At 46.4% G+C, this 144,179-nt stretch overlaps 1 protein-coding gene and 1 long non-coding RNA gene across 2 annotated transcripts; both read left to right on the top strand.

Annotated features, from left to right (window-relative positions):
* The first annotated feature begins 22,283 nt into the window (after window positions 1-22,283).
* LOC122694759 (heparan sulfate glucosamine 3-O-sulfotransferase 3B1) lies at window positions 22,284-65,070 on the top strand. The gene is made up of 2 exons (XM_043903899.1): window positions 22,284-22,831; window positions 61,255-65,070. Exons 1-2 carry the CDS (start codon window positions 22,284-22,286, stop codon window positions 61,871-61,873), a joined length of 1,167 nt encoding a protein of 388 aa, XP_043759834.1. The 3' UTR covers window positions 61,874-65,070.
* A 19,400-nt stretch (window positions 65,071-84,470) lies between these two features.
* On the top strand, window positions 84,471-100,731 carry LOC122694760. The gene is made up of 3 exons (XR_006341237.1): window positions 84,471-84,533; window positions 100,032-100,095; window positions 100,599-100,731. It is a non-coding gene; the product is annotated as an uncharacterized LOC122694760 (long non-coding RNA).
* The last annotated feature ends 43,448 nt before the right edge of the window (window positions 100,732-144,179 follow it).

The following is a 144,179-nucleotide window of genomic DNA, read 5'->3' on the forward strand; positions in this document are numbered from 1 at the left end:
ACTACATGCTCAGGAACTGCTTTCTTTTTTTTCTTGTTATAAGCACATTATTTGTTTTCTCTTAAATGTTTGATTTTGTATTGGGGTATAGCTGATTAACAATGTTGTGATAGTTTCAGGTGGATAGCAAAAGGATTTAGCCATACATATACATGTATCCATTCTCCCCCAAACTCCCCTCCCATCCAGGCTGCCACATAACATTAAGCAGAGTTCCCTGTGCTATATAGTAGGTCCCTGTTGGTTCTTTATTTTAAATATAGCAGAGTGTACATGTCCATCCCAACCCCCCTAACTATCCTTTCCCCCATCCTTCCCCCCGCTGGCAACCATAAGCTCATTCTCTAAGTCTGTGAGTCTCCTTCTGTTTTGTAAGTTCATTTGTATAATTTCCTTTTCGATTCCACATATAAAGGATGTCATAATGATACGTCTCCTTCTCTGTCCAACTTATTTCCCTCAGTATGATAATCTCTAGGTTCGTCCGTGTTCCTGCAAACGGCATTATTTCATTCTCTTTAATGGCTGAGTAATATTCCATTATGTCTATGAACACTTCTTCTTTATTCAAGGAAGTGCTTTTTGAGTGAATAACCCCTTCTTGGCTACAAGAGGCCCCTGTAGTCAGTCTGTTAGCCCAGGATCAAGACAGAACTGACTTGGAAAGCCATTTATAACAGGTGAGAGAAGATAGCTTGTAAACCGTCCTCACCCCACTGTCGGGGCGGTCCCTGTTCCCACCCCCACCCCGCACGGGACAGTCTGGGGCTGCACTAACCAGGGGCCCTCCCCCGCCTCCAGGCCACCACCCACAGCGTCTCTCGTTTCTGGGATCTGCCTTCTCTAACTGCAGACCACCCCCCACCCAGCGCCATTCCTGCGGTGTCTCCTGGAGCATCTGTCAGCATGTAGCCGGCAGATGTCACTCACCTGTCCGCTCACGGTTTCCCCGCTTCCCCTCCCCACGACCATCAGATCCCAAGCTCAGTGAGGAAAACACGTCAGCTTCTCATGGCTGGGTCCACCGGCACCTGGAATGGAAGGGACTCAGCAGCGACCACATGTGGTGCCTCTTCAGGGAGCAAAGGAGCCAGCGGGTGGCTTTAGGGAAGGGGCCGGAGCTGGAGGAACACTTGTCTCTGCTCCACTGGGACCAACACGGGGTGGGGGCGTGGGGTACAGGCCCTGTGGGACTGAGTCCAGGGCAGATACAGCCCTCGCTGTTTCGGGAAGAAAATGGCCAGAGTCCAAGCAAGATGAGTCACTATCATTCCTTCCTTAAGTTACTCAGTCTTTGTTTTCCAAAGGGCAGTATATGTTCACTCTTTCCTGTATCTTCAGGGCTGTCTTGGCCCAGCGACTTAGCAGCAAGGTGTTCTTAGTCAAGTTGGCTTCTTGGCCACAATTTCTCTCTCTCTCTCTTTGCTTTTTCAGACACATTCGCAGAGAATCTAGTGTCTGGCTCCATCTTTTCCCTTCATCATCACCCACTTCCAGCAGGTGAGAGCCAACACGTGCATCCAGTCAGCTTAAAGAAACAAGACCCCCAACCTGGCTCATGAGTTGGAGGTGCTGCCTAGGAAGTGGAAAATGAAAGAAGGAGGACCCCAAGTACAAGAGAGCAGATCGGCTAGACTGGGGGGTGAAGATGGCATGTCAGGGTCTCGGTAGAAGCCTCAGCAGACAGCTGGCTCTACCCACAGCTCCTCTCTCTAAAGCCAAGTCCAGAACAGAGCCACAGAGGCTGTTCAGGGTGGGGCTGGGGCGTGGGGGAAGCGGGGGTCGAGACAGGAAACTCTGAAGGGGGCAGAGAGGAGTGCCTGGCAGAGTAACCCCATCCCAAACATCTAAAGACGGGCCAGGTGACAAGACAAACAATTCCCAGAGCATTAGCCAGGCGAACACAAACAAGCCCCCACCCCAGCTTCAACAAATAGACAAACACAAATCAAACAAAGCATCCTCGAGGGAAGAAGCCTGCCCTTCTCATCCACTGAGCAAGTGACCGTCCAGGTGCCATGAGCTGGGCCTGGTGGGAACAAAGGGGCAAACCCAGCCTCCAGACCCCAGGAGCTTACGCTCTGAAGAGTTCTGGACCAAGGGGGCTTGGGGATTGTGGCAGAAGCGGGAAGTAGACAGACAGACCATTCCTGTTTCTGCCCTGGAGTCCTCAGGTTCTAGGTTCTTTGGCCAAATAACTAATTGGCCATACGGCAACTCTGCTAGAAAAATAAAAGAGGGACTTTAAAAAGGACACAGTGAGAAACGAATAACAAAATTAGACTATTGCAAAATCAAAATACCTGAAAACATTTAAAAGATCTGTAGGGAATTCCCTGGTAGCCCAGTGGTTAGTTTTCGGCATTTTCATAGCCCAGGGGCCTGGGTTCAATCCCTGGATGGGGAACTAAGATTCTGAAAGCTGTGTGGCATGGCTAAAATTTTTTAAAATAAATTAAAAATTTTTTAATTAAAAAAAAGTAAAAGATATATAGATTCATGGCAATACTGTGCAAATAACTTAATTTCCTTTGCGGACTGGACCTCAGTGCTAATCTTCCAAGTCTTTCATTCATAGTATTAGCCTTTTTTTTTTTCTTATCTTGTTTGTGGATTCATCTCATTTGGCATCATGCTGCTTATTTTTCACTAAAATTTCTCCTTGCAGTAAGAGACATGTCAGTTTCCAGACCCGAGTTTGCACCAAGCTCCGTCTCATGCTGTGAGCCCCTCTCCTGCTTGATGCCCTGGACACGGGGTCAGGTGGCCTCTGTACAGACATTCCAAGTCCTACAGGAAACCAGGGTCCGGCCCCCACCTTCAAGACCCTCAGCCTCTCTCCCCTCCAGTTTCAAGATAAGAAACCAACTCAGGACAAAGTACTGTGATGCTTTGTGCTTTAGAAAAAAGGCTCAGGCCTTGGAGTGACAGGTAGGTGGGAGGATGGAGGAGGGGGAGACCCCAAGGGGGTCTGGGCAGAAGAGTGCAGGGCACAGAAAGAGGTCCACACCTTGGGGGGGGGGGGGGGAGGGTGACTGCAGAGGGAAGATCCGGGCTGTTCCCAGGCCAGGGAGGCAGGGTGGTGCCACTCCCCAAGAGGGGGCCCCCCTTCCCCAGCTCATGCCCTCTTCCTGTCTATAGTCACTGCTGGGTCTACCTTCTGTGGGAACCACCCCCACCCCCACCTCACCCTGTCCTCCAGCCCCAATCCACACGTAATCCAGCCTCCCTGAAACAGTCCTTCCCTGGTAGCTTAGATGGTAAAGAATCTGCCTGCAATGCAGGAGACCCTAGTTCGACCCCCGGGTCAGGAAGACGCCCTGGAGGAGGGCACAGCAACCCACTCCAGTATTCTTGCCTGGAGAATTCCATGGACAGTGGAGCCTGGTGGGCTACAGTCAATGGAGTCGCAAAGAGTTGGGCACGACTTAGCAATGAACACTCACTTTTCACTGATCCCCCAAGCGTGATAGGATGGCCTAGGATCCTAAGCCTCTGCCCAAAAGTTTCCAGAGCAGGAATTACTTCCCCACACTCCTCCCTTCCCTCCCTCTCCCCACCTGCTGAGTCCCTGCAATCTGAATGATCCAGTGACCTATCCACCCTGAGGACTTGAGCTCACTTTGCAAATAGTGGAACTGTTTGCCCTAAAACCTACCTAAATCAAGGCAGAGACTCATTCAGGCCTCTCAGACTGAATTTGGCATTTGTTCACATCCAGATGTAGATAATCTATACAGAACTGGGAGAAGAATTTACAGCTAATGTCATAGCAGAGTGTGTCCTCATTAGTTAACCTTTAACCTACCTTCCTGTACCAATTTAGATTCATAATTACCAGTGACAGGAAACTCAACTGAAACTGGCTTACGAGAAGTAATGTTTTGGCTCCTGTAATTGAAAGATCCAGAAACAGCTGACTTCAGGCACGGTTCGATCCAGGTGACAGAATGTTCTCTCCACTTGTCATTGGCCCCACTCATAGCAGGCTCTCTCCCCTTAAGAAGGAGACACCCCCTGGACACTCATTCATTCCTTTATTCACAAGTATCTGTCTATTGCGTACCTTGGGCCAGGTGCTGGGGGCGCCACGGTGAACAAAGCAAACCTCCCTGCCTTCTGCCTGCCACACCTCGAGAAGAAACCAGAAGCCCTGGTAACTGTGCTCCCCTCTGCGGTGGGCTGCCGGGTGACTAGTGACAGCTTCTTGTTCAAGACTAGAGAGAAAGGAAGTCTTGACATTGAGATGCTGGCCCCAATTAGCCTGACTTAGGGTTTGGGCTTATTCCTGATCCGATCAGCTCATGTACAGGACACAACTGTTCCCGCCCATCATGAAGTTTTGAGGAACCTGCTAAGAAGGGGATGGGCAAAGGGGAATTGCTTTGCAGTTTGGTCCTCAGAGAGGCCTTGGGGTCCCGAAGGTGAGGAAATGGACCCCAGGAGAGGCCCAGCAAAGGCACTGCCCAGCGACTGCAGATCATTAGATGCCCAGCACCACGAAGGCAAGTCTGATCATATACCACCTGTGGTCCCCAGCTCATCATAAGGAAAAACCTCGTTATATATAGGCATGGGTGAAGGTCCGTTTATTCCAAGGCCATTAACAAGGTGAAAACCCAGGGCGTCTCACTACCTGCTCTTTACAGCAAGTCAGCCACACCCGCGGGACTTCCCAGGCCTGCATCCTCTTCAGAGAGGCGGAGCTGTCCTTAAAGCTAAGTCAGTTCCCGTCAAGACTGTTTGCATCAGCACCTTTCAACTTCAGCTGCTTTCTTCTTCAAGTAAAGTGCTTCTTGGAAGACACTTCCACATTCTAAGGAAATTGTTTAGGGAACACTTTGGATGGAAAAGTCAGGAACGAGCCAGGAGGGTCCGTCTTCGAGCCGCTCTGACCCTGAGCTTCTGTGAGCATCAGGTTCCCCTGTGCTCAGCTCCTGCCCAGACACTCGGGAGAGGAAAGCATCTTCTGAGAGCCCGACTCCCCCACCCCAGGCTGTGGTCCCCTCCCTTGGAATTGCCCCCGCTCCCTCAGCTAGAAAGGGACACTGGGCATTCTCCGTGAGGCATTTTAATGCTAATTTATTGAGTCCAAAAAGAGGAGCCCAACAGACATGATCCACTGGGTGGGATGCCGTGCGTTTGTTAGGCAGTATGAGAGGTTCCTTGGCAGGATATTAAATATTACCCTGGCTATTCACAAGCACTTCATATTTCAAGAAGGGAAGGGAGGCTAAGGCTGCATCCCATAAATCAGCCTTTCAAACAGGCAGAAAGAGGCAAACATTTGATAAATCTATGTCATCATGCTTGGAGATCAAAGGCGCTGACGTCTGCACTCACGCACCCGGAGCTCCGGCAGCAGCTCCAACGCTGAGGCTGGGCGGCTGGGGAGGGAGGGCTTAGCCGGTTCTGATCTGCGATCAGCCGGAACTTGGGAGAGGAGGAGGGCCTCCCGCTTCAGACTCTCGGTTGGGACCGTGGTCCCTCTGCTCCCCGAGCCCACTACCCTGTGGGATAAACGAGACCAGGGATAGACCCGCAGCCGCCAGCATCGACAAGGTGAAAACATATTGGCTGCTGGGCACAGCAGGAGGCCAGGTGGCCAGCCCCCTCTAACGAGGGTCCCATCCAGCTCAGGGCTCCCTGGGTCTCAGGCTACACTCGCCCCACCCCACGCCGGGCCCCTATCCCCTTCCATTTAGTGCCTCCCCCAAAGCCCGGTCCCTTTTCTTACTCTTGCATCCCCTTTGCTTCTCCCCAGCTTCTATTTGACACAAAGGTACTATTGGGAGCCCCACGGAATGAATGAGCTCCAGAAGCTCTGACGCTGGCGCCCATCTGGACAGAGGGACGCTAAGTACAGACAGGTGGATAACTTCCTTCAAACACTGCAGCTTAGAATTGATGGGAGATGCTGAGCCACTTGGCTGGGCTTCACCAAGACCCATAGGCCTGTGCCCACTCTCTGGTGTATCAACTATCGCCCAACATCTAGATTTAGAAGCTGGCCACTAGGATTGTCCCACCTCATTACTTGAGACCTAAAATGATCCCTTCAATGATTATAATCCCCGATTCACAGATGAACAGGCTGGAAGCTTGGCTTTAGCTCCAGGAGAGTTTTAAGGAAACAGGAAGGGCCCGTGGCTTCTTGCCGGCCTTGAAGTGCCCACAGGTGTTCCTAAGCGCAGACACGGACAGAAATCTTCTTTCTTTGCAGGACACAGATGACAGCTCCCGTGGATGCATTCTAGGTCTTAGAACAAAGCTCATCCTCAGCTCGACTGACGTGTGTGTGTGCTAAGTCACCCAGTCATGTCCCACTCTTTGTGACCCCTGCCAGGCTCCTCTGTCCAAGGTCTTCTCCAGGCAAGAATACTAGAGTGGGTAGCCATTCCCTTCTCCAAGGGATCTTCCAGAGCCAGGGAATGAACCCAGGAGATTTTTTTTTTTTTTAAATACCATTAGCGCCATATGGGAAGCCCCAGGTTTCTGGTTTCTCCACCTTTAGGCAATTCTTGAGGATGTTTAGGGCTTGAAGGGTGAGGACTGGAAGGGGAATTCACTGTAGAGGAAGTGGGACCCTCTTCCTCTGGGTCTGGAGAGGAGGGTGAACCAGAGGGTAAAGAAGCAGATGGTGTGATGGTCAGCTTCGCATGTGTGTATGTGCGTTTAACTGAATTGAAGCACAGCTGATTCACACTGTTGTCTTAGTTCCGGGTGTATAGCAAAGTGATTCAGTTATGCATATATATTATTGTTCAGATTCTTTTCCCTTACAGACTATACAAGATATTGCACATAGCTCCTTGTGCTACAAAGGAGCTGCTTGTTGTTTACCTGTGTTATAAGTAGTAGTGTATGTCTGTTAATCCCAAACTCCTACTTTATCTCCCCACCCCACGAGACCCCTGCCCCATGTGGTGGTTAATTTTATGTGTCAACTTGGCTGGGCTGCATGGGGCTAGATATCTGTCTGCTTAGAGGTCATTCTGGGTGTGTCTGTGCAGATGTTTCTGGATGAGATGGACATTTGGATCAGTGGACTGAGTTCAGCCGCTCACCGCCCCCCCGCCCCCAGTCTGGGTGGTCCCCTCCGGTCCGTGGAAGGCGGGAATAGGACACAGAGGTGGGGAGGGAGAGTGGCCCTCTGCGCCCTGTCCTTCACCTGGAGCATCCCCGGACTTTAGACCCTGTTGTCGGCTGTCCTGCATCGACCAGCTCTGCAGGTCTTAGGACTGATTCTCCATAACTGTGGGAGCCAATTCCTTACCAACCAGCCAATCCATCAGTCCTATTGGTTCTGCTCCTCCAGGGAACCTAGGCTAAGCCAGGTGGGTTTTAGCAGAGCAAACGTGTAAGGAGGATATCCTTGCCTGTCACTGACTCAAGCTTTCTCTTCCTCACTCGTCTGCGCTTCTCTAATGTAGAGGAGGCTGCCAGTTTATTTTATTTTATTTTATTTAAATAATATTTACTTATTTGGCTATGCTGGGTCTTAGTTGTGGCCTGTGGAATCTAGTTCCCCGACCAGGGATCGAACCCTGGCCCACTGCACTGGGAATGCGGAGTCTCAGCCACTGGACCACCAGGGAAGTCCCCATTCTGTTTACTAACCTTTGTCACCTCACTAAGAAGGGATCCTAGCAGTTTAGAAAGTTTCAGTGAGATGAGCAGGGCTGTAGACACAAGGTTGTAAAGAGTTTTAATAGAGTCTTTACGTAATTGTCAAGGACTTGGCAACTTCTGGGTTTCCTTTCAGGGGGCAGGTTTTATATCTTTATATCACACCTACATGTGACCAGAACTGCCCAGACGGAGGCTGCCGAGACTGAAAAATAAAACAAAAATATTTATATGTCAATTTTATAGACTCTTCCCAAAGCACCGTCTTTATTTATGGGTTATGGGCAGCCAGCTAGATTTAGGAAGACTGATGATTACTCATAACACTTGGCACAGTGTCTTATGTCTAGAGCAGTAAGACTAATGTTTTTTGAGGCTCCCATGAGAGGTAACGCCATTGCCACCTAGAAAATGAACCCATGCCGCTACAACTCTGCAATTTCAGAGGGTCCATGCACCCCCCTGGTCTCTAACACAGGGCATGCGTGCATTTGTGCCCACTCATGTCTGACTCTTTGCGAGCCCATGGACTATAGCCTACCAGGCTCCTCTGTCCATGGAATTCTCCGGGCAAGAATATTGGAATGGGTTGCCAACTTCCCCAGGGGATTTTCCCAACCCAGGGATGGAACCTGCATCTCCTGTACCTCTTGCATTGGCAAGCTGATATTTTCTCACTGAACCACCTGGGAAGCCCCCTAATACGCGGAGGTGGCTCTTAAGAGATTTTCCTTCACTCTTTTCAAGTGTCTTACTTACGCTGACACATGTTTCATCTCTGGCTGACGGCCTCGGAGATTTCCAAGACCATATATATCCATTCCGTCCACACACTGATGGAGAAACCGCTGAACATGAATCTGGGTCTGCCCCTGGGCGCCGTGATGGCAGGGGTGTGTTCCCACCTCTCTGGGTTCCCATCTGTAAAGTGGGCACAATTCCTGCCATTTCAGAAGTTGTGGGAGGGGGAACCACGGAATAAAGAATTCATATGCTTTGTTCTGTACTGGGCTGCCCCGTGGAACTGTTTGACGAATGATTTCCCTGAATCGCCCAGTTGTTCTGGCCTCAGGCAGACACTGCCAGCGGCTCTGAAGTCGAGTGAGATTGGAAACAGTGCCGCAAAGCCTCCCTCCAAGTGTGGGCGCGTGTGTCTGCCCGGCAGGGCGTCTACCTGAGTCTCCTCCTCGTTTCCACCACCCGCTCCTGGCAGGCGTCTGGTCCTTTCAGTTTCTATTTTGGTGCTGAGTTCGCCTTCACACAACAGTGCCTCCTAAAGGGACCTCAGTCTTCCACGCACCCCACCTCCTCCTCAAATCTCTACTGCGCGTTTAGTACTTCAGATTTCTGTTCTCGTCTTTCAAGGCTGAGCACGTGCAGTTCACAGTGTCCAGCGGCATCGCTACAGAACATGTTTACGGGGTGGAATCCTCATCTCTCCGCCCCCTGCTTCCCTTTCCTCTGCACGAGCCCCCAAGTCCTCCAGGCCCCTTCCTCCTGCAGGAGCCAGGACTTGCGGGCAAACCAGCCTTGTGTATTCAGTCACTTCAGTCGTGTCCAACTCTTTGTGACCCTGTGACCGTAGCCCGCCGGGCTCTTCTGTCCACGGGATTCTCCAGGGAAGAATACTGGAGCGGGTTGCCATGCCCTCCTTCAGGGGATCTTCCCAACCCAGGGATTGAAGCTGTATATCCTGCATTGCAGGCAGATTCTTTTCCACTAGCGCCACCTGGGAAACTAACCCTTACCTCCTCCCCACGTGTATGAGATTCCTAGGGCTGCTGTAACCAATGACCACAAACGGAGGGGCTTAAAAATGACAGAAACGTGTTCTCTCACAGTTCTGAAGGTCCAAAGTCTGAAGTCACTGAGCTGAAATCGAGGTGTTGACAGGAGTAACCGCCCTCCACAGCCTCTAGGGGAGGCTCCTTCCTCACCTCCTCCAGCCTCTACCTCTCCTTGGTATGACCATCACACTTGTCTCTGCCTCCTCGGTCACATTGCCATCTCCCATATGTGTGTGTGTGTGTGTGTCTGTGTGTGAATCTCCCTGACCGCCAACCTCTCTCATAGAAGGACATGTACATCCTAAGCCAGAACCCACCCAGACAACCCAGGTCAGCCTCCCTGTCTCAACACCCTTACCTTAATCACACCTTTTGCTATCTAAGATACTAGTCCCAGTTTCTGGGGGTTGGGGCCTGATATCTTTGGGGCACATTTTTCAATGTCATCACCAGCACCTAAAGCTCCAGCCATTCATTCATCTGCTCCGTTCTTGCCAGATAATCCCCGTCAACAGTCCCCTCCCACCCTCCTTGGGTCATCTCAACCCTGTATTTATGTCTTTTCTTCTCTCCCCATCCTGCCACCATCTGCATGGACAACAGCCTCCATTTTTAATGAGCCAGTGACGCCCTTCAGTCTCACAGCCCCCAGCCTCCACCCACTTTTCTTCCAACCTCACTTTCCACCTGGCGCTTGCATGCAAACCTGCTCCTTAGGTGTCCTGCCCCCTCCACGCAGGTCTGCAGGAGGAGCTGGGACACGCACTTGCTTACCTGCTGTCTCCTCAGCTGCCTCTTCCTTTCCCGGTCTTTGTGTGGACAGCCCTGTGGGTGTATTTGTTCATATGTGGTTCCTAGAGCCACTGTCACAAATGACTACACACTTGGTGGCTTAAAGCAGTGAAATTTACTCACTCGCATCCTGGCACTCATGGCGTAGGTGGCCTCACTGGTTCTGGAGCCACTGGTGGAGGACGGGTCCCTGGCTCCTTTAGCTTCTGGGGGCCACTAGGCTCCTGGCTGCAAATTCTAGACTCAGCCTCCAGCTTCATGTGGCCTTTTCTCTGTCCTCCTCTTTCCTCTGAGGACACTTGTCATCAGATGTAGGGTTCACCCTGATCCAGAATGATCTCAACTCAAGAACTCAACTCTCAACTCAATGAACTCAACATGAAGGATCCTTACCTTCATGCCATCCGTGGAGACCCTTTATCCAAACAGAGCTGCATTCTTCAAGTTGTGGGTGGGCATTCCTTCTGGGAGACTGCCACGCAGACCTCTGCACCTGTCCAACTTCAAATCTGCAAAATACAGCACGCAGCAGTGCTGCAGCCAATGAAGAGCCAAGTGATGCAGGCTGGAAGGCTGAGGAAGTCACTCCCAACTGATGAACCTTGACCAGTGTGGGGCAAGAGACAGAAGAACCCCCATCCAGTGGTAGATAAACCTCCATCCCATCCCGTGAACCTCTTTCCACTCTTCTGAAGATGGCTAGTGGGAAATAAATTAAATTAAAAATAAAAAAGTCAAAGGAGCCAGTCTGCCTGTCTCAGCTCTCCTCTAAGTCGCCACCCACAAAATACTGGCTCTCCTCTCCTTCCCTGGTCTCACTTCTCGTGACCACTTGTAAGAAGGACATCTGCATTTGCTATTTGGATTCTGTACATCTTATAGATTTTTTTTGGTCCCTCATTTCCTCCATTACTACCATCTTTACATTTAGTTGATTTTTTTGTAGTGAAACACTTCGATTTCCTTCTCACTTCCTTTTGAGTATCTTCTATAGATCTTTTCCTTTTTAAAAAAGGAAACTTTTTATGTTGTACTGGGGTATAGCCTATTAACAATGATGTGATAGTTTCAGGTGAATGGCAAAAGGACTCAGCCATACATACACATGTATCCATTCTCCCCCAAACTCCCCTCCCATCCAGGCTGCCATATAACATTGAGCAGAGTTCCATGTACCTATAGATCTTTTCTTGATGGTTACTATGACACATTTAAAGTCTCAAAGATATAACAATCTAATTGCAATTGCTATCAACTTAACTTCAGCAGCACATTCTCTGATCTCATACAATTCCTTATCCACCTTTTTAATGTTGCTATTGTTACAAAAGATTATGTCTGTACACTGTGTCCAGCATCATATGATATTGATTTTTATGTGTCTGTCTTTTAAAACATATAGAAAATAAAAATAATACTGGCTTTTCTATTGGCCCATGTATTTACTTTTATTGAAGATCTTTATTTATCCAACTTTAAGTGGCTCTCCAGCATCCTTTCATTTCAGCGTGAGGGATTCCCTTTATCATTGCTTATAGAGCAAGCCTGAATTCACCAAAACAAACTTTCTCTGGACTTCCCCAAAGGGATCTAATTGCTTGAATCATTGCTAGGTAGTATCTGTGTTTATACTCAGGAGTCCTTGAGGCCAAAGACAGATGGAAGGTCATGAAAGTCTGCTTTCAAAGGTCATTAATTCCTTCCTGGATGGAGCCAAGGGCTCACCAAAGCCTCTTCCAGATCTTTGCTCCTACAATGCCAGCTTGCAGTACAGGAATCATTCAGGCTTCCTCAGTTCCTTTAGGGAAGAACTGTTTGTCTCTGAGCCACCAGTTAGGAGGGCCAGGAAGTGGGGAGAGATTCCATGTCTATGGCTATCTGTTTCCAAAACAATTCACCCTTAGTGTCCATGTTCTAAGCTAATCTGTCTTCTTCATTTGTATAATGAATAGAAACCTTTCTTGTATCTATATTTAAAGCTATCAAGATGGTTCTGCAGATTTGTGAGTTGTGTGAAGGCATGTATTGCATTTCTATGTATTTATTTTTGGAAAAGATTTATTTATTTATCTTTGGAAAAGACCCTGCTTCTGGGAAAGATTGAAGGCAGGAGGAGAAGGGGACAACAGAGGATGAGATGGTTGGATGGCATCACCGATTCAATGGAGATGAATCTGAGCAAACTCTGGGAGATAGTGGAGAGGCTAGGTGAGCCTGGTGTGCTGCAGTCCACGGGGTCAAAAGAGTCGGACATGACTTATCAACTAAATGACAAATTTTTAGTTTTGCATTTTTTTGGCCTCATGATGCAGGGATCTTAGTTATTTGATCAGGGATTGAAACCATGCCCTCTGCATTGGGAGCATGGAGTCTTAACCACAAGCCACCAGAGAAATCCAATGGACTGCATTTCTGTTACTAACACAGGGACTAGCCAAAGAGGTAGCTCAAGAAAATACAAATACATGAATGAATAAATGAATGAATCAAGACTTTGAGCTAGTGGAAGATCCAGAAGCTCACTCACTTTAAAATGCAGGAGCTCTAAAGCAAACCACAGACTGACATTAAAAAGTATTTAAGTGGGCCATTAAGTAAGTTATTACTCTCATGCAATAACCCAATGTGCTTAATTACTTTAATTACTTTGAGTAACAACAATTTGTTGGCCACTGACTGTCAGTCTAGGATGGTGCCAGGTGCCAGGGCAGGGTTGGAGGAGGGTTTTCACAAAGTGGGAGAGTTGGTCTGTGGATAATGATGAAATGTACCAACAGGAGAAAGTGAACCATTGACAATAGTGAGCCATTCACAGTGAGGGAGGCTGGACTGGGAGTCTCTTGCATGGTGGAGTGGAGGCCATGGGGGATGAAGCTCTGTCTAGTCCCTTTTGCTACAGCTTAGATGACCTTCACTTTGTTGGAAATCAGTGTTCACTTCTGTTAACGAGAGTCAGAAGTCTTTTTGATGCAAACATTGTTATTTCCCGCTTGGGCTCAGGAACTCTCTGGAAGAAACAGAGGTTACCAGTTGGAGTTTCTCAGTCTGATCTACTTGTGTTTGGCTTGATGACCCCCAAGGCTCTTTTAAAACTTTATTTCAAACAAATAACTTTTAAAATCCCCTCCCATATAAAATGCAGGCAATTTCACATAAAAACCCAGTTTTCTATTTTAGCTTTGCTGGAAAAATTAGAAGATCTGGCAACACCGACCTACCAGCCCAGAGTGCACCTGCTGCTTTTCTGTTTCCTCAGCCTCCCCTCCTCAGCCTTCCTCTCTCACCCAGCCAGGCATGGTCTACACTGTCGGCCAAGTTTCAGGACATGTATCTGAACAGGAGGCATTCAAGTGATGCTCGTGGGGGAACGTCCGTGGGGGTGGAGGGTGGGAGGGTGCTCCCTGGGGGGTTAGACCAGAACATCTAAGTGTGTTTTCAGCTCCAGAGGTTCTGAAGGCACCCCCTCTCTACTTGCTCATCTGAGAATCATGGGCCATCATGAATTACAGAACAGAGGAGGGCACTGTGGCAAGGGATAGTGAGGTGACAGTCATTTACTTCTGATGCGGAAAGCCAGCATATCCTAGATGCCAGGATGGGGCTGGGACTGCTCTAAGCCCTGATGGCATTACCACCCATTTTACAGAAGGAAATTGAGGCATAGAGAGATTACTAACTTTCCAAAGAGTTGTGGGAAAGCAGGTGACAGAACCAGATAGTCTTGTCCAGATGAAATCCGAATCGAGAGCCACAAGTGCACACAACCAAGAACCACTCTTTGAGCAGGAGAGGGACAGGCAGAAATTAGTGATGATGAGTACAGTTAATTAAGATGAGCACAGCAGAGCCTGTGGGCTAAACACCCATTGAATTAATGATAAAAGCGATTTCCTCAGAGAGAATTTTTCTCCAGGACAGTGTGTTACTTTCAACACATGAGTAACTTCCTCAGGACACAGAATTAGGGAAACCAAGTAAGAAGCTGCTGTGGGTTTTATAAACTAAGCTGGTTCTTAGGTAGATTCACTTTTGTACTTTTGTACCTTCCAGATAGAAATGGGGTTGAAAGTCTGATGCTGGGAGTTTAAGAGGTGGGCAGACCACTATGGGGATGAAGCCCACCTTTCAGGCTCAGAACTAATTGTCATGCATGGATGATGGAAGTCAGCATCACTATTTTATATTCACACTCTTACTTCACAAAAAGTACCAGGCGTTCCTATTTCAAGTGGGTTTCCCAAAAGTTCAAAATTCATCAAGCGCTAATGGAAGTCAACCGGAAATCCATCTTCGTTGGTTGTACAGCCAGTTTTTTCCATAATACACTTAGCAAAGCCAGGGAGACGGGGCAGGGCGGGGCGGGGAATGGCGTTTATGATGATGGGCAACTCACTTATCTGTTATGTCTGTCTGTTTGGTGACTGTTGGGAATTGGAAATGAGGAATAGGTTACGAAGGTGATTTCCAGAGGGAGAAGTGGAAAGCAGAAAAGAACGGTCAGAAATGAAAGAGGACAGAGCGTCCATCGTGAAGTGGGTGTGACACTGGCATGAGACTAAAGGGACTGTGAAGCAGAGCTGGAAACCCCTGGAATCAGCAGCCTTTTGGACACAAAAGAGAACAAGAGGTAGTGTGCGTCTGCATTTATTAAAGGCAAGCTGGAGAAACTGGTGATGATATGCAAAAACAGGGTCACAAACGCCTGGCTCTGGGGACCCTTCCAGGCTAAACATGTCTCAGGATTTAGAAGGGATCGCAAGTTATATTTCAGCGGCTTTGGTCTGAGAAAAATCTGTGTGTGATACAGCAAGTCTGTGGCTGTTGGTCCACATGACACTATGTCCAGCGACTTCCTGCCACTTTAAGGGGAATCAGTGGGAAATATCTGGAACCATATACATACGTTTGGGAGATAAGTTATAGGAAGCACTAGTGCCCCCAGACACCACTGAGGATTCTCAGGGTTCCTCTTCAGCCAATAAGCAAGGAGAATCTGCTCAAAGGTTTTCAGGTGGCCACCTGCTACTTGAAAAGCTCTTTAAATTCCCTGAGCCGATGACTGTAGGGCATTTACACTCCTGGGTGTGCTGCTGCTGCTGCTGTCGATTCAGTCGTGTCCGACTCTGTGCGACCCCATAGACAGCAACCCACCAGGCTTCCCCGTCCCTGGGATTCTCCAGGCAAGAACACTGGAGTGGGTTGCCATTTCCTTCTCCAATGCATGAAAGTGAAAAGTGAAAGTGAAGTCGCTCAGTCATGTCCGACTCTTCGCGACCCCATGGACTGCAGCCCACCAGGCTCCTCTGTCCATGGGATTTTCCAGGCGAGAGTACTGGAGTGGGGCGCCATTGCCTTCTCGGCTCCTGGGTGTGGTTTCTACCATTCTCTCCGTGTGCTCCTCTGCGTGCAGTGAGAAGCTGTGTCTCTGAAGGTGGGTTTCAGTACAGACCAGATGGGTATCTGAAAAAGGTCCCACTGTGATGGCTGAAAAATACAAGTAGGCCAGGATTTTAAGGGCATTGGTAAGGAATCTGGATTCATGTTCTATTTTTAAAATTAAATGCTGACATGATTGAAAATTCCCCATCTGTATTACATCAGATGCCCCCATCCGTTCTATAAGCGGGGCTTATAAACTATAAAAAGTTTATCCTATGAATGTGTAAAAATACCGCAAGGTGCACTAATTATTAAAGAAATGTAAATTAAAAAACACAGTGAGGTCTCACCCATTAGGATGGCTGCTATGAGAAAAAAATAAGATAACAATTGTTGGTGAGGGAGTGGAGAAAGTGAAACCTTTGTTTTCACGTTGGTGAAAGTGAAACATTCCTGCTCTGTTGGTAGGAATGTAAAACAGAGCAGATGCCGTGGAAAACAGTATGGCTGTTGCTCAAAAAGTGAAACAGAATTACCACAGGATCTAGCAATTCCACTCCTGGGTAGATATTCAGAATAACTGAAAGGAAGGTCTTGAAGAAATATGGCTATACTCTTGGTTATAGCAACATCATTCATAATAGCCAAAAGTGGAAGGACCTCCACTGTCCATTGATGGATAAATGGATAAACAAAGTGTGGCTTATACGATGGAATATTGTTCCATCCCTAAGTCATGTCTAACCGTTTGCAATCCCTTGGACTGCAGCATGCCAGGCTTCCTTTTCCTTCACTATATCCCGGAGATTGCTCAAATTCATGTCCATTGAGTCCATGATGCTATCCATGGTTTAAGGATGGAATATTATCCATTCTCAAAAAGGAAGGATATTCTGACCCATGGCACAGCAGAGAGAGGGAGGCTTGCTTGCTCGTGTGCTGGGTCATGTCCTTCTCTTTGCGACCCCATGGACTTGCCAGGCTCCTTCTCTCCATGGGATTCTCCAGGCAAGAATATTGGAGTGGGGCTGCCATTTCCTCCTCTAGGGGATCTTCCTGACCCAGAGATCGAACCCATATCTCTAATGTCTCCTGCATTGGCAGGTGGGTTCTTTACCACTTGAGCCATTGGGGAAGAGCTAGACAGGGAGGGAAATACATCAGGTCTGGCTCCTGGACAAGCGTGCAGGTTGCCCTGGGACAAACACCTGGAGGAAGAGGAGGCGAGGCAGGCTTGGGCAGAGGGAGACTCCAGAGGCAACTCGAGCCCCACATCCTCTGCCCACCCAGCAGGAGGCTCTCAGAGATGCCTGGAGCTGGCTAGGATGACCAGGCCTTATCCTCCTGCGTGGTCATTGGATGTCCCCATCCCACCCCCCAATCCCCTGCCCCTGCCTGGGAAAGGGCATGACCTCCGGCCTCTGCAGGAACCCTCTGCAATCTGGAGGGACTGACAGCTGGAGGCTGTGTGCCACCAGCACACTAACAGCTGAGACAGCTCATCCTTCACTGACCGGGACTGGGTGGCCTGTCTGTGTCCACACAGGAGGGCTGATGATTCATGGGTGAGGAGATAGGAGGTGAGAAGGGCTGAGGTTCAGAGTAGGCCTGGGGCTCACTCTGTGTCAGGCTAGCTAGCCCACAGCTTCCTCCATTGTGACAAGAGGGAGGAAGGAGGGGTCGGGAGGAGTCAGGTGGGTGGTCGTCTGGTGGTGTAAAGGTGTGGACATCTATGTTCTCAAAGAGGTTTTGAGAAATGCCAGAGGGATCATAAGAAATGCTGTCTCAGGGGCTGAGGAAGTGGGCCTCCTGGGGACACTTAGGAGAGTCGCACCTTTACATGCCCATGGAAGTTTGTGGAGCAAAACTTAAAGCTGGACCCATCATCTCTAAGACGTGACCTCCTCCAGCTCGGGTCCGGAAGACTGAAGGCAGGACTGGCTTTGGAGGATTTCCATGGCCAGGAGACCTTGACGGAGAAAGAAGCGGCTGACGGCATCTGGAGCAGAGGCATGCAATGACAGCCAGTGGTACTGAGGCTCAGAAGGTGATTCATTCAAAGTCACACAGCTGGTAAGTGACTGGGAACCAGATTAGGCAAAGTAATGCAACCCTAGTGACAAACTTCCCTGGTGGCTCAGATGGAAAAGAATCTGCCTGCAGTGCAGGAGACCAGGGTTCGATTCCCGCGTGGGGAAGACCCCCTGGAGGAGGGCAGGGCAATCCACTCCAGTGTTTTTACCTGGAGAATGCCATGGGTAGAGGAGCCCAGTGGGCTACAGTCCATAGGGTCTCAAAGACTGAGCAACTAACACTAACAGTGACAAAGTCAGGGTCCTGGCAGGAAAGCTGTGGGACATCACCTGAGTAACACACAGGTTGTGTAACAGAAGGACCACTTACAAAGATGCTGGAGGGGAAGGAGAACCTGGGGAAGGCATGTATTTGGCGCTGGAAAGGGGAGGTGTCATCACCACCCTAGATCTGCAGAGGTGAGCAGGCAACCATTCCAGAACCTGGAAGCAAGGCAGTGTAGGAGGACACAGGGGCTGTGTCTTGCAAAAGAGGGAAGCTGCCAGCCTTTGATGACCTGGCCCAGAGGGAGCCTGTGGATAAGGGAAGCCTGAGGACAAGGGAAGCTGCAAACCCAGAGCACAGGGGCCACGGGGAGGGAGCTGGAATCAGCACAAGACCTTGACTCCTTGGGACATCAACTACCAGAGTTCTTTTCTGGTGTTTTTGGGCACCAGAGTTCTTTTATCCTTAGGACAGGAGAAGTCATCTCTCTTCTGTGATGTACCGAGGGTCCTCCTGGGACCTCAAACTGCCAGAGCCCCGGCGCCGGGGTGATGGATTCAACTGAGGTCACTAGACACACTGTCCCCCAGGTGCAGCTGGAGCGCAGCCTGGGAAGCCATTTCCACTTGGCCGTTTCCCTCCGGCCACTCTTTCAAGGGGTTTCTGATGGCCGGTCTGCTAGCCTGCCTCTAGCCCTTAGCTCTGATCGGCGCTTTCCGCGAGGACAGGGGGCTCCGAGGCGCGCCAGGGACAGCCCCCTGGGAGCTGGGGCGCCGAGACCCCCGCCCCCACCCCGCAGCTGTCGGAGCGCCCCCCTGCGGGCGGGCATCTGGGCGCAGCGGGGCATAGGGTGGAGGGAGCTTGCAGCTGCCAACTCCGGGGTCGTCTGGCTGGGGGGCAGGGAGGAGACACGGGTTCCGGTGACAGGAACCGGGCTCCAGGCCACCAACTCAGGCAGTCCAGGAAGTGCGACCTTTGCGGCAAGCAGCTGGGGGCCGGCCGGGGAGCTGGAGGGAGGGCGGGATGAGCGGCAGGGGCCAGACCCCAGAACCAGAGAACCTTCAGGCGGAAAAGACCACGGGGATCCTTTGGCGCAGGTCCCCTTCTTTACAGATGGGGGATTTTAGCGCCAGAGGGTGAGCCGACAGGGTAGTAGGCAGCAGGAGGTGAAGAGGGACAGGAGGTGGCCTCTGGGGCGGCCTGTGCGTTTCTAAGGGGAAGGGGCTGCCTGCCAAGTTAGACCGTCCGTGGTCCTGGGTGAGCACCCCATTAGGTAAGCGCAAAAAACCAACCCAGAGAAAACGGCCCTTCCACGTGTGCTGAAATCCCATTCGCTCCTCTCTGGGTTTCCCGGGGGTGGCAAAACTTAGGCATAAATGTATCCAAGGGCGGCCTTTCTCGCATCTGGGTGGTCGCGTGGCGTGTGGACCCAGGACTGCTGAGCACTGGTTAAGGGCAGCAGCTCCAATTGGGTTCACGGTCGGGCGCGCCGACAGATCCCTGCAGGTTGACCTCGGGTTACGCATCAGCTGATTGGGACGAAGTGGGGAGATGGCTTTGACTGAGGCAGCCGCGCCCGGGGATTTCGGGGAGCTCTTTGGGGCTGACCAGCCGAGTGGGAAGAAGGGTCAAAGAGCAGGGTCGCGGGGCAGGGCTGCTCCGCCCGGCTGAACTGCCCGCCGGGCGCTGCTCAGGCCAGGATCACCGCGGACATCAGCTCAGCGCGCGGCCCTTCGCTCGGCGGTGGGGATCGAACGCGGTCGGCTGGCTTCGGCGGCGAGTTGGCCCGGGGTCGCTCGGCTCCGCGGCGCTCTCCTGACAATTTCCGATGCCCAAGTCTTTGCTTCTATCCCCTCTTTCCCTCCGCCCCCGGAAAAAAAAAATCCTAAATATATCCGGCGAACTTTTTTTTCTTCTTTTACACTGGACTTTCACACTGGTCCCTCGGGACAGGAACCATTTTTAATTAGAATTATCGATTTAGAAAACCAAAAACAAACTATAACATTCACACCCAACCACGCCCAAAGTTAGCCATGTGGTAGCTACAATTCGTGTGAACACGCACAAATCATAAACCACTATCACCCACCCCCAAATCCACAGACGTCCGCAAACTCAAAGCCGCCTAGAATATACAGTGACTTCATTTCCCGAAATAATATGAATTTGAGAAAATGCTTCGGAGACACTAAGATTTTCCCTCTCGCTTAAAAAAAGAAAAAGTTGGCCTAAGCTAATGCTCAGAAATACACTCTCATGTTTCAGAACTTTAAAATAAATTAGTAATAAATTAATGTAATTAAAAACTAAGGGGAGATAAGTCACTTCCGAAGGAGAGGGGAAAGGAGCGCTGGGAATAAAATTTCCCTGAGAATATAAAAGGGGGGAGGAATCTTCTTCCTAAATTACTTCCCCCGCAGCCACTCTATTAGAAAATGTCTTGGGCTCCAGAGTTACCAGGAGGTCGCCCGGGGCACAACTGGGCGTGGGGGCCGGGTGGGGGCCGCAGGGTCACCCGAACCCTCCTGGGTCGCCGCTCCCGCTCTCCAGCAGACTTTCCAACTTCAGAAGCTCACGACCGAGAGGCGTCCTCGGTGTGTTCCCGGCGGAGGGGAACAGGACCCGCGGCGAGACTGCGGGACTCGGGGAACTTCCTCGGGAGGGGACAGCGCGGCAGGGGGACCGGGGCTCGGCGATTCCGCCGCCCGCCCGCGCGCACTGGGAAGGCAGCGGGGGCCGCGCTCAGCCTGGGGCCGCGTGGAGGTCGGGATCGGAAGGAAGGTTCTGTCCCGGAACCACGCGGGGCCAAGCGTGGGAGGCCCGCTGACCCCTCTGGGGCCGAGTCTTCTCATCCAGAACTTCCTGAGTGCCGCCGGCGTGAACCGAAGCTTCCAACCGGAACGCGGCGCATCAATGTAGCAGCGAGGCCGCCGCCAGGCCGGGACGGGTCACTCTACGGAGGAAACTCTTGGAAAAAGACTTGGAGCGGACTTTAAGTGCAACTCCGGGATCGATTTGCTCCGAGTTGACTTTTGGCATAGAAAAAACACCTAATACTTGGTGTAACAGGTCAGCAAATCAAACCGACTCTTGATGCAGGCAAATGTTGGCTTTGATATTTATTCATGGGAGGGGAAGAGAACGTTTTCCAACGTCCCCAACAACTCATATCCGCACAAAACTTTCACACTCATTTTTCGGCGCCGGGAAAAATTCCCACAGCCTTTAACTCCATGTTAATTTCTCCCGACCTTTCTCCAGCACTTGGGGAAGCGAGGGAAGAATTTTTCCTAAGGACAGTTCCTCAGGAACTATCTAACGATCCACCGATCGCGTTAACCTGCTGCCCGAGAGAGATCAACTCCCAGCAAAGAGTAAGAAGACTTAAAAAAAAAAAAAAGTTCGACAGCGTTTTCCACTTAAACTTCCTAAACCATGCCAGTTCCGGAAGGGCCCCCCTCCGAGTCTCGGCGTGGGGTGGGCTGGCATCTCCCGCCAGACTCTCGCGCTTCCACCCCTTCCCTACTTCTAACGCGCGCACACACCACGATCCCGCCCGCGAACCATCTGCATGGAGACGCGTGTCCGCACACAGGGGCAAATGCAGCCGAGCCCGGCTCCTCGGGAGCAAGTGCGGAAGTGCGCGCGGGCGGCGGGGTGCAGGGATCGCAGGGTCGGTGCTTTCCCTGCGTGCGCGGTCTCTCCAGCATCCTTCCTCCCAGCTGCGCCTGTCACCAGCCCCTGGTTCCGCCCCTCCAGGCCTGCCCCTTGTCTCTCATTCAATAGAATCCCCCGATTGCTCTCCACCGCCCCCAAACCCTTTCCACACCCCCATGTTCCGGGAGCTGGTTGGCTGCCGAACCCTCAGCTAAGCGGCGGGATTTGCATGGCGCCTCGGGTTTCTGGTAGGTGGAGCGACCCATCACTCCCGGTGGCCGGGCCCGCCCACTCTGCCTCGGTCTCCGGCGCTCTTCCTGCGCAGTCCTCCTTCGCAGCCTCCGCGGGGGAAGCGCCGGGGCTGCGCTCAGAGCTCGGTTCACAGGACCGCGACGAGGCAGCCCCGGCGAGCGGCCGTGCGGCGCGCACAGTCCGGAGGGGTCGGGACGCCGGAGGGCGGAACTCTACCGGCCCCGAGCGCGGCGTCGCAGCCCCAGGCCGGCAGTTGCCACCACCCGACCTTCGTTCCAGTTGTGGCTCCTCCCGGCAACATGTCAAAAGCCGCTGGCCGTGCAGCTGCCGCCGCCACCTGGGGCAGAGCAACAGCGGCGACCGCGGGCGCGCGGGGCCAATAAGCCGAACCGCCCGGCGTCCAGGGAACTCTCGCCGCGCTCCCTGCTCCCGCGGGCCCTGCGCCATGTGCTGAACCATGCCCCTCGCCGCGCGCGCGGGCAGCGCATGGGGCAGCGCCTGAGCGGCGGCCGGTCCTGCCTCGATGTCCCCGGCCGGCTCCTGCCGCAGCCGCCGCCGCCCCCGCCGCCGGTGAGGAGGAGGCTCGCGCTCCTGTTCGCCATGCTCTGCGTCTGGCTCTACTTGCTCGTCTACTCTTGCGCCGGCTCCTGCGCCGCCGCGCCCGGGCTGCTGCTGCTGGGCTCCGGGTCCCGCGCCGCCCACGCCCCGCCGGCCCCGGGTCCCGACGGGCCTCCCCAGAGGCTCCCGTTCCCGGCGGCGCCAGCCACCCAGTCGGCTGCGGGCAGAGAGATGGCCGAAGGCGCCGCGAGCCAGGAGGAGCAGAGCCCCGAGACGCCGGACTCCCCCAGCCCCATCTCTAGCTTCTTCAGCGGGTCCGGGAGTAAGCAGCTGCCGCAGGCCATCATCATCGGCGTGAAGAAGGGCGGCACGCGGGCGCTGCTGGAGTTCCTGCGCGTGCACCCCGACGTGCGCGCCGTGGGCGCAGAGCCCCACTTTTTCGACCGCAGCTACGACAAGGGCCTCGCCTGGTACCGGTGAGTGTCCCGGGAAGGGCCAGGGGCTCCAGCCGCGATCCTGACGGGGAGAGGACGCGGACGTGGCATGCACCAGGGAACTGACAGGGGTACAACTTCAGACCACCCGGGCGGGAAGGGGAGCCGAGCGACGACCGCGCGGTGCTGCCCCGGGCTCCGCTCTCGCCCCAGTCTGGAGACACTTCTCCAGAATATCTGGCGGCTCAGCGGCCCACAGTGCCCAGGGATTAATCCGGTGATCTTTCCTCAGGATGGAGGCCAGCCACTGGGAAGGTGCTCAGAAAAGCGCGCAACCCTCTAACCGTGGCCGCCTCCCAAACGAATCTCGTGTTTTATTTTTCCTCTCGGATCCGGGACGGTCTCCGCCCCAGACCAACTTCTAGAGCAGCTTCTGCTGTCCGGATGGGGATGGGGTGGGAGCGACGCCGTGCTGAGCAGGCCGCGGGGAGTCCGTTCACTTTCCTAAGGGGGTCAGACCGCTCGCGGCCCGGCAGCCTGGGCTGCGGAGGGCGAGCGGGCAGGCGCGCGGCGCGTGGAGCGGTGCTGGTCCCTGTCGGGCAAAGGCGCGCACTGCAGCCGACGGGAGGCGCGCAGCTTTGAAGGCTTCCCGGCGCCGGGGGCACGGCCCAATGGTTTTCCGCCTCCCCAGCCCGGGTGCTGAGAGACCCGGGGGAGGGACGCGTGTCTCCGCGGACCCTTGACGCGCCGGGGTGCAAAGAATATTCTGGGTGCATGGATTTGAGAAATGCGGGTTGCGTGGGCTCCCGTAAACTCGGTTCTCGGGTCGGGTTATGGGTGCGGTTCCAAAGGGACATTGTCCCCCACCCCCACCCCCCCTCCGGGAGCCATAATCACGACCTCTTACCAAGGTCTCCCGCAGTCTTTGGGGGTGAGCTGTTGGGTTGGTTGAGTTTCCGGTGAGGCTCGGGTGAGCAAGGGGTCCAGACTCCAGCCTCGGGAAGTCTCGTCGCCAACCAGAGGTCCGGCCCTTCTCCCCGGTCACTGCCTCAGACCCCCACAAACATAACTCCCTTGACTCGCCGGCACCCCTCCAGGCCCAATCAGCCTGCAAGAGGCTGGAGATTTCGGAAGACAAAAGAGGAGAATCGAACCAAACCCCATCCCTGCCCCCATCCTCTCTTTGGGGACCGGGAGAGCTCGAAAGATAAAAGGGGGCTGGCCGAGCGGATTAAAACCGCTCTCTGCCCAGCCTCGCCCTCCCCCTCCCTTTTGTCCTAACATTTTTATTATTGTCAGGAGTTGCCCAAATCTCGAGGTTTAGCCAGCCGTGACCGTCACCCTTCCCACCGTCCCCAGGCCCTGGACACCGGTTGTTGCGAATGGTGGCTCTGGAGCCTGGCGCCTGGATGCTCGTCCCGACCCCGGCAGCTAGCAGGGGTCCTGGGCACCCTCACCTGCGCTCCGGGCGGCGCGCGGAGGAGCGACTGCGCCGGCGCGTGCGGGTGCCTGGCTGGCAGATGGGGGCCGCGCTAATTGCCGGCTATTGTCATCGACTGTATTGTTGTCATTATTCCAGCCACCACCGCGCCTCCTCCTGGGGGATAACGATTCCGGGAGCCCGGACTGGCAGGCTTGTTACTAGCGCCCTCCAGGTAGAACCCATCGGAGGCCGGAGGCAGTCTGGCGTTTTCGGAGATCAGACGCGCCGGGGAGGAACTGGCAGGAAAAGAATTGAATCCTTAATGTCGGGCGGTTCCAGCAGCACCTGGGCAGGCAGTGGAAATCCCCACAGGAAGACTCGCGCAGGCTCCTGGGCGGCCGCCCTCCACCTGCCACGTTCCTTTTGATTGACTCAAAATGCTGAATAAAGAACGAAGTCGCCCTGGAAAGGCTGGCCGCGCGCCTGCAGCCGCTCGTATCGTGGCCCCCGGGGCGGCTGGGCTTGGGGGGCGCGGGGGCTTCGCCGCGCCTCGGGGCGGGAGGGGGTAGAGGGGGCGGGCGGAAAGTGCCTTCTTCCCCCACAGTCACCTCGCTACACTGATGGGCCGAACTGTCCGGCCCGGAGGCCCAGCGCTCGCGGCGATGACCCCGCGGAGCGCGGCGCGAGGAGCGAACTCTAAACGTCGCAGCTCACCCCTAAAGCTGGGTTCCGGGGCTGCCTCGATTCGCGCGGGGCGTGGCCACAGGGTTAGTGGATTAAGGAATCTTTTCAATGCCATCTGCTTACTTACAACTTTTTAAATTAACTTGGAATATTCTGAATGTCTGCGCAAATGTGTGAACTTAATTATTTTGAAGGCGGCCGTTTTAACTTGAAAAACCGACCACACCGGGAGAAGAAGCCTAACCCAGAAGGCTTTTCCTAAAATCGGTGTCCAGGGAGTAAGCCCCCCTTCTTGCCCTGCCTCTCGGAGTTCTGTCCGCGGGCCCCAGTCTGCTGCTCCCTAGAGGAGCTCTGCTCGGCTCTGTCTATGCCATCAGACACTGGATTGAAGAAGAGTATAAATAATAATTAGCCAGCGTTTCAGTTCAGAAACAAGTAGTTAAAACAAATCCTCAAAGCTGGAAAATAGGAAACAGGGGAGACATTCTGAAGGCAAGGATGGATGGTTGAATCCAAGGGTCAACATCGGTCATGGGTTGGAGAAGGATATTCTGCCTGAGTCTGAGCTAGCGGTTAGTAAGTTTCAGGGATTGATAACAGCCCGGGTGCAGGCCTAACCGGTGACCCAAGGCCTAGGCAGATTGGCTTGAAGGCTCCCAAGTTGACTGTAGTTCCTTTCACGTGGCAAAACGAGACAGCATCAGCCCCAACGGGCGGGATCATGGTGGGATGGAGCCCACAGTGGTAGCGATGTGGAGCTGACCTGCCATCCGCCAGAGGTCGAGAAGTTTGCCACTTCGTTCGTGCAGTGCGAGCTCAGTCACCCGCTTTCTTCACTGCTGCCCTTCAACCTAAGAGTTTGTTTTAGTCGGGGATGCAGACTCTTCTGGGTTTACTTTTCCAGTTCATCACTCAGCTTACTCTTGAATCTGGCCTCCCAAATTTAGCAGGTACTTATGAGGATCCCAGGGGAGGGGCTTAGCAGGACTTCTGGTGAAACTGGCCCTTACCTTCTGTTGCAGGGGCTGATAGTGTTTGAAAAACAGAGACAGGTGGTTCAAGAGAACCTCATACTTGCCAAGATGGTACATTTAGGCTTTCAACATTGATTTAAACTGTGACCAGTCAGTCAGCCCTGTCTGGCTCTTTGCAACCCCATGGACTGTAACCCTCCAGGCTCCTCTGTCCATGGGATTTCCCAGGCAAGAATACTGGAGTCGGTAGCCATTTCCTTCTCCAGGGAATCTTCCTCATCCAGAGATGGAACCCAGGTCTCCTGTATTGCAGGCAGATTCTTTATCATCTGAGCCACGAGGGAAGCCCAAAATTAAGTATATACATTCTTTAATAAGTTTTTCTTTTTGATTTGGCTTAGGCTTCGTAGATTGTCACAAATTTGAATGACCTCAGTTTGGGATTTAAGTTAGCCAAATATGGTGTAACTATTTTTTTTTTTTAATATGTAGAAATATTCCTTAGACTTTCCACCTTGACTCTTCTATCCATGTTTGGCTATAAAAACTAAACTGACACTTTAATGCTGTGGCCACATTAAAACAAAAGTGCAGTGTGTGTGTCTGTGTGTGTGTGTGTGTGTGTAGTTTAGTAAGGTTGGCAGCTAACACTTACTGAATGTTTTCCCTATGTGCCAGGACCTGTTTCAGGTTCTACAGGATTAGCAAATTTAATCCTCATCATGATCCTGGGAAGTCTGTACTTCTGCAGATGAGGAAGCACGGGCACAGAGAGGCTAAGACACTGGCCCGAGATCTCACAGCTAGAAAGTGGCAAAGCTGATACACCAACCCAGGCAGTCCTGCTCCAGAGGTCACTCTGTGCCATTCTGCCTTGCTTAAGTGACAAAACGTGGCATTGGTCATATATGATGAATTCATAACTGAGTTGCTGAGTTTTTTTTTTTTTTTTTAAGGGTTTTGAGTTTTCTGTTGTACCTCCAGTGACCTCAATGAGGGTTGCTCACTTTGTCATTCAGCGTAAAAGAAGACCAGCTCCAGAACAGGATAGTAATAGTAAGGACGTCCAAAGTTGGTTTATAACCAGAGTGAGGGTAATTACATTACCCGGGCAGTTTCCTTTCTCTGCCTGCACCAGACAGTGAGAATCAATGGAGAGTCATTAAAATGACAAAAATATCCCCAAGCATAAAGACTGAGAAAACATGGCAAGTGTCCCCACTGAGAGTAAATTTATTCTCCTCCATTTGTCCTCTTTTAAGGCTGGGAGACGTGGGAGAACACAGGGTTAAATGAGATGTTCCAGAAACTCCTGGAATGAATTTATTCATTTTAAAAAGTACAGTACTTCAAATCAAGACTGAAAACATGGACTTCTTAACCAGAAGACCATTACAAAGCTTACATTTTGAGTAGAGTTCTTTAGTTCTAGAATCTAAAACCCAGTAACTTCAGAAATCTCTGTCTGGAAAGCTTATACCTGAAAATAGCAACTTTCCCTACATTTTAAATTTAACAAATGCTGAGAAAACTAATTTCTCCCCTCTTTATCTAGTCTGTTTTCAGAAACTTGGTGGCAAAGACTGTTTCTGTCTTCCCTAAGGGAACTTTAAGATAAGACCTGATTGGGGATAATCTTTTGTGAAGTAATTGCATTTTTTCATTCTATGAGTTTAAATCAAATATGCAGCTCACTTCAAGCTGCTGAGTGAAGATCAAAAATCTACATTTATATGCAACAATTTGAAATACAAACCATCTTGTTACAAAGCTGTCAAGATTTATTAGCAAGACAGTGTAGCATGTGTTGGACTCTGTTTTCAATTAGGCACCTAAATTAGACCATAAAATGGTTGATTAATCTTTTACAAGTTGAGGGGAAAATATAACATAAATTAACCTAATCATAAGTGTTTTCCCAGATGCTCTGGGTTAATAAAATAGTCAATATTAAATAGCAACCTATTTGTTTTAGGTAAATAAAATGCTGAAGTTCATGAATTAAATTACACTTACTGTTTTCCAAATGATATGCTATTATTGAACTCGTCTCTAAAAATTAGGTTGCAACCCACATCATTAAAAATATGTATCAGAATACTGCAATTTGACTAAGCTACTAAACTAGATTTTGCTTTTTTAATGGAGCCAGATTATTGAACATTTTCAACTTAATGTAGACTAATATTTATAAATATTTATCTTTTATAAATATAAATATCTTTTATATATAAAAGATATTTTTCCCAGCTAAAGTTATATTTATTGCTAGATATTTTTTAAAGTAACCCATCACAAGCTTCTGTTGTTTTTTTTTTCTGCTTTGCTCTTATTATTTTTGTCTGAAGGAAAACTTTTAGATAGTTTGAAAAATCAAACTATCAAACATTTGAAAAATCAATATGCCACAAAAACCTCACTCCAGATATATATGCCGATGTACTGTTTTGTTGAAAATGTTGTAGGACATAAGGTTTTCTGATTATATGAGATGACTCTTTGAATCACCAAAATTATTTAGAATTAAAAGCACACCAAGAATTTAAAAAAAAAAGGCATTTATGTAAAGCTTCAGGACTGAAATACATGACCAGGGCTGCCTGCCCATGGCTTTGGTTGTCAGAGTTTTTGAATACTCTATGCTCTCAATTCTGTGAACATGGAAATTAAGTTGATTGACAGAAACACAAAATGTCCAGTCTGGAGGCACAGCATAATGAGCACTTCTTTTGCTGTGAATAGACTTAGTTCCCAAATAGGGTGCTACTTCCCTCTTTTAACAGTCAGTGATTCCAGAGAGTAAGGGAAATTTCAGTGCTAAGCTGTTGGGATAGTCAGGCATCTCAGCAAAATGAATTCCCCAAGTATGTGGCATATTTTCAAGGGTAATGAATACAATATGCTGCCTACCTCAAATGAAAACATTTACCATGACCAAAAAGAAATAAGATACTGATATCTTTGAAAACTCTTCGGGGATAGAACATAAAACTTTAAAATATATATATATATATATATATATATTTTTTTTTTTTTTTAAAAGATGACCTTGTTAGAACTCTCCTATTCTTCTCAAACTATACCAAAATAAAATTAACACCAAATAAAACTGATATTAGTGTATGTTGCTTTTTCTTTCAGATTTTAGATTTGGGGGAAAGTTTAGGATGTGAGGAGCAATTACCAGTTTACTGATATGTTAATAAATAATTTTTGTTCCAGTCAAAAGACTGTGAAAATAGGTCTAATGCTTATAAAATCCCCCATTAATTTTCTCCGTATGGAGATGAGTGACATTGGTTTCCTTTATATCTGAAATTCTTCCCTTAAATACCAGTTTTGTGACTTGAAAAATATTAAAAGTAGCCTAAGTTTACTGGGGCATTAAAAAATTGTGCTTCACTGTGTCAAGTATGAAGCATTTTTAAATTGCAAAGCTGAAATGCAGTTTGTTGCATCCCAAAGAGAGCTGCTTTTAAAAATAATGAGTCCAGGTCTGGAGAGAAAGAGCTGGCATAAAGAGTACTGCCAGCAAGGCATTTATATTTTCTGTTGCATTTTAAAAGTGTGTGTGTGTGTGTGTGTGTGTGTGTGTGTGTGTGTGTGTAGACAAGAATTTGCTGTGACTTTAAGTTGATACATTTGTTACAGAACAGATGAATTCTTGGCACAAAATATTTTTGTCCTAACTATAGCAAATGTGTTAAGACTAATTTTTGTACACTGCATTTCAGTCCAAACTAGACTATTGCCAAGGGGTCACTTCTTTTAAACTACACTTTGAGTAGATGTGAATGATGCCGTACGCGTTCATCAGGCAACTTGGAGGCACATGATCCAGAATTCCTGTTGTTTTTTTTCCCCCAGATCTTTGCCCCACAATACTTAACAGGATTACACTTGCTTAGAAACTCACAAAATGTGGAGAGATAGTTATGGGCAACATGAAGCTTGGGGCTACAAATGGAGAGTGGGAGAAAAAAAGGTACATATACATTGGGAAGAGAAGATTTTTCAGGCACACTCGACATAATGAATGGGGGCGGGAGGGAAGGTCTGGTGACAGAAATGGCCAACAAGTCCCAGCAGGCCCGACAGGCCACGTGTCTACTCTCTGGCAGCCATAGGGGCGTTTGCGCGGAGACCCCAGATCTAGAGGGGGTGGGCGATGCGCAGTCAAGGGCGCGAGACGCAGCTCCTCCGCCCGCTGGCCTCGGGGACTAGAGCGCACGGCCCCTGGGTCGCGTGGGACCCCCGCATCTGGTCGGAGGAAGCAGATGGCGGCGCCGCCTCGTGTCGGGGGCGGGGCCCGCGGCCCGGCTGCCCCTCGGCCCCGCGGGTCGCCGGCCGCGGCCACGTGACCAGCCGAGACGCCGCGCTCGGGCCTCACCTGTTGGGCGCAGCTGGGTCAAGCATCCCGCGCTCGCAGGGGGTGGTGCCGGCAGGCCTGGCCCCACGCTGATTGGCCCGAGCGGAAGCCGGGAGGCCAATGGTAGCCCGTCTTAGGGATGGCCCCGCCCAGAGTGGGGCGGGCGGGGGCGCGGCCGGGCCGGGCTTCCTCGCTGCCGCGCATCCTTCCTGCGAGCTTCGCGGATGCTGTGAGCCGCTTTACAAACTGGGCTTTTCTGCTGATCTGTGTCTCTTTGAACGTTTGCCTCTGTTGGGTGGAGCAGTCTGCCTTTCCTGCGTCCTCGATGTCCGACGTGCGTCTGAATGAACGAATTCTGTAGATCTGGGTGTGGAGGAAGCTTTGTCTTTTTAGGGCCTTATTGTGGGTGGAGAAGAGAGTGGGACCGTTTTCAACCTTCATGGTTCTTTGCTTTCTCCTCCTCACTACCACTCCTCACCTTTCTCTTTTGGGGGTGGGATGGGCTAGGGTGGGGAAGAAATATGTAATCCTCAGTTCACTGACTTCTATAAGGGATTCTTAAAATGCAATTCAGCACGTAGAAAGCCAAAAATAGGTTCATTTCTATAATGTGACCCTTCAAGTGACAGAATGAAGAGGAAAGGTGGAGAAGACTCCAACGGACAGGAGAGGAGGGCAAGGAAAAGCCAGTAATTCTCAGCCCCCCTTGCGAATCCTGAGTCTCTGCTGCACTGAGGTCAGGGCCCGTCCTCCCCAACCCATCCCCGCGGCGCCCTTGGGGTCCCCGGAGACACGCTGTCCCGGGCGCCCTCCGTCTTTCTGACACGTGCCCGCAGCCTGCAGCTGCCTCTGCCTCTAAGGGGAAGGAATGTCTTCACCGACAGTCTGAAAGCTGCCTTTTTGCTCCTCCAGCCACACCGGCGGGCATCGGGGGAGGTGGGGTGGCACTAATAAGCTGACCTTCCCTTGTTCAGGCAGAATCTGAGCTCCTCTCGGGATGAACTTTACACAGTGGCACTGAGAATTCTGCTGTGGGTTTGGATGAGGGCGGCCTTGGCTTTCCCAGGTGGCACGCGGTTGGTAAAGAATCTGCCTGCCAATGCAGGAGATGTAAGAGATATGGGTCAGGAAGGTCCCTTGGAAAAGGAAATGGCAGCCCACTCCAGTGTTCTTGCCTGGAAGATTCTATGGACAGAGGAGCTAGTGGGCTACACCCCATGAGGTCGCAAAGAGTCAGACAGGACTGAGCACACACAGCTTTGTCCTGAAAGTTTTTTCCAAGGTGCAGGAGATGACCTGTCCTAAAAGGGCAGGAACTCATTTAGGACATTGCTTACTGCCACAGGAGATGCTGAAAGAACATAGGACTTGGCCCACGTGTCCATTAAAGTAATCTTCCAGAGGGAGACCACACACCCAGCTGACAGAGAAAGGTAACCTACAGATCACTCCTGGTGCCTCTCCCTCATCCCCAGCTAAAAGGTCTCTTCCTACTAGTCCTCCTTCTGGCTGGAAACCCTGCCCCCTGACTGGAAAGGCACCCTGGCTCAGCATGCCCAGCCATTCTACTCGTATGCTGGTCCTTGCTCTGACTGTTTCATTCTCCAGGCACTTAGCATGTGCTGGTTCTGTAGTTAACACAGATCCACGAAGAAACAGACATCCTTTCCTAGCAAAGAGTGTTTATAGATGCCCAAGTATGTGTGTGTGATCCGGGGTAGGAGAGCAAGGTAAGGAGCTCTCCTCACATTGTCATGGACTTGAAATGCTTATTGGAAGAAGGGAAAGGTGACCATTTTAAGTCTTTTTCTGTCGTCAGTGAGGGCTTCCCAGGTGGCACTTGTGGTAAAGATTTTGCCTGCCAATTCAGGAGACACAAGAGATGCGGGTTCAATCCCTGGGTTGGGAAAATCCCCTGGAAAAGGAAATGGCAATCCACTCCAGTATTCTTGCCTAAATAATTACATGGAGAGAGGAGCCAGGTGGGCTTACAGTCTACAGGGTCGAAAAGAGTCAGACACGACTGAGCATGCACTTCTATTACATGCACACTACTACATAGTCAATGAATAATACATTCTTATAAATCATGTGTACCTTTTTAAAAAACTTACCCAGCAAACACTTCGTTGTTGTTTAGTTGCTAAGTTGTGTCTGACTCTTTTTGACCCCATGGACTGTGGCCAACTAGGCTCCACTGCCCAAGGCTTTTCTTAGGCAAGAATCCTGGAGTGGGTTGCTATTTCCTATTCCAGATGATATTCCAGATCAAACCTTTGGCTCCAGCCTCATTTCCTTCATTGGCAGGCTGATTCTTTACCACTGAGCCACGGCACTTACTTTATATATATAGAGAGAGAGCTTGCATTTATTTATTTGTTTATTTGCCACACCGTGCGGCATGTGAGATCTTAGTTCCCTGACTAGGGATTGAACCCGTGCCCCTGCTGTGCAAGTGTAGACTTAACTGCTGGACCACCAGGGAAGTCCTGGTTGAGTACTTCCTTTTAAAAATATATACATAGTCTTTATTTCTTAGAGCAGTTTTAGATTCACAGCGAAATTGAGTGAAAACACTGTATATGCCCTGCCTTTCACAAGCACCACACACTCCACCCACCATCAACCTGCAGCCCCAGAGCTGCACTTTTGTTCCCACTGATGAACCATCATTGTCCAAAATCCTTAGTTTGCATCAGGATTCACTTCTGATGTTACACATTTTATGGTTTTTGACAACTATATAATGACACATTTCCATCTTACACAGCAGCATCAATGGACATGAGTTTGAGCAAACTCTGGGAGATAGTGAAGGACAGGGAAGCCTGGTGTGGTGCAATCTATGGGGTTGCAAAGAGTCGGACATGACTTAGTGACTCAACAACAGCAGAACCATATCAGTGCCCTTAAAATGCCCTGTTTGAGCACTTTTATCAAGGGCTTTCCCAGGCAGCATTTGAGGCCCCAGGGAAGATCAAGAGACATGAGCTTGTCCTTGAGGGGCCCATGTTCGTCGGTGAAGTAAAATCTACAGGTTCAAAGAGGTTTCAGAGCAAGTTCAGGGCAAAAACCATTCGTCCTGTTGAACCACTAATTCATCTAAAAACTATTGGAAGGAGACAGAGGAGTGTGTAATAAAATAGTGAAAATTAAGAAATGTGATTTTATATTTCACTTTTCTGGGATGTCCCAGAGAAAGCTGAGAAGAAGGAAGGAGAGTGGATGTCCGTTACGAGGTGATGCAGTAGGGGGGAAACAGCCCCTCCTTAGCGAGCAAGGTGTGCTGCATGCGGGCCAGTGGTTGGAGCCGGTTTCATCTTAGCAGCTTGTTTCCTGTGTAATTTCCCCCAGTCTGCAGAGGAGGAAAGGAGCACTCACAGAGATGGCCATGGTCATCCACCTCTGTCTGTAGGTGGCTCAGCCCCTTGAACCCAAGGCCCCCCTGAGGGCCCTGCAAACTCCACAACTCGGAGCTTCTCTCCCGGGCTGAAATGCAACAGGACATTCCTTCTGGAGCAGATTAAGCCCTGTCCTTTGTTGTTTCTTTCTACCCACCCCACCCCAAACACAGGTTTTCTATATTAAAGTGTCCCCAAGATTATATTTTTTTCCTCTTTTTCTGCCCCAATTTATGCTCAGTCTCAGCCTTGTCTCTGTTGCAAAGACATTTGCATGGGTGCTGGTGGATTTCATGCATGTCACCGCTGCACTGACCCCAGCCTCTGGCGTCATCCCCCGTGCCCTTCCTTCCGAGATAAGATCTGTATCTCTGTGATGCCCCTTTTCTGACCGCAGCCCCCCTCCACGTCTTCATTCACCAGCCCATCTCTTTCTCTCACCTGTTCCTGGAAGCTGCCCACCATGAGCAGGACACTCAGGTTCTTAGTTCTCAAGATGACACTGAAACCCTCTGCGATCTCCTGCTACCGCATCATCTGACACCTAACCACCCTTGCCCCCACTCTGCACACTCCCTGTTGTGTATCATCCCCAGAAGCTGGCAGGAGAAGGTCCTCCCCCAGAGTGGCCCTGGCCCATGGAGTTCCTAACCTCCACAAAGAACTCAGACCTTACTCTTCAGGTCATTAGCCCTGCTGTCACCACCCCTGACCCATGCCAGGACTGCCACGTGCATTGATCCTTCTGAATGACATCCTCTGCCTGCAAGCATCTGTCAACACATCTCACCCCAACCCCAACATTGGGAGAAACTGTATAGAAATTGAAGCACCTCAAGGAATTCTGCTGTTTCAGCCACCTCTCTGCATGGCCTTGTTTCCTGTATACTTTATCTAAAACATCCCTCCATTGTTTGCAGGAAGTGTACTCTCTTTTCTATATTATTTGAAGAAAATAATATTTAAAGAAATAAATTTTATCTGTATATCTGACCTATATATATGTGTATATATACAGATACATACTTAGGCTTGCCAGGTGGTTCTAGTAGTAAAGAACTCACCTGCCAATGCAGGAACCACAGAAGATGTGGGTTCGATCCCTGGGTCGAGAAGATCCCCTGGAGGAGGGCATGACAACTTACTCAAGTATTCTTGTCTGGAGAATCCCCGTGGACAGAGGAGGCTGGGGGGCTATAGTCTATGGGGTCCCAAAGAGTCGGACATAACTGAAACAACTTAGCACACACATGTATACATGTATATGTATTTCTTTGGTAACTTTTGTTCATATGCCTATGAAAAACTGTACCGATCATTAAGTGTGCACCCTGATGAATTTCACAAGCCACATCCCTGTGTAATGGTGGTTCCAGAGTCCCCAGGGCCACACCCATACTCCCTTCTGAACACTGTCCTTGTCCCAGGGATGACCACTGTCCCACCTCTCACCACTACTGATTTGTTCACCTGTTGATGGACTTAAATTAAATCCTTGAATGAATATTTATCAGTTCAGTTCAGTTGCTCAGTCATGTCCAACTCTTTGTGACCCCATGGACTGCAGTACGCCGGGCTTCCCTGTCCATCACGAACTCTTGGAGCTTACTCAGGCTCATGCCTGTTGAGTCGGTGATGCCATCCAACCACCTCATCCTCTGTTGTCCCCTTCTCCTCTTGTCTTCAGTCTTTCACAGCATTAATGAGTCAGTTCTTCACATCAGGTGGCCAAAGTATTGGAGTTTCAGCTTCAACATCAGTCCTTCCAATGAAAATTCAGGACTGATTATCTTTAGGATAGACTGGTTTGATCTCCTTGCAGTCCAAGGGACTCTCAAGAGTCTTCTCTAACACCACAGTTCAAAAGCATCCATTCTTCGGTGCTCAGCCTTCTGTATAGTCCAACTCTCACATCCATACATGACTACCAGAGAAAGCATAACTTTGAATACAGACCTTTGTCGGCAATATTTATAGTGTTTTAAAAACATGCAAATTCATTGCCGATGTTGACAGATTTGGGGATTGCACTACACATGCCAATTTTCTTTTCTTTTAATTTTTACTTTTTATTGGAGCATAGTTGATTAACAATGCTGTGTTAGTTTTAGGTATACATAATGATTCAGTTATACATATACATGTACCTATTCTTTTTCAAATTCTTTTCCCATTTAGGTTATTACGCAATGTTGAACAGAGTTCCCTGTGATATATACTAGGTCTTTTGGTTATCTGTTTTAAATATAGCAGTGGGGGACTTCCCTGGTGGTCCAGTGGTTAAGAATCCACCTGCTAAATGCAGGGAACATGGGTTCAATCCCTGGTCCAGGAAGATCCCACATGCCGCAGGGTGGCTAAGCTGCTTAGAGCTGATGCTGCACAACAAGAGAAGGCACTGCAGTGAGAAGCCCGCGCACCCCAACTAGAGAGCAGCCCCCGCTTGCCGCAACTAGAGAAAGCCCACACACAGCAATGAAGATCCAGCACAGCCAGAACAATGCCCCCCCAAAAGCCCTTCCCTTTAGAAAAATAAATATAGCAGTGTGTACATATCAATTCCAAATTCCTAGTCTATCCTCCCACCCCGTTTTCTGTTTTTGATGAAGGATCTGACAGTTCTGGGCTTGCCTTCCTCACGGCAGCAGCTGGAGAACAGCTGAGTCTGTGAATTGGGGTGGGGCAGGCATCTGTCTCTCCCTTGAACACAGTCCACACTGTTCCTTATTGTCTCACAGTCGGGTCTGGCTACCAACTTCTTTCGCCAGCTTCCATCACTGTGCCCTCAGCAGGCTAATTGCTGGTTAGGCTTTCCAAGAAGCTTATGATGTCTGTTTTCAAAGGTAAGGGCTCGTCTCTGTGCTGCTTATACAGAGCAGGATGTCTGATGATGCTGGGCAAAGGGGCGAGGCTGTTTTATACCCTGCCTGGTCCAGGATCGCCCCCGTGGTCTCCATGTCTGTTATCATCACTCCAGGCTGACTGCTTTCCCCACACGGAAGCCTGAGAAGTAACTGCAGGGCCAAGTGGAAACACTGGCAGCCTTGAGCCGCAAACAAAGCCAATAGCCTTTTTTCCTTAACATGCATTTTCCCCTCTTTGTGTCCGGGCCAAGGGGGGAACACTTAGAAGTGTTCTTTGGTGTCACAGCACTGGAAATGAAGGAAACTTTCAGATTGGGTGTCGCTGGTAAGGGAGATGAGTGGGACCTTTTACGGAGTGAGATGGGGATTAGTTTTCCTATTGGTACAAACCTTGAGTTACAGGAGGGTGGATCTGCATTTCCCTCCATGCGCTCTGCTTACTCCAATGACTTTGTTATCTCCTGACGCACTTAGCAAGGACCCCTCCTCATCTTGGGTGAAATCCGAGTGCCTGTGTGCGTGGCCCCCTCACCCCGCCTGGAGGTGGGGGAGGAGTCTGGCTAGGGCATTTCCCACAGTCTGGAGGTGAACAGTTTCACACCGTAGTGGGGTCCTCAATGGTGTATTCTTGACTAGCTTTTCACTCTTATCACACTTCCTTTCCTATAAAGTTACGTATCTTTTACCAGGACACTTAATACCCACCTTTTCTTTCTATGGGGCTGTGAGCATCAGGCAGTAACGACACAGCCTTCCTGCCAAGTCATGACCGAAGCATCTGGGTGGCCGTCCTAATGGGACTTCCCTCATGATTTGATTGCATCCACCAGACGGTTTGGAACAACTGGGATGGGCCAAGAGGTGTGAAAGTACTTGGAAAATCAGATGTTAAATTGTTGTCAGTCACTTCAGGGAGCTCATGGTCTTATGCAATGGGTTGTAGTGATAGATAACATAGAACAAAATGAGAAATGCCAGAGGAGCAGAGAGAAGAGGGCCCAGAAGAGAGGTCACCATTGAGCTGGGCTTTGATGTATGCATAGGAGTTTGCTGGCTGATTATCCCAGAAAGCATGCAGGGTAGAGCCGCTCTGTGAAAAGGCCCAGAACAAGGCCTGGTCGAGTGCTATGGACATGTCGGGGATGGGGAGAGAGTACAGGAAGCTGGCTCAGAGGCAGAGTGTTATGTTGAAGCTGGGCCTTCAACTCACTGGGAGATTTTGGGGCGAGCAGAGCCTCCCACACTGAAGAAATTCAGATTTTATACAAATTATGCATTTGAATCATATTAATGTATTTTTAAGGCAAATGAAACAATTTGGTCTTTCCAAGGCAGAGAAAGCAAGAAATGTATATGGATGGTTTTCTGGGGTGGACAAAACGCAACCCCACTGGATGGTTTGTGCGAGGCTCTGGAATTCCAGGACGAGGCTGTGTCTCCATGGTGCTTAGGAGGAGGAACAGAACCCAGCATTTGTCTCTGGGGACTTGGATGACTGTCCCAAAGGGCTCTGGGGGAAAGACAGCCCTTCTTCCCAAGTCCCAACTGGGCTGCAGATGTGGGGAAGGAACAGATGGCCGCAGCCCACAGGCAGAGCTGGCCCCTCCTCTGGTCCCTGGTTTTGCAGCGGGGGCAGCCCTGTCATTCCTCTGGGGTGAGGTTCTGAGCAAGCAGAGGAAGCCAAGAGAGGATGCCACATGGCCCCTGCTCCCTGGCCCTGCCGGGCAGGGCTGACCCTGGCCATTGTCTCAGAACCTGGGCAGATCTGAGAGAAGCACTCTGGGCTCCGGTTGCCAGTGTCCCCAAAGTGATGTAGTCCTATTCCCACCACTTACTGTGGAGGAACTCAGTTAAACTTGGGAGTGGCCCATGTTGGCTTATAAAAGTGATGGGAGTTTTTGATCAAGCCTGGCTTGGAATTGCATTTACCTGATTCAGAGGCTATTTCAGTTTGGAAGAACCAGAGCCAGAGGTCATGGGGTGGATCCAGGAGAGTGTGGCCAGGGGCTCTGGGTAAGGGGGCTGCCAGTGTGACCAGTGTCGGGCCCTGTGCCCCGGCCCTGTCTCTCTCCATCCATCCCCTCTGGGGGGATGTTCTGTGACTTGTGGTTATTTTTAGGGTTGTTTTCTTCCAGTCCCAGCTGGAAACAGAAGCAGGGAACAGGCTGGTGGCTTTTTTTGTGTTCTGTTAAAGGAGCGTTTGTGCAGGAGGGGGATGAGTGCCAGTTTCCCCGAGAATCAAGCTTGCATTTGTTTTGAGGACCCTGATCAAAGCCACCTCATCCTACCCCAGATGGTGTCTTTGAGGGACTCCTCATTGGGGGATGGCAAGTGCCAGGGCTTGGCACGTAGGGGCGTGTATCCTCCATGGTTGCTCACCCCCTAGCTGCGGCAGATGGGAGGCAGGTCCCAAATGCTCGAGCTGTGGATCAGGCACTAGTGGACAGTGGAGGTCTGGGCAGCAGGGAAAGATGCTCTTGGGGGACAGCACCATTCATTTCAGCCCCACTCACTTATAGCACGTGACCTCCTTGAAGAATTTTCTGGCTGCTGGTTGCTTGTCGATTACATTCTAATTTAGATTTGGGGCTGTTCTGTCTTGACTCTAAAATCCTTTGGCTTCTCTTTCCTCAGTGAAATCTCTCGAGAGGACACCCTGGGGGTGGCAGGCATGAGGGGTATCCCCACAAACCTGATGCTGAAGCTGAAGCTCCAATGCTTTGGCCACCTGATGCGAAGAACTGACTCACTGGAAAAGACCCTGATGCCGGGGAAGGTTGAGAACAGGAGGAGAAGGGGGCAACGAGGATGAGATGGTTGGATGGCATCACTGACTCGATGGACATGAGTTTGAGCAAGCTTCGGGAGATAGTGGAGGACGGGGGAGCCCGTAGTGCTGCAGTCCATGGGGTTGCAGAGAGTCAGACATGACTTGGCAACTGAAGAACATCAGCAACAACAAATCCTGTGGATTGTGTCCTTTGAAAACCAGCTATGGGGGCAGAGAATTGCAGACAAATCCAGTTGGTTTCACTTAGCTCGTGGTGTCCCTGGTTTAGAATGGCCACAGATGTCAGCTTTGTTCCTTAGAGTTGCATATTGATTTTATTAATTTGCTGAGCAGCTATTCCGTGCCAGGCTCTGTGGATGCAGCCACTTATTGATCCCACAAATATTATTGAGTGCCTATTTTGTCAGCACTGATCCTGCCTTCCTGTCGCTTACATTCTACTAGGGAGATGGGCGAGAGACCGATATGCAAGCAAACTACTAGAAATAGAAGATCCCCTGCAGTGATAGGAGCCATGAAGAGACGTAAAACAGAGAGGCGATGGAGAGTTGTGGGGGAGAGGATGATGGGAGAGAAGGGCTATTTTAGGCCTTTTTAAAGGGGTGATGTTGGGCAGAGACCTGAAGGAAGAGAAAGGATATCTGGGGCCCCTGGCGACAAGAGCAGGCCCCTGTGAGCAGCCACTGTGATCAGAGACCAAAGAAAGAGGGCAGGTTAGGGGCAGAGAGGAAGCTCTCTGTGTTCTTAGCCTTGTTCTTAGTGTGGAGCGGTGCCCGTTGGGGGTTCTGTAAATGAGGGCGGGGACGAGGCTTAGCCTATGATGTGGATATTGGGTATAGAGTGTGCGAGCAAAGGCAGGGGGTGAGGTGGCTAAATACAGTCATGTGTAATGCAGGCAAAAAGAGAAGGATGCTCAAGGCAAAGAAATATTGCAGAAGAAAGAGTGATTGAATCTAAGTGGGGAAAGATCTTCCCTGGAAAGGCTTCAGAGAGGAGGGTTTTGATGGGGGGTTTGATGGATGAATGGAGTTCGTGTGCAGACCAAGTAAGGAAGGAGGTCTTCTTGGCAGAAGGAACACACATGAAAACACAGTGAGGTTTGTGTGAAAAAGTGTTGTGGATGAGGGAAGGACCAGCAGAGGAGATAGGAAAGTGAGGAAAACAGCATCAAGGGGACTGAGGTCTTTGGTGAGCGAGTCTTTAACAATCAGGGGGCAAGTAGTACAGTTTATCGTGCATCTTTCTTTTCCTCTCTGTCAAGTATTTCAGCTTGGAAGAGGTATTTACAAGGTGCCGCTCAATAGTATGAAACAGGAATTGTTTTGCTGGCGATCAGAGAAGATGCCATCCAGAAAAAACAAAAAAAGGCGAGCGTTAGGGAGCCTCTCAGGATGAGCTTGAAGACCTATATCCTCTTAGCTTCGTGCTTTTTGCCTGCCTGGATGGAGCCTGTCATTAGGGTAAAGCCCAAAGCCGTGTAATTAGAAATTCTACTTCTCGGCTCACGGACCCACGGCAGGAACAGCCCTGCAGAGGCTGGTTTCTGAAATCTTAGGATCTGCGCGGACCCAGCTGCCAGCGCCCAAATGCCAAACCCGGTAATTATGAGGTGGCTTTGCAAGCACACACCTGTTGTGTAGGTGCAGGCGGGACCTGCTGCCCCCTCACTGGGCAGACGACTGTGCACGGAGCATCCCTGAGGATGGTAGTTGCGTATGTGTGTTTATCCTCTCCCTCCTCACCCTCCCCTGTCTCTCTAATCTTTCTTTCTTTCTAATCTGCACACTTCTTACCCTGTCTCTTTCTGAATGCTACATTCCTGACCGTGTCGTCTCATGAAGCCACCTCTTTGGTTATTTCCCTAGGAGTGGCCCAGGTGAACTGTGCTTTTCTCCAAAAACCAAAACCAAGAAAGTAGTCTTGCCCCTTTGGCTGCGTTGTTTTCCTCATTGTTCAGAAAAGGCACTGCACCGAGGGGCCCAGCTGGGAGGGTGGGAGTAAGCTGCTTGGGGAGTGGTGTTGGGTGGTGGAGTTTTTTTTCCCCAGGATGGCTCATCAGATACTTTCCACTCGACATTCCTGGTTTATAGCCAGGCTAATTTAATTTCCAGCCGAGAGGCGACTCCCCACACGATGGTAATCTCAAATAGTTAATGAACTAGAAGAGGAGGCAGCCTATTGAGTTGATTCTTGGGGGCTCCGCTCTGTGGCTTCCAGGACTAATTTATCAGCCTGTTTTCCTTGGTTGGAGAGCCTTGTTCAGCCTGGCACAGCTTTGTGTATCTCCCGGCTTCTAAAGATGGATTGAGCCGTGACTTCTGGCCTCTGGACGTTTAGAACCAGCTCGCTTTGCCTTCTGCACCTGATTTGTTTAAAGAGGAGAAGGAGAGCAGACTGGATGCAGCCTCTGTCTGTGGTACCTGAAAACACCTTGTGAGAAATCCTAGCTCTTTCCTTGTCCCCAGCAGAGTGGGGAGCAGAGCCTTCTGGGCGAGCCGTATAGAACCATTTTGGTCTTTGAGGTTGGTCTTAGCGTTTGGGGCAAGTATTTTTTCTCCTGCAGAATGCTGGAATTTTGAGAGATTTCTTTCTTTCTTGGCCTCGCTGTGTGGCGTGTGAGGTCTTAGAGATTCCAGAGAGCACAGTCCTTTCCCCAAATTCTCTGCAACCCCTAAAAGTGGGAGCACTCTGCTCTGAGGGCATGACTCTGAGATTTGCATGCCTGTCTTGCAGGCAGCAAGGGTAACATTCTGTAATGATAATTAATAAGTCCCATTTCTGTCCTGAGTGAGAGGAGAACCCTCTCTCTTCAGAGGAAGAAGGGCCTCAGGAAAAGGGGTCCTTTCCTGGATAGACACTGTATTTGTCTTGTAAAGAAATCTCTCAGAATTCCACATTCATGGAGACAGCTTAAGGAGATGTGGTATATACAATGGACTATTACTCAGCCATAAAGAAGAATGAAATTCTGCCATTTGCAACAACTTGGATGACCCTGGAGGGTATTATGTGAGTGAAATCAGTCAATCAGAGAAAGGCAAATACTGTATGATATCACTTTTATGTGGAATCTAAAAAATAAAACAAACACATGAATTTAATAAAACAGAAACAGACTCACAGAGAACAAACCAGTGGTTACCATTGGGGAGAGGGTGGGGGGAGGGGCAAGATAGGAGGAGGGGATTAAAAGGTACAAACTACTTTGTATAAGATAAATAATCTACAGGATATATTGAATAGCACAGGAAATCTAGCCAATAATTTATAATAACTTTAAAAGGAGTATATGTATGAAAATATAGAATCACTATATTGTTTAACTTACATGATATATATCAACTATGCATGCTAAGTCACATCAGTCGTGTCCGATTCTTTGTGACCCCATGGACTGTAGGCCACCAGGCTCCTCTGTCCAAGCGATTCTCCAGGTAAGAATACTCGAGTGGGTTGCTATGACCTTCTCCAGGGGATCTTCCAACCCAGGGATCGAATCCCCATTTCTCTGTCTCCTGCATTGGCAGGTGAGTTCTTTACCACTAGCACCACCCGGGAAGCCCAATACTTCAATTTTCAAAAAAAGGGAAAAGAAAAAAGGTGGTCAAGACCAGTTCTTGGCATCGTTACACAGTCAATTGATTCCATACCTGGCGGTCCTGCGTGCCTCCATGTGACAAGTTAATTGATGTGCGTTCAGCCAACCCAGGGAAACAGTGTCCCTGGGGGGAGTGTGGGTGGGGGAGGTATATTAACTTCCCAAATGTGCTAATGGGGCAGCAGAGAGGAGTCTCTTGTTCTCTTCTTTAGGAGTGTTTGCTCATGGGCTTAGTGCTGTGTGTTCCCAGCCCTGGATTTGGAAGTGGATTCATTTGGGAAAGTAGCATCTTAAAGGTCTTTATTTGGTTTTGTCAGTGAATGGAGGGCAGCGCTGAGCGTTGCAGGGAGAGGCAGTCGTTGTTCACGACCCCGGCCTCTGGCTGGCCTGCCAGGGAGCCTCGCACCCCACCCAGGCTAATCTGTCTGGACCCAAAGCTAGCTTAGAATCTGGGGTCATGTTCACCTTACCTCCATTTCTGCTTTTTACATAGACACTGAATCCTAAACCCTTTTGTGTTTGTATCATTTCTGGGCTGAGCGCCTTCGTTGTGTCCTGACTTCCATCCTGAACACTGGGTTAGAAGCCACAGTTTCTGTGGGTGAACTCAGAACCCATAAGCGTCCCTCCCTCGATCCATCTTGCTTAAAAAACTGAAGATCTTTCCTCGTCTCTAACCTGCTTTCCTTTTCCGCTTCCTTCCGTGTGTTTTCCAACCAGCTGTCCCATCCGTTTCGCCCCCACACCACCTTCCCATTCAGATCTACGGAATTGCATGTATTCTGCGTCTGCCTTCTTGAACACGTACTTCAGGTGGTTTTTGAAGGATACTTAGAGGGCCACGAACACATAAAATGTGAGAGTAAGAACGGAGAATCCATAGTGGGGGCCACAAAGTGGAAGTGGCCTTCAGCTTCATGGCAGCCTTCACAGACAGACAGGCCTCAGTTACACAAGTCATTCAAACAGGCTATTTGCTCAGCAGAAAGCATGACTGTTCTGGGTACTAAGATGGGAAGGTGGTTGGTATCAAGAGGATGCTATGGGGTAAAAGCCACTGGTGTGGATAGCACTCTTTTTATATTTATTTTATTGAAGTATAGTTGATTTATAATGCTGTATTAATTTCTGCTGTACTGCAAAGTGTATATATATATACATTCTTTTTCATTTTCCTTTCCATTATGGCTTATCATAGGATATTGAATATAGTTCCCTATGGTATACAGTCAGACCTTGGTTATCCATTCTATATGTAATAGTTGCATCTGCTAACCCCAACCTCCCACTGCATCCCTCCCTGCCTCCTTAGCAACCACAGGTCTGTTCTCTATGTTTGAGTCTATTTCTGTTTCATAGATAAGGTCATTTCTGTCATATTTCAGATTCCACATATAATTGACATCATATGGCATTTGGGTTTCTCTGTCTGAGTTATTTCACTTAGTGTGATAATCTCTGGGTCCTTCCATGTTGCTGCAAATGGCATTATTTCATTCTTTTTTATGGCTGTGTAGTATTCTATTGTATGTATGCATGTACATGTATGAAACTGAAAGTGTTAGTCGCTCACTCGTGTCTGACTCTTTGTAACCCCATAGACTGTAGCCTGCCAGGCTCCACTGTGCATGAAATTCTCCAGGCAAGAATACTGGAGTGGGTAGGCAAGAATACTGGAGTGGGTAGCCATTCCCTTCTCCAGGAGATCTTCCCGATGCGGGGATTAAACTCTGGTCTCCTGCATTGCGGGCAGATTCTTTACTATCTGAGCCAGCAGGGAAATCCATGTGTGTACACACACACACACACACACACATATGCACACATGAATACCACATCTTCATTTGGATAGCACTCTTATGAAAAGCACATGGCTAATCCAGGCTTTTGGCAAAGGATAATTTTCTAAAGGCAAAAGGTAAAATCATGATTCATTCACTTACAATGTTAAGGATTATATTTCCTTAATGACCGTGTTAAGGATTTTATTTTACTTATTATTAATGAGAAAACCTGACAGCTATTACCATTGGTCCAAAGAAGTCAAAAGAACCTAAGTTTCCTTGGAATAAAGGAACGTTGAGATGACTTTACAAGTGGGCAAAATTGACTTTTCCCATGTAGTGGGTAGTGGAGAGGGAAACCCACAGAAGTTCCACCAGAAAGCACTTATTTGCATGCCTGTGGTCAAGAATCATATTGCCTTGCTGGGTTGTTACTTATAATTTACAGAGTTGCAAAATATCTCAAAAGCAATAAGAAAGCTATCTCCAGATAACTTGTTGTTGAGTTTTCCATTGGAGATGCCCAGTATTCTTTTCTGCTTATTCCAGTTTTCTTTACACCTTCTTGTATCAAGCTTCAGTAGCCTCACAGAGTTTATCATCAGCTAACAGCCCAGATCTGTCACCCCGACTCCTGATACACCTTCAAGTCACTCACTGCCATGTTTGATGTGGCTTCTCATTGTCTGAGATCAAATCCAAGTTCTTTCTAGCAATTGTTCGTTTATTTATGCACCCTTCATTCATCTAAGAGCCGTTGATTTTGGCCACAGTGCAAATAAGGCAGAGTCCAGGCTTCAACCCCCTGGAAGTGGATAATAGCAGATAGAGAAAGGGTATGCTAACTTTGTGTGTGTGTGTGTGTGTGTGTGTGTGTGTGTGTGTGTGCACGCACGTGTGTATATTTGCAGGAAAGCTGATGGCAGGGTGGGATCAGAAGAAGGGAGCAAGAATTGCTAACCCAGCCTAGGGTGGGAATGAGCGCTGTAGGAACGTACAAGAAGGAGGGGGACTCTGCTTGTCCGTGGCTGGGGTGAAGGGTAAGAATGGAGGTAGGGGACTAGCATGTCCTTGTGGAAAGGCAGGGAGATTCCCAGCCAGGAAACTTGAACATCTTGTTGAACATCATGAGAAGCTGTCAAGTTTTCTAGGTTTGGCTTCTGGAAAAGATGTTGGGGAAGCAGTGGGGGGAGGGCTGGGCAGAGTGGAAAGCGGGCCACTCCAGTCACTTCCTAATCATTGTGGTCTTATTTCTCACCATTCCTCAAACAAACAAACAAACTTCAGTCCAAGCCCAGTGTCTCAACCACTGCCTTATGTTCCTACACTTGGGTATCTTTTCTTCTTGACATCTTTGTTCCCCTTGGCCTTGGCACCAGCTCAAGGAAGCTGCAGACGTCCCGAAGAACATGACTTTGGATGCTTGTTTTGCACATTTCAATGCAGTATCTATTAGGGAACTTCCTGAATGTGGAATTTCTCTCCAAATACACAGTGAGCCCCTGGAGGGCAAGAAACATCCCCGTGAATGATACCTTCATGCCGTGTCACTGATTCCTTAACCATCCACGAGCCATCCCACCCACATTCCTAGTCCTTCCTGATTCCTTAACCATCTGTGAGAGATCCTGCTCACACTCCTAGTCTTTCCTCTTATGACCAGGGGAGAGACATCTGGGGTCTCTCACCCCAGCATCTCTTGGAGAATGCAGATGAATTTTAATAATTAAAGCAAAATTATAAGTAAAATGACAATGAATATAAATCAGCTCATTAGGGTCATTTTTTCTCCTGTTAACCTCTGCAACCACTTATTATTTGAAGAGAAGCCGTTTTATTATTGTTGTGGTTCAGTTGCTGTGTTATGTACGATTCTTTGAGACCCCATGGCCTGTAGCACGCCATGCTCCCCTGTCCTTCACCATCGCCCAGAGTTTGCTCAGATTCATATCCATTGGTGGTTATTACTGCCCCCCGCCAAAACTCTGGGGCATCCAAAGTTCAAAAGTGAGAGGAGCTCGTGGATGGCGTCTGTCCCTCAGGTGAAATAAGGGACTTGCTCTTTGCTATAGCTTAGCATGCAAGGTCAAGACCTTCTTTATGTGGATGGCCTCCTGATGGAATAGTGTCACTTAATGTAATGGGTGTGAAGGTACATAAGTGGTGCTCTAGCATTAATTACTTTGGGCATTCAGATCCTGATATGGTCACCATTTTCAAACCTTCCCCAAATGGTAATTTATCATCCCAGGTTGCCCCCAATTCTCTTCACATATTTGCCCTGTGACCCCCAGTCATTAGCTTTAAGCACTACAAGTTAATTTCCTTTCATTCATTCATGTGTTCATTCAGCAGATTATTTTCCATTGCTTCCTATCCCAGGTTTTTTGCCATTTTTCTTGTATTTCTTTTGAAGATGTACCGTCTTACTATGTACCGTCCAAAGAAATACAAAACAAAACATGGCAGGCCATAACATTGAACCAAACATCTTGTTCTTAGAAATCATCATTAGGCTTAAAAGTAGTTGCAGGGTTAGTTTTTCACTGGGGCTAATGCAGGGTAAAAGGCTAATCTCACTTGTAATTCTTAGCAGCCCTCTCACTAACCATTTGGTTATTTGATCTCCCTGGTGCTTACAGTTTTGTTCCCTTGTGGGAGTTGTGGGGTAGGGGGAGGGAATGCTTTGTGTCAAGAACAGAGAAAGGCTGGAAGTTTTAAGACTCACCATCTACCAAAAGGTTCTCACAGAATATGAACAGTCATGAAGGAATGTGCTCAAATAATCCAGAACACTTAAGCAAAACTTCAAGCCTCCAAGACTTTCCATTTCTCCTATCCTCGGACGTGAAATATACAGGCGAGTTGGACTCTGCTTAGCAATCTGTTACAGATATATTGACGTTTTATAAAAAACAGTGACTGTGACAATAAGTGGATGAGACTCTAAGGAGGTTGCACTTACCTTTCTCCTCCTGAAAACTGGCTCTTAGAAGCCTCCATCCTTTCCAAACTGACAGTCTCCATAAGCGTAGGAGAGGGTGCACTTTGATGGATGTCTTTAGAGTTTCCATCAGCCTTGCGTGTCGCTTCCTGTTTCAAGGCACCTTCTGATCAGCTTCAAGCACTAGGTCAGACCCACTGGAAAGAAACACGTGCTGCTGCTGCTAGGTGTGTGGGATAAGAAACTACGGGTCTTCTTTGTCTGCAGCATCTGTCTCCAGCTTAATACACTCCCAGGGATGTTCTCTATGGGCAGAAAGCACCTCTTTTCTTCTCTAAAGTGTTCTTAGCTATTTAGAGCCTGTGATAAGGGGAGTTTACTTGTTCTCATTTCCCATCCGTTGAGCTTCCCTCAAACTTATGTCTGGGGTTTTTATTGACGTAATTTACTTTATACTCTTTTCAGCTGATAACCATAAAATGGGGTTCTGTTTGTCAAGTGGAAGGGGAGCGGGGAGCAGGATGGAGCCATTGTCTTGGACTTAAGAGTTAACTGGGGTTTCTCTCATCCCCAACTCCTGCTGGCTCCGCAGTCAGGGGGCAGGAAGGTAACGGATTATGTCAAGTCTTCACTCTGTGGATCTGGTTTCAGCAGTTGGGTTGTTTCTTTTCATCAGCCTCAGATGGCTCCTGCCCCTAAACGGGCTGTTTTACTTCATGTAAGCCTCATTCTCTGCCATGGAAAGAAAGAGGGAGACAGAGAGAGGTGAGGAAGGAGAGTAAGAAAGGAAGAAAGGAAAAGAGAGGGAGGGAGGGAAGGAGGAAAGAAAGAGAAAGAAGGAATGAAAGAAAGAGAGAGGGAGAGAGAAGGGAGGGAGGAAGGAAAGAGAGAAGGAAGGAAGGAAAGAAAGAAAGAACCTTCCAAGGCAGGATGTGTTCATATGAAAGACTGCCTCATTTCCTGTTCCTCTTTGGCTTGGATGATCACATCCATTCAGTGATGTCAACGCAAGAAGGGGGAGTTTGGTTTTTCTTGGTTGCCAAGGTCCTACCATGGGACTAAGAAAGAAGGTCCAAACATGGGATCCTTCCTGGCACAACTGAGAATTTCAGGAAATGGAGACTCTTTCAAATACGTGTTTCACAAGAGACTTTGAATGTGAGAACCAACGTGGAATTTCTTTTTCCTTAGCAATATTTCCCTAGAAATCTCCCTAGTACCTAGAGTCGAAAGTCAAAGGAGATAAAGTGGGGACATGAGTGGGGGTCATCCCACCTTACCCTTAGGTAGGGTTTTGCTGTGTTAGGAGCTTGTTCACATATGAACTACAAGTGAGTCTCATTTTTGTTTTTTTTTAATAAACAGGAAAAATATCTCCATTTTACAAATGAGGAGAGACAGCTCAGAGATGTTAGACGACTTGCCTGAGGACCCACAGCCTGACCTTGAGCTCTACTTTCCTTTCTGTCCCCTCAGGCACCAGGTTGCCTAGTTTGAGGGTGCCCTTTACAGTAACCTCCGTCTGAATTACATTCTTGGGGTTGACCTGTATCCTCAAGCATGCCTGAAGCACCCTTTGTACCTATTCAGTTATTAAATATTTATATAGATTCTCCTGTACCGACTTGTGCCAACCTGGCTGGGGAAGGAGGTGGCATGAGGGTGTGGTGGGAGAGATGGAGATTGTAAGGGTCCCCTTATAGAATTTTAGAGCCAACCTCCCTTTTAAACCAGTCCATTCGCTTTTTAAAAGATTTTTGATGTGGACCATTTTAAGTCTTTATTGATGTTTTTTTACAGCATTGCTTCTGTTTTATGTTTGGGGTTTTTGGCCACAAGGCATGTGGGGTCTTGGCTCCCCGACCAGGAATCAAACCTACACCCCCTGCACTGGAAGACGGACTCTTAACGACTGGACCGCCAGGAAAATTCCTATTAAATTTTTTTTTATTAGTGTCAAAGTCAACCTTTTTTATGATTAAACTTTTTATTTTGTGTTGGAGTATAGCCAGTCAACAATGTTGAGATAGTTTCAGACAGCAGAGACTCAGCCATACATACATACATGTATCCATTCTTCCTCAAACTCCCCTCCCATCAGGCTTCCAGGTAACACTGAGAGGAGTTCCCGGGCCTACACAATAGGTCCTTGTTGGTTATCCATTTTAAATACAGCAGCGTGGACATGTCCATCCCAAACTCCCCAACTGTCCGTTCTCCCTGTCCTTCCCCCTGGCCACCTGAAGTTGGTTCTCTAAGTCTGTGAGTGTGTTTCTGTTTTGTAAATAAGTTCATTTGTACCACGTCTTTTTACAATGGAATACCACTCAGCTGTCAGAAAGAATGAAATCATGCCATTTGCAGCATCATGGATGGACCTACGGATTGTCATACTGAGTTAAGTAAGTCACCCATTCATTTTTCTACACTGAGCCCGAAGCTTTGAGAGTCAGGTCTTAGGCTTTTAGCAGCGGCTGCGCAGGAACCAGAGCCCAGGGCCTCAAGTGTCCAGCACCCGGTAGACTCCACTGTGTCGGGAAGCCCCCTCCCCTCATCCTGGGTGCAGGCGGTGGGGGCGGTGGGTGGTGCGCTTCCCTGGGTGGGGAAGTGATTTCCATCCACTCTGTGTTGACTGGCGGTGCTGAGTGGTTCAGTCTTGAGTGAGGGTCTGTTTACTAACATTTGTACCTGGCTGCCAAGAGCACAGAGATGGGGCGGGGGAGGGAGGAGCCTTTCTTGGGGTGAAGCCTGAGCTGGGAGAGGATTTCAGGAGCCTATGAAACATAGCAGCCAGTGCAGCCGTCTGAGGGCTGGCCCCTTGTTCCTGGAGAGTCACCGAGGCAGAGCCAGGCTCCCAGCACCCCAGAGAGAAGAAGCGGATTTCAGAGGGGAAGCCCACACGGATCAGAGGGGAGGGCGGGGCGGGTCTACACAGAGAAGAATCTGTCCAGGGAGGGACAGCCTTCCCACATCTGGCTGTGCTGCTGAGGTCTCCTCTCCCTCTGGGTCCTGAGCTCTGCCCCCACCCCCCTGCCCACGGACAGGCTGATTTTACTTTCTAAAGACTGCGCTTCCCAGAAAACTTTTTTTCCCTCTCTTTCTATTGATCAAAAACAATTTTTTTTTTCCAGGAAACGGGGGACACAGATTACTCTGATTTCACATGGTTTGTGCCCGCACACAGTGAGGTCTAATAAACACGAGCAGTGCCCCAGAGCGCCCAGACACAAAAGGCTATTAGCTTTTAATTGAAACCCTCCCTCCGCCCCCCACCCCGCACCCCCAGCCCCTTCCAGGAACAGGAACTCAGGCCTTTGTGAAGCAGGGTCTATAGTGGAGGATTCTGCCAAAATGAAAGGAATCTTGGGTTGACCCAGAGCTGCAAGATGCTCTTTTGAGCACCACCCCCTTATGGCACTCAAAGGCTTTTCATTTTCTGAGCAGTATTGAAATTCACATACAATGGAGGCCAAATCCTTGTGGTGGGGGTTGGGGGGTGGGAGGGGCGAAAGGGGCGAGGGCTGGCAGAGGAGGGGACCTGGGGGAGTCCATCCTTTGTTATGTCTCTTCTTTCCTACCACTTACCTTTAAAAAAAAAAAAGTAAAAAGACCCAGTAAACTTTATAATGAATAATGACATCACTTCCGGGAGCCCAACTGCTCCAGGGACCAGAGAAACCAGGAGAACAGCAGACTATTTACAATTTCATTTTAAGTTATTTTAAACACTCCCGAAGGAGTTCTTTGATATGCAAACGTCTCGCCCAAACGGAGATAATTATTTATGGAGATATGTGGCCCTTTCAAAGGGCGCTCTCAGCATCCTTGGGCTCAGAGACTTCCTACAAAGGAAGAAGGTTCCAGATAAGAAGGGGGCGAGCTGATCCCCACCTTCCTCCCAGCCCTCCTCCCCAGGGAAGAAAGCTGCTTTAAAGATGAAACTTCCCAGGGTTACCACTTACAGCTCGAGTTACAAGCCTCAGGAGCAACCGTGTCTGCTCGTCTGCAGTTGAGGTTGCAGGAAGGGTTCCTTTCTCATCTCTTCAGCTCTCATCTTCTGGAAGGGAACAGAAGCCACAAGCCTGGACCATTGTCTTTGTCCCCCATCCGCCTGAAGTCCACTGTAACTTACAAACTCACAAGGGAGAAGCACGCTGTCCCGGGGACAGTTTGGGGTACTCACCCGGGACAGAGGTTCAGGGCTGGTAGACAGGCCTTTGGGAAAGAGGACCCCAGCTTCCCACACTTGTCACAGCAGAAACCCCTCTGATTAGGATGGTAATGACCCTGGAGACTGCTCTTTTTCTTCCCCCTGGTTTTCCTTTTTAAAATATTTTATTTTATTTTTTTTACTTACTTTTGGCTCCGCTGGGTCTCCATTGCTGCGTGGACTTTCTCTAGTTGTGGTGAGTGGGGGCTACTCTCCAGTTGCGGTGTGTGGGCTTCTTATTGCTGTGGCTTCTCTTGTTGTGGAGTACGGGCTCTACAGGGCGCGTGGGCTTCAGTAGTTGTGGTTCACAGGCTCAGCTGCTCTGTGGCACGTGGGGTCCTAGTTCCCAGACCAGGGATTGAACCCACGTCCCCTGCACTGGCAGGCGGATTCCTAATCACTGGACAAACAAGAAAGCCCCTCTCCCTGGTTTTTCTTTTGAAAATGCTCTAACTCCAGAGCACCCAGTACCGGCTGAAGCCTGGGGACACGTCCCCCTGCCTCTCCCCCCAACCGGTCAGCATCTGTCACCTCCTGGACTGTCAGCAATTTGCGCTCTTCCTCCAGGCAGCATGGCCTCCCCTCCATGCCCCCAGCAGCCCTTTCTGCCCTTTTCAAGTTGGCCAACTCGTGTGCTTCCCTGGCCTCAGTGATGGGAGGTTGAGGCACTCAGCTAACCTCAGCCTAACTCCCTCCCCTGCGGACCAGGCAGGGCAGTGGGCCTCTGAGCCCAGGAGGAAAAGCTAAAGGAGGGGCCTGGGCAGCGAGCAGTCAGATCCCAAGAACCCAAGGGCATCCTTTCCTAAGAGAAGGCTTGTTATGTTTTGCTTGTTTTCTGAGTTTATTTTTTGTCATATATTTTCAAGGCAGGAAGTTGGAGATTTAGTCCCTTATCATTCTGCTTACAGGTTAAGATGTTCTACCTGTGTTCACAGGTCAAGATGTCAAGGACAAACCCCAGGAGGAAAGGGTTTTCTTTCTTCCTGAGTGGTTGGGGCTGAAGGAGGCAGCATAGAGAATGCAACGGTGCTGTGACCCCAGCATCCCAGGAGGAGCCCTCGGCCCAGAGTCACAGGTGGAGGCGAGGGTACAGAAAAGACTCACGTGAGCACGGCGCACCAGTGCTGGTGGCCCAGGCTGGGGACACAAGGGTGCCTGACCCCATCCTTCCCAAGGAGGAAGCCATGGGCCACAGACAGGAAGAGGACAGACAGGATCTCAACCTTCTTCTTTTTCTTCTGTTTTTAAGCAGTTTTAGGTTCATTGCAAAAATCAAGCAGAAAGGGCAGAGTTCTGAAAACCAAGCATGGGCATTCATATTGGGGTTCAAGAACATTCCCTTGTGCTTCCTGCTCCCCCTCAAGCACAGCCTCCCCCACCACTAATACCCCCCATCAGAGCGGTCCACTGGTTACGACGAGCTCATACTGCCACATCAGGTGTCATCACGCCAAGTGCACGGTTCACAGCAGGGTCCACCCTTGGTGAGCTGTGTTCTGTGACTTTGACTGTGAGACATGGTGCCATGTGTCCATCATGAAGGTATCGTTCAGGGTGTTTTCACTTCTCTGTGCTCCGTTCAGCGTCCCACTCCCCGCATCCCTGGGATCCCAGGGCTTTTGAGTTTTGCAGCTGATACTTGCGGGTTTAACAGCTATTTTTAAAAAATGGCGCCTCATTTGTTTAACCCTTCTTAGGGGGGACATCCTTATTTCCCACACTGATTTGGGACTGTGAGAGGAGGTTTGACTATTTACTATCTGTTTGCAGGGTGGGAGGAGAGATATAACCTTCCTAGACATGCTGATAATTCTGTTTGTAAAGGTTTCTCCTGGCCACACCATGGGCTTTTGAGCTCTCAGAGGCTGGATGTGGGCTTTGAAAGGGAAAGTGTTAGTCATTCAGTCATTTCTGACTCTTCAGTGACCCCATGGACTGTGACCCCATGGAACCCCTGCCAGGTTCCTCTGTCCATGAATTCTCCAGGCAAGAATACCCGAGTGGGTAGCCATTTCCTTCTCCAGGGGATTTTCCCGATCCAGGGATCGAACCCACGTCTTCTGCATTGCAGGCAGGTTCTGTACCATCTGAGCCACCAGGATGTGGGTTTTGGGAACAGCTAAAGATGATGCGGCATCATTGCTTCCTGGCCTGTGCTCCCCACCCTGAGTTTGTCCTCAGGGCAGTTTATCAGAATTCGACCTCCTCTGTGTTACTGATTTACAGACCAGGAAGCCGAGGACGCTGGGATGTGGGGGTGGGGGTGGGGAACAAGCTAGTTAGGAGCCAGAACTGGAAGACAGACAGAGACCTGGAAACAACTTGTAGCTTCTTCTTATTCTTTTAAAGCAACGGTAAATAGATTTGTGATGTCAAAATGTCTAAGTCTGTATTGACCATTTTCTTTTCTCAATCAATATTTCCATCCCAATGGTATCAACACAAGGATTTGGGCTGCCTAGAGCCATTTGTAAGGGGATTTGCCTTGTGCACAGAGTTTGATTTTAGATGTTGGTGGAAAGGAGCAGTGCCAGAGAAAGAGTGGGGAGTGATGGAACTGAGCTGGATTATGACTGTGATGCTGGCTCTTAGACAATTCTATGCATTTGTCCAAAGTCATAGAACTGGACAGAATGATGATTTATGTATGTAGGTTTAAAAGTAGGTTCTAAAAAGGAAGGAAAAAGATCTTTACTGGAGGTCAGGAAACATGGGAATATTTCATTTTTAAAAAAAATTGGAGTATAGTTGATTTACAACTAATTTATGTTAGTTTCAGGTGTGTAGCAAAGGGATTTAGTTATACGTATTCCTGTCTCTATTTATCTATATCTTTCTTCAGATTCTTTTCTCATATAGATCATTATAGAATATTGAGTAGCATTCCCTGTGCTATCCAGCAGATACTTGTTGATCTATTTTATCTATACTAGTATATACATATACATATTTCTGGAACTAAACAGAAAGATCATCCTCCCCTCTTTCTAGTTTTCCTCAGTTCCAGAGGGAGCTGGGCCCACCCCACCCCATTGTGGCTTGCAGCTTTGTCTGCTCTCTGAAGTTCAAGTTCATTCACTTCCATCATCTGTTTTGTGTCAGTGTCTCAGCATCTGTTTGGCTGTAGTGCGGTGAGTTACACCCGTCTCAATAACCTTCCTCTTTTTTCTTGCGTAACTTGCCAGTTCTAACAATAAGTTCACTTGCTGGACTCTGGGAGCCGACATGCCATCCAAAGAAAGAAAAGAAGCATAAAAAGAAAATTAGGGCAACGTTGGATGCTGAAGAACATCAGAATTACAAGGCTTTTAGAACTTGTCTGGTTCATTCGAATTTCCTCTGCCTATTGGCTTGAAGGTTTGTTTTTAAGAGTCTGCTTTCTGAGGTAACACATAAGAGCCCCGGCGAGACATGGGCTGTTCATTGTAAACACTGGGCTTCTCCAAAGCCCATGACGGCCATGCCCCTGGGGAGGCTGAGTCCACAGGTTGGCTCTCAGCTACTTCTGAGTCTGGCGAAGGCACAGGTGCAGGTGAGCACCCAGACCTGGGGCTGAGATTCTATATCCTCAAACCTGACTCTAGACATCCTCCTGGTTCACCTGCCACAAGCCTGTGAAAGAGGAAATGGCCCAGTGGTCATTTTGACCTCAATTCATCTTAGTTTCATGAGCTTTTCAAAAATGAAGAGACCTTAGTTTCATTTTAAGCCATGAATTTGGCAAAAGCATAAATCAGATAATTCGGGGCTTGTACTATTCTTCACCTGTTTTTTTCTTTCTTCTGTTTATGTTGATATTATCTAACTTTTGATGATGAAAGAGTTAGATGCATCTTTTAGTCTCTCATCACACGAGTTTCTTCTAGTTCTTTCAGTTCGCCTCATTTTGTTTTACGGAGAGCCTGATTTGTGTTTGATGATTAGCTGGGTGTAGTGTGTGTGTGTGTGTGTGTGTGTGGTGTGCATCTCTGTGCATCTGCATACATGCATGTCTTTGTTGTTATTTAGTCACTCAGTCATGTCTTGACTGTTTGTGACCCCATGGACTGTAGCCCGCCAGGCTCCTGTCCATGGGATTTCCCAGGCAAGAATACTGGAGTGGGTTGCCATTTCCTTGTCCAGGGGATCCTCCTGACCCAGGGGTTGAACCTGTGTCTCATGCATTGGCAGGTGGGGCATCACCCTCCCTTTGGGGCCTGGTCTGCTTTGCACGGGGAGGATATGACCCCGAGTTCTCTAGACTTCACTCCAGGAATTTGGTTCAAATCCTGCCTTGGATTAGCTGAACAGCTTTTGTTCTGTTAACAATATTGTTTTCTTGATTTTTTCCACCACGGGGGGCCTCCATCACCACCCAGCACCACGCCCCCCCCAACCCATAGGTGCACATGGCATCCGCAGAATAAGGGGCTGAAGTGCAGGGCAGCTGCCAGGCTCATGGATGCCCCAGGGTGACAATTTCTGGGACCCCACCCACAGGGGCCTGATTCTGTGGGTCTAGGGCGAGGCCCGGGCATCCAGCACCCTCGGCATCAAGGCTGAATTCCGCCACCGCCAAGGGGCCCATTGCTTTCTTTTGAGTTTCCTGAAATATGTTGAAAGCCCGAAATACCTGCTGCAAATCCTCCAGTTTCCCAGGTTCCTGCTCCGTGGTCCAGGTCTTTGAGGGCCCTGGTGTTCCCAGACTGGTCATCCCCAGGCCTGAATGTCGTGGGTGTCACCTGAGACCTCTGCTTAGCACCTCTTCTTCTTGTCCTGAGGATGGGTGGGTGGGAGCATGCATCTTCCTGAGACTTGCCCCAGAGAGACCTCCAGATCCACTGGCTTCATAAGCACCGTGGGGAATGTGTGCCAGGTGTGGAAGAGTGTCCCTTCCCACCCACGTGGTGGAGAGGGGAGGATGGGGTGGGGGGTGGCCTCTGGCAGGAGGAACTACTATTGTGTTCTGTCTTGACCCCCCAGCCTCATCCTATGCAGTTAGCAGAAAGCCTGTGTGAGCCTAAGACATCTATTATTTCAAAATCTGACTCATCTTTGAACAATTATGATCATAGTCATGTGATTCTAGCCCTGGAATATCTATTATTAAGATGCTAATCTCCAAATGAGAAGAAGAAATACAGGTATCTCTTTAAAGAAAGGACAGGTGTGTAGCTCTTTGTACATTTCATCATAGTAGGAAAAACACAGAAGGCTGGGTGGAGGAGGTGTGGTGTTGGGGGTATCAGAGGGCCCTACTTCGGGTCTCAGCTCTTGGCCTGCTGGCAGCGGGTGACCCTCCCTGCCAGCCCCAGCTCCCTCCTCAGTAGGTTGGGGCTGGCAGTGCCCCCTCGAAGGCTTGTGCACGAGGGGTTAGGTGAGGCACAATATGTGAAAGTTTCTCTGGGAGCCCCAAAGTGCTGCCTAGATTACTAGCTGTGGCTATCAGTTTGAGAAACTGGCTTTCCTAATGAGCTGCTCAATTAAACTGCAACCCGCCTGCTGGCTTGGGAGGCCTGCCTGCGGCTGGAGCCACCACTGGAGGGGTCACTGGGGTGAGCTGCAGGGCCCATGTAAGGGGGATCACCCTCGGCCATGTCTCCATCTTTTCTTCTTGGAGCCACTGCTATGCCCGGAGAGGTTCTGAGTGTCTGGACAGGAGAGCCTGGCCAGTAAAGGGTGAGGGTGGGAGGAAGTTGGGCCCAGGAAGTGAATGGAAAAGGGCTTTGCTCCAGGACCAGGGGTGCTGGGGGGCGGGTGGGGGAGGGTGACAGAAAAGCTGACGGAGGCAAGAACAGGGTCTTGCCTATAACTGCCCAGAAGGGTCAATAGCACACTTCTTGGGCCATGCTGGGGAGGTGCCCCACTCTGTCTGAGCCCAGGCCCCGGTGCCAGGGGAGGGGAGGAAAAATAATTTTCCCTCCTCCCTTCTAGGTTCTTAGCTGAGGAACCACCCCCCACCCAACCCAGCTCCCTGTAATAAAAGACAGTCAGCAGAAGAAAAACAAACAAGTTTAATAACATGTGTCCCTCCTGTGTACAAGGGAGATGCCCAGGAAACCTGAGCAAGTCTTGGAAACAGCCCAAGCCTCCATCTTAAATGCTATCTCCAGCTGGAGACAAAAGATTTTTGGAAGGGGGAGGCCAGTTCTAGGAGGTGGTGGGGAAAAGCCCAGTAGATAAGGGGACAGCTGTTGGGCAGACTTAACTCCATGGATACAAGATTCTAGAGATATAGCCAGTCTTCTCCTGGTACAGACAGGAAGACAGTCTTGTTATTCAGTTGCTCAGTTGTATCTGACTCTGTGACCCCGTGGACTGCAGCACGCCAGGCTTCCCTGTCCTTCACTATCTCTCGGAGTTTGCTCAGACTCATGTTCACTGAGTCTACGATGCCATGCAACCATCTTATCCTCTGTTACCCCCTTCTCCTCCTGCCCTCCATCTTTCCCAGCATTTCCCTTATAAATATAAATGTCTCTTCCTAAAAGTTAGCATTAACTGGTTTTCAGAGCTTTTCAACATCCATTGTTTCTTAAAAATAATCAGCCTAAAATAATCCTTAACCCAAAGAGACATATTTTGTGTGGCATATTCTACTCCCCTCCCCCCGCCACAGAAATGCACCTGGAAACCCATGGAGAGGACTCAGGGAGCACCTGCTGAAATGATGGAGAACCCAATAGCATGTTCGCCCATCAGCTGCTCTGTGTCCACACCACGCACACCCAGAGAAAGGTGTCTGTGGAACCTGCGGTGGGCGGGGACTGAGACTCGGTGTCCGCAGTTCCCCAGCTGTTATTTGATAAACAGAGAAAGTCTTAAGACCCTGAGTGCTTGCTGACATCCGTGTGCAACCTCTGGACTGCCCCGGGGAGACGGGGTCCTTTGGAGCTCATACTGCAGCGTGCCAGGGGTCACCCAAGAATCTGACCCCGGTCCAGAGATGCACTGTGGCCGAGTAGGCTGTGCCTTTGGACTGTAAGATGGTGACCATCTCCTGTTCCTTTTCTGCTCATCCTGGTATGGCCTCTCTCACTTGGCCATTTTGTTCCATGATCGCCAGGCCCTTGTTTAGGGATGTTGAGGGGATGCAGGCAGCAAAGGTTCAGAGGTGGTTCTGGAGCCCAGGTGGGCAGAGAGCCACGTCTACTCTTCTGAGGCTTTGCCTGTTCCGGGGGCATCCCCATGGCTCCTCTGCAGGTGAACCAAGGCAGTGACCAGTCCCTGCGTGCGGGCCTTGCCTCCTTGCACCCATTCCCTGACGCTGTCAGCAGTAGGGAACTGACAGCCTTTCTTTGGCACCAGTTAGCTCTCAGGCTCGGTCCCAAGGAGAAACTCTGGGTGGTGGACATCATCATTTTTCGCACGGACCAAATGAGAGAACGGAGGCATGGACAGGTGAGGGGCTCACACCTCAATCCACAGGGTGCTGAGGGTCCGACCAGGGGCTGGACTTCAGCGTCTGTAGTCAGTCACTCAGAGCCTCTGCAGACAGACCCCAAAGCTGCCGCACATGCATGGCCCTGGAGAACGTGGCGGGTGGGGTTTTCTTCAGTCACAGAGATAGCACTTGGATTCTGACTATTGAACCCTTGTAGACTCGGTCTAGATGTAGGTGGCTGAACACGGGAAAAAAACTCGGGCTTAATCAGACTCGACCTGCTTTTGAGGGAAAGGCAGAATAAGTTGAAAGCCGGGCCCTCTTTAATCCTCCATTGAATTAGCCTGATGACAGGGCTACCTTCATCTAAGTGGTAAATGGGCAAAGTGGGTCAATCCAGCTTTAGCTTAAGCTGGGGCTGGTTGCAGGGTTGCGGGGCCACCCCCCATCAGGGAGACGCCTGCTTCCTCTAATTCGCTGTGAAGGAGTCTGTTGCTCTTTTCTGGCTCGTGTGATAGAGTTTATATCATCATTTCTGTAAACACCTTCGTAAAGCAATTTTGGTCTCAGTAGATTAGGGATGGCTTGAAGCTGGACGTTTAGAACATCCTGAGTGTTAGTTGCTCAGTCACGTCCGACTCTCTGCGACCCCATGGACTGCAGCCTGCCAGACTTCCCTCTCCTCCACTATCTCCTGGAGTTTGCTCAAGTTCTGCCTGTGTAGTTACATTTAAATTATGTGGCAATAAATAAATATCATACAAGTCTCTCTCTCTTTAAAAATATTTATTAATTTATTTATTTTGGTTGTACCGGGTCTTAGTTGTGGCACGTGGACCCTTCATTCCCTGACCAGGAATCAAGCCCAGGACCCCTGCATTGGCAGCGAGGAGTGAGTCTTAGCCACTGGACCACCAGGGAAGTCCCTGTCTCTTTTTTAATTACTTATTTTTAATTGGAGGATAGTTGCTTTACAATATTGTGTTGGTTTCTGCCATGTATCAACATGAATCAGCTATAGGTATTCACATGTCCCTTCCCTCTTGAACCTCCCTCTCACCTCCCACCCCATCCACCCCTCTAGGTTGTCACAGAGCACTGAATTTGAGCTCCCTGCATCATACACCAGGGATCTATAAAAATTAGATTTCCACCAGCTATTTATAAAAAATGGAATCTGAAGTCGTTTTGGAGGCTTCTAGAGTTGTGTCTCAGCACATTCTCTCTTCGCATCAGTTTATACTTCATCTGACTCCTCCAGATTTTTTGGCAGCTATGTGCCTCGAGGCCTTCAGGGATGTTTTTCATAGTGAAGGCATTTGGTTGGTGGTCACTGTGATGATGCTAGTGTAGCCTGACTGGCTCAGGGGACATTTTCGTTCCCGTGTCCACTGGGCTTTTGTCCCAACATGATAAGCACAGTAGAGCAGGATAGGGAGGACGTGTGGATGCCAAAATCTCCAGGAGCCCCAGGTGATATTATTTTGAAAGGCACATACCCAGAGGTGAGAGGTCTCTGTGTTCTGAAGTCAGATATTCGGGGCCATCTAAAAGCTGGATACGCCCCAAAATAAGGGAGAGACACCCAGGAGAAGATCTCAGAGAAGGTCGAATCTTACTCCTTCTACCCTAAAGTGCTTTTCCATCTTAGGTGGAGAGCATCTGGCCTCTGACCTTCAGATAGGACATACCTGTAACTCTCAGATCTTAAATTCGACTTGTATTTTTTTTTTTTATGTTTCTACAAACTGAAATTAGATGGAGCCAGTATTAGAAGTGCTGACATTGCAGCTCCATATTCAGTGATGACCTAAAGGGGTGGGATGGGGGGACCGGTGGGAACGAGTCGCAAGAGGGAAGGGATATATGTATACATATGGCTGATTCATGGGTGTTGTACAGCAGAAATTAACATATTGTAAAGCAGTTACCCTCCAATTAAAAAATAAATCAGAAAAAAAAAAGCAAGAATAGCAAAAAAAAAAAAAAGTATTGCTACTGAGACGTGTGGCCAAAGAGCTGTGACCTCTGACCTGCCCTGGTCTGTTTGCTCCGCGCAGGGACCTGATGCCGAGGACCCTGGATGGCCAGATCACCATGGAGAAGACGCCCAGCTACTTCGTGACGCGCGAGGCGCCCGCGCGCATCTCGGCCATGTCCAAGGACACCAAGCTCCTGGTGGTGGTGCGGGACCCGGTGACCCGGGCCGTGTCGGACTACACGCAGACGCTCTCCAAGCGGCCCGACATCCCCAGCTTCGAGAGCCTGGCCTTCCGGAACCGCTCGGCGGGCCTGGTGGACCGCTCGTGGAGCGCCATCCAGATCGGCCTGTACGCGGAGCACCTGGAGCGCTGGCTGCGCCACTTCCCCGCCCGCCAGATGCTCTTCGTGAGCGGCGAGCGCCTGGTGCGCGACCCGGCCGGCGAGCTGGGCCGCGTGCAGGACTTCCTGGGCCTCAAGCGCATCATCTCGGACAAGCACTTCTACTTCAACCAGACCAAGGGCTTCCCCTGCCTCAAGAAGGCGGAGGGCAGCGGCCGCCCCCACTGCCTGGGCAAGACCAAGGGCAGACCCCACCCCGAGATCGACGCGCAGGTGCTGCGGCAGCTGCGGGATTTCTACCGGCCCTTCAACCGCAAGTTCTACCAGATGACGGGCCACGACTTCGGCTGGGACTGATGGCACTCCCTTGGGCTTAGGAAATATTGAAAGAGATTATATGTATGTAAAATGTACAGAAATCTATTTTATAATAATTTATTTTTAATTCATAAGCAATTAATTCACTAAGCTGCCTAGCCACACTCTTTTAGAGAGTCACGTAATCTGTTAACATTCCAAAGTGTTTTCTAATATTTTCTTCTCGTCCTCACAATGGATGGTGCTTCCATTTTTTTTTTCCTTTGAGTTTTCTTTCTACCCATTGTATTTAAAGAAAAGAAAAGCACAACTTGAGATTTTTGTTGTTACGGGTATGCAGCCTTCGATCGCTGTCTGGATGCGTTTGCCATCTCCTTGTTCTGAAACTCCGGTCTCCCTGGCTGCCTGGCCACCTCTGGGAGCTCTGAGGTGACAGACCGCCACGTGGCAGCTTCCTCGGCCGCTTTCTGACACGTCCAAGGGCGCAGACTCCAGACCACAGCGTTAGGTCCACCCGCCCCCCCACCCCCCCCAAGTCCACTCAGCGCCCGGGAGAATCACTACCTTGGCTGGGACATCCACGTCCTCTTAGAGTCTGCTGGTGAGGGGGTCAAGGTCATGGACTTTAGCTTTTGATTTTGAAGGCTGCCCCCTTGCCACCTCTTCTGCCCCATCCCCAGTTCATCAGCTGGCTTGAAGTGTATGCAAATGTCAGTCCCCTCCCCCGACTTTCCCAGGTCCTGTGCTTGGCTGCTGCTTTAGAAATAAAGATGTTCCCTTCTAATTTGCATGCGAGTGCATCCTGCGTGCCCCGTTCTCAGGCAGACAGTTTCTGCCTTGACACACCAAAGAATCCCCCTGGCTAGCAGAACGACCAGCACAAACCAGCGGTGCTGGGCGTCGAGACCTGAAGGGGTCAGGTGCCTCCCCTTCTGACTCCACCAAAATGCCAGGACCAGCCCCTGTTTGGGGTCTGGAATTCCTCTCCCTGGAATTTCTAGCTCATCTCGGACAACATGGTCTGCAGCCAACCACCAGACAGAACCAGGAGTGGCTCTTATAAAAAGAGACTGGGAACGCTGGCCCCGTGTCGCCTGTGACACTCGAGCCTGGGCTGTCTCTTGTTCTAGCCAGGCCCTGGCAGGAGAGGTACCAGCCTTGTAGCTGCTGATGTGAAATGCTCTCCTCTGCTTCTCTCTGGAGGGAGCGGTGGGGTGGGAAGGCCGGGGGAGTCATTTGATGCTGACCAGCTAGTGGTTGTTGGGTAACCCTATAGCAATATGAGATAATAATAGTCTCTTCACTTGATCCTCAGTTTTCTAACCCAGAATGGTTCTACCATCAAAGAATTGTCATATGCATTATACTTGCATCAAGGAATATATGGGAAGATGTTGTCAACCTGGTTGGGTTGCAGTAGTTACAAAGGACAGTTTTGTCTATTCTATGGGATAACTCACTTGCTAGAGAAGCAAAACACTGGTCTTGAAGGGATGTCTTGTGGATAAGCTGGTTTGTCTTTGCACATGTAGCTAGCTTGTGCTTAGCAGCAAACTGTCATCATGTAGGTTGGGTGTAGGAGGATGGACATGGGGTGGGGACAGGGAGCTGTGCATTCCTGAGATGCTGTAATCATTCGGTAGCTTTGTTACTGCCTCCACTAAGCCGAGGAGAACCTGCACTTAGGGGAATGCCCATAATCACAGGGTGGTTCTCCCTTCTTGCTGCTTGGGTGTCAAAGACATCCTCATAAGGGTGCTAATCATACATTTCTCCAATCAGAAAGCTGATTAGAAATAAAACCAGGAACACCTCGTCTTTTCCGTTACAGCAGAGCATGGCTTCAAGTCAGAGTCAGTCCACAGCCACCACCTGCTCCTGCCCCATCTGCTTTCTGGCCGCTCTGGTGCCCTGCCGTGGCACGTGATGTCCAGTTGCAGAGAAGTTCAGAGAAAGGCTTGCCACAAAGCAGTGGGGGAAATGCACACAAGCTTCTCTTTCCCCTCCGGGTCCCTGCTTGTCTTTCCAAGCTGAACCATTTTTGATTAAGTTGTTTATTCTCTGCCTTAAAACTGAAACAGGAAATCCTCAGCTTGAAGGAGGGTCATTTAGTCGTGAACACTGAAGTAAGTCAAGGTTCTATTCTAGGTCAAATCCTTGAATCCAAACAGATGTCGATAATTAGCACTGAAGGACTAGAGTGAGTTTTTCCATGGAAGACAAATAAATCAGGTTTCCTGTGCATCTCTTCCGAGGGGTCTGAGGGCTTGCGGTTTCTGACTGTTCCTGATGGCTCCCAAGGTTACACCCCATCGCCTGATACTTATTTCAGGGCCCACATGTCTTCCTCCTGGAGAAGTCAGGCAACACATAAAATCAGGCCTTAACTTTCTTCCTGTTCCAGCCATTTGCAAGACCAGCAACTTAATTTTTTTGCTGCTAGAAGGCAAACACCATATCACCTCTTGGCAAATTTTGTCCTAACGCACGTTTTGGGTTTCTTCCAGGTTACAGGAAAAGCTCTGATATTCATGGGGTACCCTTTGCTCCACTCAGTGTGTTTAAAAGCAAGCAAAAGTGCTGAGAAAAAAATTGGCGGTTTCTGTTGTTCCTATCTAGCCCACGCTGTCTTTGAGGTGTTTGTCCGGTCATCTGTGAACTTGGTACGTGGGACCTGGAAAGGTGTTTAGGTACACTGACTGCATCATAAGCATCTAGTTGGAAGATGAAGGAGGAGAAATTGTCTCCTTCCTCCCAGGAAGTCACTCTGAGTGACAGGTACATTATAGACATTGGAGAAACAGAGTTTCTGATCCTGCCAGGATATTTTCATAAGAAAGGAAAAATGGAAGAGTCCATTCAACTAGAAACACTCAGTGTCAAAAAGGCTGAGGTGGAAGTAGATATCTTTTTCTTTTCAGTTGATCAAGAAAGATGGTCAATAAAACTTCAAGGTGTGGTTAGATTTTTTTTTTTCACTTTTGTAACATTAATTTATGACTGAGTTTCATTCAACCCAGTAATCTGAAATACTGTGCAAATCCTAGCGGTTTCCTCTATAATCTGGATGTTAGAATAGCCAATATGTACAAAAAGGAAAAAAAAAATTAAATCAAGTATTTTGTCCTATGTATAACACAAATTAATTTTACACAGAAAAAGATGTTTCTAGGAAAATGAAATTCTGGTAATTCATACTATTTCTTTGTATGAACAAATAAAATATATTTTACCAACTCGTGGGTACTTCTATGTTTTATTATGTGTTGTGGATGGACAGGGAGGTGGTGATTGCTGTTCAGTCACTAAGTCGTGTCCAGATCTTTGTGACCTCATAGACTGCAGCCCGTCAGGCTCCTCTGTCCTCCACTTTCTCCTGGAGTTTGCTCAAATTCACATCCATTGAGTCCATGATGCTATCTAACCATCTCATCCTCTGGCACCTTCTTCCTTTTTCCTTCAGTCTTTCCCAGCATCAGGGTCCATATCGTTAGCAAACAACCTGTTTTCTTTTAACAAGGCACACCATCTCCATGGTTATATGGATTATTATTTGCCACTTTAAACATTCGATTCATTCTTCTACTTTATATTTTTAAATTTTCAATTGAGATTTACTTTCTGGTTGCATTGTATTTTATTGTTATTTTCTAAAAATATTTATTTCTTTGGCTGTGGTCTTATTTGGTCTTAGTTGTGGCATGTGGGATCTTTAGTTTTGGCATGTGGGATTTGGTTTCCTGACCAGGGATCAAACCTGGCCCCCTGCATTGGGAGATGGAGTCTTAGCCACTGAACTACCAGGGAAGTCCCTCTGGTTGCATTTTAAAGTAGCCAACACTAAGTTAATAAATTAAGACTCAAGAATCCTGACCTCTTTTTTTTGTTTGTTTTATAAGCCACTTTATTGAGGCGAGATTGGTATACAAAAGTGTGCATGTTTAATGTATACCACTGAATGAGTTTAGTGTGAGTACACGCCTGTGAAAGCAATGCCATAAACATAGCCATCACCTCCAAAAGTACCCCCCCCCACCGTTTTTATTTATATTTTTGTGGTAAGAACATTTTACAAAAGACCCACCCTCTTAGCAAATGCTTAAGAATTCAGTATAGTATTGTTAACTGTAGGCACTATGGTGTCTATTAGGTGTCTTGGATTTAATTCATTTTGTGGAACTGAAATTTTATTCAATTTAAAAAGGAAACATCTTAACAGTTTCAGGTGAATAGCCATTCTCTCATGCCATAAAGAAGCGATCTTAATTAAAAGCATAAATATTAATAGAACAAAAACTAATTGATGCTAATAATTTCTAGTTATGTATAACTCAAACCATGTTTGCCATAAGCTAACCTCTGCTCCTGGCAAAGGTCACTCCTGTTGAAGGCTCGCACTTAACCTGAGATGTGCATCTTGCCATGGAGGGAAGAGAACTGAAGAGGGAATGATTTGCTTTTTGGGGTTGAGTCCAGCTTACCATTTTGGAAAAGCAATGAGAAGAGCACCCATCCAAATGGGGGGATGCCTGCTGCTCAGCCAAGAAACAGGTCTCGGTTAACACTTGGTGTTGAAAAGCCTGCATTTTATAGAGTTCGCTCCTTCAAACCCAGGAGTATGCCACTGGTTGATGTATTCGTGGGTCTTGAGTGCTGACCTGACCTCACACCCCAGCCCATCAATTTCTTGCTTTTTCTACAGAAAGGTAATAAAAGGGACCTAAAATCTACTCATTAACCTGATGGCACAGTTTAGAGCAGTATTTCTCAAGCTTGGGCAAATACTCAGATGACCTAGAGAGGTCTTAAAAATTACTGACGCTCTAACACACCTCGGAACAATTACATTAGAATCTCTAGGGGACAAGGCCCTGACACTGGTACATTTAAAAAGCTCCCTGGGCTTGGACCTGGAGGGCATTGTGCTCAGTGAAATAAGTCAGACAGAGAAAGACAAATACTGTGTCATCTCACTTATGTATGGAATCTAAAAACAGCAAACTCGGAGAAACAGAGCAGAATGTGGTTACCAGGGGCTGGGAGGGAGGAAATGGGGAGATATTGGTCAAAGGATACAACCTTCCAGTTATAAAAGCTTGAGTATTTAACATATAGCATGGTGATTACAGCTTATAATACTGTATTCTGCACCTGAAAGTTGCTAAGAAAGCAGATCTTAAAGATTCTTTCCACAAAACAAAAAAAGAAATGGCAGTTATGGGACAGGATAGAGGAGGTCATGAACTGTAGCCAGTTAGGCTCCTCTGCCCATGGGGTTTTCCAGGCAAGAATACTGGAGTGGGTTGCCATTTCCTCCTCCAGGGAATCTTCCCCACCCAGGGATCTAACCCAAGTCTCCTACATGGCAGGCAGATTCTTTACCTTCTGAGCCACAAAGGAAGCCCAGCTGATACAATGATGGTCATCAAATTGCAATTTATTTATTTAATTTATTTATTTGGCCATGCTGCATAACCTGGCAGGTGGGATCTTAGTTCCCTGACCAGGGATCAAACCCATGCCCCTGTAGTGAAAGCACAGAGTCCTAATCACTGAACCACCAGGAAATTCCCTAAGTTGCAATTTATAAACATATTCAATCAAGACATAACTCCTTTAACTTACACAATGTTAGGTGTCAGTTATATTTCAGTAAACCTGAAAAAAATTTTTATAATATGAAAATCTCCCCAACTGACTCTAATATGGAGCCAAAGCCTAGAGCCTTGGTTCCCTGGGTGTGTTTCTTGGACCACATCAGCATTCCCTGGGAACTTGATAGACACACAAATCCTCAGGCCCGGAATCAGACCTACTGAGTCAGAAGCTCTGGGTTTCACGAGCGTGCCACATGATTCTGATTCCTGCTAAAGTCTGAAAACCACCGTGTGAGAGCCTAGACTTCACTTCAATTTAACACTGGAGAGCTTGGATTCCTCTTCGGGTACCTTTTCCTCTGCCCCGTGTTCTTTACCAAGAACAGCACTAAGCAGTCACCCCTTGGAACTCTGGGTCTTTTCTAAGGGAAAGTCCATCTGGCAGCATTTCAAACAGTGGTCATGCCTGCCTGGCATCCCTCACTCCACTGGGTCCTCTTTGATGGGTCAGCCCTCAAGTTATCACTAGCCTATTCCTGCTGCTGCTGACAAGCGCTCAGTTGTGTCCGACTCTTTGTGACCCCATGGACTGTAGCCCTCCAGGCTCCTCTGTCCATGGGATTCTCCAGGTAAGAATACTGGTGTGGATTGCTGTGCCCTCCTCCAGGGGATCTTCCCGATCCAGGGATGGAACCCCAGTTTCTTACGTCTCCTGCATTGGCAGGTGGCTTCTTTATCATTAGCGCCATCTGGAAAGCCTGACCTGTCCCTGAAACTGCCCAGAAGTGGGATGACAGATTTATCATCAGGGATTTTAAAAAGAGAGCTCAAATCCTTGAAATCCCTATTGTCACTGTCCAGTCTCAATTCAGTCTTCACCAATCTATTCCTGGCACTTTGTATGGGATCTATTGTTATTTCTCCTTATCCTTCACAACTGAATGTACAGTTAACTTCCTCAGGGACACTGATGGGCCATTCAAAGTGGAAGATTCCCCCAGGGTCACCTTTTCAATTACAAGAAACTCATCTGAACAGACAGTGCCCATCACTAACATCTAGTTTTATTTTTTTCATTCCCACTCATGTTTATTATTACTGGGGGTTAAAGTTGATCAAGTGCTCATGATACTGCCCAAGACCTGCTGTAGTCATATGTCTGTGGGCTCAAGCCTGCATTCTCCAGTTGAGAGCCTGGGATCGTCTGTCTTATGGGAACGAAAAGGGGCTTAAAGACCTCAGGGCATAGAGTCCTGAGAAAGGTGAGTAGAGCACATTGAGGCTCCTCCCTCCTACCTACATGCCTGTGCAGGTGTCAGAGGCTCTTTTTCATCTTTATAAAGATGAAGCTGTGACCATTCTCCACAGATCTTGACCTCAAAGCATCTCAATCTTGTGTGCTTTCTCTTTAGCAGAAGAAGGAGCACTGGAGGCCACCACATCTCCATCGGAAGCGTCAACAACAGAAGGCTCCGGAAGTCGTCAGGAAGGGGAGTCATCTGATGGGAGGGAAGTTCAGAGATGCCTGTTTGGGGTGCGCTGTTCCCTATGACTTGGAGCAGGAAAAGGCTGGGGGCAGAGATGAGTTTATTCATTCAGTAAATATTTACTGAGTGGTTATGGCTGCTCCGGACACGACCTAAACAAGACACACTTCCTGCCTCTAGGAATTCCTGGGGGAGGCAAAGATGTGTGACAAGTGTGACAAGGGGCCGTGAGGAGGTACTGGGGGAAGCCAGGACAGCGGGGGTCCAGCCAGATGTCAGGTGGGGGAAGGGAAGGGCCAAACCCTCCAACCGGTAGGATGCTGCCAGGTGATTGGCTGGACGGTGGTCAGGAGGCAGAGGGAGAGAATCAATCGATGCAAGGATGTAGATGTGCAGGAATCCAGCCAATTGGGAACTGCAGGCGGATCCACTGGGATGTGCTTGGAGTGTGGGGGGGGAGGGGCAAGAGGGTTCTAGAGGGGCCAGCAGAAGATGGTATCACAGGCAAGTTCAAGCAAGCAAGCTCATTGCAGTCCAACTACTTTTGAGCTGCAAACTCCGTCAGCCAGTTGCCGCCCCCCCAATCCCCGACATCTATTTGGACGTCTCCCTGAGCATCTCCAATAAAAGCATGCCCCCAGTTGAAATCCATTCAATAGGTTCTCCTTCCTAAATCTTCTCCCCTTGTCTCGCCTGCTTGCAGCGCTCAAGCTAGAAAACTTGGAGGCTTTCTTGGCATCTTTTCCCTGCACATTCCTCGCGTCCAATCCATCATGAGTCCTGTCAAGACGACTTCCAGAAGTCTCCCACATCCATCCACTCCTTCCTCTCTCCTCTGACACCTGGTACAAGCTGCCATTGCATCCGCGCACTCCTGCAGTCACCCTGCACCTGGCCGCCCACGCGTTTCCTGCTGCTCCCTGCAAGCTCTTCTGCTCACAGAAGTTGGCAGCATCTTTTAACACAACTCAAATTGGATGGTGCACTGCTCTGGCTAAAAGCACTTAAACAGCCTCCCGTTACATTTCAGATAAACCCGGACTCGCTCATTTGTCTTGGACATCCCTCCTTGTTCCCTCCTTGGTCCCCATGCTCCGGCTGCAGTAGTTTTCTTTCTCTTTGTGGATACTATTCTCCTAACTCCTTGCCGTGCTAACCAGACACTCATCTTCCAGATCTCAGCCCCCATCTGCTTGAATTCCTCAGGGAGGGTCTCTTCTAACTGCCTGTGGTGGATGGTGACCCCTGTGAGCCACATCTCCTGGCATTCACATACTTGGGTATCATGCTGACATGCTGATGTGGCTGCTTTAACCAACAGAACGAAAGCCGGGTGGAGATGGGAAGTGAAGAAGGCCGCATCTGTTGCCATGGTGATGGGGGCATCAAGAATGAGGGCCTGGTTGGAGTGGTGGCTGGGGCAGATCCTGGCTTGCTGACTAACCCCTGCCTTCCCAGTTGACCTGCTTCCCAGATATGACACTGTGGGCACCGCCAGTTCAAATGAGCTCTTTAAGCATCTGGGAGCCTGGAAGGGCAGGTTGAACTGTTGGAAGTCAGAGAAGATCTTAGCCAGACTGGGGACTCTGGGGGAGAATGGTATTATTCCACTGAGTTTTTAAATAATAATTGTTTCTTTTTTAAAGAGTTTTGTTCTGATACTATTGATGTGTCAACTGAACTCTTTTTCCTCAATGACCCATGAATGGAACCAAGTGTCCAGTAATAACTTGGTCAATAGCTGTGGAACATTCTCACCTTGAATGTTTGTTCTTTAAGGCTTCTTGGCCTCTTAGGGATCCAGGCATTTGCATAGCATCAAACAATCTACTGGGGCTTCCCAGGTGGTGCTAGTAGAAAAGAATCTGCCTGCCAATGCAGGAGATGCAAGAGATGCAGATTTGATCCCTGGGTCAGGAAGATCCCCTGGTGTAGGAAATGGCAACCCACTCTAGGCTTCTTGCTTGGGAAATTCCATAGACAAGAGGAGCCTGGCTGGTTACTGTCCTGGGGTTGCAAAGAGTTGGGCACGACTCAGCACACACACACCCATACATAAACAATCTATTACGTGAGGCATCAAGTGTTTCAAATTGCTGATTGATGACTTGGTTTAATGCAATATATCATTAAAATTTTTTGTTTATTTGCTAAGTCATGTCTGACTCTTTTGCGACCCCATGGACTGTAGCCCACCAGAGTCCTCTCTCCGTGGGATTTCCCAGGCAAGATACTGGAGTGGGTTGCCATTCTGAACTTCCCATTCGGGGGCACAAGTTGGATCCCTGGTTGGTGAACTAAGATTCCACCTGCCTCTCAGTCAAAAAATACAAATAAAAAAATTAATGAAAACAAAAATCAATGGCCAAAATCGCAGAAGTTGGAGATTTTTTTTTCACTGTTGGAAGAATCCTTATCACCATATGTGTACTTAGTCACTCAATCCTGTCTGACTCTTTGTGACCCATGGACTGTAGCCTACCAGGCTCCTCTGACCATAGGATTCTCCAGGTAAGAATACTGGAGTGGGTTGCCATGCCTTTCTCCAGGGGATCTTCCCAACCCAGGGATCAAATCTAGGTCTCTTGCACTGCAGGCAGATTCTTTACTGTCTGAGCCACTGTGTAAGCCCCCTTATTGCCATACCAGGGATAAACTCAAGGCTATCAGGAGAAGTGAAGCAAGTGTCTAAGCAGTTACTCACCTTTCAGGTGGTCCATCCGGGACTTACCCTCCTGTCTGAACCTGAGTCTATGTCTTTTCCAGTAGAATAATCAGCCTCAACTTTTAAAGCGAATGTGGACAGAAACAGTGCCTCCCTGGGGCTGAGAGTTGCTTCCTTCTTCATGGCCAGCTCAACAGGCCCTGTTCAGGGGTCTGCTCTTGCCCATGGCCTTGTGGGTTGGCCTGCTTGGAAACTCCACTACTGATAAGAAAACCCATTTAAGCTCTTCATGGAACATTAGCATCTTTCCCTTTGGCAGGCTGTTCTGTGCACGGACTGCCCTGTTTCAGAGGCAAGAAACATAAATATGTCCCTGAAAAAATAAATTTTGACTTGAAGAGTTGGTAAAATTCAGTCCTCTACCGTCTCGATCATCTTCAGCCCCTAAGCTGGTGAAATAACATTTCAGAAGTGTCATAAAGAAAAAAAAATGTGGTCTGGAAATGCAGTGATTGATTTGGAGGGCCTGACAGCTCTAGTACTTAGCTTGGAATTTATGAAGCAAAAGCTTTAAAACTGAAGCCAAGAAAGTTTTTTTAAGTACTACTATTTCCACCTAATTAAGGACTGTCATACAAGTGTGATTTATCTACAGTTATCACTCATGTATAGTGTAGAATTATCCAAGTCTTTTTTTTTTTTAAATTTCTAATGACTTTTCTGCATTAACTCAATCAAGAAACTTTCTTAAAATATTATCTTTCCCCTTCTGGATAAGGAAATTAGTGCCTACTTATTATGCAAAATTTAGAAACTATAGAAAAATATAATGGGAACATAAAAATCACTTGACTCCTACCACCTGGAATTAATCATGCTGAACACCCATAGGTCAAATATTCAGTTTTTTCTGCCCATAGTTGTATATAAATTTATTCATGTATATTATATTGGCTAGATAAAAATATGTAATTTTGTATCCTGCTTTATGTATTTAACAAAGCTTGTTCACTCATTAAACATGCTTTTAGCAATACACATTGTTAGAAAACATCATTTTTAATGACTGCAAGGTAGTCCATCTTACACCTTTATCATAATTTCTTTAGCCTTTTTCCTGTTATTGGAAAATCTGCCTGTTTCCAATTTTTTTACTGTTACAAATAATGCTTGAGTGAAAATTCTAGACATAAATACTTATCCATTTTGGATTATTTTCTTAGTCTAGATATAAGCAGAATTAGTAGACAAACACAGAATCAAAGGCTATGGCCTTTATAAAGACATCATGGAACTGCTTTCCCTCTTTAAAAATTTTTTAAATTTAATCTTTCTAAAATATTTGTTTATTGGCCTTAATTGCAGCACTAGAATCTTTTTTTCTATTGTTGAGGCAGGAAGGCTTAGTTGCCCCATGCCATGTGACGTCCTAGTTCCCTAACCAGGAAATGAACCTGTATCTTCTGCATTGCTAGGCACATTATTTAACCACTGGACCACCAGGGAAGTCCCACTTTCCCTCTTTTTTAGCCATAGTTATCTGGGGAAAAAATGGATTTTCTGTAGTATCAGATGAAAAAGAGTAGGATATGAAATTGTGTCTTCATTGTTATTGCAATGATTTAAAACACATTAATATATTTGTTATGCAAGGATATTGTAGTGATTGCCTCTGAGTAGTGAATTCTTTTACTCACTTCTTTAGACTTTTAAAGTTTCTGGTGGATAGTTTTTCTGCCCTGCCCCCCAAGACACATTTTTATGGGTTACCATAGTAAGCTGTGTTCACCTCTAATCATTCTCTGCCTTCGTTTGCCTTAAATTCTCTATTCACCTTTTTCTTTTCTTTTTTCGAGATGTTTGGTTTTATAAATGAAAGTTAAGCACGCAGTAAATTCTTCAAGGCTTCCAACCTAAATGATGTCTCCCTGAATCACCTGTCTCCTCCCACGCCTCAGAAGACACTCAGTTTCAACTCGTTTTGGGAATTTTTTTACATTGTGTCTCCTTCAAAGCCTTCTGATGCCAGATTACTCCAAAATCACATTTTATTAGTAGACACACACTTAGTGCTGAAGCCTTAAAGTTTTCTTACCATAATTCATGTCAAAATAAAGGTTCAAGGTAAATTAAAGTGAGCTTTTCTCAAGCTTGGTGCATGGCCAGGATTAGATCCATCCATGATTCAGAACCATTTAATTTTAAAGAGAAAAGTATTAAGTTATAAGTACAATTGCAATTACCTGAGTTGCATGTAATTACTAAAGAGTTTTAAAGCATACTGCTTTTTAAGAGGTCTTAGTTATTACAATACACGTATTCAGAATACATTTAATGATGACCTACGATATTCTGACAGTGGGTGTGATCCTTGACCTCATGCAGGTAAGACTCTGTTGAGAGGTAAAATGATTCTACTACTGAATCTGGTATGTGGGTTTTCCAGCACCACCAAGGAGATGGCATCAGATCCATGGGTGAGGTCTCAGTCTGATCAGATTGTCCTGCCTCCCGCTCCAGATGCCAATCATAAGTCCAGGTTGTCACCCGGCCTCCTGACCACCTGGCTATATATGTGGGAGGTTCTTACAAATCGCCTTTGTGAGTTCAATTAATTTGCTGGAGTAGCTCACACAATACAGAGAATTTTAGTTACTAAATTGCCTATTCAGGCTTCTCTGATAGCTCAGTTGGTAAAGAATCTGCCTGCAAAGCGGGAAGACCCCGGTTCAATTCCTAGGTTGGGAAGATCCCCTGGGAAAGGGATAGACTACCCACTCCAGTATTCTTGGGCTTCCCTTGTGGCTCAGATGGTAAAGAATCTGCCTGCAATTTGGGAGACCTGGGTTCGATTCCTGGGTTGGGAAGATCCCCTGGAGAAGGGAAAGACCACAACAACCTGTGGAAAATTCTTAAAGAGATGGGAAAACCAGACCACCTGACCTGCCTCCTGAGAAATCTGTATGCAGGTCAAGAAGCAAAGTTAGAACTGGACATGGAACAACAGGCTGGTTCCAAATACAGAAAGGAGTATGTCAAGGCTGTATATTGTCACCCTGCTTATTTAATTTATATGCAGAATACATCACCCGAAATGCCAGGTTGGATGAAACAAAAGCTGGAATCAAGATTGCTGGGACAAGTATCAATAACTTCAGATATGCAGATGATACCACCCTTACGGCAGAAACTGAAGAACTAAAGAGCCTCTTGATGAAAGTGAAAGGGGAGAGTGAAAAAGTTGGCTTAAAACTCAACATTCAGCAAACTAATATCATGGCATCCAGTCCCATCACTTCATGGCAAATAGATGGGGAAGCAATGGAAAATGAGAGACTTTATTTTCTTGGGCTCCAAAATCACTGCAGATGGTGACTGCAGCCAGAAATTAAAAGACGCTTGCTCCTTGGAAGAAAAGCAATGACCAACCTATTAAAGACAGCATATTAAAAAGCAGAGACATTACTTTGCCAACAAAGGTCCATCTAGTCAAAGCTATGGTTTTTCCAGTAGTCATGTATGGATGTGAGAGTTGGACTATAAAGAAAGCTGAGTGCTGAAAAATTGATGCTTTCGAACTGTGGTGTTGGAGAAGACTCTTGGACTGCAAGGAGATCCAACCAGTCAATCCTAAAGGAAATCAGTCCTGAATATTCACTGGAAGGACTGATGTTGAAACTGAAATTCCAATACTTTGGCCACCTGATTCAAAGAACTGACTCATGGAAAAGACCCTGATGCTGGGAAGGATTGAAAGTGGGAGGAGAGGGGACAACAGAAGATGAGATGGTTGGATGGCATCACCGACTCGATGGTCATGAGTTTGAGCAAGCTCTGGAAGTTGATGAGGGACAAGGAAGCCTGGCATGCAGCAGTCCATGGGGTAAAGAGCCCACCTGTGATTTCCCTGGTAGCTCAGTTGGTAAAGAATCAGCCTGAAAACAACAAAACAAAACAAACAAAAAACAAACCCGCCTGCAATGGCGGAGACCCCTGTTCAATTCCTGGGTCTGGAAGTTCCCCCTGGAGAAGGGATAGATTACCCACTGCACTATTCATGGGCTTCCCTGGTGGCTCAGACAGTAAAGCATCTGCCTGCAATGCAGGAGACCTGGGTTCGATCCCTGGATTGGGAAGATCCCCTGGAGGAGGTCATGGCAACCCACTCCAGTATGCTTGCCTGGAGAATCCCCATGGACAGAGGAGCCTGGCGGGCTACAATCCTTGAGGTGGCAGAGTCAGACACAACTAAGTGACTAAGCACAGCACAGCACAGCCAATGCAGGATTTGTAAAAGATGCAGTTTCGATCCCTGGGTGGGGAAGATCCCCTGGGGAATACCCACTCCAGTATTCTTGCCTGAAGAATCTCATGGATAGAGGAGCCTGGTGGGCCACAGTCCATAGGATCACACAGAGACAGACATGACTGAAGCAACTTAGTATGCATTATGGTACAGAACTATATAGCCTGTTGTACTGGCTGGGTACCTAGGCTGATTTTGTTGGATTTATGAACAATTCAGACTTACAGGTGTGCTCTCAGACTGGAACTCATTCGTATCTAGAGGAGTTGCTGTGTTGTAAAAGATATCACTCCCCAAAGGAACTACCAGATGGAAAGAGAGGCAAAGAGCAAAAAGTGGGAAAAGGATGCATGGATGAGATTAGTGTCATTTAAAGGAGACTGCACAGAGCCCCTCGTTCTTTCCCCCAGCTAAGGACGAGGCAAGAAGTCCCTGACTTGGAAGAGGACCCTCTCAGGACCATGCTAGCTCCCTCGTCTCAAACTTCCAACCTCCAGAACTGTGAGAAATAAATGTCTGTTGTTCTGAAGCACCCCAGAGAAGGCTGAACGCCAGAGAATTGATGCTTTCAAATTGTGGTGCTGGAGAAGACTCTTGAGAGTACCTTGGACTGAAAGGAGATCAAACCAGTCAATACTAAAAGAAGTCAACCCTGAATATTCATTGGAAAGACTGATGCTGAAGCTGAAGATCCAGTGTTTCGGCCATCTGATTCGAAGAGCCTACTTACTGGAAAAGACCCTGATGCTGGGAAAGATTGAAGTCAAAAGGAGAAGGGGACGACAGAGGTGAATGAGATAGTTAGATATCATCACTGACTCAATGGACATGAATTTGAGCAAACTCCAGGATAGAGTGAAGGTTAGGGAGGCCTGGCATTGTGCAGTCCATGGGGTCACAAAGAGACAGACAGAACTTAGTGACTGAACAACAACTGTGATATTTTGTTATAGCTGCCTGAATGGACAAAGACAGCCTGCCAGTTTCATTGTTTGAGCTACTTGCCTGATCCCTGGAGGCACTGAATTTCTAAGCCCTAATGTGGAGGTGTATGCTTAATTTTTTTTTAATTGTTATAAGATGTACATAAACTTTACCTCGTTAATCATTTTAAAGTATATGTTCAGGGGTATTAAATTAATTCATTTTGTTGTACACCCTTCACCACTGTCCATCTCCAGAACTTTTTTCATCTTCCTAAACTGAAACTCTGAGGGAGGAGCTAAGATGGCAGAGGAATAGGACGGGGAGATCACTTTCTCCCCCACAAATTCATCGAAAGATCATTTGAACGCTGAGCAAATTCCACAAAACAACTTCTGATTGCTAGCAGAGGACATCAGGCACCCAGAAAAGCAGCCCATTGTCTTCAAAAGGAGTTGGAAAAAGTTTTGAATGCACAGGAGCTTCAAAGTGAAATAAAAGGAAATAAAATCCATGATGAACATCTTTTTATCAAGTGCTGTATGGATGGAGAAGTCTTGAGGCTACTGGAAGAATAAGACTGAAATCCAGAGGCAAGAGGCTTAAGCCCAAAACCTGAGAACACCAGAGGACTCCTGACTACAAGGAACATTAATTACTAAGAGATCATCCAAAAGCCTCCATACCTACACTGAAACCAACCACCACCCAAGAGCCAATAAGTTCCAGAGCAAGACATACCACGCAAATTCTCCAGCAACGCAGGAACATAGCCCTGAGCATCAATATACAGGCTGCCCAAAGTCACACCAAACCCATAGACCCATCTCAAGGCTCACTACTGGACACTCCATTGCACTCCAGAGAGAAGAAATCCAGCTTCACCCACCAGAACACTGACGTAAGCTTCCCTAACCAGGAAACCTTGACAAGCCAATCATCCAACCCCACCCACTGGGAGAAACCTCCACAATAAAAAGGAACCACAGACAACCAGAATACAGAAAGGCCACCCCAAACACAGCAATCTAAATAAGATGAAAAGGCAGAGAAATACCCAGCAGGTAAAGGAACATGAATAATGCCCACCAAGCCAAACAAAAGAGGAGGAGATAGGGAATCTACCTGAAAAAGAATTTAGAATATTGATAATAAAAATGATCCAAAATCTTGAAAACAAAATGGAGCTACAGATAAATAGCCTGGAGATAAGGATTGAGAAGATGCAAGAAATGCCTAAACTGAAACTCTGCCCCCCTTATACACGAATCACCTGTTCCCCTTCCCCAGCCCCTCGCAACCTCCATTCTACCTTCAGTCTCTGTGGATTTGACTCCTCTATGAACCTTATAAAGTGGAGTCATACAGTATGTGTGACTGGCTTACTTCTTTTAGCATCTATCCTCCAAGTTTAGCCATGCTTAAGGAAATGAAAACCCTCTTCTTTTGTTGGCAGAATATTACTTAGTTGTGTGTATGGACCACATTTTTCTATCCATTCATCTGTTGCTGGATCCTGCAGTAGCAACCTTTTGGTTGCTATGAGTAAAATATCTGAGTCCCTGCTCTCAATTCTTTCCAGGTATTTACCTTTAAATATTCTCTTGTGTCTAGAGAAGGGCCTGGCACCCCACTCTAGTATTCTTGCCTGGAGAATCCCATGGACAGAGGAGCCTGGCAGGCTACAGTCCGTGAGGGTGCAAAGACTAAAGGGACTTAGCACACATACCACAGCACCTTCTCTGGTGTAGGTTCACATAAGGAAGTGTTCCCCTCCCCGGGGTTTGCATGGGTGTTTGACTCCCAGCTTGTATGTTCAGGCAGCCAAAGGATCTTTTTTCCTAATGAATCTCGAGGGTGCACCATGAAGTAATCTGCAGGGCAGTAATGGGAACAGGATTTCATGGCTGACCTCCACCACCTCCCCACTAAATGGTTGTAAGAATTCGGGAGTGTGTGGGTGAGGGATTACTATTACCTTAATTATTTTTGAGTCTTGAGAAATTAATCAGTGTCCCAATGATTGTTTATGTTCGGCCATATAAGAACCAATCCCAGCTCCGTGGGCTTGTCCAGCTGTTCCCAGATGTTGAAAGCAGTCACCAAGAAAATTAGGAGACTCATGAATGGGGGAGCTGAAATATCTTCCTAGTGATGTGTACCTAGTCAAAAGTGACCTATGTGATTTCTACCCCGTGACTTTTATTTGCTTGGAAAGGAGTGAGATCAAAAATACACTGTGACCACGGTGGTCTTTTGAAAATGGTGATTCTCTTCCTGGTTGGAATGATTGCTTCCCTTACCTGGAAAAACATGGCTACAATACTGTGGCCTGGGTTTTGGGGAAACATGCTTTATTTATTAACACAAATAACTTATATGTGTGCTCAGTGACTCAGTCATGTTTGATTCTTTGCAACCCCATGGACTGTAGCCCGCCAGGCTCTTCAGTCCATGGGTTGTACAAATAACTTATATAGCATGAAATTGTTGTATGAAAAGGAGATGCAAGTTTGTCCTGAAATTTATTTGTGTCGATTCTTTTTTACCACAGGCTGTTTATGGTAATGATTTCTCACCCTTTTTGAGAAAAGGATTTGCCAGACACTGTTAAGCCCAAACCAGGCACAGTGAGAATTTATTCACTAGTCTATCCAATCCAGAAACATTTACTGAAAACCCACTGTGAATCAAGTGTCCCCATTGGGCTCACTTGAGAGCCGAGCCTGAGGCAAGGATGTGGGTGCAGGTGTTTCCCATTCGAGGTCACCTCAGGAAGTGGGAGAAGCGGAGGGGTACATGAGGCCGGGAAGGAGAGAGATGATGGAGGGTACGCCAGTGAAGGGGACTCAGTCACACTGTGGGCCCTGCGGAAAGAATTGTCCATGTCCAGGATAAGAGGAAAGTGAAAGTCCCTCAGTTGTGTCTGAGTCTTTGCGATCCCATGGCCTGTACCCCACCAGACTCCTCTGTCCATGGAATTCTCCAGGCAAGAATACTGGAGTGGGTAGTCCTTCCCTTCTCCAGGAGATCTTCCTGGCCCATGGATCGAAACTGGGTCTCCTGCATTGCAGGCAGATTCTTTACCCTCTGAGCCACTAGGAAAGCCCTATATAAGCCTATAGTGCTTATATGTATGTGTATATATATATATATATAGCACATATATTTACTATAAGGGAGTTCTCTGGTGGCTCAGACAGTAAAGAATCTTCCCACAGTGCAGGAGAATGTAAAATAATAGTAGTGATTTTATATAATAGTTTATTTATTGTAATAATCAGTTCAGTTGCTCAGCCATGTCTGACTCTTTTTGACCCCATGGACTACAGCAGGCCAGCCTTCTCTGTCCATCACCAACTTCCAGAACTTGCTCAAACTCATGTCCATCAAGTTGGTGATGCCATCCAACCACCTCATCCTCTGTCGTCCCCTTCTCCTCCCGCCTTCAATCTTTCGTAGCATCAGTCTTTTTCAGTAAGTCATTTCTTCCCATCAGGTAGCCAAAATACTGGAGTTTCTGCTTCAGCATCAGTCCTTTCAATGAGTACTCAGGACTGATTACCTTTAGGATTGACTGGTTGGATCTCCTTGCAGTCCAAGGGACCCTCAAGAGTCTTACCCAACACCACAGTTCAAAAGCATCAATTCCTCGGCTAGTAGTGATTATATATATGTTCTCTCTCTATATATATATATGATATATGTACATAATATCACTCCCAAGAAAAATGTGTTGTTTAAGGGTAATTCCCTCCAATCCTTTTTTTTTCTCTAGTCCTTTTTATGCATATGTATTTGCTAAGTCATTGAGTCATTGACTGAATATTTGGTTTCCCTCATCCTTGGATATTCCTGAAAATTCATTGCATGTTGTGAGTTCTAAAACCACAGAAGTGTGTAATGGAATCATGTACTGAGTGAATGAGTCTCACCAACCACCCCATGGGTAGGGCTCATTTTATTAGAAAAGTTCTGTTCTCTGTAAAGTTGGGGAAACACAAAATTTCCAGGCCTCCTGCCGCTGTGAATATCATCAGCGTGTCAGCTGTGAATGACAACATCACATGTATGTGTGTGTATTGCTCATAAGTTAGTTGAAATTACACCAACTATGCAGTTTTACATCCTATTTTATTTAACATTACTTTTTGAGCATTATTACAGTTTTTTCACTGTGATAATTTTGATGATATTCTATAGCATAAATATATCATAATTTGCTCTTATGTCTAATTCTAATATTGGAATGTAAGTTGCTTCCGGGTTTGTGTTATTATAGTCAACACTGCAACACTGCCCCCTGAGGTGGAGGCAGGAAATCCTAACCACTGGACCTTCAGAGAATTCCCCAGAATAAGTATTTTTAACGTTTCTTTTGAATTTTGTCAAATTACTTTCCAGAAAAATTGAAACATGGATATAAATTTTTTTTAAAAATTACTCACACCTTCAATTATATTGATGAATCTGTTTTGTCAAAATAATCAATTTGCTTATGTATTCAGAGCTTTTAGATGCTCTTATTTTCATTGTAAATGGGATGTTATTGTTGGTTTTAGTCACTAAAACCAATGAGTCGTGTCAGACTCATTTTCGACCCCATGAATGGTAGCCCGCCAGGCTCCTCTGTCCATGGGATTTCCCAGGAAAATATACTGAAGTAAGTAGGTTGCCATTTAAGAATTTATTAAATGATGCTGGGAAATGAAAGAATGAAAAACATTGCCTTAGCTGTACCTCCAACAGATAAAACATCAAGGTGTGTGTTTTTCTTAATATATTAAATACATTTTAAAGTATTTCTATTTTTCTTTTTGGGGAAATAAGCCCCAGTTTTTTTAGGTGACTGATACATAAGCTTTATTTGGGAGTTTACAGGGAAAGTGCGTATGTGCACATATGTGTGTGGCCAGTGGAATTCTGGACTTTCCCCCCACTTTGTCCCTTCCACTGTTGTTATGTTTGTCTTTGATGATTTTTTTTTAAACCAAGCCTTTCCAGGTGGTTTCAGGATGACCTACTTATCTGCTCAGTGAGATCATCTTAAGACCTAACATACCACCCAAAGCATGGATGCCTTTGGGAGAAATTTGTTTTTATTTTTCTAGAAGAGATTTACAGAATGTTTTTGAAACCCCAGAGAAGATGAAGCTGTGTTTCCTCAAACATGACTGTCTCATGAAATAAAGAAGGTCTATTGACAGCAAGAGCTTGGAATCGCCACTTCTTTGGTAGCAATTTTTCTCACTCTCAGATCAGAAGGAAGGAAGGTTGGGAGGCCTTGAACTCTTTGCTTTTCCCCATTTGTTTACCCAATTCTATCAGGTTGACCGTCAGAACCAATGAGTCGATTAGGTCAAATGGTTGACCAATGCAAGTTAAACAAGTTACTTGCTTTTTTTAAAAAAAGAAATAAAAGCAACCTCTTTTCTTCTTAACCACTCAATTGACCGCATGAAATGCCCCCTCCTTCTGTGTTTGTGTGGTGTTGACGGCCGGTTCAGGCGGTCAGGACAGAGCGGAGATGAGGACAAAAGAGCTTGATAACACTTGAAGTTTGGGCCGACCTAGGGGTCAGGGGCCAGAAAAGCAAAGTGAGATCAAGGATACACAGCGGGCTGGGCGGGGAGGCTCACGGAAGCCCGGGGTCACCGCACAGAGGCAGGGCTGCGGAGCCCGGGGCGGGCCCACTGTCACCCGGGGGGAAGGCTCCTGGCAGAGGCCACTGCCGGCGGCCCCAGCTGGGCTTCGTCCCGCTCCACCCTGGTGAGAACCCCTTCTCCCCCACATCTGCCTGGGGACCCTGTAGGTGCAGACAACTGAAAGCAGCTGGCAGGGAGGAGCGTGGGGCAGAGCAGGGTGCTGAGGTGGGTCGGGGAAAGGATGAGCTTTGTTCTGCTTGCCCACTGTGATTCTCCCTGAGCGATAATGTGGGATGCCTGGAGCTGGGGTCTCAGTGTGGGAGAGATGCTCAGCTATGTTCCATCAATTCTAAGGGGAACCAGGGAGAGAAACAAAAATAACTTCAAGACTCAACTTTTGACACGTGCTTCTTTTGAAAATGTGTTTATCTTATTGAAGTATGGTTGATTTACAGGCTTCCCAGGTGGCGCGCTGGTAAAGAACTTGCCGGCAATGCAGGAGAGGATGCAGGATCGATCCCTGGTTCGGGAAGATCCCCTGGAGGAGGGCGTGTGACCCACTCCAGTATTCTTGCCTGGAGAATTGCATGGACAGAGGAGCCTGGCCATGGGCTCCATAGTCCATGGGGTCACAAAAGAGTCAGACACGACCTAGCAGCTGAATAACAACATAGTTGATTTACAATGTTGTGTCAATTTCTGCTGTACAGCTAAGTGATTCAGTTAAACATATATATACATTCTTTTTCATATTCTTTTCCATGATGGTTTATCACAGGATATTGAATATAGTTCCCTGTGCAACACGGTAGGCCCTTATTGTTTATCCATTCTGTTTATAATAGTTTGCATCTGCTAATCCCAAACTTCCAACACAACCCCTCTCCACTTGGCAACCACAAGTCTGTTCTCTGTGACATGTGCTTCTTTAAATCGAGTCCTAGTTTGGGTTTCTCAGAAGCTGTCCTCAGGTGACGATTTTGTGTAAGTGGTTTATTTGGGAGGTGATCCTAGGAAACATCAGCTGGGAGGAGGTGTGGAAGGAAACCAGTGCTCAAAATGGCCTGTGGACACAGCCGGGGAAGAACAGGGTGGGCCGAACTGAGAGAATAGCATTGACGTATATCCACTACCATGTGTAAAACAGATAGCTAGTGGGAACCTGCTGTCGAGGACGGGAGCTCAACTCGGCACTCTGTGATGACCTAGAGCAGTGGGATGGGGAGGGAGGAAGATCCGGAGAGAGGGGATGTATAGATAGATAGATAATATGACTGATTCACACTGATGTACAGCAGACACCACCACTACATTGTTAAAGCAATTATCCTCCAATTAAAAATAAATTTTAAAAATGCATTCATTACTGAGCAATTCCCACAGTGAGTATCTGAGTTCGGTACCTCTGGGGAATCCCCAGGAGACACTACAGAGCAAACTCCAGAGTTGCCCCACCCAAGAGGAGGGAGAACAGAGCTATCCCATAACTCTTCCCAGCCAAGGGTTGAGGAGTTCCCCGGAGCCATTATATCCCTGCCTAACCTTCACTCTGGCTGAGGGGGCTCCCAAGGGCCAGGCAGAGGCCGATGGCAGGGGCTAGTCAGGGTGAGGGCGGTGGGAGTCATTCCAGGCAGTGCTCATCGCCATGGTGGATGCTGCGGGACATGGAGGAGCTCCCAGGGTGAAAGCTACAAAACCCAAGTGGGTGTGCTTAGCCACAGAGAAAACTCAGCATTCCACTCCCAGAGGCAGATGAGAACCAGCCAGGAATGGCCTCATCTCTTACTCACTTAACCATCATTCCATCAATTTCATTGATCCAAAGAAGCAAGAATGCCCTTCCTCAGGCAGCCCTGACTCCAGCCTGTCTATCTGGATAGTTTTTGTTTTAAACCTCAGGAATGTGTCTCAAGTAATGAGAGTATTTTTTTTTTAGTATCAATCAGCCCTTTGTACAAATCTGGGATTATAAGACAGTGCAATAAGCATTACAACAACTAAGGCAGCAAAACCCTGGATAAAGCAATCTGAGAGAGGACTCAGTGTATAGCCATGGGACCACACGCATCTGCTCGGTGAGTTTGTTAATCTGTGAGCTAGCAGCCTTCTGACAGTGTTGGTTTGTGTTTTACAGAATCATCTGTTACCTTAGTGTTTAAGGTTTCTTTTAAACGCACCCCAGGGCACATTCTTTTCAGAAGCTCAATTAATGTGCAGTTAATCGTTTGACAACACTTTTGGCAAATGGTTGTTATGAGCGGAGGAACTGTGTTTTTGATGGGCAATGGGACACCGCAGGCTTCTGACCAGTGCCTTGGGTGGGGACTAGGCTGTGAGAACCACCCTGCAGGTGTCCCACCAGACGTACTGTGTTCATCAGCGTGGAGACCTAGGAGTCTTGGCTTTTTACTCAGATCTCAACAAGGAGTGGAGAGGGGAGGGTCACCAACAAGTATTTGTTGAGCATTTGCTATGTGATTCTTTGGGGTTCAAAAACACTCTTGAAAATTATCAAAGACCAGGAGGTCAAACCAGTCAAAGGATTGACTTTCCCGGTGGCTCAGTTGGTAAAGAATCTGCCTGCAGTGCGGGAGACCTGAGTTTAATCCCTGGGTTGGGAAGATCCCCTGGAAAAGGAAACAGCTACCCACTCCAGTATTCTGGCCTGGAGAATTCCATGGACCGTATCGTCCATGGGGTCACAAAGACTGACACAACTGAGCAACTTTCACTTTCACTTTTCCCTTTCCTAAAGGAAATCAACCCTAAATATACATTGGAGGGACTGATGCTGAAGCTGACGCTCCAAGGCTTTGGCCACCTAATGCAAAGAGTTGACTCATTAGTAAAGACCCTGATGCTGAGAAAAATTGAGGGCAAGAGGAGAAGTGGGTGGCAGAGGATGAGATAGAGAGCATCACTGACTCAATGGAAATGAGTTTGAGCAAATTCTGGGAAATAGTGGAGGACAGAGGACCCTGGCATGCTGCAGTCCATGGGGTCGCAAAGAGTCAGACACGTCTTAGTGACTGAACAACAAACCATTCTTATGCCTGAAGTGTTGGGTATATACTTACCTTTTCTTCCTGACTATAAATTCTTCTAACTGGAGTTGGTAGATATGAGATCTTCAAGTTTTAAAAATAAAAATGCATTTTGTCTAATTGTCTTCCAAAAAGTTGTCTCTACTGGAGGAGAAATCTGTTGCCCAGTGCTGTTCTATGACCTCTGACCTGCAGTGTAGTCTCCTTGGCCCTGTGTTTATCTCTGCTCTGCTCACTTGTGCAAACTCACCCAGTCCCTTCACACACCCACTCACACACACAGGCCACAGCCCTGCGCCTCCACTCACCATGATATCTGGGGTCTGGTTAAGAGGTAAGGTGCTGGATCAGAGGAACTGAGTTCAACCACTTGGAAGAAAATTAAGCCCAAACCACCTTCCTCTACATTTTCCGGCTTGAATATTGAATTACATTCAGCGTTTGCAGAGATAGAATGGAATTTATTGCGCTGTTGTTGTTCAGCTGCTCAGTCATGTCCAACTCTTTGCGAGTTCATTGTGGTTCACTGTTTTTTTTTTAAAGTTCCTTGTTGTTCCATTGCTGTTGTGTCCAACTCTTTACAACTCCATGGACTACAGCATGCCAGGCTCCTCTGTCCTTCCTTATCTCCCAGAGTTTGCTGAAATTCATGTCCATTGAATCAGTGATGATATCTAACCATCTCATCCTCTGTTGTCCCCTTCTCCTCCTGCCCTCAATCTTTCCCAGCATCAGGGTCTTTTCCAATGAGTCAGCTCTCCGCATCAGGTGGCCGAAGCATTGGAGCGTCAGCTTCAGCATCAGTCCTTCCAATGAATATTTAGGGTTGATTTCCTTTAGGATTGACTGGTTTGATCTTGCAATCCAAGGGACTCTCAAGAGTCTTCGCACCACAATTCGAGTTTTTGTGGTAAAATATATATAACATAGAATGGATCATTTTAACCATTTTAAAGTATATAATTCAGTGATATTAAGGGCGTCAACACTGTTATACAACCTTCACCATCCATCTCCAGAACTTTCCATCTTCTTCAACTGAATCTCTACCGTTAAACAATAATTTGTCTCTCCCCTCCGCCAGCCCCTAGCCCTCACCCATCCTACCTTCTGTGTCTATGAATCTGACTCCTCCAGGTCCCTCATACAAGTGGAATCATCAATATTTGTCTTTTTGGCCCCGGGCTTCTTTCACTTACCTTAATTGACCCCCTGACTTTGATAAACTCTTTTTACGAGCCTCTGTCTGATAGCATCGGGATGGTTGGATTTGAGAGTGTTTGCATGTGGATAGCATCAGGATTTCCATGTTCCTGAGTAAATTTGCTCAGGAGAGGGGAAATATAAACAGAGTTCTTGCTTTTGAGAATGATCATTTATCTAAATGCACTTTTAGAAGAAATGGTCCAGCATTTACTGTTGACGAGGCTTTCTTGAATGTCTATTGATTTCTTTTGAAGTTCATTTATTTATGTGTTTATTTTTGGCTGTGCTGGGTCTTCATTGCGGCACATGGCTTTTTTTCTAGCTGCAGCGAGCAGGGGCTACTCTCTAGTTGTGATGCACGGGCTTCTCATTGTGGTGGCTTCTCTTGCTGTGGAGCACTAGCTCTAGGGCACGTGAGCTTCAGTAGTTGTGGCTCCTGGGCTCTGGCGTGCAGGCTCAGTCATTGTGGGCTTAAGAGTTGTGACTTAGTTGCTCCATGGAATTGGGATCCTCTCAGACCAGGGATTGAACCTGCATCTCCCACACAGGCAGGCAGATTCTTTACCACTGAGCCACCTGGGAAACCCCAAATGCCTATTGATTTAAGCAACGAAACTAGCCTTTCAGGCACATATTCTCTTGCCATTTCTGAAACAAGGAAGATTTCACATCCATCCTGGACCAGGAAGATTTCAGAATCACTGGGAACTAGTTGTCTTTATTCCTCCTCTAAACCGGAAGGACGGCTCATTCTGAAGACTAGTCTGGGCCTACAGTTCTTTTTCTGATGCAGTATACAGTGGAATGTTGCAGAGTTGGGCTTATCTTTGTGGAAGTCCAGGTGTAGTACAAGCATTCTCACACCAAAGCCCTGTGAGTGGTGTTCGGGTTCTTCCTTCAAGCTAATGTAAGCTCTCAGCAAAGTCTACAGCAGCATGGATGGACCTAGAGATTGGCAAACTGAAGGGAGTCAGCCAGACATGTAAGGACAAATATTGTATGATATCACATATGTGGAATCTAAAAAAACGGTGGTGGTTGTTTTTCAATATCTGAGTTGTGTTAAACACTTTGTGACCTCCATGGACTGCAGCACGCCAGGCTCCTCCATCCTCCACTATCTCCTAGGAGTTTGTTCAAATTCATGTCCCTTGAGTCGGTGATGCCATCTAACCATCTCATCCTCTGCTGCCCCCTTCTCCTTTTGCCCTCAATCTTTCCTAGCATCAGGGTCTTTTCCAATGAGTCAGCTGTTTGCATCAGGTGGCCAAAGTATTGGAGCTTCAGCTTCAGCATGAGTCCTTCCAATGAATATTCAGGATTGGTTTCCTTTAGGATTGACAGGTTTGATCTTCTTACAGTGCAAGGGAATATCAAGTGTCTTTAGACTGCTGAGTATTTATTAGATTCACTTATTGAAGAAACAACTTTTTGAGTGACATCACCATTTTATTTACAAATGTTCATAAAGTATGAAGAGACGGAAGTGATATTTTTGTGATTATGTAAACGTACAATAAAAGGTTTTTTTAATAAATGGTTTCTCAAAATATTTTGAATGGGGCCCTGCCAGCAAAAACATTTGAAAACTGTTTTGCTTATAAATGATTTTGGAAAAGGATGATAAAAATAATTAATTTAATTAGAAATGAGAAAAGATAAAAAAATTGTTTAAATCTAATAGATGAGAAACAAGACTTTGAATATTATTTTAATTATCTGCGGTACACTAACACAATATTAGTCAAAGACAAAATAAGGGACCGTTTTCAATATAGTACACAAAAATGACTCACACTATGAGAAATAGAATCCTTTCTGAGAACAATGTTATTAAGCAAAGTAAGTGTGTAAGAGAGGCGAAAAGTGTATTATGCCCAAATGACCACAAACCCAGAGAGTGTAAGTAAAAATTTTAATGGCCTTTCTTCCTTGTTAATAATGGTATATGAAGCTATGCACTACTTTTTCAACCAAACCATCAAACCCAGCAGGAGAAGCCTATGCTTTTCAACCAGGATTCTGACAGCAGATTAGGCAAGACCCACAAGGAGGAGGCAGTTGATCATATGACTCCCAAACACCTATTGAAAATTTGAAGGCATTTTCTGCTTTTAGATCTCTATCACAACCCCTCCTTCACTGAAAGAAGTAGATGATTACTGTCCACCAAGAGCTAGTCAAAGGGACTTGCGGGCAAGAAGTTACTTGATTTGAATGTTTGATGGCTATCTGCAGGGAGCTCATAGGAGTGTGACTGAGGACAGTTTTGGGGCTACAGAAAAGATGGAAAAGATGATGGCTTAGTTGTTAAGGAGTTTACAGTCTTTTTAGGGAAAAGAAAAAAAAAAGCCATCAAGTAAAGAGAGAGCAGGGAGGGAGGAAAATGGAAAGTGAGGGTTGTAGTTAGTAAGAGTCTGGAAGAGAGAGAGAAAGAGAAAAAGAGAGAGAGAGAGGGAGAGAGAGAGAAGGGGCTGTGTTTGGAGATGTGAAACCCAAAGTGTGCAGCCATGACATCTGACCTCAGGATAACGTGAGTCTCCAAAGAAACAAGCAATGTGATTTGCTCAGAACCAGTCCCTGGGATCGCTAAGAGTCGGACACGACTGAGCAACTTCACTTTCATGCATTGGAGAAGGAAATGGCAACCCACTCCAGGGTTCTTGCCTGGAGAATTCCAGGGACGGAGGAGCCTGGTGAGCTGCCATCTATGGGGTAGCACAGAGTCGGACACAACTGATGTGACTTAGCAGCAGCAGCAGGAACTATAAAGCAAGAGAACATTCCTGAAATACGACAAGATTAGAAACTACACATTGAAATTCACCATGTCTTTGAGAATATCAACCCAGAAGGACCAACACAGACACATATTCTAGCAAAGGCTTTGGATTAAAAAAATAAAGCTTTTGGATGAGAGGTAAAAGCAGCCAGGGACTCAGGAAAGGAATTCAGGTATCATCAGCTTTTGACCACAAGGTTTTATGCTGGAAGGAAAGACAGAGCATCTTTAATACAATCCCTTACTGAAGAATGTTCTAGAAGATGAGCACGGAGAACTGAAACAGTCAGAGGCAGTGGCATCAGGGCTAGTACAGAGCTTTCAACATCAAGTTACTGTGGAACTAAGATTAAAGGGGATTTAAAAAGGGTGCAGGACAGCACTTTCCATGGTTATATGATCTGACAGTGTGTATAGACCGACCCTAAAAACAAGGAAAGAGGGAAAGTGTGTGCAGAAATAAATTTTTTTTTTTTTTGGCAGCACCTTGCTGGGTCAGGAAGATCCTCTGGAGAAGGAAATGGCAACCCACTCCAGTACTCTTGCCTGGAAAATCCCATGGATGGAGGAGCCCGGTAAGCTACAGTCCGTGGGGTTGCAAAGAGTCGGACACGACTGAGCAACTTCACTTTACTTTACTTTTTGAAACCGTGTGGGATCTAGTTCCCTGACCAGGGATCGAGCCTGTGCCCTCTTGCATTGAAAGCATGGAATCTTATTCACTGGAACGTCAGGAAAGTCCCTCTCTTTGACTTTTGAAAAATTCATGTTATATCTGGGAGACAGTTCCATATCTATGCATAAAAAGTTTCCATGTTTGCTATGACTGAATATTGTACACATTTACAGTAACATATTTTACCAGACATTTAGGTAATTTCCAATCTTCTGCTGGTTGAACAAAGCTACAGTGACTAATCACATATTTAGGTGATGCCATAAATTGGAGAGTGTGTGTATCTGTAGGACAAATTCTGAGAAGTGAACTTCCTGAACAAAGGGTGTGTGTGTTTGTGATTCTGAAAGATTTTGCTCTACTGCCCACTGTAGAAGTTGTATCAATTTATACACTCCAACTCTTCATGACAGCTCTATAATCACCTTTAATGGGCATTTGGGACCTCATATGTGCCCAGGAGGAGACAATTAAAGCACCAAAGACTTGGACGTTGTCTCTACCTAGGTGACCACAGTTTGGGAATAAAAAATAAGGACTCGGGCAAATACATTTATGGGAAAAACAAGCTGGCATATTTTTACTTGAGAGTGCTATGAATTTTCTGGAAGGTGTCATCACATTGCCAAACTCAGATACGCATGTAAGTACTTGTAGGAGCTATAATTCATGGAGTAGGTAGGTGTCTACCCTCTAAAGTATATCTTGGCAAAATTTGTACGAAGACATTTCAGAACTTGGGAGGCTCAAGCCAAGAGCTCTTTGACTGCAGGACCAATGGATACTGAGCTGATGTTATTTTGTTTGAAAGAAGGTGGCAGGGAGGGGCCACGTATCAGAAAGTGATTGTTGTATAGTCGATGAACTCAGCGGTGGCATGGGTCCAGTTCCGTCATTAAGGCCATGTGTACATGACGTGAAAACAACCTGTGAATTCCCTGTGTTCAGATATTGGGTCTGTTCCATGGGGAAGGGGTGGGGAAGGTGGGGAGATCAGTTAAACTGATGGTTAGATTTAATTGACTGACTGTTTGGATGGATGAGACAATTCCATTAAAATGGTCGATCCAATTAGTCACGTGGGATGATTGAAATACTGGATCAATTGCTCCATTCAAGGGAGGCTTCTTGGTGGTAGAAACCACAGCCCCGGGTCCATGCAGTGGTGGAGGGGCCTTGGTTTAGCACCTGGGTGGCCAAAGCCAAGACTTGGGCTTCCAAAGTGTGCCATTTAATCCTAAGAAAGCCCAGGCAATGCAAACAATCTGCCTCAATAATAATAGCAGTCAGTGCAGTTTATTATTGTTTTTTATTGTATTTTGAATCACAAAGAGATGAGGTGGCAGCATAGTCTTTCAAAGAGTCGAGGCTCTCTAGAGGTCTTCAGTCAGCCCTGTAAAAACAGTGATGTATGTGTTTCTTGTCCTTATTTTATGGGTGTATGCTCCTAAGCTCATTGCCCAAGAAACTCTTGGTTCATTTCTTTAAAATGTAGGCACAAGCTATTACCAGGAGTGATACAAAACTATGCCGTTTGTCAGGGGTTAGGGGTGGTAGTGTGTGCGTGCTCAGTGTCTGACTCTTTGCAACCCCATGGACTGTAGCCAGCCAAGCTCCTCCATCCATGGGGTTTCTCCAGGCAAGAATACTGGAGTGGGTTGCCATGCCCTCCTCCAGGGGATCTCCCCAGCCCAGGGATCGAACCCAGGTCTTCCAAACTGCAGGTGGATTCTTTACCACTGAGCCCCCTGTGGAGGTTAGATATCAATAATAAGCATCTCAGGATGATCAGAGAAACAGGTCAGAGTGGGCTTTTTCATTGTGTGGGACCCTACAATTGGAAATAGAGCCTTTTATTAAAAACAACTCATCTTAGCAACATTCAATAACATGTTATACATCATAGGAATGCTTTTTGATTGTGGAAGAAAATAGCCACACCAAATTGGGAAAAGAAAGAAAGAAAAACCCTCTTGGGTCTATCTCTCCAGCCAAATTACGAATTTTAGGGGGTAGCGGGGAGAGGTGGGTAAAAATAACTAATATCAAATCTGTATTTTAGGATTATTTCCTCCTTGTAAGAAAATTGAGAGTTAACTATCAATAAAGCACATATGTGGGTCTTCCCTGGTGGTTCAGTGGTTAAGACTTCACCTTTAAGTGCAGGGGGTGCAGGTTTGATCCCTGGTCAGGGAATTAAGATCCTACATGACTCTCAGCCAAAAAACCAAAACATGAAACAGAAGCAATATTGTAACAAACTCAATAAAAGCTTTAAAAATGGCTCACATCAAAAAAAAAAAGTCTAACAATAAAAAGTAATCTACGTACAAATTGGTGCCTTTCTAATCCTGATTGTATGCACATATTTTATTAAAAAGTTGAATCTAGGTAAAAGCTTTTTCACTGCTCTCAATCTGCAAATCAAAATATTTTGTTTCTGGGATTTCACTTTCTCAGGTGTAAGAGTTTATTTAATACTCCTTTTTACAAAAGTGAGGGAAAAACCCTAGTTTTTGTTGCTAGTGTTTACATTAACTCCTCAAGCTTAAGAGCTGCTGAAACTTTTGTCTCTGTGACAGGTGTGTGTACAAGGCAGTCTTGGGGTCCCTGCGGTAAAAACTGTCAATCAGACAACTGGTCTGCCTCTAGAATCGGGGATGATATGAGTTGCTTTTCTCTTGGCTCTTTGCTGCTGTCTCTTATGGGCTGAATTCTAAATAAATCATCCTCTTAATAAGCTATTTTAAAAGCCTTCTCCCAACACTGACTGAGCTGTGAGCATATCTCAGTGTAGGACAAGAACAGGTTCTGAAAGAACCAGACTCTCTATCAGTAAAAGTAATTTTAAACATTTTTATTTGAAAGAAAAAATTATTTTTTTTTTTTAATTTTTTTATTAGTTGGAGGCTAATTACTTCACAACATTTCAGTGGGTTTTGTCATACATTGATATGAATCAGCCATAGATTTACACTTATTCCCCATCCCGATCCCCCCTCCCACCTCCCTCTTCACCCGACTCCTCTGGGTCTTCCCAGTGCACCAGGCCCGAGCACTTGTCTCATGCATCCCACCTGGGCTGGTGATCTGTTTCACCATAGATAGTATACATGCTGTTAAATCAACAAGACAGAAAGAGAAACAGATAGCAAACTTGTGACATCTTAGTCTCACTTATACACAGTCATGGATGGGAGGGAAGACCATTTAATTGAGCATCTGCTATGGGCAGGCACTTCTCCCATTCCCATATTTAAGGATGACATGGGAAGGTTAGCATTCCATTGGAGAGGAGAAGAGAAACAGGGTAGTTTAGGAAGGAGGGAGGAAAAAGCAGAAGAAAGATTCCTGCAGTGCATTTTCCCTTACTTTAGGGGGTATTTTTATGGTCATAAAATACATAATACATAACATAACATTGACCATTTTAACCATTTTTAGGAGTCTAATTCAGTGGTATTAATTTTATTCACAACGTCGTGCAACTGTCACCACATTATGAAAAAATTATCCATTTCCAAATGTTTTCATTCCTCCAACAGAAACTGACCATTAAGGGCTAAATCTTCATTCTGTCTCCATCCCAGGGCCTGGTAACCTCCATTCTACTCATTGTCTGATGAACTTGACCATTCTGGGGACCTCATGTGAGTGGACTCATGTATTATTTGTCCCCCTGTGTCTGGTTTATTTCACATGGCATAATGTCCTCAAGATTCATCCATGTTGGAGCAGGTGTCAGAGCTTCATCCATTTTTACAGCTGAGTAATATTCCACAGCATGAAAACACCCCATTTTGTTGATCCATTCATCCCCTGACGGATACTTGTGGTGCTTCTACCTTTTTTCTATTGTAAATACTGATATGAACACTGGCATACAAGCATAATCTGTTCCAGTCCCTGTTTTTTGATTCCTTGGATGTGTATGTGCACCTCAGAGAAGCATTTGCCTTTCAAACCCTACCTTCCTGGGCTCTCTGTGGATAGACATGGTCTCTCTGGGTAGACGTGCTCTGCCTGGCAGTAGTGGGAACAGCAGAATCAGAATGCCGACAGCAAACTGAGAATTAGCAACAAGAATGTTCTCTACATCCGCATCTCTATTTCTGCCCTGCAAGCAGCTTCATCAGTCCCATTCTTCTAGATTCCATACATATGCATTAATATACGATATTTGTTTTTCTCTTTCTGACTTACTTCACTCTGTCTAATGGGCTCTAGGTTCATCCACCTCACTAGAACTGATTCAAATGCTTTTCTTTTTATGGCTAAGTAATACTCTATTGTATATACATACCATAACCCTGTATCCATTCATCTGTCGATAAGGAGAGGGTGGGACAAAATGAAATAGTAGCACTGAAACTTATATAAAACCATATGCAAAATAGATAGCTGTGAGAATTTGCTGCATAATACAGAAAGTTCAGCCCGGTCCCCTGTGACAATCTAGAGGGGAGGGATGGGGTGAGGGGTCGGCGGGAGGCTCAAGAGGGACTGGACATATGTATACTTATGGCTGATTCACTTTGTTGTATGGCAGAAACAACATTTAAAGCAATTATCCTCCAATAGCAAATAAATTTTAAAAAGAATAAGCCATGATAAAGACCATTAATAAAATAAATATACTGAAAAAAAAAAGATTTAGCAACAAAGGGTTGTTATTTTGTGTTTTAAACTGGAGGCAGAATTTAAGGGGAAAAAATCCAAGTAAACTTCAGGGCCCCATCTCCCCTTCTCTCCCCTCCCTCCCCCAGCAGAGTACAGGCATCCCCCGCCCCTTGCAAGTATGCGAAGAGTGACTGGAGTCCCGTGTTTATAAGGCTGCTCTGCGATGCAATTGCTCCTCTAGGACTTTATTAATGACATTTACGATTCCTGGAATAACTAAACCACGCTGTTCTCCCAACACTAGGCCTTAGAGAAGTCATTACCCTGGTGATCACAACAAAACTGAATTCTAAAAGGGCTGCCTGCTGGTGCAATACGCCATGAGTCACTCCCCGTGTTCTGGCAGTAAAAACAAATTAAATTAAAGATCCCCATTCAACAAAGGTCTAATTCTAATTTCTGCAAAGTTTCCATTAAACAGTACCATCTACAGAAAGTACACACTAACTTTCTCCCAGCCAGGAACTCAAGGCAAAGAAAATTCCAATAGGAGAATTATTAAATATTCCCATTAATTTTGTGTTATACCCTCTTAGCAGTTATTAATCATATTAGGAAGATTCAGCAATCTGTCCTCTTTAAATTTCGTAAAGCATTTATGGAAATTAGATTTCATTGGGGAGATGAGATGTGAACTGCTAAAAGTCAGAAATGAACAAAGGAACAGATTTAAAGGGAGTTAGTTTTGGTAATAAAGATAGGAAGGGGGTTTCTTCCTCTTATTAATGACATGGGAACATTTCAGGGGATATTTTAATACTGTTTTCTCCTGTACGAATCTCAGTCCAATTTTTTTTTCTTCCCCCATTTAATGACAGTGATTTTCACCTTGCCTTTGATTTAGCAGTCCATGAAAATGATGCCTCGTGTCTGAGAAAACCAGGAGAGGTTCTCACCTGCTGGGGGAGGTGTGTGGGTGGGCTTCCCAAACCCATCAACTGGTTGGTTGATTGGTTGACTGTTACTGTAAGACTTCAGTGAATTGCTCATTTTTTAATACTGTACTTCATTTGACATGGATTCCAAGCTACTTGGTATTTCCTGGGTATGTGTAAGCAGAGCTGTGCATAAACATAAGAGTGGAAAAACTGGCAGAACAAGAGAACATTTATTGAGCACCTTATCAAGTACCTGGGGACTGTACACCAGTTACTCTTAACAGATTATTTTTAAATTTTGGTTCTCACAGCAGGCCTTTAAGGATGGTGCTGTTCAGATGCTCAGTCATGTCAGACTCTGCAACCCCATGGACTGCAGCACATCAGGCTTCCCTGTCCTTCACCATCTCCCAGAGTTGGCTCAAACGCAGGTCCATTGAGTCAGTGATGCCATCCAATCCCCTCAGCCTCTGTAGTCCCCTTCTCCTCCGGCCCTCATTCTTTCCCAGCATCAGGGCCTTTTCCAATGAGTCAGCTCTGATCAGGTGGCCAAATTGTTGGAGCTTCAGCTTTAGTATCAGTCCTCCAATGAATATCCAGGGTTGATTTCCTTTAGGATTGACTGGTTTGATCTCCTTGTTGTCCAAGGGACTCTCAAGAGTCTTCTCCAGCACCACAGTTCTAAAGCATCAATTCTTTTGGTGCTCAGCCTCCTTTATGTTCCAACTCTCGCATCCATACACGACTACAGGAAAAACCGTAGCTTTGACTATATAGACCTTTGATAGCAAAGTGATGTCTCTGCTTTTTAATATTCTGCCTAGTTTTGTCATAGCTTTCCTTTCAAGGAACAAGTGTGTTTTAATTTCATGGCTGCTTTTACCATCTTCAGTGATTTTGGAGCCCAGGAAAATAAAATCTGTCACTGCTTCTACTTTTCCCCTTCTAATTGACTGGACCTTAATGGCTACAGCAGTTAACCACTTACCAAGCTCCTGTTAAATTTACCAGGTATTGCATTATAATGGATCTTACATGTATTGTCTCTTTTAATCTTTACAACAACCCAGTGGGAGGTGAAGGAAGACAGGTTCATTTACCAACATTTTACTGATGAAGAAATGAAGGCTTCCCAAAGGTGCACATTTGCCCAAATTTAAAGTGCAGAAGCCAAAATGGGAGTGATCTAGGCATTCTAATAAGGCTCAGTGCCAACGGAGTGCTTACTTTGCTCCAGGTCCTCTGCTTGGTATTTTAGCTAATCCTCATCAAGTCTTTATTAGGCAGACCTCATGGCAGATAAAGAAACAGAAGCACAGGAGGTAAGTAGTGTGTTGCTCACAAATCTATAAGCAGCAGAGCCGGGGATTAACCCAGAGCCCGCATCTGGCCACTAAATGTACTCTCTCAGCATATGTTCAGTGGGGAATCAAATCTTCAAAATTAGCTGGATCCTTTGCAAGGTTTCATGATGACTTACTGGTTTTTTTTCCTGGTGCTCCCCTAGGGAAATTGTGGCCATTCCTGCCTTTACAAGCCCCTGGGAACTTCAGGTCCCAATTTTCAGTTGCATCAAAGAGTTGCATGTGTTTGCAGTTCCTTTCCACATTTGGCACATGAAATTGCACTTCTCCAGTCCAAATTCCATACTAATTGACCGATTGAAACAGGATTCTATTTCAAGTGTGCTTTGTAATTGAGCACTCTTCTCCGGCTATAGCTTCGGGTCATCCATATAAAAGAAAAGGCAAATCTTGAAGTCTTATCTCTTACTGAGAGGGTTACCATAATTTGGCTTATTTTGCATCCTACAAGAGTCGGTTCAAAGCTAAGCTAAATTACAAAGGGCTCCTGTTGCCACTCTGGAAGAAGTCTTTCTGTACATCCGTCTGGAAAGAATTTGTTCCCATAGAGGCATCTATATCTTAGAGATATCAAATGCTGCTTGGAGGGGTGAGATGGGACCTGGGAATCCTTTCATCCATTTAAGATTTTCTTTGTGCTGTTTGATAGTGTTTGACCCATATATATGAAGAGATGTACTTCTCCGTACATCCCTGGCTAACAATCCTGGTCTTACAGAAGAAATGTGGATGCTGGTTCTTGTAGGAGAGGTAGTGAGAACAGCAGCCTAATATAGTGGTTCAATGGCCCTACTTGCTAGTGACCTGTCTGCAAGTGGTAGTCGAGAACTGTGTGCCAAGGAGATCCAGACCAGAATGTAAATCAGCTAGGAGACTATGCATACTGTCTAGCTCAGCCAATGTGGCTTCATAGCAAGAATTTCTCAGTGAAGGAAGCATTGCATAGAGTTACAATTCAGCACAAACACTTTGCCAACAAAGGTCCATATAGTCAAAGCAGTGGTTTTTCCAGTAGTCATCAATGGATGTGAGAGTTGAAACAGAAAGAAGGATGAGCGCCGGAGATTTGATGCTTTTGAAATGTGGTACTGGAGAAGACTCTTGAGAGTCCCCTGGACTACAGGGGGATCAAACCAGTCAATCTGAATATTTATTGGGAGGACTGATGCTGAAGCTGATGCTCCAATACTTTGGCCACCTGATTCGAAAAGTCTACTGTTTGGAAAAGGCCCTGATGCTGGGAAAGATTGAGGGCAAAAGGAGAAGGGGGAGGCAGAGGATGAGATGGCTAGATAGCATCAGTGATTCGATGGACATGAATTTGAGCAAACTCTGGGAGACGGTGAAAGACCAGGAAACCTGGTGTGCTGCAGTCCATTGGGTCACAAAGAGTTGGACACGACTTAGCTAGTGAACAACAACAACAACAAAACAAACACTTTATCTTCTCATAGACCAGAACAAAGTGTTTGAAATCTATCTGCTTTGTGTTGCTGTGGTTTAGAGCACGAATTCTGCAACCCAACTGCCTGGGTTCAAATCCTAGCTCTGCCACTTACTAGGCTGGGTGATTGGAGGTAGGTTACCTCATTTCTTTTGACTCAGTTTCCTCACTTATTAATATTAGTTGAGAATAAATAATATTTTAATCAATAATAGTAAAATTGGAATGATAATATTATTATTCATAATAACCTACTACTATTAAGTGTGTGGAGGAGGGCATGGCAACCCACCCCAGTATTCTTGCCTGGAGAATCCCCATGGACAGAGGAGCCTGGTGGCAACAGTCTGTGGAGTCACAAAGAGCGGGACATGACTGAGCCACTAGGCGCATTAAATGTGTGTGTGTTTATGTGATACCCACATGACGCAGAGTAAGCACTGTGTGCTCACTTGCTAAGTCCTGTCTGATTGTTTGCAACCCCCCTGGGACTGCAGCCCACCAGACTCCTCCATCCCTGGAATTTTCCAGGCAAGAATACTGGAGTGGGCTGCCATTTCCTTCTCCAAAGCACTATATATGTATCAACAATACTTACAGTAATATAGAATTCCCTGGCGGTCCAATGGCCAAGAACCCGCCTGTCAATGTGGGGAACACAGAATCGATCCCTGCTCTGGGAAGATTCCACATGCCTCAGAGCAACTATGCCTGTCTGCCACAACTTCTGAGGCTGTGCTTTAGAAGTCTGAGCTCCACAGCGAGAGAAGCCCATGCACCACAATCAAGTGCAGCCCTCACTTGCTGCAACTAGAGAAAGCCTGGGAGCGGCAGTGAAGGCGCAGTGCAGCCATAAATAAATAAAATTTTAAAATCATAGTAAAAGTAATAGCAATAGCAACAACACTAGTTACATGAATGAATCAACCAGCCTGGTCCCTCAGGGACAGTGAAAGGTTTTTTTCTCATTTGAATTGAGCTAATTGCAGAAAGGTTGAGCTGTTAAAGAAAGGAGAAGCCGGAGCTGAGTTTTGTAATTGATAAGAATTTAATCTCTAGAGTGTTATTTGCTGACTCTAAATTGTCATCCCGGTCTTTATCCATCTCTGAAAAGAGACAGGGGCTCCCAATTAAGAGGTGACCAGGGCTGGGGAGGGGAGGAAAAGATTAGTGGACATTCCAGTGAGTTGTTCAGTCGAGGGCAAGTGCTTGAGTTGTGAGCTCCCTGAAGACTGAGCTTGTTATATATTTGTCAAATGTATAAATGAATGACTACTCCCCTCACCAGAAGTGTGAAATTTTTCAAGCTGTGGGTGACTGAAGGTTTATAAATTAGCAAGCTCTGAGATATAAAACAAGGGAAGTGACTTTAGTAAGCTCTGGTGTGTGTGTGTATATATATATATATATATATATATATATATGTATAATACAGATATATATTAAGTTTATTATACACATATATATATAAAATACATATATTCATTTCTGTCTTTTAGCACTGACTCAACAAAGCTTTGCCAAGATTCTCTCTGACTTTCTGTCCTTTTGTTAAAAGTCCAGGTGAGTCTGAGCAACTCATCTTGTATGCATCACAGTTACACTCTACCTTGTGGACAGACTTAGAAGTCTATTTTACAATTTTTCTTTTGGGTCCCAGAATTAAAACTTTGGACCTTTCTCTAAGTTACCAAATGCCATTTAGCTGTGATGGTGGAAAGTCCTGGCCTTTAGAACCCATGGGAGACAAATTCTGAACATCCCTATAACCGAGAATTTCAGGAATATTGTGTCTAATGAAGGAGGGCAGGAGAAGCAGACATGTTTTTATTTCCTCTCCTTTCCCACCAGCTTCCCTGGTGGCTTAGACGGTAAAGCCTCTGCCTACAGTGTGGGAGACCTGGGTTCAATCCCGGGGCGGGAAGATCCCCTGGAGAAGGAAATGGCAACCCACTCCAGTACCCTTGCCTGGAAAATCCCATGGATGGAGGAATCTGGTAGGCTACAGTCCATGGGGTCGAAAACAGTCAGACACGACTGAGTGACTTCACTTTTACTTTTCCCAGTGATAAAAGAGAAGATGGCAGAAAATAGCAGACTAACTGCCAGACTAATATTCCAATGAATATTCCTTGAAAGGACTGATGCTGAAGCTCCAATACTTTGGCCACCTGATGGGAAGAACTGACTCTTTAGAAAAGACCGTGATGCTGGGAAAGATTGAGGGCAGGAGGAGAAGGGGATGACAGAGGATGAGATGGTTGGATGGCATCACCAAATTGATGGACATGAGTTTGAGCAAGCTCCAGGAGTTGGTGATGGATAGGGAAGCCTGGTGTGCTGCATTCCACGGGGCCTCAAAGAATCAGACACGACTGAGCGACTGTATATGGGTATGTGTGTGTGTGTGTGTACACATAGAGTTGTTGTTTATTGCTCAGTTGTGTCCGGCTCTTTGTGACTCTGTGGACTGAACCTGTGTCTCTTATGTCTCCTGCGCTGGCAGGTGGGTTCTTTACTACTAGCCCCACCTGGGAAGTACTCCCGTGAGTACTCTAACCTACTTTAAAAATCTGCCTTTCTGTGTCTTTACTAAGCCTTCCTAGACTCTGGGAAGATGGATTGGACAGATTATGTCTTCCTGACTCTAGTTCAGGATTTATTACTACTTTCACTACTATCATGATGACTTCTGTTATTATTATTAAAGTCAGCCTCCTCTGATTCATGTCAATGTATGACAAAAACCACTACAATATTGTAAAGTAATTAGCCTCCAACTAATAAAAATAAATGGAAAAAAAAAATAAAGTCAGCCTCCTCCAATCCTCTCTGCTTCTATTACAATAACAAGTGCCAGCAACATGGATGAACCTAGAAGTTACCATACTAAGTGAAGTAAGTATGAGGTGAAGGAAGTATTTGTCTCAGACAGAGAGACAAATATATCATATCACTTATGTGGGGAATCTGAAAACTGATACAAATGAACTTATTTACAAAACAGAAACGGACTCACAGACATAAAAATCAAACTATGGCTGCCAAAGGGGAAAGCTCAGGGGGAGGGATAAACTAGGAGGTTGGGATTAATATATACACACTATTGTATATAAAATAGACAATCAAGAAAGACCTATTGTATAGCACAGGGAACTCTGCTCAACACTCTGTAATAAACTATAGGGGAAAAGAATTTGAAGAAGGATAGATTTTTGTATGTATAATAAAATCTCTCTGCTGTGCATCTGAAACTAATACAACAGTGTTAATCAACTATGTTATATACGTGTTATATGTGTCAGTCACTCAGTCGTGTCTGACTGTGACCCCATTGACTATAGCCCACCAGGCTCCTCTGTCCATGGGACTCTCCAGGCAAGAATACTGGAGTGGGTTGCCATTTCCTTCTCCAGGGGGTCTTCCCAACTCAGGGATCAAACCCAGGCCTCCTGCATTGCAGGCAGAGACCCTTTACCATCTGAACCACCAGGGAAGCCCTGGCAGTGGTCCTTTAAGAGATATTTCCAAAAGTGGCCAAAATAAGCAAAGCATCCAGAAAAATCAACTATACTCCAATATAACATTTTAAAAAATTGTAAAATACAATTTGTCAGATGCTGTGCTTAATATTTTAAAGACACTGTTCAGAACTTCCCTGCTGGTCAAGTGGCTAAGACTGCGTTCCCAATGCAGGGGGCTCGGGTTCAATCTCTGGTCAGGGAACTATATTCCATATACTGCCACTAAGGGTTTGCATGCCACAACTAAAAGATCGAGGATTCTGCGTGCTGCAACTAAGACCTAGAGCAGCCAAATAAATCAATTATATATATAAAATCCATTTCATTCCTACACAGCACCTAGTTGGTGGTGGTCACCACTAGATGTGTTCCACCCCCAAGCACGTCCCTTTCATTGGCCACTTTCCAGCTTCTGACCAGGAGCCCAGGCCTCCAGACTTCCCAGTGCCACAGTAGACAAATCGTCGCACGAGTGTGTTTTTATTTCCAATGTTGTAAATTGCACCAAAATAGTTCTTATGCAATTTACAATGTGTCTGACAAGAAAACAGGTGCTTGCTGCCAGATCCTGGTTTTTAATTGAACCTCTATTGGAGTGTGGGGTGTAATAAATAACCCCACTCCTGGGGGCATGAGGCAACAGAGAGGCATTTGAGAAGGTCTCCCGGGAAGGCCAGAGGGCAAAGGGACCACATTTTTCTGGATGCTTTGCTTATTTCAGCTATTTTTGGAAATATCTCTTAAAGGACCACTGCCAGGGCTTCCCTGGTGGCTCAGATGGTAAACAGTCTGCCTGAAAGGCAGAAGACCTGGGTCCGATCCCTAGGTCAGGAAGATCCCCTGGAGAAGGGAATGGCAATGCCCTTCAGTATTCTTGCCTGGGAAACCCCATGGACAGAGGAGCCTGGCAGGCTACAGTCCACGGGGTCACAAAGAGTGGGACACGACTGAGTGACTAAGCACAGATGCATGCCAGAGAGTCCATGATTTCACAACTGCCCACTTTTTTTTTTTTTTTAATTTGGAGTAATTTTTATTCTCTTTAGTCCAAATGTTTTGTAATGTGATAGTACTTTAGTAATTGACAATAAAATACTGCCGTTTTGATAGCAGTCAAGTAACAAAGCAGTTGTGCTGAGTTTGGACTTGATCTGATATTAATGCACATGATCACCTGGAGATATTATCCCAATGTCTGAATAGTCATTTTGCATCTCCAGAGAGGACATTCCCTTCTTGTCGGGTTCTCTGCTCAGACACAGCTTGTTGGAGAACAGAGGTGCCTGTGTTTTCACAGGTTGGGTGAGACGAGTGAGCACGGGAGAGTGTGGCCTGAGTCTTGGGGTCACTCTGCCAGGGACAGGGCACTGTAGCAGATGGCCGTGGATCTAGCGCATCCCCGGGACAGCAGGGCTGAGGCCACTGGGAGTTCCCAGTGGGGTGTGCTGGAGCGTCTGCGAGGAAGAGCTTCATGGTTTGTTTGCCAGCTCTGTCGTAGAAGAGAAGGAGCCAGCGGAGCCCAGGAGACGATGCTCTGAGTCACAAGCCCGGAGCATGCAGGTGGAGGTGGTCCCGGAGGCTGATGTCCCCGGAGGCGCGGGGCCAGGGCAGAGTGCACCCAGATTCATGTGCCGTTTCTTACAGTTTTCCGTGATCTCATTAGAAATGCCAAGTCTTTCATCCTGGTGTTGTTCTTCCTCACTTATAGATAAAGAAATAAAGACCCAGGAATGTTAATTTGCTCTGAGCTGTGTGGATGGGACGGCAGGGTGGCGCATCTACTGAGCTGTTTCCTGACCTTAAAACCCCCCAAACTCTTTCTCTTTTTTCTCTACATTCTCAACTTCAGAAATGAACACATTTCTGAATGTATGATAAGAAATAGGGGAATGATGGGTTCTAGTCCCACCTGGAGTAAAAAAGAAAGAAAGAAAGAAATAGGGGAATGAATACTTATCTTTCAATAAACCTTAATCTTCTGCCTTTAAAAAATTTTGCTCCTCCCATTCAATGTCTCCTACAAATCATCAATTCCTTCTAAAAATGCAGAACTCTCTAAGACTTGCCTGTCTGCTTAGTCAGTCAGTCGTGTCTGACTCTCTGTGACCCCATGGACTATAGCCTGCCAGGCTGCTCTGTTCATGGGATTCTCCAGCCAAGCATACTGGACTGAGTTGCCATTTGCTTTTCTAGGGAATCTTCCCAACTCAGGAATCGATCTCTGGTTTCCTGTGTTGCAGGCAGACTCTTGACTATCTGAGCCACCAGGGAAGCTCTTCTAAGATAGGAAGAGGGACAATTTCTCCTTTTTAATTTTTCCACAGCTAATATGATAGCTCTGTTTAACACCCATGTATTGATCATTTCCCAGGCTCTGGGCACTATGTAAGTTGTACAATGGAATGAACCATAGTGTGACATATTTTTAAGATGTTTCTACATAGAGACTTTAAAAAAGTCAGTATATTAAAGTATCAATAGAACGATACAAAGTAACTTATTTACAAATCAGAAACAGACTCACAGGCATAGAAAACAAACATATTGTTACCAAAAGGGAAAGGGAGGACAGAAGGATGAATTGGGAATTTGGGATTAACAGATACATACTACTGCATATAAAATAGATAAAGAAGACCTACTGTATACCACAGGGAATTATATTCAATATCTTATAATAACCTAAAATGGAAAAGAATCTGAGTATATATATATATCTGAATCACTGAAGGTTCTTAGATGTACAACCCATACTTAGAACCTGAACAAAGTTACTCGAAGACTTTTAGTTAAAGGTGAAAGGAAAAGTGTTAATCGCTCAGTGGTCTCCATGGAATTCTAGAGGCAAGAATACTGGAGTGGGTAGCCATTCCCTTCTCCAGGGAATCATCCTGACCCAGGGATCAAGTCCGGGTCTCCCGAATTGCAGGCAGTTTCTTTATAATCTGAGCCACTAAGGTTAAAGGTGGAATAAATAAAAACACAGAACTCTTAGAAAAGTGACAGTCATGGCAGTGACCCCCACCCCTCGAAAGAGGCACAGGGAAAATTCAGTCTTCAGATGATTGTTTTAGGTTAATATATTTGATCACAAAACAGAATGGAAGTGTAAAAAGCAACTTTTGGAAAAGAATCATTTTCTAATTATAATAATTTGAGTCTAATGTCCTGTCATACAAAAACAAAAACCAAGAGACAGAACGATAGGAGAAAATACAATTTCCTCATTGTTCCCAGGGGGGCGTTATTTTATTCTTAATAGAGATAACTGGTGAAATAAATGTTCCAGGATGTAGTTTTCAAGCCTCAAAATAAGAACTAGTTGAGATAAAAACAGGATGCATACTTTCCAAATGACTAAAGGGCAGAGAAAGCAAAGTTCACGTATCAAACATACTCATCTAACACACTGACGTTTTCCATCTTTAATTTGCCCTCCAGGGACTTCTGTGACTGGCTGGCTGGCTGAGTCTGAGCATCATCTCCAGTGTCACTAATGCAGGGACCCTCTACTGACCACACCTTTCACCCTTTCCAGCTCAGATTTTTTTTTTAACTCACTATTTTTTCCTTAAGATTTTTTTTTTTTAATGTGGACCATTTTAAAAGTCTTTACTGAATTTAGTATAATACTGCTTCTGCTTTATGTTGTGGTTGTTTGGCTGTGAGGCATGTGGAATCTTAACTCCCAACCAGAGTGGAACCCACACCCCCTGCACTGGAAGGTGAGTCTAAGCCCCTGGATCTCCAGGGATGTCTCAACCAGCTCGGCTTTTTAAAGAAAACCCCTTAAGTCATTTTTTATCTTACCGTGACTTCCAGTCCCTTTATTTTCTGTTTTCCCTCTTCTTCCTTCCTGTCGATATCTACCCCACTTAGATGTCACGGCCATTATTTCAACTGCTCTATTGCCAGTTCCTTAAACTTCCTGCCCTTTTGGACTCTGGTCATGCTCCCTCTGGCTGACCTCCAATCCTAGGGAAATCCACTCTACACTTTCTCTCTTCCCGTATGTGAGCAGCTGGAGAAGAACCCAACAGGGTGGATTTACCATCATATATTCATGACTGTTGACCATGAATGCTGGACCATCTTTCAGATGTCTTTGGTCAACTCGTACTCTGACTCTCTGTAGTGGCTGATCCAAGCCTTCTCCAGTCTCCTCCAACTCCCAGCTTTCCCACCTCCTCACAGTCTCGGAGCAGACCCCCTGCTTTTGTCCTTCACAGAGAACAGACACAATTAGGTAGGAATCTTTCAACCATCCTGCTATCCAAGCCTTGACAATCCTGGTCCTACCAGACGAGTCTAACTACCTCTGTACCTTCTGGTCTTCCTTCTCTCCTGTTCTACTGGGTAGCTATTTCTTTTCCTGATGGAAACCAATCCTTTAAGCATGCTTCAGACCTCATCCTCTTCCTCTTTCTTAGGAAAATTATACTATGAGTTATCTTTTATTTCTCCTGAACAGCCAATCTCTTCTCAAGCTCATTGATCACCTTCACTTATAAACATTTTTTTTTAACATTCTCATCTGTTAAAAAATGATCTCACCTTTAGACTCTATTAGGAGTTTTCTGAACTTACTGTCTAGATCAACTTACCTCCCATGCCCTTCTCAACTCACTTCATCCTGGCTCCCATTCCCATCCTCACACTAGGACACCTCTTATGAGACCTGTTGCATGAGAATAGATTCCATGGGCAGTTTTTTTTTTTTTCAGTATTTATTCATTTGGCTGTGCCAGGTCTTAGCAGGATCTTCAGTTGCGGCAAGCAGGATCTATTTTCCTAACCAGGGATGCAACCCAGGCCCCTCCCTGCCTCAGGAGCATGGACTCTTCGCTACTGGACCACCAGGGGAGCCCCTCCCATGGGAAATTTTTTATACCCATTCTACTTAACTTTTCAGTGACATTAAGATTTTGCAGTCAATCTCAGTGTGTGGGGTTCCCCCCAACACCACCCAGTGATTCTTAGACACCAGCTGAGTGTCCTTCAGTTGAACTCGACTCCGACTCTGCGTACCTGGAGGCAGCATCAGACTCCACAGTTAAGGCTCAAACCCACAGTACCACCCCCATTCCCACTTCAGACACCAACTGCAAATCCAGTTTGTCACCTGGGACTTCTGACCAACAGGCCACAGGTAGGACGTTCCCATGACTCCCTCTTTGGGAGTGAATAAGTGGTCCAGTGGCTCTGAGAACTCAGAGAACCTGTGGACTGACTAGATTACTGTTTTATTCTAAAAGGATGTAAGTCAGGAGCAGACAGTGGAAGTGATGCCGGAGGTCGGGGTGTGGGGAAAGGATGCAGAACTTCTGAACCCTCTCTGATCATGCTGCTCTCCCCAGATCCAACCCTGGGTCTCTCTGAGCTCCTTTGGGTCTTTAATGGAGGCTATATACACAGGCATGGCTTCCAGGTGGCTCAGTGGTAACGAATCAGCCTGCCGATGCATGAGATGCAGGTTCCATCCCTGGTCCAGGAAGAGCCCCTGGAGGAGAAAATGGCAATACGCTCCAGTATTCTTACCTGGACAATTCCATGGACAGAGGAGCCTGGCGTGCTAGGCTAGTCCAGGGGGTCGCAAAAAGTTGGACATGACTGAGCAACAGAACAACATTACACAGGCATCATCGGTTACATCACTGGCCCCCAAATGCTTGAACTCAATCTTTAGACCCTCTGTTCTCCCTGCGAGGTTGGGGTGAGACTAAAGCTTCCAACTCTCCAGTCACTGGATTGGTCCCCCTGGCAGCCTCCACCCTTCGGTACTTTCCAAGAGTCACCCCATTAACATAATGAAAGACACCTTTATAGCTCTCATCTCTTAGGAAATTCCGAGGGTTTTAAGTGTTCTGTCCCAGAAACTGGGACGGAGACCAAATATGTATTTCTTATGATAAATCACAGTATGTCACGGACACTGGGTGATCCTGATGGCTCTTGTCTGTTCTTGTCCTTGGTCTTCTCTGGCATGCTGCTCTCTTTTTCCCCCATCCTTTCTTTCTGTATGCATCATCTCTGTCTCATTTTTCAGGCTCTCCTTTTCTTTCTCTGTTTCTTCTACATTTCAGAGTTAAGTCTTTTGTGTTCAATTTGTCCTACAGAACAAAATACTGTGTACAAGATTCAATTTTGGTTATACAAGATCATCAACATGTTTTTAACAACTTCTGATGCTTTGGCCTCGCCCCAAACTATTTGAAAATAAATTTCTGAGGGTAAACCCCAACCAACTATTTTAACAAAGAAACCCCAAATGAGTTATTCAGACATGCTGCTGGTGGGAATGCAAAATAGTCCAACCTCTATGGTGGGGAATTTAACAATATCTAACAAAACTACAAACTTGGTTACCCTTCAACCCAGCAATGCTACTTCTAGGAATTTACCCTGAAGACACACATCCAACAGAACAAAATACTGTGTACAGATTATTCACTGTAGAATTATTAACTCGTGTTTGCAAAATTTTTCTATTACATTGTCTTCTGGAAATTTCACAGTTGTGGATATTACAGTTAGGTCTGTGATCCATTTTGAGTAAAATTTTACACATGGCATAAGGAATGGATTGAAGTTGTTTTGCATATGGATATCCAATTGTTCCAGCACCACGTGTTATAAAAACAGTGCTTTTTCCACTGAATTGCCTTTGCACCTTTGCTGAAAGTCAATTTTCTTAATACTGCTGGGCTTACTTCTGGACTCTTAATTCTGTTCCATTGGTTTATTTGTCTCTCTGTTTGCCAGTACCACACTGCCTCAACAAATGTAGTTTTATAATAAATTTTTGTTTTTCCTAAAGTTGTTCTGGCCTCTCTGGGTCCTCAACATTTCTATAGAGCTTTAGAATTTGTCAATTTCTATAAAAACATCTGCTGGGATTTTTCTTGGAATTGTGTTAAATCTATAGATCCATTTGGGGAGAACTGACCTCTTAACAATATACCTTCCATTTACTTAGGTCTTCTTTAATTTCTCTCAGCAAGTTTTCAATATAAACTTCTCACACTTACTGTGTCTGATTTACCCCAAAGTATTTCATATTTTTTGATGACGCTTTAAAGGATGCGTTTTTAATTTCCCTTTTGATTGCTCATGGCTAATATATAGATACACAATTGATTTGTGTATATCGAGCTTGTATCCTTTGTGTACTAGTTTAGCAGCTTTGTGTGTGTTCAGTTGCTAGGTCGTTCCTGACTCTTTGTGACCCCGTGGACTGCAGCATACCGGGCTCCACTGTCCTTTGCTATCTCCCAGAGTTTGCACAAATTCATGTCTACTGAGTTGGCGCTTTTTGTACATTTCATTGAATTTTATATATAGATGATCAAACTGTCTGTGAATGAAAACAGACTGGCTGCTTTCAGTATAATATGAAGGGCTTTTTTGTTTGTTGGTGTGTTTCTTGTCTGCTCTGCATCTGTTCCAGCCGCGCCTCCAACCCCTGCTCACCCTTCCAGGTGATGCATCGCTTCCGATGGAGAATCTCCTGACCAATCACACAGCTGTCACGCTGCAGTATCCAACCCTGCTTCAGGGCAATGAATGTGAACCCACAGCTCAGCTATGGGACACCCCCTTTTCTCTTCCCAAGTAACCAGTTGAGATCAATCAAAGAGGCCAGCAAAGTCTGTGGGGGTGACCACTAGACCATTCCTCGGGACATGGGTGTTTGCCAGAAGCTGGCATGTGATTTGGGGGTGGAGAAAGGAGCTGCAGGATGCTTTTCAAGTGATGGGATTCAAGTCAGTGCTCCTGAAAGAACACAGGCCTCAGGGAATGCAGAGCAAGTTCCTCTCTTCCCAAGGATATTCATGAAATCTTCAGCACTGCCAGGCAGCTTCCATACTGTAACTCTATTCAGGATCACTCATTACGTGTGGGTAATATCAGCCAGGTGGACGCTGCAGGAGAAAAACGTGAACACAACATCTTAGCCATCCAGGTACATGAGCAGAAAGGTACCCAGCATGCGAAACCGAGAAGGCCAGTGGAAGTGGTCCATGGCTTCTGCTCCCCTCTGTGCCCGCAGAGCCTTATCTGGATGGAGAACAGGATCTGATGTGGCAGCTCTGTGATTTTTCTCCCATTTTCTTCACCCTGATGCTGGGAAAGGATGAGGGCAGGAGGAGAAGTGGGTGGCATAGGATGAGATGGTGGGGTGGCATCACCAACTCAATGGACATGAGTTTGAGCGGACTCCTGAAAATGGTGCAGGACAGGGAAGCCTGGCATGCTGCAGCCCATGGGGACGCAGAGTTGGACACAACTGAGCGACGGAACAACAAACAACAGAATAGGGAGCAGGAAGGAAGCCTGGTGGGAGTACTTCAGAGACACTTGAGCCTCGGGTGAAGCCAGTTATTTTCAGGGCATATTAAGAGAAGAGAATCTGATCCCTGGCAGAACAGGGGTTTCATATCTTTTATGATGAGCTTTTTTCTCCAATTATAAAAATGATAGAGACTTTCTGCAGAAAATTTAGAAGATTAGGAAATGTATAAATAATAAATAAATATAACCACAATCCCACCACAGAGACAAAAATGCAGTTAACCTTTTAAGAGTATTTCCCAATAGACATGTGTAGGAGCGAATGTGTGTATACAGATGTACACACACACACACACACATATATATACATATAAAAACACATTTTCCCTTTTTTTTGGTCAAATTGTAATTGTTTTGTTAATGTTTTATCCTGCTTTTTACACTGCATATAATTCTATAAACAATTTCCCATGCCATTATACATTCCTCGGGATCAATAATTCTAAATAGCTGCAATATATGATACAAATATACTATAATTTATTTAACTATTTCCATATCGCTGAGCAGTTTTCTTCCTTCTAAGTAATGAGGCGATGAATATCCTTGTTCATTCATCTTCACATACTTATTTGGTTTCCTGAATTATTCTTGGTCCCAAGAATCCTGTACGTAGGTGGGGACTATTTTCATCATAGCTTACATACAGCTTGGGCTCTGGTTTTAATTAGGGGCCCATGGGCATACGGAGAGAAGAGTGACTTTATGAGTGAAAATGTAAACCTTTGTGATCGATGTTGCGGGCGAAGCCTAGACTTGGACAAGGTAGTTCTCAAGGTGACAGCCCAGGTGTTTGTGCTTTCTCTTTCCAGGAGGGAAAAAGGGGGTTCCCTTCCTCCTGCCCTTGCCTCCCTGCCTCTCCGACACTCAGCAGGCAGGAGAACGCCTCCCCTCCATTTGCTTTCCTCCCTCTTGCATCACGCACACCTTTGCAGCATCACCATCAAGTGAAAATAAATCTGGGAGATGCTGAAGGACAGGAGAGCCTGGAGCGTTGCAGTTCACAGAGTCACAAAGAGTGAGACACAACTTAGCGACTGAACAAACACAATAATCCTTAGGTGTTATCCAAAGACTTGAATCCCCTAGAGAGCTTCATCCACATGCTCAACTTGATCCATGCCATGCCATGCTTAGTTGCTCAGTCGTGTCCAACTCTTAGTAATCATTTGGACTGTGGTCCACCAGAGTCCTCTGTCCATGGGATTTTTAAGGCAAGAATACTGGAGTGGATTGCCATTTCCTCCTCCAAATGGTATTCCCAACCCAGAGATCAAACCCGAGTCTTCTGTGTCTCTTGCATTGCAGGTGGATTCTTTACCTGCTGAACTATCCAAAAACCCATGACCTTGGTATACTCCCTCAGATCAGTATTTCTCATTATGTATCATTTTGTTCTGAAGATGTTAATATTTGTCTCTTATAAAGAGTGCTTTGAAGACAGAGCAATTTGGTAAACATTGCATCAAAAGAGTTCAACTGGTTCCTCTTTAAAGAACTTCCCAGAGTTTGGGGGAGTCTTCAAGAAGGAGGATGTAAAGTGTTATTTTCCAAACCTTATTTGATCATGAAAACTTTTATTCTTGTTGCATCACAAGAGAATACTGTTTTGCAGAACAAATATTTGAAATGGGATAAAGGAAGTTTGAGTTTGGATGCTCTAGTTTAAATCCTGTAATGAGGCTAATTCTTCTTGCCCCATTGCCTTGCCCCACCCCAGAGTCAGTCTTTAAAATCCTCTGCTTATGGCTGGTAGTGATTTTCAGAACAGAGATATGAACAGGTACCAAGATATGACCAGCAAGCCATGAGAACATGTGTCAAATGGAGGGACCAGATGGAAGAATTGAGTGTTTTGAAAATGTGTATAATGGAAAGTCTTAAAATACTAGCTGCAGTCCTTTCTGCGGCCTCTGGTATGGGAGTCATTCCCCAGTCAATCTTCCTCTTTGTCTTGAGGAGGATGATTTGTTGTTGTTGTTCAGTCGCTAAGTCGTGTCTTTGCAACCCCAGGGACTGCAGCACGCCAGGCTTCCCTATCCATCACCAACCCCCAGAGCCTGCTCAAACTCATGTCCACTGGGTCAGTGATGCCAACCAACCATCTCATTCTCTGCCACTCCCTTCTCCTCCTGCCCTCAATCTTTCCCAGCATCAGGGTCTGTTCCAGTGAGTTGGCTCTTTGTAGCAGGTGGGCAAAACATTGGAGCTTCAGCTTCAACAGCAGTCCTTCCAATGAATATTCAGGGTTGATTTCCTTTAGAATTGACTGGTTTGATCTCCTTGCAGTCCAAGGAACTCCCAAGAGTCTTCTCCAGCACCACAGTTCAAAAGCATCAGTTCTTTCTACAAGACCTACAAGAGGAGGATGATAAACACATTTAAAAATATGTTTGGGGAAAACATATTTTCTGTTTGGGGACAGCATCCTTCCCCATCCTCAAGTCATGTGGTCTTGGGGAGGCTAATCCTATCCTTTCTCCAAAATAGTCATGGGATCCACTCTGGCCTAATGATAACCAGCCATAGGGATTTTGCAGGAACTTTTAAGAAAGGAGACATCGTTATGATTATTATTACCATTTGCTTGGACTGCCAGCTGTCTGGACAATGCAAATGTAGGGCTCCAGTGGCTTTTTCTGCCACTTCTATCAATGGAGCTGACACAAAGAAAAACAGAGTTGAGAAACAGAAAGTCACAAATTCCCAGGGCCTCCTCTGAAATGCTGGGTCAGCCTGACCTGATCTATCAGCCCCATCTTTGGACTTTTCAGCAATGGAGACAACATATCATTTTTGGGTTTCCCTAGCTGAAGTTAGGTTTCTATCATTTCCATGGAAAACAATTCAGACTAATAGAGTTACTTTGCCTCCCTGAGCTTCAGAGGCTGTTGAGATTAATTGAAAATGAACCAGTGCTGATTCTGTTGTTAGAACTCATCAACTATGAATTTCCCTTTCCACACAGCTTATTTTTTTCCCCCAGAAGAGAGAATACTGAGATCAACAAAGCAGAGATTAAGATATTAGGAATTTTGGGAAACTGTATTCCAGGACACTCAAACCTAGGCGATGGGATGAAGACTGGATGCTCAGGTGGGAGGCAGCGAGTGGGCATCAGGAAATGGAAGTGGTGGTCGGGGCTGTGGTCATAGCTCCAAGCAGTGGACACGCCTCTCCTCAGGCTGTTTCGGGGAGACATGGGACCATGTGTGGATTCTGGCCAGATCTCTGAGGTATTGCCCCAGGAGAGAGAGGCAGAAGCCCTCCAGTAGGGTGAGGAAGCACATTGTAGGGAGATGCATGCCGACCACTCATCTGTGCTTGTGGATACCAACAGTCACATCTCTCCTCCTCCCCCATGGGACGGCTTGAGGCTTTTAAGTGGAAACTCCTTTCCTCTCTTTAGACTTTGAGTATAACACATTTATCTCTATAATATGGGTGGGCCGCATCTAATCAGTTGAAGGCCTCAAAAGCAAAGACTGAGGTTTGCCAAAGAAGACATTCTCCCCAAGGCTGCCATGTCAACTCTTACCCGAAGTTCCAGATGGCCAGCTTACCCTACCAATTTCACACATGACGACCCTACAGTTGTATGAACTGATTTCTTAACATAAATCTTTCACACTCTCTATTTCATATATAAATAAAATAATATCTAATATGTGTGTTAGTCACTCAGTCATGTCCAACTCCTTGTAACCCCATGGACTGTAGCCTGCCAGGCTCCTCTGTCCATGGGGATTTTCCAGGCAAGAATACTGGAGTAGGTTACCATTTCCTTCTCCAGGGGATCTTCCCAACCCAGGGATTGAACCTACATCTCCTGCATTGGCAGGCAGATTCTTTTCCACTGAGCCACCGGGGAAAGCATTTTGTGTATTCGGTCTTTGAAATCTTATAGCACATGTTGATTTGGTTATAAAAGTGAGATTTTGTTTTCTTTCTTTCCTACTATGTTTCAGGACCTGTGTGTCTCAATTCAGACTATGTTTCAGGGGCACAGTAATCCTGTGTGACCTGGGGCTACAGACTAGACAGACAGAGAGAGAGAGCAAAGCCAGGCAGAGACACAAGGCAGGGAAACCTGGTGTGGGTGCAGGGGATGCCTGTGGTGAAGTTCATCTGAAGCAGAGCTGTGGGCAGCACGGTGGAATCTACATGGGGCCAGATGATGGACAGCCTTTGATGCCAGAATGAAGTGTTTAGATTTTAGAAACAGGGGCTGAGGAGCCACTGTTCACAAGGTTAATCGAGAAGGGAATAAAGTTCTGCCTTAGGAACAGGTTAGCATGAAGGATGGGATGAGGGGTAGCGGAGGGGACAGGGAAGGCAATGGTGGGACATCCCTGACTGTCCAGGGCTTAAGACCTGGCCTTCCAACGCAGGGGATGTGCATTCCAGCCCTGGTGGGGGAGCTGAGATCCCACGTGCCTTATGGCCAAAATACCTCCCAAAACATAAAGCAGAAGCAATATTGTAACAAATTTTAAAGGGACTTAACAACAAAAATGGTCCATATAAAAAAAATCTTAAAAAAAAAAAATAACAAGCAGTGGCACCAGTTCCAATCAGAGGTGAAGAAGTTGAACCAAGACTGGGATGCTGGGGTTGGGAGAGCAGTGGATATCACAGGGAACGTACATGCAGGTATTAGCAAGGAAGAAAGCCCCGAGGGAGCATGAGAGGCGGCTCCGATGTTTGCATCTGGAAGGTGAGTAGTGACACAAGCAGCTGTGACTTCTATCAACAGATCACGAGAGAGTCCTTCTTCTCCCACCGTGGGGATTCTCAACCATTTTCTGGGTCTCCACCTGCCTCCCCATTGGGGAAACATGTCTTGTGTCTTGGTTCCTCTCCGCTGGGAAGGAGGGAGGACCACTGAAGCCTTAGGAATGTCTCTGACATTTGCAGGGTTTCGTCCATCCTTCCTCCTCAAGACCTGGAGCCTCTCCTGATCGTCTCTGGGTCTTGGAATCCCAAGAAGGGAAACGCCACCCCTCCCCCCACCGGTGGTGTGTTTAGACGGTGCCTGGACCTCACTGTCAGACGCGTGGCTGACGATCTGTCACTATAAGCTCCATGCATCTCTAGCTGCTCTAATGAGCTGGACGTCCGGAGTGGGAGCAGCCAAGATTTACAGCTTTTACTTGAGAAACCTTCCTACTGTCCAGGGAGGGATTAACTGGACTAAGCGGTACTCAGCTCAGGGGCTGCTGATAGCAAGTTAACAAGGACCATGAAAGCCTATGGTGATTAGAACCGGACGGTATCACGGGAGCCTTCCTCACCATTGTTTATTTTAGATTGTGGCCGTCCAGGGAGCCTGCGTGGTGTGTGTCAGACATACTTAATAAGGAGATAATTTGGGAAGAAGAATGTATGAGATTGTGATGGGGGAGATGGTGGGCTGGAGGGTCTGGACTCATTCACTTGCTGGATGGTTGAGTGCTTGGTCATCTGGGGGAGAGACCGATGACCCCAGTCTTTAGGACTTTCTTTAATCCGCTCTTGTCCTTTCTCCCTCAGTCATACACAGAGTGCATGGCTTTGGGTTTTGGTGTTACCCACTGGAATTTTTCAGATTTCAGTCCCTTTCGTCTCCAGGGTACTGATTGTTCTTGTTTAGTTGCTCAGTCGTGTCCGACTCTTTGTGACTCTATGGACTGTAGCCCGCCAGGCTCCTCTGTCCACGGGATTCTCCAAGCAAGAATACTGGAGGAGGTTAACATTTCCTTCTCCAGAGGATCTTCCCAACTCAGAGATGGAACCCATGTCCCCTGCACTGCAGGCGGATTCTTTACTACTGAGCCACCAGGGAAGCCCTAAGGTACTTATTACTTACCTTTATTCCTGTTCTCCTAGATCTCTGCTCAGCGTCCTTCTTTCCTTTCACTTTTTAAAGTTTTTAATATCTTTTATTTATTTATTTTTATTGATGTGTAGTTGATTTACAGAACTATATGAGTTTCAAGTGTACAACGTAGTGTTCGATTTTTAAAGGTTATACTCCATTTGTAGTTTTTATAAAATATTGGCTATACAGTATATCCTTGTAGATATTCATTTTATTCTTTTATTATTTTTTTACTGGAGTATCACTGCTTTACAATGATTTTCCATCAAGTTAATTGAAATTTTCCATTCGCTTTTCTCACCAAGGCTCATAATGCAGGGGGAGCCCTTTTCTTGGGGTTTTCCCTGTTTTGTTTGCCTTGTGTGGAGAACTATTTGCTCGGTTACTGCAACTTTATCACATCTCCTCTCCACCTTTTGCTTCCCAATTGTCCTTTGATCCAAAAAAAAAAAAAAAAAAATCAGTGCATAAGAATCTCCCTGGTGCAAAGAAATTTATACTAGATTGTGTGCATATATATATGTAAAGAAAGAAACCGACATTGAAGGTAAAGACCTTGAGAAAGATCCAGACCATACATTGCCTATGCAGGAGACATAAGAGATGCTGGTTCGATCCCTGGCTCGGGAGATCCCCTGGAGGAGAGCATGACAACCCACTCCAGTATTCTTGCCTGGAGAATTCCATGGACAGAGGAGCCTGGCAGGCCACAGTCCATGAGGTCACAGTGAGTCAGCATGACTGAAACAACTTAGCCGACCATACATGCTACGAGGTGAGCATAGCCTATTGGAAATGTGACTCATGGAAGTCTTACTATTCTGTTTCTCTTTTTTTAATTAGTCAGAAATGAATCTATTCCAAAGGCTGTATTCCAAAGACTCAGAAGTAGGAATGGAAGAAAAAAAAAGAGTTAGGATTCTGTCACTGATGTCAGCCCTGTCCCAGCGCCAAAGTGTTTTCAATTGTTCCCAGGGGATTATTTATCAAAACCACAAAAATGGTCTGCATGGAAAACTCCCCTTTGGTTCAGCCCCTATCAGGCCATCTGAGGATTAGTGTCTGAGTCCCTCCTCCCAGCATCACCCCCAAGCACAAGGGGAAAAGCCCTCAGAGTCCTGACTCCCTTCTTAATAATCCAATTTGCATCAATTGACCATATCATTAGTCAAAGCCTTCTTTGACCTCTTAATTCTCCACTGAAACAGGCCCCTAGGATAACGAGTTCCATACGGCCTGAGGTGCTTGATCCAAGGTGAGCCACTCGAGTGGGGCAGGTGCCTTTCCAGCTCCAGGCGTCTCCAGGGACCACTGCCCTCACAGTCTCAGCAGTGTTCTTCCCTCTAGCGCCCTTGTCACAAGGGGGACTGCCCGAGCCAGGCAGGAAGGAGCGGTCTTTTCTCAGTTAGAACCCTGGGCTGAGTTTACCCACAACTGCATCCTGTCTTTCCCACCACCATCATCCTTCATGGGAACAGCAGGAAGGGCACTGGGATTTGCATCAAAGCCTCTCTCTTTTTTTTCTTTACTGGCCACAGGATTTCACACAAGTCATCTGCTTTTTCTCAGCCTCAGTTTCTCCTCTGTAAAATGGGCATAACACCCGCCCAAACAACCTCTCAGAGCCTGTGTGAGGAGCAAATGAGATGAGAAAGTGCTTTGAAACCTGGGGCATGCTGTCTGAATGCACAACTGGCCTTGTTTTCAGCATCCATTGTGAAGAAGGCCCACGTCAGGGCCTTTCATCTGGGTGTCTATTTCCACTCGTGGTCTTGGGCATGTGGCCCCTCTTACTTCTCCCTTCTCGGACGCTCCTTGGTTTCGGATGCTCAAGGGCTTCTACACCCTAGGGACACTCTCTGTAAGTAGGGGCTGCAGTAGTGAACTGAGGTTGCAGTTTCAAGCAGAGTGGGCATTTCCTAAGCCTACCAGCTTTCTTTGGCCACAGTCAACCAGCAGCATCTAGTCATAGAACAGAGCAAACAAAAGAAGGCGTTTGTTTGCTTTACATAAAGAGACAGAGGAGGAAGCCAAAGTGACCTCATGTGAGTTTTCAGAATTAGCGTGTGCTGTTTTCATTGGCCTAATGTAAACTCACTTCTGCTTATTCAGTGGGGGTTTCACTTGTCTGATGTGGTTTTGTAAGAAGCATGAGAAGTGGCTGAAGGAGCAGAAGACAAACTTAGCTGGTTCTTCATATCTGAATTTGCTTTGTTGGTGACAAATATAATTAGGTTTTGTTTTTAAATGCATTGTTCCCCGCAAAGGCTGAAATGAATTGGAGAGTTTGGATGTTATCTACCCTGGGTCAGATCAGAGTGGATTCTTTCTGGGTATTGTAGTCAGTTAGGGTGTCTCTAGCTTCTGCTTCCTGGGGGAACCCCTGTGACACCCTGGATCTTTTCCTTGATATTACCAAAGGGTCACTATGTGCAACATCAAGGATGAAGTTTTATTAGTACAAGTGGATCATAGTAATGAGATCTCAGCTCAGTTTGAGATCACACCCAACCTTCTGCCAAAACTCAGATGCAACTCAAAAGGGATATTTAATCACATCAACAAAAACAGTGTGTGGGGTGAAGTCAGACAGAGAAGGAGAAATATCCTATGACATCCCTTTTATGTGGAATCTTAAAAGAAATGATACAAATGAACTTACTTAGAAAACCAAAAAAGACCCACAGAAAACAGACATGGTTGCTGGGTGGTGGGGAGGAATATTTAAGGAGTTTGGGATGGACAGGTACACACTACTGTCTTCAAAATGGGTAACCAACAAGGACGTACAGTATTGAGCATAGGACTCAGCTCAATATTTTGTGCCCGCCTGGATGGGAGCAGAGTTTAGGGGAGAATGGTTACAAGTATATGTATGGCTGAGTCCCTTCACTGACCCCTGAAATTATCACAGCCTTGTTAATTGGCTATGTGTGTTAGTTGCTCATTCATGCCCAACTCTTTGAGACACCAAGGACTGTAGCCCACCAAGTTCTTCTTTCCATGGAATTCTCCAGGCAAGAATACTGGAGTGGGTAGCCACTCCCTTTTCCAGGGAATCTTCCTGACCCAGGGATTGAACCTGGGTCTTCTACATTTCAGGCAGATTTTTTTTTACTCTCTGAACCACCAGGGAAGCACCGTCCCCTGACCCAATACAAAATAAAAAGTTTAAAGTTTGGGGAAAAAAAAGCAAAACAGTGTGTGTACATTTCAAAGAGTTCACCACTGGGGAATCCAAATGCATCCCTATTGTTGGCTATGGGTCATGTGACTCTTCCTCTAATTACTTATTCCACGGAGGGTCTGGGGAAGAGACCAGAGGCAGGAAACGGATGTATAATCATTGGCGTGCAGCTCTGCTCACGGTTATTGGTACAATATTAACATCTTTTTATGTTTCTTGAGCACTGGCCCGACTGTGTTTTCTCAGCGGGGTGGATGGGAAAGTTGATGGGATCTCGAAGTGCCTGGCTGGACTTGGAGGTTGGAAGCAGCGATAAATGGCGATGTTTGTTTGGCTTGCTGGCTAATGAGTGGAAGATCGCCAAGAGTAATAAGGTTCCAGCAGCATTTCCTTAATGATTGGCACAGTTCATTAAGAGAAGAAACTAAATGCAACACACACTTGGGAGAGGTGAGGGGGTGGGGAGGGGGAGATGGGATGGTCCAATCGTGGAGGTGGGGGCCGTGGCTCAAGGGAATGTGGCTTTCACACAATTAGGGGTTTTGAAGGAAGACAGAACCTGGACACAGTGGAATAACTCTGGCTGATTGAGATCTGCATGGGTCAGAAACCAGGGGTCCTGGGCCAAGGGGGTGGGACGGTATCCGCTCTGGATCCCCAGGTGAATGGTGGCCCGTGTGTGCCTCAGGACGCACAGAACTGCCTCCCGGACACGGAACTGCTTTCGTGGGAGACGGCCTTCCACCCTCATCCCAGCTGCTGGCCTCCAGGGTGGGTCTGAGGGCGTCTAATTTACCCAGGTGGAGTCACATCTAATAAGTCTCCACGGCCGCCTCCCTGGGAGTGAGAACTAATGAGGCATCTCCATCTCCTGTTGTGTGTCTACAGGGACACGGCCTCTGGACAACGCGCTTCTGAGATGCAGACAGGCTCGCTGGCCTGTGACTGGGATGTGAAACAGGCCGGCCGCTGTGTCCAGTGTAGAGGGTATGAATTTCTGTCTACAACCAATATTCCACTGCTTTATTTCTTTGAACACCTACGTCCGGCTGTAAGTGCTTCCCATACCCCTCTGTGGCTTCTGTTTTAAGTCTCGTCAGACTCTTTGTGACTCCATGAACTGTAAGCCTTCAGTCATGTCCGACTCTTTGTAACCCACATGGACTGTAGCCCGCCAGGCTACTCTGTCCATGGGATCTTCCAGGCAAGAATACTGGAGTGGGTTGCCCTTTTCTTCTCCCGGGGGTCTTCCCAACCCAGAGATCAAACCCACATCTCTTGTGCCTCCTGGTAGGTGGGTTTTTTACCACCGAGCCACCAGGGAAGCCCCCCACCCCCCGCCCCATCCTCCTCTAGCGATGGGAAATTGATGCATAATCATTGGAGATGCTCTGTCTCGCAGGCAGGGCTAAGGTACCAGCAGGGGCACTGCCAGGTCATATGGCACTTTTGTGGATGCTGGGAAAAGGCAGCTCTTCTTGAGGAGGTACACCTGTGCCATGGGGCATAGCTTGGTGAGATGAGTGCAGGCTGGAATCTAGCTACTTCTTGCCGCCATGGCCAGGCAACTTTGTGCAGGACACAGATCACACAGGTATGCACGGTGGCCCTGGATACCTGGTTGGAAATAGCATCAAAGTATAGAGAAGCCCCTAGACCCAGGGACCACCAGTCCCCCTGAGATGCCCACTGAGCTCCCTGTGGGTCCTATGGCCAGAGTCCTTCTGTACCTCACAGGTGTCCCCTCTGAGCTCTGGCCTCCTCCGTGGAAAACCACAGAGACCCAGATCCAGGTCTGGACAGAAGCCACACACACACACCTCTTCCTCTCTAAGGAGGACCCAACACCTCTTGCTCCCATCTTGCTGTCCTAAAGACACTCCTTGTCTCCCCCACTCTTTTCAGATCCTTAACTTAGCCTCATCAACTAATTTAGGCTTTATCAAAGAAAAGAGGAAACACACCTCTAGATTTTCCACTTTCTAAAACCCATGAAGGCAAAACACAACATTGGCTACCAGTCAGAAATGGGAGGGGAGAAAAATATATATAGAGAAAATACAAATGCAAGAGTGTTGTCCTGCTGCGGTGACCCCAAACATTCGACTTCCCTGAAGCAGTGATGGAGGGACACCATGTCCTTGAGACATCTTGGCAGATGGTGGCCTTCCAAGATGCTCTGGGCTTGCACAGATTTTGAAGAACATTGGTTGGTGATTCTCAGCTACCCTAGCAGGCCGGAAAAGCACTCATCCTCGGTGAAATTTCACCTGTCTCCAACAAATTTACCATTTTTTTAAAAATTTCTTAAGATGGATCAGGACTGTTGTGTGATTGTTTAATGCATTATTTGGGGCTCCTTCAATAATTCAACAACTGATTTCCCTTGGGTTGAGTGGATGGAGGGAGGAGCACAGAAAATGGCTCTTGTTGTTGACCTCACGTGACCTTGGGCAGACTCCTCCAAGAAGATCAGGTTGGACTGGAATAGGGAAATTTTCTAGGTACATCTCACCATTGCTGTCTGTTAAAATATTGTCACAGGGAACTTGTTGTTTGTTAAGGAGAAGAGGTAAGGCAAGTAAAATATTGCTTTTCCTTTTTTTTTTTCCTTGTTCTTCTTCCATCATTTGAGTCCATTACTTCTGTTTCTCTTTTTTACTCTCTTATTCTCACACTCTCCTTCTTCCATTCATCTTTGTTGTTTCCTCCATCTTTTTCTCCTTCTTTTGCATACCCTTAATGTTGAAAATGATCAATATTTATTGAATTAAGCTTTATAAGCATTGACCTTCAAGGTAGCCAAGTTGAATGTTTCACACACCTATCTCAACAAACAGACAGTCTCACTGACATTTGGAATTGTTTTTAAAATGGTACATAATCCTCAAATATGGTTTTCTCCAAGCACCTGGGGAGAGAAAATGCTTCCCCCCTTGACCCGTACTGATGGCTCAGCTGGTAAAGAATCTGCCTGCAATGCGGGAGACCTGGGTTCGATCCCTGGGTTGGGAAGATCCTCCAGAGAAGGGAAAGGCTACCCACTCCAGTATTCTGACCAGAAGAATTCCATAGACTGTATAGTCCATGAGGTCGCAAAGAGTCAGACACGACTGAGCAACTTTCACTTTCACATTGGCCTGTACTAAAACTAGCCAGTGGAGAAAACGACCCTGTAGCCTTATTAACCTCTGAAAGGCATGTTATACCGGAGAGGGTTGGGAGGAAGAGGACAAGGTTAGTCTTCGGGAAATACCTCATTGCCTTGGTCTTCGATATGACATGCTAGGGGAAGGACATATTATGAAAATTATTCTAGACTGATATGTCGCTATGATTACACATATGTTCGTAGGTAGATTAGAGTCAATTTGAGGTCATTAAAACATTCAGCAGCCCTGGAATATGAGCTCAGCTCACTCAGAATTTCAGGTCCAGCAGGTTAGCTTTCTGTAGGTCAAAGAAAATTCTCAGATTGGCACCGAGCCGCCTTGGCTGCCCCGCAGAAACCCTGTGACTTTGATGCTCAGTGAAAAATGCACATCTGGAATGAAATCAGACCTCAGCCCTTTCAAGCTTCTGCTCCTTGGTATTTAATTATTATGACTTGGATGCAACTCAGGGTAAAGGCTTTATTTTTAGCAGAGATTAGAACAGCTCTGATGAATAGATCAGGAATGCTGTTTATTTTTTTAATTGGGGCACGTGACTAAATATATTTTTCAACTCTCGAGGGAACAAATCTGACACTTAAGAAAACACATTAAAAATCTTTGGAGCTTTGCATAAGGAGCAGTTTTGCAGACCGCTTTGTGTGGGTTGTCGTGTCTGTCCTCGGATGTTCTGATGAACTGTAGTTATTTATATGTTGGGTCTGACCTGGTATGGTCATGACAAGAACTAGAAGGTTCCTCAGGTGTCATCTGGTTCTATCTTCTTTTGACAGTGGAGGAGATAAGATTCCGTGGACTGAAGCCAGAGTCGCTCACTAGGGATTGTCCGAAGTGGACTTAGAAACTCTGTAGTTTCTGGCTGGTTCCTGAAACCATTTTAGATGGAGCAGGAGCTTGGATTAAACAACAGAACCGCAGAGGGAGACACCCTTTCCAACTCCATTTCTTGTCTTGATTGTGCCAAATGTATTCCAAATATTGTCTCAGACTCTGAGAACACAGGGATGAATCAGTGACAGCTCCTCCTTGAAGTGAAATTCTTGCTGAAGAACTTATTCCTACAGACCAGTCTGAAGTTGAAGCTGTGATTGTGTGTGTGTGTGTGTGTATGTGTGTGTGTGGTATATTGTGTATGTGTGCACACCTGCATGTATTTTGTCTGTCTCATTTGATTATGAGTATTCTCATAGCATTCTTTCAATGCAAATATGTCCTAGGGAAAACGTCTATGACCAGCCAAAACCCCCAGTATCTATTTCAAGTTACCATGGGAAGGAATTCTTACTGTTTTCTAATTCAATATATGTATACATTGAGATATGCTCACCACAAGTCTAGTTAATATCCATCATGACACAGAGTTAAAATTTTTTTCTTATAATGAGAACTTTTAGGATCTATTCTCCTAGCAAAGCTGTCTTAAAGAGAATAAGTCAATGTTGAGGCTAGTCTTTAACCTGAATACCTGTTAATCTCCTGTAACTTAGAAATGGAAAATCTTAGGTTCAGAGCCTTCATCAAGGAGCATCCTACAAACAATTTGATAGCATTGGTTTGTCTCATTCTCTTGTTTATAGGAAGTATATTAGTTATTTACAGCTATGCAATAGAGTATGCAATTTCCTAAAGGAAATCAGTCCTGAATATTCATTGGAAGGACTGAAGCTGAAGCTGAAGCTCCAATACTTTGGCCACCTGATGTGAAGAGCTGACTCATTGGGAAAGACCCTGATGCTGGGAAAGACTGAAGGTAGGAGGAGAAGGGGATGACAGAGGATGAGATGGTTGGATGGCATCACCAACTCAATGGATATGACTTTGAGCAAGCTCCAGGTGATGGACAGGGAAGCCTGGCATGCTGCAGTCCATGGGGTCCCAAAGAGTTGGACATGACTGAACTCAAATGATGCAATAAAGTATACCTAAACTTAGTGGACTGGAACAAGAATAAATGTGTATCATCTCACACAGTGTCTGCTAGAATTCAGGTATTCTTGAGTGTGTTAGTGGGGTGTTTCTGACCCACTGTCTTTCTTGAAGCTGTAGTTTTAACGTCAGCCAGGGATGCATTTATCTGAAGGTTTGACTGGGGCTGGTGTTGCTTCTACAGGGGCTCAGTGCCACGGCTGTTGGCTGGTGGCCTCTATTCCTCACCATGTGGATCTTTGCACAGGGTTGCTCAAACAGTCTCCTAGCACATCACAGAGTGAGGAATCCAGAAGAGAGCAAGGCAGCATAGTAATGACCAGCCAGGGAGGAGTGGCTTTACAACTGGACAGAAGACTCTGCCCATCAAAGAGCAGTCCAGGCCCAAGAGACAGAAAGCACTTGTTCACTTGTTACATATCTTTATGTGTCAGGCATCACATTAGGGGTACAATGATGAAAAAAGAGACCGATGGTTCCTACTTTCTCACCTTTGAGGGAGGAAGACAAGCAAGTAATCAAGCAATGAAGACACAGTGTGAGGAGGGACCTCCCTGGTGGTCCCGTGGTTAAGAATTTGCCTTCCAGTGCAGAGGTGGTGGGTTCGATCCCTGATCGGGGAACCAGGATGCCACCTGCCTCACAACCAAAAAACGAAAACATAGAGCAGGAGCAATATTATAACAAATTCAACAAAGGTTTTAAAAATGGTCCACATTTTTAAAAAAATCTTAAAAAAAAAGAAACATTCTCAAAGAAAAAAAAAAGAAATAAAACAGTGTGAGACAATTACGAGGAAGTCTGGTGTCACATGCTTGCTTTGAACTAGAAGTTTGAATGCAATCTCCCTTAAAAGACACTGTCAGAGAGGTAAATGGTATTTCAGGTATCTTGAGGGGGAAACTGGATTTTACTGACTAGCCTGGCAAAGAGCCCCACATCATGATAATTTTCAAAGAAATGCACTAATTTTCAGACTCCCAATCAGTCCTGAATGTTTTGGAGGCATTTTGGACTTGAAGAAATGGACTTTAAAACTGCACTGTTGGAGCAGAGTGCTTTAAACTTTTGGTACCGCCTATAATTTTGTGAATGGCCAAGTGTGGAGTTAAATTAGTACCAGATTTTGTCTTGTTGGGGATGGTTTCTCCCTGAAAGTCTTTGATCCTTTGGGCACTGATGCTGAGTTCGGTATGTTTTTCACACTATAGCTTTGGGGAAGTCATTTGATGGCTTTGCATATAAGTGTGTTTGTGTGTTTATCGCTCTCTTTTTTCTAATGCGTAAAAGGAGTTGAATGCTTCTTTGCTGATCCTCTGGAATAGCCTTATACGTGCCCCACCCAGAATACAATCAGAAACATCTTCCTTACCCTCACTTTGTATGCGTGGGCTCAGTCATGTCCGACTCTTGCAACCCCGTGGACTGTGACCCACCAGGCTCCTCTGTCTGTGGGATTTCCCAGGCCAGAATACTGGAGTGGGTTGCCACTTCCTACTCCAGGGGAACTTCCTGACCCAGGGATCGAACCTGCGACTCCTGCGTCTTGTGCATTAAGGTGGATCCTTTACCACGGAGCCACCAAAATAATAAATAGATAAAAGAGAAAATCTGAGGGTGGGCTCAGCTGTCTGTGTTTCAACAGGCACTCCAGGGGGTTCTAGTGCTCCCTAAAGTTTAAGAACCGCTCCTCAGAGAAGCACTTTGCAAACTTCAGTGTGACTCAGATTTTTATGAAAATTCACATTCTGTGGCAGGACTGAAAACCGATTCTGCATCTCTAACCAACTGCCGAGCACTCCTAGTGCGTCTGGACCACCAGGTTCTGGTGGACTGCTCAGCAGGTAGCAAGGCCGTGGAGGGACCAGCGGGGAACTGAAGGTGCAGGGTCTAGAGCTGGGTCAGCCACTCACTCAGTGGGGCCCCACAGGTGGCTCCTGCTTCCCCCAGGTCACATCTTCCCAACTCTGACATCACACACTTCTAATTTCATCAATGATTCTCAAGACATGGGATTCTCAGGGATTCTTGGGAGAAAATAATAGAGTAAGACCAAAAGAAGAGACACCCTGGACTGGTTTAATACCAGCTGCCAACGTCCCAGGTGGCACTCATGGTAAAGAATGCCCCTGCCAGTGAGGCAAGAAGTGAGGGTTCCATCCCTGGAGTGGGAAGATCCCCTGGAGAAGGAAATGGCAACCCACTCCAGTATTCTTGCCTGGAGAATCCCCTGGACAGAGGAGCCAGGTAGGCTATAGTTCATGGGGTCACAGAAAGTCAGACACGACTGAGCATGCACACTTGCTTCAGAGGGTACAGTTGAGGGGTTGGTGTGCGCGGGAGTGCAGGCTGGAATGCCCACATCACAGCATCTGTTTCCTCCAGGTTTCTCACCACTGGGCTGGAAGCACTTTCTCTGCATGACTGTCCCCTTGTGCCCCAAGACCACAAGTTCCTTTTCTCCAGAGGCACCCAGGCTGTGGGGAGATGCTTCGGGTAGAGACTCTGACCCTGGCCATGGAAATGGTCCACATTTAAGATGAAGGGACCCCTTCCCATCCCTCCACGGTCGCTTTACCCATCCTTTCCTGTTTCATAAAGACTTGCACCACTCTTGACACACCTGGCACTTTTGAGATTTCCTCTCCCTCATCTCACGGGCTTCTGCTACCTCCTGGGGTAACACATTCCCAGGTGTGCAAATTACTTGGGCTGTCGCTATAAACCTTCCCAATCCACAAAATTCAACTCTGCCTTTTCCCTTTTCATTCCTCTGGCTACCATGTGGTCCCTCTCGCCTCCCGGAGACACACAGATGCTTGCTGAGCTGACCCACAGCTGACCCCACAGGACACATCAGTGCTGACATTGACCCTCCGTGAGTGTCAGTATTTATTTAGAGAAGAGTCTGCGGTGGGAGGAAGAAAGGGTGATAGAACGGGTGGACCAGAGAAATTCTGTCTGAAAAAGACATGGGCTTGGGCTTAGTCCCTCAGTCGTGTCTGATTCCTTGATACTCCATGGACTATAACCCACCAGACTCCACTGTCCATGGGGATTCTCCAGGCAAGAATACTGGAATGCGTTGCCATGCCCTCCTCCAGGGGATCTTTTTGATCCAACCTAGGGATCAAACCCAGGTCTCCCGTATTGCAGGCGGATTCTTTACCAACTGAGCCACCAGGGAAGCCCAAGAATACCGGAATGGGTAGTCTATTCCTTCTCCAGGGGAACTTCCCGACCCAAGAATTGAACCTACGTCTCCTGCATTAGCCAGGCACATTCTTTACCATCTGAGCTACCAGGGAAGGTGAACACATTTCCGCCTGGGAATACTGCTTGCACTGGGCTTTAGACACTCACCGACTGAGATTGGACTCATATTGCTAGGTTCAAAACAGTGGCCCTAGACATTGTTGAACCAGAATTAGGGCTCCATCTAGCCTCTTTTTAAATTTGTTTTCATCATTATTTTTAATGAACACCTTTATTTCTTGAGGAAGTGAGAAAAAAGAATTCAAAATAATTACTGTGGAAAGAGTAATCTACAGAAAACTACTACTGATATTTTAGCAGATGGTCATCCAGGCAATTTTTCTTCCCATAATTCTCAAAAGGATGTATGAAAGTGAAAGTGTTAGCCACCCAGTCTTTTCCAACTCTTTGCAACTTCATGGATTGTAGCCCACCAGGCTTCTCTGTCTGTGGAGATTCTCTAGGCTAGAATACTGGAGTGGGTTGCCGTTGCCTTCTCAAGGAGATCTCTCCAACCCAGGGATCCAACCCAGGTTTCTTGCATTGCAGGCAGATTCTTTACTGTCTGAGCCACCAGAGAATATATATATCCATAAATATTTATATTTTAGTGTAAATGGGATCATAATGTAGTTAATTTTGCATAACTTCCCTTACAGAGTTACTACTATATTATATGCCTGGACTTTCCTGGTGACCCAGACAGTAAAGAATCTGCCTGCAATGCAGGAGACACAGGTTCAATCCCCTGAGAAGGTCCCTTGGAGGAGGAGATGGCAACCCACTCCAGTGTTCTTGCCTGGAGAATCCCACGGACAAAGGAGCCTTGGTGGGCTACAGTCCATGGGGTCGCAAAGAGTTGGACACGACTGAGCGACTAACACTTTCACTTCACTTCATGCATTTTCACGTGTCAATATATAAACTTCAATATCACAATGTTTAGAGACTGCATATCATTCTATCATATGGATGTATCAGTACAATAATTTTTGGAGCAGTCCTCTGTTTTTGTTTCTGTTTTTAACCTTTAGGCTGTTTGCAATTTTCCACTGATGTCAGCTGTGTTTGAGGAACCTCATGATATTTTTCTTGGCATAAATTTCACAGAGCACTTTAGGATAAAGGGTACATACATTTTTCAAGACATCTGGAACATCTTGTCCAAGTGAATCCAGAAAAGCTGTCACAATTTATACTTCCACTGGCAGTGTGTAAATATGTCTACTTATCTGTACACTTGCCAATTAGGGATCTTTATTCTTTAAATTTTTTTTTTAATCTTGCCAAGTTAACAGACAAAAATGGTGCTTCATTTAAACTCCTTTAGTTATAAATACATTAAATGCTTTTCCACACTCATGGGCCATTTGTATTTTTTTTTTCTTCCTCGAGTAGCCTGTTCATATATTTTGCTCATTTCTTTTTCAAGTCTGGTACCTCCCTTTTCCTGAGTGAGATAGAGGGATGCTATAAATGTTTTGCTTTGTATGTGTTGCAAATATTCCTCCCACTTCAATGCCTGCTTTTCTCATAGGAGCAAAGGTGTTTTGCAATGAGAAGATACTTAAAGGCTGATGCAGGCCAATTGTCCCAAGTAGCTCAGTAGTAAAGAATGCACTGGCCATGCAGCAGCCACAGGAGACTCGGGTTCCATCCCTGGGTCGGGAAGATCCCCTGGAGGAAGAAATGGCAACCCGTTCCAGTGTTCTTGCCTGGGAAATCCCATGGACAGAGGAGCCTGGTGGGCTATAGCCCATGGAGTCGCAAAGAGTTGGATGTGACAGAGCACAGATGCATGCATGCAAGCTGCTCTATCCATCTTCTCTGAGGTCTCTGTCTTCCGCTTCTGAGGTGTTTTAGGCACAGATGCTGGACCAGGCTCCCATTTTTCAGACCTTACATGGAACTGTTGAAAGTCAGAATTTAGAGCAAGAATCTTAACCGGATCTGCTTTGCTCTGAATGGAAACATGTGTTCCTCCACCCTGGCTCCTTCACAGGTGTGTAGGCATTTTTGTTTGTTTCTAGTTGGAATTTCTGGTGTTGGGTATTTCTAAGGTCAAAGGTCCTGAAGTTGTTTTTTCTAGAGTTTTCTCAACTTCAGAAGAGAGGGGATATGTTAATGGGGGTTCAGATTCATGGGCTTTCAGACCAGTGGCCTCACAAGACACAAGGAAAGAATGCCCTGTCCTCATTCAGATATCCATACTGAAAGTCTCATAAAGAGTGAAGTTTTGATCCATGTGACAACAGGGGTGGACTTCAGAAACAATATGCTAAAGGAAAGAAGGCAAACACAAAGATCACATGCTATATGATTCCACTGATATGAAACATCTAGAATAGGATCTCTATAGATTCCGAAAGACACTGATGGTGGCCAGGGGCTGGGTGTTGGGGAATGGAATTTCCTTTTCAGTTCAGTTCAATCACTCAGTCATGTCCAACTCTGTGATCCCATGGACTGCAGCACGCCAGGCTTCCCTCTCCATTGCCAACTCTGGAAGCTTGCTCAAACTCCTGTCCATCGAGTCGGTGATGCCATCCAACCATCTCATCCTCTGTCATCCCCTTCTCCTCCTGCCCTCAATCTTTCCCAGCATTAGGGTCTTTTCAAATGAGTCAGTTCTTCTCACCAGGTGGCCAAAGTATTGGAGCTTCAGCTTCAGCATCAGTCCTTCCAATGAATATTCAGGACTGATTTCCTCTAAGATTGACTGATTCCAACTCCTTGCAGTCCAAGGGACTCTCAAGAGTCTTTTCCCTCCCCAGTGCAAGGTAGTATTTTTAAAAAGATGTTGAGCTTGAGACCATTAATCCAGTTACAGGGAAAGGGAACTCCTAAAGTCTGCTCTCTGCTCTACTGAAATGAAGATCTGCAATTGCAGTCGCCTTTGTTTTGTAACCTGGAAGGAGGCTTTTCTGGAAGTTCTGCTTCCTAACACTGTTCTGTTAAATCCCTGGCTGACTACTGGCTTTGGGTTGAGAGTATCTTTGCTGAGTCTATTTGAACAGGTCAAGCTAAAGATGTACATTAAGTGAGTGTAAAACATATGCTCCCTTTGTGAGGAGTTGGGGAGGAGGGGAAAAGGGCTTTGTATGTACCTCCACCTATTAAAGCCTTCAGTTCTGACATTCTTCTTGAAAACTCAAGAAAATGTTTATTGAGCACCTACAGTGTGAAGCTGAAACTCCAATATTTTGGCCACCTGATGTGAAGAACCAACTCATTTGAAAAGACCCTGATTCTGGGAAAGAGTGAAGGGAGAAGAAGAAGGGGATGACAGAGGATGAGATGGTTGGATGACATCCCCGACTCTATGGACATGAGTTTGAGTAAACTCAGGGAGTTGGTGATGGACAGGGAGGCCTGGCATGCTGCAGTCCATGGAGTCACAAAGAGTCAGACATGACTGAGTGACTGAAATGAACTGAACAGTGTACCAGCCACTGTGAAAGCTAATAGGCATTTCATGATGTCTCCATGAGGTGTAGTTTCTGCCATTCAGGAGTTTACTTTTTCTTTATTCCAAAAAGATGCAATAATTTTTAAGCTCTCAACTGTGAAAGCTGTGGGTTAAAACGATCTTGGTTTTCTTGTCAATAAGAAAGACCCTCAGCCTCCCACTTCCCTATTTTCTATACTCACATTTATTTTCCATCAGGGATTTTCAAGGTTTGTAGCCTCTGAACTGGTTCTGGGGACAAGACCTGGAAAGAAAGGGAGTGTGGCCCCATTTGATCGCTCTTTCCAGCTCTGAAATTCTCCAGGAGCACACATGTGGGCAGGAGGCGAGGGCTTTGGATGGGAGGGGACCCTGCCATTATGATGGGCAGTCTGAAACTCCCTGGACTCATCCAGGGCTCGCCCAGGGTGGGCTTGCCTGGCTCTGAGAAGGAGGGCCCCTCTGACATCTGCAGTCGAGTAAAGCCCAGCACTTGAGAGGGAGCCCTCTTCAAGTCGGGACCGAGGGCTGCCGCGCATATGGCTGCCTTTGAAAGCCTTCCAAGACCACAGTCTGCGTGTTTGCACAGCATGTTGCTGCCATGTTCACTTAGGGACCTCAGAACAGCCAGAGCTCAGGCAAAGCAGCTCCCCCCTCCACGGTTTGAAGGATGCAGAACCAGCTCATCTCCCCTCTCCTTCTTCTGTGAAGGCTCCATTTCCAGGCACCTTCCAGCATCTCCAGTCCTGCCTCTTCACAAAGTCCAGTCCAAGGGAAAAAAGCCTGCTTCTCCGATGCCTCAAAGGCCCAGAATAGAGGTCCATGGGCTCCGACTGGCCTCACTTGAACCAGTTGCCGTGGTCAGATAGTATAAAATGTGCTGACTAGCATAGTCTAGATCTGGGGTTGGCAAGTAGTGCCATTTTTGCAAATAAAGGTTTTTTGGAACCCAGCTGTGCTCATTTGCTTATGGCAAGGCTGTGGCTGTTCTGTGCTGCGGTGGTTGCATCGGAGACTTTATGGCCTGAAAATCCTAAAATATTTACTATCTGGCCCTCTGGAGAAAAAAATTTGCCAACTGGCCCTGGTCAAACTAATGTATTCTACACTTGAAAAGTAGAGTTGGAGTCAACCCCACCCAGAGCACATGGGCTGAGGGAAGTAAATGTTCCCCAAGAGGGTCTCCCAAAGAACGCCGACTCACCACAGGAAGGGGACGAGATTGGTGAGCACTTGTTTTGACAAGGGTCTCTATGGTGTGTATTAGGGTGGGCATCCTGCAGGTTGTCATTGGCTAGGAGTTTGTTGGACTCTATTTCTGGAAGAGCCAGCATGGTTTAAACTCCTTGGGAAGATTTGCTTTCTGGATCATGAGAAAGATATTAATATTACTGGGCTGTAGATGGCTAGCTGGATGCTGTTCTGAATTTTAAGCCCTCACTAGGAGGAAGTGTATTGGTGATCTAAAGTAGGTGTAGGCATAGGTGACCATGGAGAAGATGTAGAAGACAGGTCAAGAAGTGAACATGCCAGAAAATATGCAGGTAATCAATTGATCGGGGCCTCCGCAGGTGGCACAGTAGTAAAGAATCTGCCTGCCAACGCAGATGACAAGAGACGTAGGTTTGATCCAGGATCAGGAAGATTCCCTGGAGTAGAAAATGACTATCTATCCCAGTATTCTTGCCTGGAAAATCCCATGGACAGAGGAGCCTGGTGGGTTTCAGTCCATGGGGTCACAAAGCGTTGGACACAACTGAACGACTGAGGATGCAATTGGTTAATCATCTATATTGTCAAACTATTACTGAATTAGTCAGTGCTTACCTAGAGGACATTCCTTAGTGGCTAACATGGGGAAAATGTAAGGCCTAGTCCTCTTCAGTATTTTAAGCATTTTGGTTGAAAAAAAAAAAAGCCTGCTTATGAAACCTGTTGGGCATAGCAAATATATTGGATGGTGACATGAAATTTTATGTTTTCTGGTCAGCAAAAATAATAGGTTGAAAAGAATAAATGGAGATTTGTTAGGAATAAACATCGAATTCCCTGTTTAGGTAAAACAAACAAACAGAAATATAAAACACTTGTACAATACGCACAGGATGGCAGAGACCTGGTTTAATGTGGTCCACGTGAAAAGCACCTGTACTGTGTGGCTGACCACAAATTCAACATGAGTCAGCAGAATGAAAATTAAAAAATAATGGTGAGGAAAGGTGGTCTTTCAAAATATGGTGCTGGGTCAATTGAGTAACTGTATGGAAAAAGAAAACGATCTTGACCCCTAACTCACACCATACAAAAAATCAGTTCCAGATGGACTGCAGATAGCGTGAAAGGTAAAACAATAATACTTTGAGGAAAGGGCAACTCAAGAGAACACCTTCATGACCCTGGTATAGAAAAACATACTTATTTGACCAGAATACAACAAGTACTAGCCCTGAAGGAAAAAAAAATAGACAGAACTATTTTAAAAATTAACCACTTAAAAAAAGAAACCAAAAAATAATGAGAGGGCAACTAACAAAGTGAGAGGGAATGTTCTCTATTTGTCATCCCTGGCCCTATCTGTCCACCCAATGAATGACTTTGACCATTAAAAGAATAAGTTTTACAAATCATTAAGAAAAGAAAACCCAATAAAAAAAATGGGCAAAAGACTTGGCCAGACAGTTCATAAGAGAGAATATTTAAATGTCCACTAAGTATATAAAAGATGCTTCTCTTCATTAGTCTAAAGGGAAATGCAAATAAAAATTGTTAAGTGTTATGGTCATAGCACCCCCTCCAGGGTTGCTAAAACCAGAAGGACTGACAATGCCAAGTGTTGGCAAGAACGGGCAGCAACACAGCCACCTGAAGGGTGATTTGATGCAATGGCTTTGTAAAGTGGTTCATGGTCTCAACTGAAGCACAGAATCTATGACTCAGTAATTGGATCCATAAGAATACACCCAACAGGAATGCAGACACAGGGTCACCAAAACATAAATGCTAAAAGGTTTGTATCAGCATTATTGGTAATAGTCAACATGTACTAATACAAATAGCAAAGTCTGCCTACCATGGAATGGATCTAGAAATTGTGCAATATTTATACAACAGGATACTGTAGAGCAATGAGATTGGACCATAGACAAATGGCCAAATCTCACAAACATCATGTTAGTGAAATAAGCCAGACGCAAAACCAGACATGCTGAGTGTTCCATCTACATAAAGCACAAAAGAGGTAGAAAGAATCCAGGCATGAGAATGATATGGCTTCCCTGGTGGCTCAGTGGTACAGAATCTGCCTGCCAATGCCAGAGACGTGGGTTCGATCTCTGGTCTGACGAGATCCCACATGACTTGGAGCAGCTAAGCCTGTGCTCCACAACTATGGAGCCTCTGCTCTAGAGCCCGAGAACCGAAACTACTGAAGCCCATGAGCCTAGAGTCTGTGCTCCACAATTATAGAGTAGCCCCTGCTCACTGCAACTAGGGAGAAGCTCACTGGCAGCAGTGAAGATCCAGTGCAGCCCTAAATAAATAAGTAGGTAAATAAATAAAATTATTATAAAAGAAATAGAGCTTGTCCCCTGGGAGGGGGTGATAACTGGGAGGGGCCTCAAAGGAGAACACTGGGATTTCGGAGAGCTCTGCTTCTTGATCTGGTGCTTTAACATGAGGGTTTTCAGTTTGTGAAACTAAATTGAGCCACGCATTTATAACACGTGCACTGACTGTATTTATACAACACACTCATCACTGTATCCTCAGGAGACTGGTTCCAGGGCCTGCCTCTGGTACCAAATCTGCACACACTCAGGTCCTACACTCTGTCCTCTGCATCCATGGTTTCTGTGCGTGTGAGCTCAACCAACCTCAGATCTTCAACACAGAGCGTGATCCTTAGTTGGTTACATCCGTAAAGTGAAACAGTGTGAGATGAAGCTGGAGAGAGGGGTGGGGACCGTGGGGGACTGGACAGCAGATAGTAGGGCAGCAAGTGGCTTCTACTCAGCCACAGGCCTGAGCTCACATGTCAGAAGTGACCGGCGTTGCCAGATCTTCCAATATTTCAAGGGAAAAATGGATCTGATTTCCAGCTGAAATCACATTATGACTAGTTTTTAAAACTAAAGTACTTAATTAAAAAAAAAAAAAAACCTACGTGGGGAAAGAATCTGAAAAACAAATGGGTATATGTATCACTTTGGAGACAAAGGTTTGACTAGTCAAAGCTGTGGTTTTTGCAGGAGTCATGTAGGGATGTGAGAGTTGGACCACAAAGAAGGCTGAGGGCCAAAGAGCTGATGCTTTCAAACTGTGGTGTCAGAGAAGACTCTTGAGAGTCCCTTGGACAACAAAAAGATCAATCATTCCTAAAGGAAATCAATCCTGAATATTTATTGAAAGGACTGTTGCTGAAGCTGAAGCTGAAGCTCCAGTACTTTTGGCCAGCTGATGCAAAGAGCTGACTCATTGGAAAAGACCCTGATGCTGGGAAAGATTGAGTGCAGGAGGAGAAGGAAGCGTAGAGGATGAGATGGTTGGCTGGCATCATCGACTCAATGAACACGAACTTGAGGAAGCTCCAGATTGTAGTGAAGGACAGGGAAGCCTGGTGTGCTGCAGTCCATGGGGCTACAGAGTCGGACACAGCTGAGTGACTGAACAAGAGCAACAATGTGTAACCTAATCACTTTGCTGTATACCCTAAGCTAGCATAACATTGTAAATCAACTATTCTCCAGTAAAAATTAAAACAAACAAAATGTCTCTTGGACAGGTGGGGAGGGAAGTGTTCCTGGCAGAGTTAGTGGCTGGTGCAAAGGCCCTGGGGCAAGAGCAGAGGGGGCCTGCTGTAGGAACAGTGAGGAGAGAGGTGAGTGTACTGGGGTGGGAGACAGTGAAGGACAGGGAAGCCTGGCACACTGCCGTCCACGGGTCGTGGGCAAAGAGGTCCCTGGGTCAAGGAGGGTTAGCGAAACACGGGGTCTAGTCGCTCGCAGACCTTGCTCCATCAGACTGAGGCTTCAGAATTTCCAAGTGTGTTGGGGTCCACTGGTGGGATTTGGGTAGGAAGAAGATGTCCAGTTTTCTCTCCCTTACCCTTTGCTGTTTCCTCTTTCCCTATTTCTCTGACTGTGCCTCAGGGCTGCCAGGAATTATTCTGTCCCACAGAGGGCTCTTAAGGTCTAAGAGGTTGCGGACATCTGGAAGTACTTTTTCATTCGAAAATGACAACTCAGATGCCCATTCATCTGAATGGAAATAAATAGCTGAGAGTCAGTCATTTGTAAAATAATAACAATAATATCTGTGCACACTCTTCTAAACAAACCAGTTTATTTTGTCATCTCTGTTGTTTATTAGATAAAGAACGAATGATGCACTCTTTAAAGGGATGTGGCAGCTTTTTTCTGGAGAGATGATAAGAAGCTGGAGAGGAGAGATCTGATGAAAGGAATCATGTGAACAGAATTTTCCAGACCCACTTGCCTCATTATTTAGTATAGATGCCTCCTCAGGCCTTATATTCTGTTGCTTGTCAATTTGGGTTTATAGTACCTTGGGTTTCCTGCTTTCCCCTGCTTTAAAAGGCATTTTAATGGGAAACTGGAAACAATTTTAGACTGAAAGGCAGGGGCTTACTTCTAAAGAAATTTGTCTGTGGCATGTTAACCCGGTTAGCATCCTGAGGGCCAGGGTGATTCACAAGCGTGGGGACGAAGCAGTTGAAGGGGAACCCATGTAAACAAGTCTGGGAGCCAAAGAGCCCAGTTTCAGAGTGGGGACCACCCCAGACCAGGTTCATTGTAACAGAAATGGGATATCTGGAGCCTAGTTAAGGAATGAAACAGTAACTAAGTTAATGAGACATCAGAATGTTAGCGGGCACTGGTTAACTGAGGCTCTCAGCAAAGAGGGCGATGAGCCTTGTGTCTGAGTGGAGGTTGCTCTGCCTCCGAGTGAAGAAACCTCCATGTAGCTGGAAGGAAACAGAGGTTCAGAGATAACGGGCCCTCTGGCTTTTGTCAAGTCTCAGGATGATGACCGGGGCAGGGCAGCCAGGCATCACAGTTTGAGGGGTCCTGAATGAATTTAAACAGAACCCCATCTTCCAGTGATAGACTGAAAATCAGTACAAATGGAGTGATGAGATAACAGTTCAGTTCTGCTGTCTTGTAATGGTGGGAACTCTTCCTCATTTCTTTTTTCTTCATCTCTTCAACAAATATTTATAGAGTGTCTACAATTTGATAAGCACGAGCCTGGGTCCATGTAAACACATAATTAAAATCGTTGCAGACAAGTGTGAGAGCAGAGGACTGAAGAGATTGCCTGGGGAAATGCAGGCTTGGATTTATCACTTATTTACACTCAGTTTCTTGCGACTGTGTAACAAAAGGTAGTCTTTTCAGAAACCAAGAAATCAATGTTTCTCTTCGGTTCTTTCTGGGCATCTCTTTCCAATAGAATAGAAGGGTTTAGCCTTCTTAGGGAAAGTCACCTGTGTGGCTGGCACCTGTTGGCATCTGGGGGATGGAGGCAGGGGAATTTGATAAGACTTTTGACCAGAAGTATCCAGTTTTATAAAGGTATGACTTCACTCTATTAGGGAGAAACAAATGGCAATGAGCTTCACGCATGGTGGTGATGATAGAGACCATTCCAAACAAAGCCAGGGTGACTTCTTTGGACTTCAGTGGGGGTAACAGAAAAAGTCACACATTGGTTTTCTTTCTTTTTCTTTTGGCCTCGTGACATGTGGGATCTGAGTTCCCCAACTAAGGATCGAACCTGTGCCTCCTGCAATGTAAGTTCGGAGTCCTAACCCCCAGACCACCAGGGGAGTCCCTACACATTGGCTTTCTTGAAGGAATCCACAGTTCATCTTGACTTTGACCCATGTCTTCTTCCATAAAGATGACCTGGTGCTTTTCCTTTTCTTTTTTTCCCCAACACAAATAATTAGTAATGCATTGTCTATAAAATGCAGCTCAGAAGTTAATAAGTCACACTATCAATATCAAATATGGGCTTCCCAGGTGGCACTAGTGGTAAAAGAACGTGCCTGCAATGTAGGAGACATAAGAGATGTGGGTTCAATCCCTGGGTCAGGAAGATCCCCTGGAGAAGAGCTCGGTAACCCACTCCAGTATTCTTGCCTGGAGAATCCCATGGACAGAGGAGTCTGACAGGCTACAGTCCATGGGGTTACAGTCAACACAACTGAAGCAGCTTAGCATGCACATGTGCATCAGTATCAAATAACTCCAGATAAATATCTTGGGAAGGAAAAGTGCCAGTATCTGCTACAATTAATACATGAATACATTCTTTTTTCTGAAAGACCCAAACACTAAAGCTAACCCACTGATGCTAACCCAGCACAGGGCACGCCTCCCTGCTGTTCTGCTTTTCTTGGCTATTCTTGACCATTTTTTCTTCCTCGTGAACTTTAGATTTTGCCTGTTACATTCCATCAAGTTCCATTGTGGTTTACATAAGAATGATTTGAATTTGTGTATTAATTTGGACAGCACTTAAATCTTCCCAATACAGAATGCTCTTGTGCAATAAATGACCTATATCTCCATTTATTTAATTCATCTTTTATGTTTTTTGGTGCCGTTTTATAGTTTTATGCACCTGGGTGTTAGGCATTACTCAGGTATTTGGTGTTCCCTGTAGTTGTGGTAAATAAAATGTTTCTTCCCTAAAACCTTTTCTAGCAAGTTGATTCTGCTATGTAGAATTGTTTCTGCTGACAGTGTATCCATCTGCTCTGCTGAGCCCTTTTATGCACCTACTAGTTTGGGGCAGATTCTTCTAAATATGCTAAATAGATAATATTATCATTTGAAATTAGGGAAAGTTATTTTTCCTCTCTTCCCCAATATTTCAATCTTTGTTTTTCCTTCTGTAAATGCATTGATGTGACAGTATACTGATTTGCAGTTGTGGGTGACCGTGAGAGCAGACATTCTAATTTTAATCTGATTTTAGAGGAAACTTAATTTGATATTTTGTAGTTTTCTGAAAGTTACTCTTTATTAAATTAGGAAGTTTTTTTCATTACTAGTTTACTCAGGATCTCCTGCCTCCCACCCTCCCTCCTTCCTTTCTTCCTTTTTTCTCCTTTTCTTTCTTCCTTCCTTCTCAGTAACAACTTTATCTCAGTCTTAGCTGTCTGGTGCTGCCCAGTTGCTCACTGGGGAAAGAATCTGCCTGCAATGCAGGAGATGCAGGTTCATTCCCTGGGTCAGGAGATCCCCTGAAGGAGGAAATGACAACCCGCTCCAGTACTCTTGACTGAAAAATCCCATGGACAGAGGGGCATGGCAGGCTGCAGTTCATGGGGTCACGGCTTTAATAGGATCAAATTCACACACCACACCATACTCGGATTCAAAGTGATCACTTCAATGGCTTCTAGTTTATTTATGGAGTTTTGCGGCCGTACCACCATCAACTTCAGAACATTTTCAGTTTAGTTCAGTTGCTCAGTCGTGTCTGACTTTTTGCAACCCCATGGACTGCAGCATGCCAGGCTTTCCTGTCCCTCACCAACTCCCAGAGCTTGCTCAAACTCATGTCCATTGAGTTGGTGATGCCATCCAACCATCTCATCCTCTGTTGTCCCCTTCTCCTCCCACCTTCAATCATTCCCACATTCCCACATTCAATCATTCAGAGTCTTTTCAAATGAGACAGTTCTTCACATCAGGTGGCCAAAGTATTGGAGTTTCAGCTTCAGCATCAGTCCTTCCAATGAATATCCTGGACTGATTTCCTTTAGAATGGACTGGTTGGATCTCCTTGCAGTCCAAGGTACTCTCAAGAGTCTTCTCCAACACCACAGTTCAAAAGTATCAATTCTTGGGCACTCAGCTTTCCTCATGGTCCAACTCTCACATCCATAAGTGACTACTGGAAAAACCAAAGCTTTGACTAGATTGACCTTTGTTGGCAAAGTAATATCTCTGCTTTTTAATATGCCATCTAGGTTGGTTATAAGTTTTCTTCCAAGGAGCATGGATCTTTTCATTTCATGGCTGCAGTACCATCTGCAGTGATTTTGGAGCACCGCCCCCCCCCCCAACCAAAATAAAGTCTCTCACTGTTTCCATTGTTTCCCCATCTATTTGCCATGAAATAATGGGACAACTGCTTCCCTGGTGGCTCAGAGGTTAAAGCATCTGCCTTCAATGCGGGAGACCCGGGTTTGATCCCTGGGTTTGGGAAGATCCCCTGGAGAAGGAAATGGCAACCCACTCCAGTATTCTTGCCTGGAGAATCCCATGGTCGGAGTAACCTGGTAGGCTACAGTCCACAGGGTCCCAAAGAGTTGGACAGGACTGAGCGACTTCACTTTCACTTTCACTTTCAATGGGACAAGTGCAGATGGTGATTGCAGCCATGAAATTAAAAGACGCTTACTCCTTGGAAGGAAAGTTATGACCAACCTAGATAGCATATTAAAAAGCAGAGACATTATTTTGCCAACAAAGGTCCATCTAGTCAAGGCTATGGTTTTTCCAGTGGTCATGTATGGATGTGAGAGCTGGACTGTGAAGAAAGCTGAACGCCGAAAAATTGATGCTTTTGAACTGTGGTATTGGAGAATACTCTTGAGAGTCCCTTGGACTGCAAGGAGATTCAACCAGTCCATCCTAAAGGAGATCAGTCCTGGGTGTTCATTGGAAGGACTGATGTTGAAGCTGAAACTCCAATACTTTGGCCACCTCATGCGAAGAGTTGACTCATTGGAAAAGACCCTGATGCTAGGAGGAATTGGGGGCAGGAGGAGAAGGGGACGACAGAGGATGAGATGGCTGGATGGCATCACCAACTCGATGGACATGAGTTTGAGTAAACTCCAGGATTTGGTGATGGACAGGGAGGCCTGGCGTGCTGCAATTCATGGGGTCGCAAAGAGTCAGACATGACTGAGCGACTGAACTGAACTGAACTGAACTGAATGGGACAAGATGCCATGGTCTTAGTTTTCTGAATGTTGAGTTTTAAGCCAACTTTTTCACTTTCCTCTTTCATCAAGAGGCTCTTTTGTTCCTCTTTACTTTCTGCCATAGGGGTGGTGTCATCTGCCTATCTGAGGTTTTTGATATTTCTCCCCTCAATCTTGATTCCAGCTTGTGCTTCCTCCAGTCCAGCATTTCTCATGATGTACTCTGCATATAAGTTGAATAAGCAGGGTGACAATATACAGCCTTGACTTACTCCTTTCCCGGTTTGGAACCAGTCTGTTGCTCCTTGTGCCATTCTAGGTGTTGCTTCTTGACCTGCATACAGATTTCTCAGGAGGCAGGTCAGATGGTCTGGTATTCCCATCTCTTTCAGAATTTTCCACAGTTTATTGTGATCCACACAGTCAAAGGTTTTGGCATAGTCAATAAAGCAGAAGTAGATGTTTTTCTGGAACTCTCTCGCATTTTTGATGATCCAATGGATGTTGGCAATTTGATCTCTGGTTCCTCTGCCCTTTTTAAATCCAGCTTGAACATCTGGGAGTTCACGGTTCACATACTGTTGAAACCTGGCTTGGAGAATTTTTAGCATTATTTTGCTGGTGTGTGAGATGAGTGCAATTGTGTGGTAGTTTGAGCATTCTTTGGTATTGCTTTTCTTTGGGATTGGAATGAAAACTGACCTTTTCCAGTCCTGTGGCCACTGCTGAGTTTTCCAAATTTGTTGGTATATTGAGTGCAGCACTTTCACAGCATCATCTGTTAGGATTTGAAACAGCTCAACTGGAATTTCATCACCTTCACTAGCTTTCCTCGTAGTGATGCTTCCTAAGGCCCACTTGACTTCGCATTCCAGGATGTCTGGCTCTAGGTGAGTGATCACACCATTGTGATTATCTGGGTCATGAAGATCTTTTTTGTATAGTTCTTTTGTGTATTCTTGCCACCTCTTCTTAATATTTTCTGCTTCTGTTAGGTCCATACAATTTCTGTCCTTTTTCGAGCCCATCTTTGCATGAAATATTCCCTTGGTATCTCTAATTTTCTTGAAGAGATCTCTAGTCTTTCCCATTCTATTGTTTTCCTCTATTTCTTTGCATTTATCACCAAGGAAAGCTTTCTTATCTCTCCAAGCTATTCTTTGGAATTTTGCATTCAAATGGGTATATCTCTCTTTTTCTCCTTTGCCTTTTGCTTCTCTTCTTTTCTCAGCTATTTGTAAGGCCTCCTCAGACAAACATTTTGCCTTTGTGCATTTCTTTCTCTTGAGGATGGTCTTGATCACTGCCTCCTATACAATGTCATGAACCTCCATCCATAATTCTTCAGGCACTCTATCAGATCTAATCCCTTGAATCTATTTGTCACTTCCACTGTATAATCGTAAGGGATTTGATTTAGATCATACTTGGATGGTCTAGTGGTTTTCCGTACTTTCTTCAATTTAAGTCTGAATTTGGCAATAAAGAGTTTATGATCTGAGCCACAGTCAGCTCCCAGTCTTGTTTTTGCTGACTGTATAGAGCTTCTCCATCTTTGGCTGCAAAGAATATAATCAATCTGATTTCAGTATTGACCATCTGGTGATTTCCACGTGTTGAGTCTTCTCTTGTGTTGTTGGAAGAGGGTGTTTGCTATGACCAGTGTGTTCTCTTGACAAAACTTTGTTAGCCTTTGCCCTGCTTCATTCTGTATTCCAAGGCCAAATTTGCCTGTTACTCCATGTATTTCTTGACTTTCTACTTTTGCATTCCATTCCCCTATAATGGAAAGGACATCTTTTGGGGTGTTAGTTCTAGAAGGTCTTGTAGGTCTTCATAGAACCATTCAACTTCTACTTCTTCAGCATTACTGGTCAGGGCATAGCCTTGAATTACTGTGCTATTGAATGGTTTGCCTTGGAAATGAACAGAGATCATTCTGTCATTTATGAGACTGCATCCAAGTACTGCATTTCGGACTCTTTTGTTGACTATGATGGCTACTCCATTTCTTCTAAGGGATCCTTGCCCACAGTTGTAGGTATAACATTTTCATCACTCCTCAAAAAGAAACCCCACATCCTTTAACCTCCACCCCCAACATGGCCAGGAGGGGCGATGATGGTAGTGTCTCCTGGGGCTACTGCATTTGGGGCTTTGTGTTGTATTTCTGTCCCTGACGCACTTACCATGGCTACCTTCTGATGAGCACACAGGGGGAAGGTGGAAGAGAAATTGCCCCGAATGCAGCTGTGACAGCACATGCCTCCTTAGACGATCTGGATCTCCTGCTTCTCATGGCCCTCAGCCCAGAGTCCTTCAGAACTGCCCCGTCTCCTGAATGAGGCTCCTTCTATGTATATTCTGCGCTGTGGTTTTCTCCTTTGGTGGTGGTTGTTGTATGTATGTCTGTATGTCAGATCCGATTCTATCTGCTCCGTGTCGTTTCAGAATTCCTAAACCTCTCTGGTCTTCTGATTCACTATCTTCCCCAACATTGTTAAAATGGTCTTTTTGTTCTTTTTTCCTCCTCTTTTGAAATTTCTCCTTGGGCTTCCCTGGTGGCTCAGTGGTGAAGAATCCGCCTGCCAGTGGAGGCGATGTGGGTTTGATCCCTGGTCTGGGAGGATCCCGCATGCTGTAGAGCAACTAAGTCTGCGCACCACAACCCTTGAGCCTGTGCTCTGGAGCCTGGGAGCTGCCATTACTGAAGCTGGTGCACCCTGGAGCCTGTGTTCCACGACAAGAGAAGCCACTGCTATGAGAAGCCCAAACACTGCAACTAGAGAGTGGCCCCTGCTCACTGCAACTATAGAGAGACCTAAACAGCAACAAAGATCCAGCACAGCCAAAAATAAAGATAAAGTAAATAAATAAATAAGAAAGAAATTTCTCCTTCATCAGGAGTTGGAGAATCATGACACCCTGCCATCAGTTCACAACTAGTTGATTTTC

The sequence above is a fragment of the Cervus elaphus genome, chromosome 5 (assembly GCF_910594005.1).
Source record: "Cervus elaphus chromosome 5, mCerEla1.1, whole genome shotgun sequence".
Lineage (NCBI taxonomy): Eukaryota > Metazoa > Chordata > Mammalia > Artiodactyla > Cervidae > Cervus > Cervus elaphus.

What these genes read in the sequence shown, in the direction of transcription:
- LOC122694759 (XM_043903899.1), top strand. Translation starts at nt 22,284, where the DNA reads ATGGGGCAGCGCCTGAGCGGCGGCCGGTCCTGCCTCGATGTCCCCGGC. An exon ending in AAGGGCCTCGCCTGGTACCG is followed by an intron (nt 22,832 to 61,254) that starts GTGAGTGTCCCG and finishes TGCTCCGCGCAG; the next exon opens with GGACCTGATGCCGAGGACCC.